The sequence below is a fragment of the Ochlerotatus camptorhynchus genome, unplaced genomic scaffold (assembly GCF_037179485.1).
Source record: "Ochlerotatus camptorhynchus isolate MF236.1 unplaced genomic scaffold, CSIRO-AGI_Acam_v1.1 ptg000139l, whole genome shotgun sequence".
Lineage (NCBI taxonomy): Eukaryota > Metazoa > Arthropoda > Insecta > Diptera > Culicidae > Ochlerotatus > Ochlerotatus camptorhynchus.
The window spans coordinates 753,225-897,403 of record NW_027040629.1 but is presented as its reverse complement, the minus strand read 5'-3'; the positions used below and the strand labels follow the sequence as shown (position 1 = coordinate 897,403).

The 144,179-nt window shown below is 39.2% G+C and overlaps 3 protein-coding genes across 5 annotated transcripts in view; 2 read left to right on the top strand and 1 right to left on the bottom strand.

Moving 5' to 3' along the window:
* Positions 1-3,507, top strand: part of LOC135700602 (focadhesin) — a 3,961-nt gene extending 454 nt beyond the window's left edge. Inside the window, exons 1-5 of the mRNA XM_065221142.1 lie at positions 1-126; positions 196-1,404; positions 1,477-2,665; positions 2,721-3,251; positions 3,317-3,507. The exon at positions 1-126 is cut by the window's left edge and continues 454 nt beyond it. Coding sequence (XP_065077214.1) covers positions 1-126; positions 196-1,404; positions 1,477-2,665; positions 2,721-3,251; positions 3,317-3,469 — 3,208 coding nt within the window. The 3' untranslated portion in view covers positions 3,470-3,507. The remainder of the gene's footprint in view (positions 127-195; positions 1,405-1,476; positions 2,666-2,720; positions 3,252-3,316) is intronic.
* Positions 3,508-23,150: 19,643 nt separating this feature from the next.
* Positions 23,151-25,277, bottom strand: LOC135700576 (malate synthase-like). Its single transcript, XM_065221105.1, has 5 exons — positions 24,998-25,277; positions 24,417-24,905; positions 23,970-24,358; positions 23,668-23,895; positions 23,151-23,608 (listed from the first exon to the last, which is right to left on the bottom strand). The coding sequence occupies exons 1-5, from the start codon at positions 25,130-25,132 to the stop codon at positions 23,212-23,214; spliced, it is 1,638 nt and encodes a 545-aa protein (XP_065077177.1). The 5' UTR covers positions 25,133-25,277; the 3' UTR covers positions 23,151-23,211.
* A 15,986-nt stretch (positions 25,278-41,263) lies between these two features.
* Mtmr6 (Myotubularin related protein 6) lies at positions 41,264-105,219 on the top strand. 3 transcript variants are annotated; one of them, XM_065221146.1, is made up of 10 exons: positions 41,264-41,569; positions 74,613-74,729; positions 91,989-92,570; positions 92,761-92,893; positions 92,984-93,080; positions 93,136-93,271; positions 93,338-93,841; positions 103,412-103,600; positions 103,689-103,829; positions 103,916-105,219. In XM_065221146.1, the coding sequence occupies exons 1-10, from the start codon at positions 41,546-41,548 to the stop codon at positions 104,057-104,059; spliced, it is 2,067 nt and encodes a 688-aa protein (XP_065077218.1). In that variant the 5' UTR covers positions 41,264-41,545; the 3' UTR covers positions 104,060-105,219. The 3 variants fall into 3 exon arrangements, with proteins under 3 accessions (XP_065077218.1, XP_065077217.1, XP_065077216.1); XM_065221145.1 differs by lacking the exon at positions 41,264-41,569 and adding an exon at positions 54,498-54,983 and having other exon boundaries at positions 103,919-105,219; XM_065221144.1 differs by lacking the exon at positions 41,264-41,569 and adding an exon at positions 54,498-54,983.
* The last annotated feature ends 38,960 nt before the right edge of the window (positions 105,220-144,179 follow it).

Sequence of the window (144,179 nt, the reverse complement as noted above, 5' to 3'; positions counted from 1 at the left end):
CGTCTGCCAGTTTGATCTGAAGCCACCGCAGCATCCGCTGATATTGCTGCTTGGCACTAGGGATGTGGTTAATGTGCTATCTTTTGGTACCAAGGTCAACGAGATTTGCCATCATCATGATCAGCTGTGAGTATGGCGTGGGAGATAATGTTGGTGTTTTTTTTGTTATTAAACGAAACATTAATTACTTTGCAGCATTCGAAAGAACAGCATCGAGTTCTTGAGACCTGTTTTTTTGCATGTATTCAACAACACGGTGTTGTTTCCGGAAACTCAGAAGATGTGGCGCGCCCTGTTGATGAGTTCAGTCAACGATGAAGCTGCCGTTTCGATGATTTACGATATTGTGGCCTGGAGTAAGACTTCCACGGGGGACAAGTGTCTCTATACGAATAATCTTCTCTTAGAAGCGTTGGAATTCTACTCGCTTGAAAACAAACGGTTCGACTGTTTGCGAATGGATATTTGTCTGTATCTTGCTGCAGTTAGTAAGGAATTGATTGGTTTCAACTATGATCCTTCGGAGAATTTCTTAAAGATATTATCGACATTGCACGCCGTTAAGGGAGAGCATAAAATGATCAACTATAATAGTGTGTTGCTCATGATATTGGCCGATTTGCTGCAAAGCCTAGCTCCTGCTCATATTTTGGGCTTGATGAGAATTGTGCGTTTCCTGCTGGAGTCCGGATGTAATCGTTTGAGCCAACTCATGATTCTGGATGGCGCGGTTCAACTATTGGGACAGCAAACCTTTGTGCAAAACTATCTTGAAGATTGCAATTTTATTATGCACACAGTAGTGGGTAATAGAGGCGGAAATGAGGTTGAAGATTATTTGTTCGTTTGTCCAGCGGGCTTCTTTCATCAGGATATTGCCAAATACAGCCATTTCTGTATGTGGTGGAACAGAGTGAAAATCGGACAGCATTCAGTGACTGATTTCCTAGAAGCAATATCTCAGAACGTGAGATTCAGCGAAAAAATCGATTTGGTTATAAGGGGGTTGTTTTACATGAAGGAACTTCCGTATGAAGACTGGCGAAAGGTTTTCGATCAGCTCGTTATGTGTTCCAGATCAAGCGAAGAAAGGTGCTCCAGAATTCTAACGCCGATTCTATTCTCGCTGGCCAACGACACAAATCCACACAAACGACTTTATCTGCTGAGAAGTCTAGCATCCATGGGTGCGAAAGATCACGTGTTGGGTGTGCTGAAAGCTTTGGCGAAAGATGTGGATAGAGCGACGAGTTTGGATCTGTATCTACGGCTGTGGAAGGCTGAACCAAGAACTTATCCGTTTTTGTACGATGTTTTGAAGGACACTAGCCGTAGAGCAAAAGAGGATCCATGGGAAACGACCTTGGCCAGGACCTACACCATTCGGGAAGTTTGTTTGATCAAGTAAGAGTAGTTCTTTCTGCTGGTTCACTTAAATTAAAATTAAAATTCGTTATTGAAAACTATCAATTTCAGACCTCATCAGCACGGAGCGGACTTGGTGAACTTGTTCTCGGAAATTCTCAGCCGCCCGGAAGATGTCAACAATGAAGCAGCTGTAGCATTGGCAATCGATGCCATTGCCAGTCTCTGCGAAAATCACGTTGTCAATATTGTCTCAACTTGGAAGGTTCTCGGGTTCAAGTTCACTCACGAAAAACGACCTCGGATCATTCGCAGCCTGTGCAGATTTTTTGCCAACGTTCCTTCAATCAAGGTGAACTCTCTCGAACAGGAACGGCTAGTCAATGAAATCATCCTCAAGTTGTGGCAGTTTGTAACCGATTTCGATGATCGTGAAGTGATTGTTGCTGCACTGGAATCGTTGAAATCCTTCCCGCCGGAAATGATGAACATTTTCCACATTCCTGATATCTTCCGCCAGGGAATCCCTCTGCCTAGTGAGGATGATGATTCGCTGGAAGCGAGACGGATTCCCGGTGAATGTTGGATTCAATTGATTCATTTCGTCAACCACTCGGCTATTGAACAAGCCGGAAACTTGGTCGCTCATCACGTACACAATGAAATGCAAACCTACCGAGGAGGAGTATATCTAATGCCAGAAGGGCGACCAGAGCCAACATCCTTGCGACACTTTCCAAAGAGCAGCATCCTTGCTGCGGTCATTCACTATCTAATTAACCATGGAGGAAAAATGAACGCCTCGGATACCAACGATCTCGTTTTGTTCAATCTCCTTAGGATCGTGGCGAAAAAGTATCCCAAACCGATTCCACCACTAGATTGGTGTTTTCTGCACGAATACTTCCACCACTGTTTCGAAGCGAAAAAGTACTGCCTTCGGATTGCCATTAAACAAATGCCAGTCTCAGGAACTGCCAAACGGATAGTGGAAAACTACCTCAGCGAAGCGGTGGAAAACGACATGGAAGTGGAAGATGTCCTAGTCGTGTTGGAGTTTTTGAACGTAATCACAGAATCAGTGCAAACCGACATCTACAAGAGATACGTGCATTTGGCTTTGCAATTTTTATTGGAGCGTTCTGAGGACGTGAAAGAAAATGAGAAAAGCCCCTTCTTAACAGTTGTTGAAAATTTAAAGGCAGCTATTCTGAAGAAGACATATCAAAATGAGGAAAATTTCGAATATCTTTGCGAAACTTTGGAAAATTTGTTCAGTCGATTCAACGTTAATACACCGGTAAGTTCCTTTACTGCGTCAACCGTGGAAATGCTAATGTAATCTATCGTTTTAGACTTTCGACGAGTACGTCAAGGTGCTAAGCGTCCTACCCTCGAAACATTTGACCTCGCTTCTCAAACCCAGCACGTGGCTCGATAAACGCAATCAGACCAAACTGGAAAAAGTCATCTTCCTACAATTTTCCATCCACAAGCACAACCCGACTGCCACCGATTTGCATCTGCTGGGACTAAGCGACATACTGAAATCCATGGGTAGTTTCGAAACAGAAGCTCGGCGTTACTTCTTGCGTTCGTTTTTCGATTTTGTGCCAACCCTGGAAAATCATAAAGCTTTGAACGGATGGATCATCGAACTGATCGGTTACATTCAATCCAACCTGGCTGAACAGCAGTCTCACCAGATGAAGGAAGTTATACTGTTGCTGGATGTGTTCTTCATAGCTGTGATCAGTTTATCGGGGTATGGAGCGCTGCTGGGAAATGAGACGGTAGTGGAAAATCTAGACATGAGGTTTTCCATTTTCCCACCAAGTTTGATCATGGTGTTCCGATTGAACTTGTGGAGGGAAATTGAAAATAAGGTAAATTGCATATGATTAAGACGAGATTTCTTTGTCACTTTCACGAATGATCATTTTTATTCCAGATTTATGAATTCCTCTACCATTTGTATAACCATCCGAGTATCTCTGCACCATACGCAGAATGCTTCCGCAACGCTCTGCTGTGCTGCAAGGAACAATCGTATTTCCAACAATCTAAAGCGTGGCCCAAATTTGTTTCGCTACGTAGACTGTAAGTATAGATGACTGCCTAGTTACATTGAAATTGCTCAGCAAAGAGTTATATATTGACTTTGACATTTGTAATCGATCCATTTACGTTCCTAAAATTTTCCGAAATCCCATCAACGTTTCGCTACTAACCAAGGCTTAAATGTCGAAAAACTGAAATGTATCAATTGGTTGAAATTTAGTTATTAAGTAACGTCAAAATAAAAGCAAAAGAAAAACATCATCTGTCAAGTGCGTAAATTTTCATCTTCCATAACAATGGAGCTAAGAAACGCGTTGTACAATTTTCATTAGTTTGCATATAAAAATCAGTTTTTTTGTGATAAAAATATATATAACTGTAAGAACGTATGTATTACTAGTGATCTGATGCTTGCAATGTTACTTATTTATGTTTTAATCAATTTTTTTGACCGAAAACTTTGCGTTCCTAATTATTTCCAGAACGAAAACATGGGATCCGAAATTAAATCCAATAAAAAGTACCTAGTCTAAACCGAAGCTTAGCTTGGAAAAGCTGTTGACATGGCACGTAGAGGTGGCAATCAGTAAATTCTTTTGGCGTTCCAGAGGCCACTGGTCGGTGGAAGCTGAAATAATCAAAGCAGCGTTCACGGGGGAAGCCAACGATTTTGGCTGCGAAAGAGAAAAGGACTAATCGACTGGATTCGTTTTGCGGCAAAAGCGGGCTTTCCGGTTGATGCCCAAAGATTGAAAACATCTGTTGGATACTTTCTTCAGCTCTCTGGTAGACCTAACCCTTTTCCTGGAGGAACCCCCGGTCGTAAGTGGTTGAAGCTGTTTTTACGACGCCATCCTGAAATATCTCGATGCGTACCGAGTGCTATCTCGAAGCAACGCACTGCGGTTTTGGAGAAACAGATAAAAAACTGGTTCAGTGAAGTTGATTAATTTATAAACAATGAAAAGCTACAGCAAGTTCTTGCGAAGCCAGCATGTGTGTTTTTATGGACGAATCGGCAGTTAGGATGGTTCCGACAAAAGAGCAGGTTTTTGCCAACACTGGAGAAACATATATTCACACAAACAACGGAAACTCCGAGAAGGAAAGTTTTCCCGCTTTGTTTGCGGCCAACGCCGCCGGGACGCTTGCTCCGCCGTTTATTCTTTTCCCTTACAAGCAACGTCTTCCGGCGGAAATCGCGCGGAGAGCACCACCAGGTTGGGCTGTTGGAAGAAATCAATCAGGATGGATGACTCAAGAAACATTTTTTGAATATTTGAAGAATGTATTTGTACCAAGGTTGAAAAGACAGAAATACCGCTACCAATTATTGTTTTTGTGGATGGTCATTCCTCTCACGTATCGTACCAGACTGTTGAATATTGTCGCACGAACCAGATCTCTCTGATTTTCTTGTTCCCGAATTCGACACACGTACTCCAGTCATTGGACGTATCCTTTTTTATACCATTGAAGGTCCACTGGAACAGACATCTTATTGAGTATTGGACCTTTCATGCTGGTGAGTCCTTGCCAAAGCATGAAAATGCACTGCTCTTGGAAAAAGTGGTTGATAATATGAAGAACTTGAAACCCATACTTGTAAATAGTTTCCGCAAGTGTGGAATCGTGCCGTGGGATCCTAATGCGGTTAACTATCAAATGCTTCTTCAAGAGCAAGATAAGCCCACACTCAAAAAATTCTACACGTTAATGCTACGTGAAAAATCACGTAGATCTCAATACGTATATTTTTTGCGAGTTTACCTGACGCAAGTAGAATTTAGTTATCAGTATTTGATGTTCATAAGGAACACATTTCATATCCACTTTTTTATCCCATAACATTTACGTGAAAATCACATACGTTGAAGGCACTCTTTTGACAGCTTGACCTTCACGTACATGCTACGTGCTTTACATGTATGAAAAAATAAGAAACATGGCCACTCTGCAGTACATACTGCAAGAGGTGTTAGCTGATTTACAGATTTTGAACGGTAAAAGTTATTTTATTGTATAAATAATGTGGTATAATTTGTATTATTTGTTTTACAGAGTTTGAATTGAATTTTTCGAGTTACAGGACATAACTACGGACCAAATTCCAAAGTTCTTCGAACCTTCCAACTAAAACAATTTGGAAGTACTCTGTACTCTGAGTTAATTTACACGCCACCTCAGCCAGTAACATAAACAGAAGGAAAACAGTGTTCCCGCGAGTCCACAAGAACTTACTCCAAACCTATAGATTATTCCAGCAATGAAATTTCCGGTGAAACCTTCCACTCCATCAGCTGTCCCCAAAGCAATTCCAAAACAATTAAGTTGAAACTCCACCGGCATCCCCTGCCCCAGTATCAGCGTTTCATCGCCTTCGCCGTGATCATCCTGCGTTCGAAAATCTCCCTCAAAGATCCGGGCGACTTGCTGTTCATGTTCATGGAACTGTTCCATCTTACGAAGCGGCCAGAAATAGGCAGAATGCAGAATCACAAAATAATGTTATCCAAGGTGAAAAAAAAGGTTCATGGCTATTGCAATGTGTTAGTTTAATGAATGCAATAAATAATAATGAGATAATTAACGCAAGTATTGAAGTATTTACTTTACATAAATCAATGAAATTCTATAGAAAAGTAAGTACTATTCATCCAAAAATAATATATTCTTCATTTGGTTTTAATTTAAATTATACCATGATTCCATTTAAAATCTACTGAAATAACTCGTTGTTAATACTGAAATTTCACGTAGCTTCTACGTGAAACTCCAATGTTAAAATTTAGAATGGAAGCTTTCTTCACTACATGGAAGTCACGTATTACGTGAAAAGTGCGATGGAAAAAATCCACATATGTTTTCACGTAGCATTAACGTGTAGAATTTTTTGAGTGCAATAATGAGAGGGACGGGCGTATTCAACCGGACAGCAGCGAAACTATTAAGGAAAACAATTTACTGCGGGGTTTTGAATCGCACCTCAAGGTTGGACAGCTAAAACTATTTGAGAAACATCAGTAAGCCTTGATTTGGCCGGGTCCTGCAAATGATACCAACCAGTTCTATGTTAGGCAGGAGATGAAAAAAAGGCAGAGTCGATTTCTAATAAGCATGATAATCAAACAGACGGTTTTTATGGTTTCGGAAATGATGAAATTGAAAGTACCAATTCCTGAATACGTTTTTAGAAGTACCTGATGGGTTAATTATAAATATTGATTCAATTTTAGATGATCGGATGCGGATGCGGACACATTTCAGATCACAGAGAGTCCAAGCAATGACGAATCCGTCAGATTTTCGGAAGAACAAGAAGAAAGTGATAATCTTGAAGAACCTCCGGGAGGGCCAACAGAGACAGAAAACCTTCGGTGTTTAACGTGTGTCGTGCCTCCGGTGGATATTATTACAGTACAACAGGGTCCCGGGTTTGACGGTATATTCAACTTGATTTTGAAGAGACTCAGCATGAAAGTGCAGTCTCTTCTAACCGCTATCTTCAACAAATTTTTGGAACTACTTTCCAAGCATCTGGAAATTAGCAAAAATCGTACCAATCCGCAAAACCGGAAATGATCCAACATTGTCTTCAAGCTACAGACCAATCAGTCTCCTTTCAGCGCTGAGCAAATTGTTCGAGAAACTCATTCTCAATCGTTTGCTCAAGTTTGTCGAGGAAAACAACAGCAGCGGAGTACCTGTTCCTATAGAAAATTAAATTTAAGTTTACCTAGTTTCTAAGTGAAAATGTACCTGTGTTAATATATATTCGGTAAATGCGATGTTTTCTTCAGTCGAGTATTAGTACAAGACACTGAAGAAGTCTGCACATTGTAGACGAAATACGCGTATCTGTCAAGGATAAGCAAATAAAGTAGTGGAATTAAATGGAAAATACTAATCCTTCTCTCTCTCATTATACATGTATTCCACTAAGACGCCCACATTCATCAGGGACATTCTCCTTCCGGAACAGTTTGGATTCAGAAAGGGGCACTCCACCAATCATCAGCTAGTACGGGTGATGAATAACATCCGAAGTAACAAAGCTGTATCCTAGTCCACAGCCATGGCCTTGCTAGACGTCGGAAAGACGTTTGACAATGTTTGGCATGACGGACTTGTGTACAAGCTTTGTAACTTCAACTTCCCATTACATCGGTGAGGGTTGCGTGTTTTCCCTGTTCGCAGATGATACCGCAATAGCCGTCAAGGGAAGGATGCCTCGCAAAATAACGAACAAACTTCAACGATGCCTTAACGCCTTTGCTGATTATGCCACCACGTGGAAAATCAATATCAATGCCTCCAAAACACAAGCGATCATATTCCTCCATAGGCAATCGCCCAAACTGAAACCGGCTCTATCTTGTACTGTAATCATGGATGGCACAAGGGTTGAGTGGTCTGCCGAAGTAACTTATCTCAGTATGTTGTTCGATGAAAAGCTCCTCTTCCGTTCGCATGTAGAGAAAACTGTAGTCAAGTGTTCTACCTTGGTTAGGTGTCTGTATCCGCTGATTTGCCGCAGATCCCGCCTCTCAATGGTGAACAAACTGGCTGTCTACAAACAAATCATAGCACCTGCGATCCTCTACGCAGCTCCGGTGTGGGAATCATGTGCACAGACTCACAGGAACAAAATCCAGGTCGCTCAGAATAGAGTGCTGAGGATGGTACTTGATCGTCCCTTCGATACTAGAATAACAAATTAACATGAAGAGGCAGGCATTGCCAAGCTACATTCCAGAATTAACGAAATTAAGACTAAATTTACACAAAAATGTAATATCTCAGAACATGCTTTGATAAGCAACTTGTATATAGTAGATTAGGTGTATATAGTAGTTGTAAGTTAGTTGTAGTTGTAAGTAGTATCTATAAGTAGTCTCCTTTTTCAAATTTAAAACAAACCAATCCCACCAAGGTGGTCATTCTTAAAACAGGCCTGATAGGACTAGGAACTGTAAATAATAATTAAAATCTCAAATGTACTAAAGTTGAAAAGACGCATCTGTGTCACTTGAAAATTCATACATGTAAACCACACAAACACATGTGCAAGAAATAAAGATCATTTAACGTCAAAAAAGTACCTCTGGTCATAACGCTTCGGACGGCGTGGCACTGGTTCCTGAAGCAAGCAAGAGCAGGTCAGCGGTTAATGTGGTGCTTACATCTATGCGAATTTGGTAGCGCTAGTGTACTAGCACTGTGCAAAAAAGTAGCCAGCATAATGTAAGCAGGGTATCAGCGTCTACCAGGATGTGCTGGTTGGCTAGATCACTAGCGCTAGCAAATCAGCACAGATGTGAACACCCCTAGAGGTGGATCACGGCGTGATCACCTTGACAACCCGCGATGGGGTCGAAGGAGACTTGGGTTCAACTAGATCGAAACGCGGAAATTATTTTTACAAAACACCCTCCCTCGATTATATCTCCTATAATGACAACTGAAATAGACAAGAATTTTGGCGATCACTTTTTTTCCCATAAATAACAATTAACAAACTACAATTTAAGTAAACAAACTACACTTAAATCAAATTAATTCCATTAATGTTTTAACCCCCTTCTGCTCAGAAAGCCAAAACATTCAAATTTGAGAAAAAAAAAATCGCTCACGGTGATGACATTCTGTTTGTGATTTATTAACAACTCACTGTAAAACATATCTGGTACCTCTATATTTGCAAGTAGATTAACAGCCGAAGTCCATCCTTTTCTACATATTCTGCACAAAATATACTTTCTGCCCCACCCTACTCATAAAAAACGAGAAAAAAAGAGAAAGTTCGGTGTTTTCATGCCTTCGGTTTATTTACAATTTCCTATGCGCACATCAACATGCTTTCTGTTTACTTTCCTAGTCACAACTTTCATAAACAGAGCATAGAGCAAGTAGATGAATTCTCATATGATTTGAGGCAACTAAAACTGGCTAGTTTCACACTTAGAAAATAGTACCGAACTCGGTTCAATTTCAACCGAGTTTTTATCTGCTGAACGCTCGGTAGTCTGTTCGGTTCAAAAAGAAACAACCGAGTGTTCGTTAAAGTTTCTTTTCCCACAACCTGTCAAACTAACCGAAAAAACTCGGTTGACAAAAAGTCAATTCAAGCAGGAATAACCGAACATCGGTTTACCCAAGTATTACCGAACGCTGTCAAACAAACCGACTCACCGGTTGCAATCACGGAATTCGGTTCTTTTTGACAGCGCTCAAATCCAAAAACTTACGATGTTTCGAATCAGAAGTAAAACTAGTTTTTTTTTTTAATGAGATGCATGATTTATATTATATTTGTCAGATGTTGTTTTAATGCATAAATATGCTTTGTATGTACTAACTATTGACAACAAACTTGAGACGAACCGGAAAATTATGGCTCACCTGTGCGGGGGGAAAGAGAGGGTTAACCCCCTTGAGGGAAACAAAAAACTTCTCACACGTCGTGATAATGCCTCCTGCATGGAATTCAATCAAACATGCAGTTCCTCCAGAAGTTTTTCCATTTTCAAATCAAATTCACCGTGTGACACTAACGAAAAAACACGTCTTGCGAAAAAAACACAACGCGCACCAGCGAGAAAAAATGGCTGACGATATTTGGTTTAGCTGAAAACCGAGTTTCGGTTAAAATTTCCGTCGTGAAGTTGAACCGAAGTTGTGAGTTTGACGTTTGAGAAAGTTTAGCGAATATTCGGTTCAGTTTACCGAGTTTTCTCGGTTTTCAAGTACCGAACTGGTAAATATCGCTACTTTACCGTACTTTTCGGTTCAGTCTTCATTCCTATCTGTCAAATTTAACCGAAATTTGGGTTTGACTAGGAAAATACGCCTAAAAACATATTTTTACACGAATTCTTCGGTTCGTTGTTGGTAACCGATGTAGTTCGGTAGAAAATTAAACCGACTTCGGTATTATTTTCTAAGTGTGTTCCTAAGGTTTTCCGGAAATTGACTGGATGTGGCCAGCGTGATCCTGTTGAATTTTAATGTGATTCAATGTTTTTAGACCTCAAGTGATACAATTGAACTAGTTTTTGAATTCTAATGTGAATTGAGGTGTCACATGATAAGTTTTATTCGTTTGAGGTCGCAACTAGCCTCATGCCTATCCGGAGATGAAATAGCCATAGGCTAAAAATATCCTTAAGGGGAAGCAGACCGCTCCGAAAAAAAAATTACGTTTTGATTTTTCTAAAAATATTGAAAAAAAAGTATCAAAAATCTAAAAAAATCACATTTTTTCTAATTTTTTAAAGAAAATTCACGTGCAAAAACATGTTTTATAAGTCATTATGGCATAAAGTTGGACTCAAAAAACCACAAAACATCAACTTTTCGATTTTTCTGAGAGTCCAATTTTTTTTCATGATGGGATAGAAAATTTTTTTTGCATTTAATTTTTGACAAAAATCTAAGGAAGAAACTGATTTTCTTGGATTTTTGATAATTTTTCCCAATATTTTTAGAAAAATAAAAACGTACCGAAAATATTTTTTTATTTTTGGGCCGGTGAGCTTCCCCTTAATAAAGAGCTTAAAAAAAAAGGAGTCTCATGCCTCATATAAACCGCAGCATGTTCCGGACATATTTCCGGAACCGGTTGACCGATTCCAAAAAATATGTGCTCTATGTGACCATAATACCTTTAATTTAGCGGCTCTTTATTGGTTTATGACACTCGGCCCTGTGGGTTCTTTAGCATACAAATGGTACTTTATATAATTGGTCCAATTCATTGCTGAATAAAAACGTTCAATATAACCCTATTATGAGAACATCATTCATTCTTTAGTAATATTAGAAACTAGAAAGGTAGACACACATTTTTCATGTCCATATGCTATATTCATAAAATAAAACATGGCATACATTTAGGTCCAACCAAAATCCATTACCCTACACCGGGGTAAGTTCCATTACCCCCTATCTCTTAGCGGAAGTGAATAATCACTGAGATTATTTCTAATGCAGTCGAATTTCGCTCGTTGGGCTATTTTTAAGTGGGCTACGTTTTAGTTGGGCTGTAGCCCACCTAAATCGATGTCAAACGTCATTTCTGACATTGCAGATTTATTTTCGAGGGGCTGGATGCTAAACGATTTTGATGATAATAGACAATCGATGTATCCGCAAGCAATTTTCAACTTTGACAGCTCAGCCCAAGTAACGAAAGCCTTTCACTAATAGTACGTTCAGACTACAGAGTTATAACATGTTATAGCGCTATCTTGATGGTGGTTTCTGTGTTGCAATTAGTTGACAACCGTTATAACATGTTATAACTCTCCAGTCTGGACAGCGTTTAAAGCGCTGGCCAGACTGAGCAGTTATAACATGTTATAACAGTTGTCAAATAATCGCACCACAGAAACCACCATCAAGATAGCGCTATAACATGTTATAACTCTGTAGTCTGAACGTACTATAAGTGGGCTATGCGTTTAACCCAACGAGCGAAAGTTGACTGTAGGGGAACTGGGGGTAAAATGAACACCCTAAGCAATTCCACCGTTTTCTCTTTTATAAACTAATAATATATTTGTCTTACTGCGTAAAATTAAGCTTCCCTTCATATTTAAAATAGTGGACTATAGCAATGTATGAAAAACAACAAGTTTTCAATATAATTCCTGTATTTCCACCAGCTCATAATACAAGGCTGATTTTTTATATGCGGGTAAAATGAACATGTATTGGGGGTAAAATGAACATACAGTGGGGGTAATATGAACAGATGCTGGGGGTAAAATGAAGATGTAGTGGGGGCATAATTAACAAAGAGAGGGAGTTATTTGCTCCAGTGCGGGGGGGGGGGGGTAGTTAACATTATTTTATATAGTTATCTTTCAATGATTACGTAAACTGTAAATATTTAACATAGCTTTAGAAACAACATTGCAACGTTTTCAAAATGAATGCCGGGAAATGCCGAGTTCGCCAGTACTTTCCACGAATAAATTAAACATCTAGTAGGGGAATTTACGTATTCTCGGCAACCTAAGCAGCGACGTTCTTTCTATAGCCTTTTTCTCTAAGGAACGCACATATATGCAGTATTGGTTTGTTTACAATCTTTTGCTGCCAGCTGTTCTAACAATTTCAGTCGAAAGAATTGTCAAAAACTGTTTTGAAACGCTTTTACAAAGCTCCAATCTTCTCTAGTGAGAGCGAGTATTGTCGGCAACCAGTTTTTCTTCGGCAACCGTTCCATTTGAACTGCATGTAAATCTGCTGTTCTATTATCGGCAACTCGGCAAATCAGCTACAATTTGTAGTGCGTGTGTTGCATTTCAAGAAAACCTTGCTAGATTGCTTTTTTTCTGTGGTAAAAATATAGTCAAATTGAAGCTGAAAGCATAAAGAATCGTTTGTATGCATTCAGCAAAGTGTTTTCGTAAGAAAATCCAGTGAAAATAGTGTTTCAATTTGGGTTGCCGAAAATAGTCTGTCATGCCGAAGCCGTCATTTCCCCTATTAAAATTAGGCAGACATGATAAGTTTTCCTCATAGAAGCTGTTTATCATAAAAAAAAAACATTATGGTAAAATGGTAAAAAAACGGTAATTAAGGTAAGGTACAAAACCATTTATTCAATCAGTAATAATTCATGGAACAAATCAAAATAATAAGTCGTAATTCAACAATCAACATATCATATGCGACATCGAAAACCATCATCGTTGCTACATTTAGCATGAAACCAATTCAAACAGGCGAAGCATTTCCTCCACCCACTTGAATCAGAAAAAGAATCACCACACAATTCGCATAAGGTATCTTCGCAACGTTCATCCGATATTTGAAATTTAACTTGCTTCTTTAATAGTTATCGCCCTTTCTTGATCGACTTGATGGTTTTTGTTGCCTCAGCTGTAGCCATGTCTTGACGGTAGCTTTCGGTGGTTATCTCGACTGCCTTTTCCGATTTACGCTTTCGTTTTGTTACTCTAGGAATAGACATCTTCGGCAAAGGTAAAATTCGTGACGGTGTGATGTTGAATGATGAGTTCGGAGACGTTTCAGAAACTGGATCAACTTGAGCGACAACAGAAGAATCTGGTCTACCAATATCGTGGTGTTCTGGTGGAACAACTGAATCAATGGTAAAAACCGGAAGTGTTACTTGCTGCACTGTGGATTCATCAACTACCATCGGACTTGTCACTGTGATTAATGTTACAGTAATGGTTTCTGGTTGATCTGTAACTTCAGCTGGAGCAAAGGCATCATCACTGAAGACATTTTGATTGTATGGCCTAATACCACTTTTCCGAAAACCACTCGTGGCCACACTAGCAGAAGCAGCCTTGAGAAAAGCGGCACCCATCAATTCGGAGACGTCATATAGTCCAATGGTTCATCCAAGGTATTGACACATGAAGTCCTCAGAAGCTCTCGCGTAGTAACTTTTAAATGGTCCCATAAAAGCCACATCCAAGGGCTGCATTTTGTTACTGCAATGTGGCGGCAACACGAGAACTGTAACAAAATTAGCACGAGCTCTTTCAGCAAATGCCAGATTTTTGGTGTGGGAGCTGTGACCATCAATTATCAGGAGTGCAGGGTTTTCCTTCGTAGGGTTTACGTTTACCAGAAAGTGGTTAAACCAGTCGAGGAAGATTTCACTGGTCATGTATCCGGAAGGATTGCAGTTGAACTTCGTGCCATTCGGTGCTCCTTTTTTAAGATCATCGTGCATGCGTACTCGGAGGAAAATCATGTAAGGCGGTACATGTTGCTCTGACGCGGACATGCACATCATTACGGTGGTTAGTACACCTCTCTCACCCGATGTTATGGACCCTACTTGCTTCTTGCCCTTCTTAGCAGCAATTTTCATCTTTTTCGGAGGGACCTATGTTTGTTACAATGCCATAAGTAAATAAGAAATATGTTAAAAAACTATCAAATTTACCGTGCTAATACCGGTTTCGTCAGCATTGAATATGCGTGACGGAGGAAACTGCTTGCTGTCCAATGTGTCACCAAAAATGTCGTAAAAAGCACCCACGGAAACTTTGTTAAAACCTCTTACTCAAGCCGCAGATGTAGCTTCAGGTTTCCGAAAGGAAAGGGCTTGATTCCGCTTAAGAAACCCCTCTAGCCAGTTTCTACCTGCCATCTTTAGTTTGAGACTGAACGGATGAGGTAAGCCGTTCCGCTCAGCTAACTCATATGCCAGCATTTGAACATACCTCATAGTGATGCCATAGAATCGGGTCTCCAGATGCAATGTTGCACCAGTTCCATTTCCTATTCAGTAGAGAACACCGATATTTTCGATCCTAGGCGTTTCTTCTTCTGCGGTGAAGCTATCCACCTGGCGAGTGTGATCCTTGGGATCTGATATTTGATAGATGCAGCTTACAGACATTCCGCATCCAACGGCATGTTTTGCCGCTGCCATTTGTGTGTCTGTCCATGTTTGTCTTTGCGTTTTTCTTTTATAAACCCGAGGCATCGAAAATAAGCCGTGATTATACGCACTGTTCATTTTACCCCCAGAACATTAATTGTTTTCGAGTGCTAATTTAAAACGAATTATTGGTGAAAATACTTACAATCTTCGATAAATCCACAGAAATACGTCAAGTTAACGAAACTGATGGCTATATTTGGTTAGATTTTGATTTTTCACTTTCAAAAAGCTTGTTTTCTGCCAGCGTAAACAACTTTCACAGTCCGAGTCGAGCCGGTGATTTTGTTTTAATTTTTTTTTTTTCATTTGACAGCTCCTGATTAGTACAGGATGTTTCAAACAGCTTAAAATACTCTTCGGAAAGGGTAGCTGATAATGTGGTTCTGAATTTAACTATTTTTGCCATGATTTCACTACATGTTCATGTTACCCCACCTGTTCATTTTATAATTACAGTGAATATTCACTTCCGCTAAGAGACACACATACCGTTTCAACCTACCCCGGTGTACCTTAACGATGATGCTTACTATCAAAGCATTTAACAGATGGAGCTTTTGCTCTGACTTTGAAATTCAATTACTGAATCCCCCTAATTTTCAATAATTGATTTGAGAAAAGTCACAGTATTCTATTTTGCATCATTCTACGAACACGCTGTAAAGTACACAATGATGATGCATGATGATGATGTTGTGGTTGTCCTTTTGCCCTTCCTCCCCTATTTCGCTGACATATGAACCTACATTTTGTTAAATATTGAAACTATCGTCTTCTGATAAGAAAAACACAACTGCCTGTTGAGTTATCATAAAATGCAACCTTCACTACCTTCTCTGCTTTAGACCTGTGCGCCGCCGCGCCACGCCGCCGCGCCACGCCGCCGCGCCACGCCGCCGCGCCACGCCGCCGCGCCACGCCGCCGCCGCCGACGATTTTCATACGCCGCCGCCGCCGATGAAATTGAGCCGGCGCGCCGCCGCAGCAAAATCGTTCACGCCGCCGAATAAATTTATATCACGCCGATGAAAAATCCGCAATACCTTTTCGGTAAAATGCATCTTGAACGCGTTGACATTAGAACGCTCGTTCATGGCTACTAAAAATTGAGTGAAAAACCACTGAATTTAATTGAAATTGAATCTACTCAAAATTTAATAACATAGTCAGAACTTAACTTTGAGTAAAACGGCGAAAATAAGCAAATATTTCGTTTCTTTTCTTTTTTTTTCTTTAGGAATAATAAACTATAAACTAAAAAGCATTTGAATCAAGCATTTTATTTTAAATAAAACAGATTGCAAAACAATTACAATTCACACAATTACCACGCCGCCTGCAATTTGCACCATTTTCGAATGATTTCTTTCGAAATTTTCGAATTTTCTTCTACGACGGCAAACTTTGTAATTTTTAGGACTGAAAAATTCCATCACAGCTAAAATGCTACTTTTATGAATTATGAAGATATGATATATTCTAATAATAATTTTTATATGTAAGATACAAGAAGAGGAGGTAAAGTTTGTGTATGTGACAAGAAACCTGTCAATTTCACTTCCAGAGTGTCGCAATTAGCTATTAGTTATAACGAAGAGTACTCACTCATTGAAATATTTCAATACAGCTAAAATAGCTAATTGTAACCCTCTGAATATAAAATTGGAGCCTCCCTTAGCTCAGTCGGTAAAGGCGCAGCTAAAAAGCAAGACCATGCTGGAGGTGGCTGGGTTCGATTCCCGGTCCGGTCTAGGAATTTTTCGGGTTGGAAAATTTCTCGACTTCCCTGAGCATAGAAGTATGATTGGACTTGCCACACAATCATATCAATGCAAAAATGGTACAGGCATCGAAAGCTCTCAATTAATAACTGTGGAAGTGTATCAAGAACACTAAGTTGAGAGCACGCAATAAGCTAATAGCGATATGCAATAAGCTTGAAATGCGAAGAAGAAGAAGAAGAAGAAGAAGAAGAAGAAGAAGAATGTAAAATTGACAGGTATTATGTGTCCTACACAAACTTTACCTCCTCTTCTTGCATCTTACATAAAAAAATATTATTATAATATCTCATAGTAGCATAATTTTGAAAGTAGCGGTTTAGCTGTAATAAGATTTTTCAGGCATGCTCACAATTCCATTTTGTTTCTTTTTTAAATCAACAACTGGGCTGAAAACTCAAAATTGAGATCCACCTTTATTAATTTATTTAAATATTGTTGCGTCAATGTTACTTATATTCAAAAATCCCAACTACTCATGCTTTGACGTTTAAAAAGAGGTTATGAAAATGAATACGTCTGACTCATGTTTGAGCAACCTCTAACAAGCCTGTATGAGGCAGCGATTTAGCGTCATTTAGTTTTTTGACGTTTGTTCGCACTTCCTCTATCTAGCAAACAGGGATGAATCCAAGGGGTAAGTCACTCAGCACATTGTGCCATAATTGGATTCGGCACAACTGGAGCACATCCATCGGTACACCTTTGGCACAATCTCGTAGGCATTTGATTGTTGTAAATAAAATGAAAGAACTGCTGGTCACTCAAGTTGTTCAAAACATTACGTGCTGTTTGGTTGTATATTCAGGAACATCCTCTAATGAGATATACCTGAGGAACTCAGACCAGCAGTTCACTTCTTGGTTCACTAATAGATTTAAATCCGAAATGCCGCTATACCGATTTATCCTTGCCATTTCAAACCAAAACATTTCAGGTGCCAGAAATAACGGGTTGCCGGGATAAGTATTTCACAAAAAATCACAGCTTGCTCTATGACCGTCACAATCAGCACACCTGCGGCACACTAAAAAAAGATGATCCAAGATTGGTGTGTGGAGTGACCTACCCCTTGGATAAATCATTATTTTGTCCTCCTGCTCGTACTTGTTCGAGATAGTGTTTTGGTGCGCTGATCAAACGTCAAATATCTCTGTTCACTGGTTTCGTCTCGATGAGCAAGAATGGCGAGATCTATAGGTGAGACAGAAGGAAAATAGCCGACTCTTTCTTTCTATCGATCCGACGAGAACCCTGGATGAATGAAACAGTCGACTAAAGTTTCCTACTGCCTCACCTATAGATCCGGTACATCGGTCTCGTCTCAGTTACGCATTTTATTTTTGACGTTTTGTTTCCCATTCACGACAACATTCACGATGTCGAATTTGAATTTAAATAAAATACCTTTGAATTTTCTGTCGATGATGAGAGGAAAAAAACCTCGAAATGGAAAAAAATAATCAGACAAATATTAACCGATATCGAAGAATCTGGAGATTGGCTTGATATGGATGAGCAACACCCGTTATCTATTATAGAGGAGGAGCTAGATGGTCAACTTGCGAGTTTGTGTGAAACGAATATCAATGTTCAATTTGACGGTGAATCTAAATAAGCCCCAACATTTAAAACAGTCAGCGTAACACGTTGGAATTATTTACTTAAGATGATGATAAGTCTCGAATTGAATAGAGCTGGCGTGAATGCTTTATTGAACCGTCTTAATAAGCACGATCTCATATTCACAGCACATAAGTGGGCGCTAGTTAAAGACTTGTAAAACTTTCTTGAGCCGTTTAAAATGAGTTTTTTTTTTAAAGTCGTTCTGAAACTATAATAATTATTGTAAACTATTGTTGCTATGTCTCGAGCAACTAAGCCTACTAACAAATTCCATCTGACTGACTGGTGACCATATAGGGTTTGCAAATCAATATCCAACCAGTGCATTGAAGATCAGATGTTTGTTTACTGATACACTAAAGGGTGTCCACGATGAAATTGCCACACTATGAAATTGCTCTAACTTTTAACCGTTGGGTAGAATTTAATGAAAATTTGGGTGGATTTAGTTCATAGTGCATTATTTACATCCTGCAAGTTTTAAAGTCCTGTGATCAAAACTCGCGGAAATGGAGTCGAAAGAACAGCTCGTGCGTGATAAAATCTTGCGCATTCATCACGAGAACAAGGATCTCTCGCATCGTTCCATCGCTAAAACGTTGGGAATCGCGAATTCCACGGTGTCGCGAGTGATTAAGCGGTTCGAGGAGCGGTTGACCACCGATCGGAAGCCCAGAAGTGAAGGAAAAAGTATTCCGTACAACACCAAAAATCACAACCGCGTAGTTGGGGCCTTCAACCGAAATCCGAACGCCTCCGTTAGGGATGTGGCTAAGAAGCTGCACCTAAGCCGAAGTTTTGTCCAGAAGGCCAAAACTAAGGCTGGGCTTCGAACGTTAAAGGTACAAAATGGCCCCTAATCGCGACGAGAAGCAGAACAAGTCCGCCAAAACCCGTGCCAGGAAGTTGTACCTCAACATGCTGACGAAAGTTGAATGCTGCATCATGGACGACGAAACATATGTGAAGGCCGACTTCAAACAGATCCCCGGCAACCTGTTTTTCACGGCCAAGGATAAGTTCAGCGTTCCGGAGCATGCCGCACTCAGAAGATGTCCAAATTTGCGAAGAAAGTCCTGGTTTGGCAAGCCATCTGCACGTGCGGGAAGCGGAGTGCACCTTTCGTGACCCAGGACACGATGAACGGACAGGTGTACATAAAAGAGTGCCTCCAGAAGCGGCTGCTTCCTCTCCTGAAGGCCCACAACGTCCCAACAATCTTCTGGCCGGATTTGGCCTCATGCCACTACTCCAAGGACGTGCTGAAGTGATATGCGGACAATAAGGTCAATTTCGTGCCGAAAATGTTCAACCCTCCCAACACTCCGGAGCTCCGCCCCATCGAGAAGAACTGGGCGATTATGAAGCAGCACCTTCTTAAACGACCTAAGGTAGTGAAGACAGTCGAGAAACTGAAGAAAGTATGGGTTTACATGCAAAAAACGGTTGATTCACAGGTTGTGCAGAATTTTATGGCTGGGGTTAAGGCCAAGGTGCGGGCATTTGCGTATGGACTGTAAATAAAATACGAGTAAAATGATAAAATGAAGTTTAATAGTTATTTCTCAATCCCTGAAAATTTGATGGCAATCGGATGAAAACTCGAATTTTGCGAATCAATTTTGTGTGTGGCAATTTCATCGTGGACACCCTTTAGACGATAGCTGAGAAAATAATGTTAGATTTTCACCTAGGGAACGGAATTCACTAATATCAATTCATGACATTTTGAAATTGCATCATTTTGGCAGAAAATGTACTTTAATTGAAACATTGTCTCAGTTAGCGGACAAGTTAAAAACGTGCCAGTTAAAAGTCGATCACGAAGCGAACGTCTAATGTGAAAAGTTTCATTTTAGTTCCAATGTGATTTTATTCTAGTCTGTTTCTGAGACATGGTGACATGGTGGCGGTGAACATATTGTAGTAAAATTTCGTTTTGGTTAAAAGATTATAATAACCCTGTTGGCTGTTGAAAAGAATGCAACAGTTTACATTGCCATGCTATTGCGATCTGAGATTGAAGTTTGTATCAGTGAAAAAAATGAGGACTTGCTTATCATAACACATATGAAGCTGGGGATGAAGGAGCAACTGAATCGAAAGTAACCGCGTAAATTCCGAAATCCTCGTAAAAAACCGCGTAAATTCCGAAATCCGCAATCAACAATCTTAATTCACGACAATTACCCTAGCTGCACCCTTGTTATAAATTGGTCTTGAAAACTTATATACGACTTATTTCAGTTATAAACAAGTTGCTGCAACTTTTTGGGACAGAATTGTGCTACTTGGGTACAGCATTTGTCAAAATAGAGTTTTGCAATAAACACTGGCTTACTAACGAGGAACGGATTTACATAAAGGTGAATAAGGAACTATTATCAACTATAGATACTATAGATTCCATAGATAAGTGGAGGCACAAAAAGTTGTTTTGGCAACCATGAAAAATAAATGATCTTACTGGCATCCGTAAAAAAAGTTCATGCCATCATAGAGCTCTTTGTTGTGCAGTTTTGTTGTGTTTCGTGCGCAAAAGTTCAAAATGAAGTGCAAAGCAAATCTTTGCAACAATGAACCGAGGAATGGTTTGCTTTATCTTTCATTCTTCCGCTGTCCACGAAATAAATTGAATGTGGAGTGTGGAAAGCGTTTTGTGCTCATAATATAACAATACTTCTCCCTCAAACAACACCATGATGACGTCATTCTCGTTTGGCTACACTAACTGACAGTTTACCTACATTATACGTTTGCCTACATTATACTTTGCCTCCGCTTATCTATGGAATCTATAGTATCTATATTATAAACAACACGCTGAAATTTGACCTTTTTTTAATCTCTTACAGGCCAAGTTGTGCGGAATTCTACGTATATCCGAAAGACATCATCTTCAAATACATAAACAAAAAGTTTTATGACTACAATGCGCGTACATTCAAATATGTATCAGAGTAATAAAAGCACATCATTTATTGCTATCAACATAATAATAACGTGTAATGCTCAATAAATGAAAAAAAAATCCTAGGGTCCATTAAATTGTTACGAAATGCAACAGATTGCTTTTCAATACACTAAAGTCTTTTTTTGCACGGTTTTTTTTTTACGCGGTTTTTTTACACGATTATTTTTACACGGTTTTTCGCGATTTACACGGTACGTTTTTAACGATTTCTCGACAACGATACAACCCAACAAACAATTTTAGCTGCAGACTAGCTTATACTGGCAAAAATTAGCTGTATAAGCCAATTTTTGGCTGTATAAGCTAATCTGCAGCTAAAATTGTTAGTTGGGAACCTATCGACTTGATTTCAATCACATTATCCGTTTCAAGCTATAGGTAATCGAATGGCATACGTTGAGAATATCTCAAAATTGAGAACGACTCGAAATTAAATAACAGTTACTCATATTTGAGTACCGGTTGAGTAAATTTTCGAAAACGTAGGTCACTCATAGAATGAGTCAATTTTCCGACGCTTTTCAGAGGAAAACTTCTCGGATATGAGGAAAACTGAATATGGTTTTAGTCTTTCCACTAGTGAACTTCTAATCTGTGTACAATTTTCTTAAATTTTCCCCATATTCAAGAAGTTTTCCGCGGGAAAGTGTCGCAAAATTTATTCACACTATGAGTGACCTACGTTTTAACGATTTTGAGATATCAGAAAAAATTTTGTACATGTGCGATTGGCTTGAAAAGTTTTTTTTTTCTAAATCATTAAAAATAAACTCACGCCGACCCACGCCGCCACGCCGCCGCCGCCGAAAGCAAACGGCGTGACGCCGCCACGCCGCCGCCGCCGGCAGAAAATAACATATCACGCCGCCGCCGAATTTTTTTTTATCGGCGCACAGGTCTACTCTGCTTCAGAGACCTAATTTAAAAGTAATGACGGAGCTACTGAAAAAAGTTTACGTATTTTTTGGCAATTGTTTTATCCAACAACATACATGGCGTCTTTGTGGACTATACTAGGGTGCTACTCCAAATATATAACGGGGACGTAAACCCACATTTGAATTGTCATAATTTATAACATTCCAGGAAAAATACTTGAACCAACATTTAACCATAACCGAAAAATTGAAATACTTGAAAAATTTAAGATAAAGTATTATACTATTCTAATAATAGTCAAAAATGTATGACATACACCAATTTTGCGTAGTTCTATGTCATACTGCGGTCTTTGTTTTTTTTTTTCATATAGTTTGAACCCCAAGGCATGTTAAACATACTAAAGGGCTATGAACATTGGCAACATTGCAGTTAATTTTGATGCATTGGATAATTTTTTCATTATTAGCTTTGAAAAAATGGCTGTTTTTTTCAAAAGTATAATCCTCTTAATCACGTTTTTCAGAGTAGCAGCCACACAATAGGTTTGTTTTTGAAACTCCCTTAGGGAAGATGTACCAGTTATGCCTATTATGGTGTATTCCAAATATGGCCTATGGAATTCCCATATGCCATCATTGAAACACACCATAATATTTGGTGGGTGAGCCCCCAGGTTTCCATACAAAGTATTATTTTTGTTCACCCTAATCCACAGCCTTTCAATTGACGTCATTCTCAGTTTATGGACAGTTGATTATCGTAATTCCTATTGGCGTTGACGGCACCGTCGAAAAGTTGTCTCTTCTAGAAAAGATTGACAGTTTCTTATGGGATTTTTCGGTGAAGTGAAAGGATAGTACAAAGTCCGCCATGTTTCACGCACAGTCTGACGTTTGCTTACGGATTTTACCATAGAGTAAAGAGCTACAGAGTCGCCGTCAACGCCAATACGTGATACTTTGATAATACCTTCGAATGCAATGCTGTTTGTTTCAACAAAACACAGAACTTTATTTGAGCATTTGTTTAACAATAAACCTTTATCAATATGATCATTTTGTTTAACTGTTTGGCCTCCCCTCTTATAGTTTTGACTCCAACCCATCGTTTTTGTTGTGCAGCGTCCTGAACTTGTGGCTATCACTCAGGAACGTTGTGATGTATTCAATGTAGTTACGAGAAGAAATAATCTCCAACAAAACATACTTCGACGAAAGTAATCGCTTCCGATCGGGTATGGAAGTGCACCAAGATTTGTACGCTTTGGAAATAACACCATCCAGCATAGTGTAGACCAGTGACCTCGTAACAAAGGCTCCCGGTTTACCTTCGATTGGGGCCCGCTGTCGAATCCATTGCCAAATTTGCGAGCGGGAAATCTCCGCCGTTGCAGAATCTTCCACAGCACCATTCAGATAGAACACGCCACTGCCCATGAACCAATGGTAGATAAATAAAAGTGCAACCGTAATGTTGTTCCTAAAAGATGAAAAAGCACAGTTGGTTTTTGTGTTAAATTCGAAAACCATTAAGCTTACTCCAATCCTTCCATGGTAACGCCACCGTCGGGGATCTTCACTAAACTGAACGCTGTTACATGATGAACATCAGGAAGAACTCGCAGTTGATTATCAGTGGGACATTTGTGTTCCCACAAGTCGTTTATCGCCTCCACCATTCGAAGATCGTAGATCATGAATCCGTCTACTCCGGCTTCAATTTCTACGGATTTTGCCATTTTTACGCTTTCTATAATGTCGTCGATTCTAAAAATGACGTACAAATCCCTTTATTCTCTGGTTCCTCTTTAACGACCGCGAAAAAAATCTTCCATACTTACACATTGTTTGATCCCTTCCCACAAGGAAGGATTTTGGCTGCCATTCCCCCCGTAGCCAGAGCACCCCGCTTATGACAAATGTGGATCAGTAGCTTCATGTAGTTCTTCAGAAAAGGTTGGCCCATGTTAACATACTTATTACGATCAGGAATCATAAAATCCGACCTATCTCCAAATTTGGCAATGATACTCGCCGAATAGTCCCAAATGCCGCAGTTCAGACCGATTGCATGCTCTTTGATGGAGTGCAGGATATCTTCCATGCGGTAAGCCGCGAGGATATTTTCAATCAATACACATGCCTTGATGGTTCCACTGACTAAGTTAAGTCGATGTTCGGTCCATGTGAAAATTTTGTTCCACAGCTGTGTTTCATTGGGACCCTCAATCTACAGAAATAACGTAAAGTAACTTTTGGTAATCCTATATTATAAATTCAAAAATTACTTTTGATAGATAGAAGTAAGGTCCTACTCCCAGATCAGCCATTAGCTTCGCATTATGGTACATCAAAATGGCAAAGTCAAACAACGGTCCAATTACTTGCTTTCCACCGATCATACAGTGATGTTCAATCATATTGAAAGCCCTTGGTCTAAGCATCAGTATGGGGCAGTCTTGAATATTTGTCGGAGCTCCAGGCAATCCAGCGTGCACTGCTTTCGTCACATTATACAAACCTTGCACCGTATTCCGCCAGGTAGGGCAATGACCGTCGTCAAAGTCCACTTGGATACCTTGCACCTTTGCGTACAAGCTGTCGACAAAGTTGGTCGTATTAGCTGGACTCACATCGCCCAGATCCAACTTTCGATTTCGCAACCTTACCGGTAGGTCGTTTATTTTCCAATCCAGTTCTTCGCTATTGTTCCTAAACTCCGGTTTCCATTTACCCTGCTTGATGTACAATTGTCGTTCCAATCTACGTCTCAACAGCTAAATGATTACCGCCGACCAGCGATGAAAACGATAAGATATCACTATGTTATTGCAATTGTTGACTTCTTTATTCAAATTTGCTACCTCACCTTTTCAACCTCGCTATCAAATTCAGTGAACAGATCATGCAGAAAATCCAATGCACCTCTCGTGAAAATTTCTCCATAAGCAGCTTCTAACCGGTGAGGTGCCCTTTCGATGCAAACATCTTTCAAGTTTTCCATTATTTTACGCGTTAAATGTGTTATCTCATGCAAAAAGTGTTCAACTCTGTCTCAGCTGCGTCTCTCAAAACAAGTTCCTCACAGGTCCCGGGTACGAGCTATACTGGCGAACTGTGTTATCACTACGCTATGCGTAAATAAAGTCAATAAGGTGAACCATGTGGCTTTCGATGTGTTTGTAGCTTGTCTGGTTCTCGCTTGCACTAAGTTCATCCGACTGTTGACTATACCGAACGGGGTTTTTTTTTGCAACAGGTACAAATACTGCTGAGGACTTAATTTACCCTAAGTCTAAACACTGGTTGAAACCGTTGCAACAGATGCACATGCTCCGATTCAACATTATAGCAAGTGATTAATTTAGATGCTACGTAGTCCAAAATCCACATATCATCTTCAATGACTTGATTTGTATTATATTTGGCTGACGTATATACTTATTATTTATTTGATTCTCGATTAAGTCAGTGTATGTTATTCTGTTTACGGATACAAAATTTACCTTGTATACGATTCGAGGAGCCAATAGCTTGCTCTAGAATTAACGCACGGTTCCAACCACAATCGACCACCACAATTGTGAGACCTCAATCTAAATCCTACTGTTTGGCAGTGGCACTATGGAAGAAATTATCGTATTAAATTAAGGGTAATTGAAAGCTACGACAAGACGAGACAACTGGGGTATAGATTTGGATTTAGTTTTTGATCCAGTCACCCATTGGTTGTTTTTGCCTATCACTTGAAAAACTCTTCTTCGATCTAAGACCCAAAGAGTCAAATGTCATATACCAATTAACTCAGTTCCACGAGATAGGAAAATGTCTGCATGTTCTCACTTACTTTTCTTGGCGATAGCTGAATCGATTGAGGTGCAACATGTTCCAGCATGTGTATATCTAGCTCCCATAGAACCTTAATAAACCGATTGGATATCTTGGTCCGGAGATATGATTGAAATTTTTCAAATAACTCAGTGCTACTCACTAACTTGGCACACTAACGTTGGCGACATGTGGCCATGGATCGAGTAGAGTGGATGCGGCTTTTTCGGACAGCAGGGGACGTCAAGGCCTTAGCTTGATTGGTAAGGTGTGTATTGTAAAAGTTCAGGGTACGATGTTGAACTTCAAGGAACTTTGTAGATGTTCAGGAATTTCCGCATAAGTTTAAAAAAAAACTTTTTAGGAGTGCAACACATTTTACATAAGTTGAGGGAATATCGTAGAAATTCTGGAAACTTCGTAGAAGTGAGAATATTTTGCAAGCTTGGGAAACTGTGTAGATGTTCCTTGGTTGGAATAATTGACACCTCAGCTTTTAACCAAGGTGAAGTAGGACTCAAGGTAAAAATCAAATATTTCAGCGGACTCTAAAGATTGAGGCCTGGAAACCTCTTTCGGGCCCTGAAATCTAACAAAGTAAAATGGATGTACACAGTTTTAAAAAGTAGTGTACATTTCTGTTTAGTATGATGCACATAAATGGAGCGTCACATATAAGTTTACATTATATATCATGTAAAGTTCTGAAACATTTCATGCAATGTAGCAAATAAGCCCATCTTTGTAAACAACATTGTTTACAAGTTGCTCGGTTGCGTGAAATGAAATACAAGTTTACGTGAATGAATGTTTACATCACAATTAAAATTCAGAACTTTTATCTGCACAGTTCGAAAAAGTAGTGTACATTTCTGTTCAATGTGATGCACACAAATGGAGCGTCATATATCATATAAATTTACATTATAAATCGTGTAAAGTTCAGAGACATTTCATGAAAAGTTGCACATATTGTATACAAAAGCCCATATTTTTAAACAACATTGCATACAAGTTGCTCGTTTGCGTTTAATGAAACACAAGTTTACGTGTATGAATGTTTACATCACAATTAAAATTCAGAATTTTTTGCTGTGTGTGTATATAATATAAATGCTTAGAGAAATGTTTGCCTGAAATAATGCTGACTGCTATTTCTGCGACATGATTATTTTCACTCACTAACAGGCGTCGAAAATCATTTGCATTCATTTCATACATTCATTTTGTTATCGAAGTAGCAATCAGCTATTCTGGAATCTGGTTGCTCAGACCACCCTGCCTAGAAACGTGTTTTCCCTAGCAACGAATTTGTTTGAGGACTAATTTTTCATTATTCCTAATGTGAAGGGTGATTTTTCGTTACTTATTATTACATAAGGGGCGGGGAATATAGGGCCAGATGGAACAAGAATGCCACCGAAATGAAAACTATTTTTATATAAACTTTCGGAGATTGAAATACCGGATGCTTGATTTTTTTAACTTGTTTATTCATGTAGGAGTGGCATTCTTTCCCTATGTAATTTTGAATTTTAAGAAGTGGATTTTAAACAAATTAGTTAAATAAAGTATGCAACTATTGCTAAATCTTGACGTTCGAATTAATCAATTATAACGGTGCCTCAGTACAAAAATTGGAGAAAAACATATTTGGGAATTTCAACATTCATATTTTATGAAGTTCAATTATTATAAATAATTTCGATTTTCGGAAAACCAACACAACAATACATAAAAAAGCAGACAGTTTTTTTTCGTACGAAATGCAACATCCAGCCATTTTTATTGACTATTCGCTGCAAATTAACCTTAACGAAATAAAATTAAAATAAATGATACTCGAAGTCGTTGATTTTTCGATATTTTTAAAACTTTGTCATACTTTTTTTCATAACTCTGATTCATAAACATTTTTTTTAACAAACAATACCGCATTCAAGTCAATGGCATCAATTTGTATTGTACTTGTTTGAGTGATGAAATTTGATGATTTTTAACATCTTTTCAATAAATCTGAAATTTATGTAGAAAAACATGTATATTTTGAAAAACTCGTCAAAGCAGTTATTGGAGTCTCACGATGAAATGCTATCAAAATTGTCTTGATATCTACCACCAAAAATATGCTATAAGCTAACCAAAAATACATCTCATAGTGATCAATTAAATCCCGGTGATCTATTTGCCCCTAGACTACTGTAGTTATCTATGGGACAAGAGATATGGCAAATGTTCACAGTTCATACAATTTCCAATAAAAATATGCGCTAAAACATTTAACTGTGTAGAACCCCCAAGACAGTCCATGTAGTTAATGAAGAGCCCCTATTTAATTATTATTGTTTATAAATCCAAAAGCAATCTCTAGCCCTGATTTGCATCGTGACATATACGGATTTCCGGTAACTATAAACTATGCATGTGGGCAACATTTCATAAATTAAACACAGAGCACTTCGTGAGCTAAAGCACTAAATTTAGTACATTCAATTTTATGCGACACTATTTTTTGAATTAAAACAGAAAGTGACCATCTTTCCCTCACTGAACTCAAGATGCCTCGTTAGCGCAAAACCGTCCATTTGTTGCAAACTATTGCGCCTCCCCGCAGCAAAATTTAGGTTTTTCACCAATGAAACAGAACGCGGACTGCGGCAGGCAGAGAGAAAAAAAAACATTCTTTCTCTCTCTTTGTCGTGTCTCCGTATCCGTACATAATAACCAGTAAAATCTTGCTCAACCATTGACTCAGTCAATCAGTGATTCAAGCCACCTGAAACTCGAGCGGCACTCACTCAGTGCCCGAGTTTCCTCGGTATCGGCTTGAATTTGTGCATTTCATAGAATGAACGGATAAAGGCGTAAACCTAAAGGGCACTCTTTCGCTCTTCTCTTGAAGCGGTAGGTGACTGATGGACAGATACAGTTTTGGTGTGCAGTTCTCTCCCGTGGAGATTATTGTCGGTTTCAAATCGCGGCTTCGCTCATCAATCAGCAACATTGGATGCGACCAGCAACAAAGATGTCCTGTTCCACATGAAAGATGTCCTTCTCGTTCCGGACCTGACGGAGAATTTGATGTCCGTGAAGAAGTTGACAGCAGCCGGTATTGATGTTGTGTTCTCTGGCCACACGACGCTCTTGAAGAGAGATGGAGAACTTTTGGCAACCGGCAAGATGATTGGCAGCTTGTACGGAATCGTGCTGACGTTGGAAAAACCTTGTGCCAATGTCAGTGATGCGGAACCAAGTAAGTTGTGGCATAGGCGGTTGGGGAATATTAGCCAGCACGGGATGGACGTTATGATCCGTGAAGGAATGCTGAACGGAATCAATAAATTGACTCCAGTCGGTTTTTGTGAAGTTTGTGTTCAAGGGAAGCAGTGCCGTGAGCCCTTCAACGGAACGCGTTGTCGTGCTATTCGGCCCTTGGAACGTATCCATTCCGATGTCTGCGGCCCGATCGACCCTCCATCCTGGGATGGTTGCAGGTACATCGTTTCGTTTATCGACGACTACAGCCACTTTGCAATGATCTACCTGTTGAAGAAGAAATCTGGCGTGTTCGAGGTGTTCCGTGAGTATGAAGCCACAGTGACGGCAGCATTCGGGCTGTCGATTTCGAAGATGACCGTTGACCAAGGAAGAGAATACTGCTCTAACGCCCAGAAGCAGTTCTACAAGCAGAAATACATTCAGCTGGAAGTAACCATTGCTTACACGCCGCAGCAGAACGGAGTCACTGAGAGATTCAACAGGACTTTGGAGGAGAAGATTCGTGCTGTGCTGATTGATTCGGGAGTGCTGAAAAATCTTTGGTCCGAGGCAGCGTTGGTGTGCGTGTACCTGTTAAACCGAAGCCCCACAGTCGCCCTGCCTGCTGAAATTTCACCTGCTGAAAGATGGTATGGTTCGGAGCCTAATCTGGGCAAGCTGCGTGGGTTCGGCTGCAGATGCTTTGCGTGGGTCCCAAGTCAGCCGCGGAAGAAGTTGGATCCAAAGAGCCGTGAGATGATTATGATCGGTTACACACCGAATGGCTATCGGCTGTGGGACATGCAAGCGCGCGAAGTGAAAACTGATCGGGACGTGAAATTTGATGAAGGTTCGTTCCCATATGCCCAGCTGAAGCCAAGCCAAGATGTCCCGTTGGTGGTGAATTTTCCGTTCGAGCAAGAGGGGGAAACTACAGAAAATGAAGCTGTTCCTGACATTCCTGATGACGAAGCTAGAAGTTCCGGTAGCAAGGAGACAGCTGGCTGCTCGAGCGAAAACGAAGACCACTTTGAAGATTCTGCAGCAGAGCCAGCAAACGTGCTCCCTTCGCAAATAGAAAGACACGAAATCCATGATGAGTCGGTGTCGAGGCGTAGCGAACGGGAGCGCAGGCTTCCTGGTAAGTTGTTCGATTTTGTCGTAAATTATAGAGCAACTTCTGGCCCCTTAAGGCCAAGTGGGTGTTCCGGATTAAGGACGATGCTGATGGAAATGCAGTACGATACAAAGCCGGCCTGGAGTACGAGGAAAAATTTGCTCCAGTGGCGAAGCTTGCTACAATACGAACAGTGTTTGCAGCAGGTCTCAACCAGGGCTTCTTGTTCCACAATATGGACGTGAAGAGCGTTCTTGTACGGCGAACTGAAACAGGGCATCTATATGGAGGTCCCAGATGGTGTTGAGGCACCCCGAACACCGTATACTGAAGTCACTTTACGGCTTAAAGCAGTCTTCGAGATGCTAGAACGAGAAACTCAATGAAAAGTTGCTAAATTTGGATTTCGAACGTTCCCGACACGATTATTGTCTGTATACGCGAATGCAGGACGGGGACGAGATATATTTAATCCTGTACGTGGATGACCTGCTCATATGCGGAAGGAATCTGAAGAGCATTATGAAGCTGAAGAAGCAATTGACGGCAAAATTTGCAATGTCTGACTGTGGAGCAGTTGCGCACTTCCTTGGTATACGTGTGGACTACGATGTTGGACAAGGACGCATGCGACTATCGCAAGCTGCAAATGTGGACAAGCTCTTGGTAAGATTCGAGATGGTGGATTGCAATCCAGTGAAGTGTCCAATGGAAAAACCCAGTTGACGAGAAAAGGAGAAATAACAAGCCAGCCCTACAGGGAACTTCTCGGATCGTTAATGTACTTGATGCTGTGTACTAGACTGGATATCTGCTATCCAGTAGGGTTCCTATGACGATTCCAGCAGAAGCCAACAGCACCACATTGGCAGAGTTTGACACGTGTGGTTCGGTACATCAAGGGGACAAAAACCAAATGCTTGCAGTATCGTCGAATCGAATCTGCAGAACCGTTGTTGGGCTACGTAGATGCGGATTGGGCTTCTGACACCGAGGACCGTAAGTCGGTAAGTGGCTTTGCATTCTTCGTGTTCGGCAACTTGATCAGTTGGTCAAGTAAGAAGTAAAACACGGTTGCAACATCGTCAAGCCAAGCTGAATACATCGCTCTGAGCTCGGCGGTATCGGAATCAGTTTGGCTGTCTGGTATCCTAGAAGACTTAATGCTGAAGACTCGTGAACCGGTCACAATCTATGAGGACAACCAAGGCTGAATTGGGATGGCCAAAAACTGTGAATCCAAACGGTCGAAGCATATTGATGTGAAGCATCACTTTATCCGGGAGCACATCTCAAACGGAAGCGTGACGGTAGAATACGTGAGGACGGACGATCAACTGGTGGACCTATTCACCAAACCGATGGAAGCCGGTCGCCTAGACAAACTTGGAAAACGTCTCGGAATAGCGGATTGAGAGGGGGTGTTATCGAAGTAGCAATCAGTAGCTGGTTGCTCAGACCACCCTGGCTAGCAACGTGTTTTCCCTAGGTCTAATTTTTCATTATTCCTAACGTGTAATCCGTACGAACAATACGTGTTTCAATAAAGCTCTAATTTAGTTAAGCACAAGTAGTTCTCTCGTTTTTCTTTCGAGTCCCGTTCCGGTAACCGAATCCCAATACATTTACATTCATTTGCCCTAACTTTTTTCATAAACAGCATTCCGCAAAATGATGTATAGAGCTTTATAGGTTTTTTTTATTAGCTACAACTTTTGTTAACAAGTCAAATCTGCATCTCTTTTGCATCACGAACTAGAGCGGGCAGAACTTGTTACTGTTTTTCAGTGAATGTAAAATAAATTCACTGAAAAACAGTAGTGGCTTCTGTTCGCTCTGCTTCGTCATGTATAAGAGATACGGATTTGACTTGTTAACAAAAGTTGTAGCTAATAAAAAAAACCTACAAAAGCTCTATACATCATTTTGCGGAATGCTGTTGAAGAAAAAAGTTAGAGGCAAATGAATGTAAATGATTTTCCATGCCTCCATAATACACTACACATTTTCCTTTCTCAATTTTCTTGCATTAGACCGCAGCTCGGTATATCGCATCCTCGGTTCATGCGGTCTCCACTAACATCATAGAGGTAACTCTAAGACTAGAAGGTCCCGAAGAAACGTGCTCATCTTTTTGGCTCAGCTCTGGTACTCTCTTCGGTCCCAAGCTAATCGATGCACCCCTCGAAACATAGGAAAATCCACACGAACCCCTCATTTTATCTGTCAAACTTTGATAGCGAATCAAAACAAACATAGTGTAGTACTAGAATTTCGACTATAATGGGGTACGTCAATCGATTTGCATGGGACCAATAGGCTAGTCAAGCAGTGAGCCAATTTAATATCGTTAGTTTCCACCGGTTGCTAACATCCTCTGATGATGAATCCCACATAATTGTAAGCGAATCTTACATCCCCCGGTTGGGTGTATGAATCGAAAGAATGTCCTCTGAATATCACCACCAGAGAGAGAAATAAAAGAAAAGGTCCGAACATGGACTTGTACCAACAATCAATACGAAACTAACGATTTTAAATTGGCTCACTACTTGACTAGCCTATTGGTCCCAAGCAAATGATTAACGTACCTCATTCTAGTCGAAATTCTAGTACTACGCAATGTTTGTTTTGATTCGCTTTGAAAGTTTGACAGATAAAATGAGGGGTTAGTGGAATTTCCTATGTTTCGAGGGGTGAATCGATTAGCTTGGGACCGAAGATCTGAGCCAAAAAGTTGAGCACGTTTCTTCGGGACCTACTAGTCTTAGAGTTACCTCTATGCTTGTACCGGGTTTGTTAGAACACCTTTTGTTGGTTTCTCTCTTTAAACACCTACACCACAACCACCAGTAGTAGTAAAATTTACGTTTATTTGCTGGTTTTTTTAAGTTTCAACATTTCAGTGCCAACATTGCAAAGGGGCGTAATTGCTTTTGTAAACAATGGCTTTAGCTATCGATTTCTCGCAAATAAAAGTCCATCCCTCCAAATTAACAATGCTAGCTGGACCTCCCTTAGCTCAGTCGGTAAAGGCACAGCTACAAAGCAAGACCATGCTGGAGGTGGCTGGGTTCGATTCCCGGTCCAGTCTAGGAATTTTTCGGGTTGGAAAATTTCTCGACTTCCCTGGGCATAGAGTATGATTGTACTTGCCACACAATTATACTAATGCAAAAATGGTACAGGCATCGAAAGCTCTCAATTAATAACTGTGGAAGTGCATCTAGAACACTAAGTTGAGAGCACGCAATAAGCTAATATGCAATACGCAATAAGCTTGAAATGCGAGGAAGAAGAAGAAGAAGAAGAAGCTGGTAAAGAAAACATTCATCTACCTGTTTGTGTCATTAATCTTCATGGGTAAGTTTTAATTCACGAGAAATCGATGGCTAAAGTCAATGTTTACAAATGCAACTACGCCCCTTTGAAATGTTGACACTGATTTGGTTTTACATTTCAATTGGTTAGCCTTTGGCACTTCAACATTGTTCTAGTTAATTGGTTATTCTAATGTGATGATTGCGTTTAGCGCTAATTTACAGGATACCCTTATATGGGATTGTTTTCGTTTGAATTTAAAAATATGATAACCTACCTATTTGAGCACAGGAACCTACCTAACTACTTAAACTAGGTTGCCAAATCAACAATGATCTGGTGGTCGCAGACAGGCGGCTCTGAACCTTTCCAGCGTGGACGTCTTTCGCTCCTCGAGCCAGGTGGTGAATCTCAGAATTACGAGTTCGCGGTGGACTGTTAAGGATCATTCTGGGGATCTTGTTTTGGATCCTCTGAAGCTTTAGGTGGTGGAACTTAGGACAACTCTCCCTGAATGAATGATCTGCTTGTGGACAGCAAGCTTGTTTTTTAAGGGACAGGGTGGACTTCCTGTTTATCAGAGGGTAGAGCGACCTGCTCAAGATGTTACACTTGGTGGATGTCTTGCCCACATGGGATCCGAATAGCAATTTACTATCGAGGCTGAGACTAAGGTAGACTACTTCACTCGAAACTTCACTCGAAACTAACGATTTTAAATTGGCTCACTACTTGACTAGCCTATTGGTCCCAAGCAAATCGATTAACGAACACCATTCTAGTCAAAATTCTAGTACTACACAATGTTTGTTTTGATTCATAGAAGTAACTTTAAGACCAGCAGGCCCCGAAATAACGTGCTCAACTTTTTGGCTCAGCTCTGGTACTATCTTCGGTCCCAAGCTAATCGATGCATCCCTCGAAACATAGGAAAATCCACGAACCCCTCATTTTATCTGTCAAACTTTCATAGCGAATCAAAACAAACATGGTGTAGTACTAGAATTTCGACTAGCATGGGGTACGTTAATCGATTTGCTTGGGACCAATAGGCTAGTCAAGTAGTGAGCCAATTAAAAATCGTTAGTTTCGTATTGATTGTTGGTGCTATCAAGATGGACCTTGACGTTAGCAGGCGGAACAAGCCGAGGTGAATTCGAGTGTGGAAACAGAATGGTTTGTGTTTTAACTGCATTGATACAAACATCCAGGCCTGATTGTAGTTTACTCGCCAGAGCACGGATCACTCGACCCTTATAGATGATGGAGGTGTCATTTGTGAACATTGACAGGATACCACCACCCGGCAGGGGAGGAACGTCTGACGTGAAAATGTTGAATAGGATAGGAGCAAGCAGACTACCCTGAGGGAATCCTGCATCAACGTTGAACGTATTAGAGGGGACATTGTTCAAGTAGACCTGGCATGATCTGCCCGACAAGTAGTTTTTGATGATCTTCACGAGGTAGATCGGAAAGTTGTATCGATGCAGCTTTCGCATGCCAGACATTGTCGAACGCCTTATCGACGTCCAACAATCAATGGCGATGTATTGGAAACAGATTTATTCCGCTTGATGATATTAGTAACCCGTTCGAGTTGGTGGATGGTAGAGTGGCCTTTCCTAAACCCAAATTGCTCTTCGAGAAATATGTTATTATCATTTGAAAACACCAGCAGACGGGTGAGTATCAACTTTTCGAATAGCTTCGAGATAGATGACAAGAGGCTGATGAGGTGATAGCTTTTGGGACTGGTAGGATCTTGGCCAGGCTTGTGTATTGGAATCACTTTGGCTAACATCCAGCATGCAGGGAAGTAACTAAGCTCCTAACATTTGTTGAACCCTTATGTTAAGATGATTGAAGAAGTCAATAATCAAGACTACACCATCCATACCCGCGGCCTTTATGTTTTTGGTGCTTCTAACAGCTGCTATCACCTCATCAGCCGATATTCTACTATCATCATGCACTGCTACGGGGGTGTCAGCGACTCTAGATATTGCCTCCAGTACGGCAGGCTCATGGGGGATTACCATGGTTTGGGCAATATTATGTGAAATCACAAAATGTTGGCCAAGAGCATTGGCCTTTTCAACTGGGGTTATGAGTAGGGATGGGTCCGAGTTCTGGTCAACAGAGGAAAGCGGAGGGATCGGTCTCGACTTATTTTTCAAAATTTGGTCATCTTCCAAAATGGTTTTGCACAATCTGGGAGAGAGCAAATCTTGTTGGCAAAATCGTTATTTCTGAGTTCCATCATCCTGGCCTGGATAATTTTGGTAAGCCGATTGACATTGGTCTTCAAGTGGGGCAGCCCAGAACGCTGGAACTGCCTACGAATGGTGTTACGGAGCCTGATAAGATCTTTGGTTGGGCCATCAAGGTTCAGAGTATGACTCACCTGTTTGGATGCTGGTACGTGTTGCTCCCTAGTACGGGATATCGCCTCTTCGATGGTTTGCAGACACCGATCGGCTTCTTCGAACGACTCCGGTAGGACGTCGTAGTCGATTGCTGTGTCCACACAGTGCTGGTACTACTGCCAGTTGACACTATGGTAATTTCACCGGGAAACTTGATACCTATTGGCCGAGGAACCTACTTCGGCCACCGGATAGTGGTCCGAGCTCAGTTGCTGATAGGCGATAGGTTGAGAGATGTTATCGCCAATGGTATCGCTGATGAAGATGTCGATGGTGGTATGAACTCTGGATCTACTCAACCGGGTGGGAGTGTCCGAACACAGGATGTTGTAGTGGGCTTCCTGCAGATCGTTGTACAAGGTTGTGGCGTTCTGGTTACGACGACTATTCGCCCAGGCTTGATGCTTGGCGTTCAGGTCGCCAGCGATGATGAAATGTTGCCGCCGTCGTGTTAGCTTGATGATGTCTCTTCGGAGGTCTGCGGCCGAGCCGTCCCTAATGTTGGTACACCACCATGGAGAACAATGTGTTTTATATTGAAAACAAGGGACTACCTTTTCTTGTAATTTCACACAAACCAAAAATTTATTACAATGAATTTCATTGCATACTGTCATTGATCGATAGTGATATAGGCAACAATAGCTCCACTTTCTAACCCTACGACCAAATGCCTCCCTTCAGATAACGACTTGAGTGCGGTACAATCGATAGAACTGTTTCAACACATTGTAGGTACATGAGCAAATCGGCGATCATCTCTTTTTGCCAATGGTGGCGGGGGAGGGGGGACGGGGATATCCCTACCCATTAGACTGATGCAAAATTTGACTTTTTCGCTCCACAGTGCTTAAATGGTTTCAAATCAGGTCCTGATTAGCCTCCAAAAGTTAAAACTCATTTGGTTAGAAACAGACTGCGCACAAGCCATTTGAAGTTTACATGTAAATTACTATGGGAAATCTCAACTTTTTGTTCATTGCCTTCTAGTCTTTTTCCATATTGAGCTGCGAAACGGTTCGATAGCCATTCTTAAAGAAAATTTTCTCAGCTACAACTTTGCTCAAGATCGTTTCTATGTAAAACAAGACAGGAAAAAGTTATTAATTATTTAAGAGATTGGTAAACTTATGACATGATCAAGCAGCTGCTCTGTAGGCAACACTGTATTTTGCAGTGTGACATAGTAGCCATGATTTTTGTGTACTATTCAACGCCCCAGAAACACCAATGTTGCCTGCTGAGCAGTTGATTGAGCATGATCATAAGACATCAGCGCATTGAACCATTGATAACTTTCGATCCTTGCAATTAATCAAAAAGTGGTCTTGAGCAAAGTTGTAGCTGGGAAAATTTCCTACAAGTACAGTTGAAAGCTTTAGAAGCAGACCGATATGGTGAATTATTAGATAGACATGAACAAAAATCTTGGTTTTACCATAGTAATTTCTATACAAACTTCAAATGGTTTGTGCCATCTCAGTTTCTCACCAAATGGGTTCAAATTTTGAGAGGTTAGTCAGGATCCGATTTGGAATCGTTTAAGTATTGTGGAGCGAAAAAGTCAAATTTTGCATCAGTCTACTACCCATCCTTCTCCAACTGGGGAGTTTGGTAAAGAGAGATGATCAACCCGATTTGTACCTTCCTCAAAGTTGTTCGTGCTCGCTCTCTACTCTCTATATACAATTTTCACACTGCCGTACTCGAACGGAACTATCAACTCTATACTTTCATCTCCTCATCTATCGTTTAAAATGACCACTCTGTTATTTGAAACTTAGCATCTTCAACTATGTAAAATCGTTAACTTCATACAGAACAAACAAAATATTTAAAGTATTTTATATACTATATACCGTAAAACGGGGTAACTTTGATAGTTTTTTTTTTAAATTATATTCTAAATATTTTTTACAACAATGAATGTTTTTCAAATTTAGTTTTTTTTTTAAACAAATACTGGGGATCCTAGAGTCAATTCGTTAGTAACATGTTTACCAGGAATTATTGCATTTGCACTATTTTTATTGTCTTGAGACCGAACATCAGATTTTTGTTTTGAGGTTACTTTGATAATGCTCGATGAATGTAGAAAACCATGCGAGAATCGCAAACAATTTTGATCAAGAAATAAGAAAATTTAAATAAGTACACGGAACCAAATTTTGTTCATTTAAGTTAAAAATATATATGTTTATTAAATAAAAATATGAATAGTTCAAAGTAAATTAAAAACATGTTTTCAACAAAAATATGTATGTTTAAATTAAATTCAAAAGCATGTTTATTTCAACCATACATAACCTGGGTAATCAATTTTTAGCGTGTCCTTTTTTCCTTCTTGTTTACATTCGGCAAACTTAACCGAAAACGGCCTGCAAGCGGCGAAACCGAAGTAGAGGGTCCGGAAACCCACGCAAGCAAGTGTTCCAAGCTCGACAAAACCGGTGGAACATCACAATATTAACGTCAATCCGTCGTTTCTGATGCCGATCCCCATATCATCCTCACCCCCCACCCAACGTCGAAAGAAAAACAGATCATCCCCGAACTCTACACTTAGAAAGAGGCCGGTATGAGGACCAGTGTCAGAAACGACAAAATGACGCTAATATCACAAAGTTTCACCGGTTTTACTGAACTGCATCGGATCGGACACCCACCCCGACGGCCCCCCGGATCCAAACAGCCACAGACTTTCCATAATCGCAGGAATTTCCATTAATTTGCTATCCATTTTATTTTGATTTATTCAGCATTCAAATGCTAAAATAATTTCAAAATATGTTTGTTTATTTTAAACATGAAAAGCATGTTTAAAATAAACATATTAATTTTTGATCGCATATAGTTTTCAAATAAATCAAAAATATTCACGTTTATTTTCAACACGAATATTTTTAAAATAAACGTAACATTATTTTTGTTTTAAACATTATTATCAATGGATTCAAACATAGAATACGTTTGAAATCAATCTAGTTTATGTTTGTGGCCAGAACAAACTGAGTTTACGTTTAAATTTACCTCATATATTTTTGTTTCGACGGTAAATTTTTCTGCGTGTATATAATCAGAAACATCATAAGCAATAAAAAAAAAACAATATTGAATTTTTTATTACTATATTGATGAATCTACGCGAAACTGCACCAGTGCATGCGACACCTAGGTTTGAAATCCAAAACCACCAAAGTGATGATGTACTAAAAAATATTCCATACGATTTGACAGCTAGCAAAACGTCATTATCATTTTCACATCATTTCCATCTGCTGGCCGACCGTAACGTAGATTCATCAATAGAAAACAAATTTAATAAGTGATTGGCGTCTTGCAGTGAAACTTTTCCAAGCTTTCGCCACCTACATTTCGAAGTGAGAACTACTAGAAGGAGGATAGTTTCCAAATTTTCCAAGTAAAACAGACGCTTTTTGGGGTTAGTCGGTCCATAAAAAAAAACTAATAATTTCCCGTGGAAAATTTTGCTTGAATCGTGTAAGAAAACGTGTTTGAAAACTATTTGTTATTATTTCGGTATGGATCGGAGATGTTTTCATGGCAAATTATGCATAACAAGTTTGCACCCACAGGGAGAAATTACCTCCTGCGCAGCTGCATTTTTCAGAAAATGGTAAATATCTGCGATTTTCACTAAGATGAAAGTGGAAATTAAGTGAATTTACTTAGGAAAGGTTGTATCATGCTGCTGGTAATAGAGAATTGGTTGTATAGGACGCCAATATTCAATAAATGTTCATTTTGGCCTTTTTTAGGTAAACATATTGATACTCACAATTTTCGACGGAAAACGCACCGGAACTTGATTTACTCAACACGGAACATGATATAAAATGGTGCTAGATGGTCTTCAAAGTGATAACAAGATGACAAATCATCTTTATTTTGAGTAATTGAGTAATTTACTTCTGTTTACCATCATATTTACGATGCAGTATCGATGGAGCCGTGAAATGACATGAATATATCTCATGAAAGTTCACCTGGAAAAGTCAAAGATGCACATCAGTCTAATCGTAAAAACTTTTTCTTCTTCAATTCGAATGTTATATTGGAAGGATTTCACGCAGGCTTGATGAAAATTATGATTTAATGCTAATTTTCACGAATTTTATGTGCAGTCTGTCAACATTATCATCATCATGCAGTGGCGACATCTGCGTCGAGCTTTTACGGCAAATTTTCTTATTGTTTGAGTGCCTTTTCAATCAGGTGAAATACCAGAAAAATTTGTTTTGCAGTTATTTGGATAATATATTATCGTTTCAGTTGAAAACCGGAACATCCCACACGCGCCAATTGAATTGACTCTCGTTCTGTACGTTAAACATAACGTCGGACATAGTGCGCTGTATTCGCACAATGATGCGCTATTCAGCGCACTATGTCCGACGTTATGTTTAACGTACAGAACGAGGGTAAAATCGAATGTCACGTGTGGGTTTTCCGGTGTCCAAGTTGAATGACAATATAAAACATACTGCAAAAAACTGTATACGATATCAAAGCTACAAAATGGAACCAATATTTCCAATTCGGAAAAAGTGCAGATACCCCGTTTTACGGTACTATATACTTTACTTATAGAACTTTTTATTCAAAAATAAGTGGTATATGGGGTATGAGTAGAGACTGGTACATTTTTGGTAATTATTATTGCGTATCGAGAAGAAGACAAATTTCAAATTGAACGAACATTGCCCAAACCATTAACATTGTTTCCTTTTTCAGTAATTCAGTGCCAACATTTCAAAGGGGCGTAATTGCTTTTGTAAACAATGACTTTAGCCGTCAATTTCTCGCGAATGAAATCTTACCTCTCCAAAATTACAATGCTAGCTGGTAGAGGAAACATTCTTCTACCTTCTGGTGTCATTATTTTTCATGAGTGAGCTTTTATTCGCGAGAAATCTCTGGCTAAAGCCATTGTTTACAATTGCAATTACGCCCCTTTGAAATGTTGGCACTGAATTCATTTCGAAAACATCACGTGCATGTGATGCCAAGTGTAGTAGCTGGTGTATATTCCAAAAAGGTGTGTGAACATAGCCAAAGAGAGCAAACGTACAATGCAGTTCATCGCTTTGCCACTAGGACCGCATAATTTGTCATTTTGACATTCTATGGAATACAATTATCGTTTGACAGCTCGACGCTAGCTCAAGTGAAAATAATTTTCTTTCGTGTTTGCGTGAATGTTTTCGTTGCATCGAGAAGAAAAGGTTTTTGTTTCATTAGAATTCATATTTCTGGAACTAATTAATTATTAAATTGGGTAAGAGCTTGAATGCTATAGTCCGAGAGTGGTAGATAGTTCAAAGTGCGGAACGCGATTGCACAGTGAAGCATATTGGTTCGTAATCGTCTACTAGAATTTGAAGGTGCTTACAACTGCTTGTTCCTCCGTGTTATCAGTGCAAACGATCGATAGATATCAATCATGGAACATATAACCACGCCGAAGGTAAGTAGAAGTAACTATATCCAGCAGAAAGGATGAATAATCAAATGGTATTTTCTTGGAAGGAGCTGATGTTCTTGTTCCGCCTATATTTTTTTTGCCGTTTAACCCACACATAGGCCATACATATTTTATCTGTTACTGTTGTGTACATATGGCAACGTTTTGTACCTGTGGCTTTGCCCTATTACATGAGCCTTGAGCATCAATAGTTTTCTACGGCTTTTATCGTTTGGTTCACTCTTGTACATGTCCAATAGCCTTTAGATGTGCTGCTAACCGATAAAAATATAAACAATAGCTTTTTATTGTTTTCATTCAGACTATAAATCGGTTGCTGTGTTTTTATTTTTTTGCTGATTATAATTAGGGACAGTGAAAACCTCCTATCATCAATCTGATATTACATTAATATTTTTCGATGTCAAATTGACAAAACAACGCGTGTGTTTTTTTTTATTGGGAATTAATGTGAGAAGTAGTGCTGTTTGAAGAAGTGGAAATGTTAATTGCACTTCGTTTGAAAAATTCATCAAAAAACTTAAATGCATAGAATATGCGACATTATGAAACCGTTGACGTTGTGGTTTTTAGATCAATGAACCCCTCAATCAAGTTGCAATTACTGCCTCTCAAAGTTTAAATTAACATTTTAAGATTTTGTATCAAGAAAATCGAGTAGATTTGGTAATTGCCGCTAAATTGTAATGTTGATAAGGTCAATCTTGAATGAAGTGATCATAATTTGAGCTTTGAAATGAAATCATAATTTGAGACAGCTATATTTACAAAATCATGTGTCTTTTTCGGTAAATGATTGGTCAAACGAAGAAAATCGCCACAAAATTTAATTTTTTTTTTGAAATTTGGCTATTTTTACGGCGATTTTTGACTATCCATAAATGCATCTTCTTCTGTTATGTTGTTTTTTATAATATTTAAATTGTCCTCTTATTATTATTGGCATTTATTGGGTTTGTGAGCACCAGGGTGTCCATTCAACCGGGAAAACCGAAAAAAAAAATCGGGAATTCAGATCTACCGGGAAAATGCGGGAAAACCCAAATTGCACCGGGAAAGATCATCATCATCCCAAGTAACAATTTCGATTTTAAATTAGTCTTGTAGGCCAAAATTTGGTCTTGAACCATCCTTTAAACCTTTAAACTTGTAATGTTACTTGGAATCAATCAACTTTATAGCACATACATCAATATATTCTCTTGCTTACAACTTTCATATTATTCTTTTCTCTCACTCGCAATCTGTTCGCGCCCGGATAAAGCGGTGATTTTGTCGTTGTTCCTACTACGATAGCTAAATTTATAGCTATTTCATATGGTGTCATTGGAATGCATATGGTGTCATTGCTTGAATTAATTTGCTGCAGTTTTCCGAGTGAAGAAGTTCTATTATAAAGGCTGAGCGAGACATATCCTGTCCAGATTCATGCCGTCTCAAACTCCTTGCAAACTCTGATCATGCTTGGCATGCAAATGTTCGACACCAGAAATAGAGATAAATTAAACATTAATTTGTGCTAATCAGATATCAAGATTAGGACATCTTTGAATACCGAGGTTAGTCTGTCAAACATATAGATCTGAATCCATACCTCTCACTCCACAATCATGAGTTCAAATCTCACCCGGATAAAGCACGAATGATCCGAGAGTGTGAAAATTACTACTATAAATAAAAAAAATACTTTCCTTGAAATTTTGCTAGGCATTCTCAAATCATCCTTTTGGAATCCTGTAATGATTATTTCAAAAATCATCATTGCAATTTCCTTGCATTTCTCTCCTCAATTCCAATCCTCATATTACATACTGTATTCTTTAGGGTCAACAGTTAAGCGAAATAATAATCTATGCTTCCAGTAAGGATTGTGATTTTATCATGCGATAAAACTTGTGATGGTTTTGGGATATTTTACCATATTTCACTGTTTCAATTAAACTGGGAAAACTAGGTTGGACAACTGAAAAAAAAAACAAAAAAAAAAGTTTTCTAAATTCTTAAATAGAATGGCCAGAGTGCATTTGTTACAAGCCCGTTATCTTCAAGAACAATTCGGATATACATTTTTTTCCATTGTCTATAATCTCGAAATATCCCAAATTTTCTGAGGTTTCGAAAAAAATAGACTCTGGTTCCGATATCTCTTCGTCATCTTGAAAGTTTTCCAAGCATAATATGTTGAAAAATGGTCTATGAAACTTTCCAAGCGCTAGAGATTTTTTCAAAGACCTGAAAATCGATAAATATTTTAAGGTCGGAAGCTTTAGTATCGGCAAACATCGAAAAAACATGACTGGACTCGGAAAAAAAGCGACTCTTTGTTTTGGGTGTAACTTTTTATCGCGTGGGTAAAAATTAATTAAATTTTGGGTAATACTAGTTTAGAGTGTTATGTATATCGCGATCTGTCAAGTAGTTTTCAAGATGCATTCGAAACAAGAAGAGCTACGCCAGCAAATCTTGGGCGCGGTGATCAATAATCCTGGTCAGTCGCACAGATGGATCGGCAAAAGGCTTGGAATCCACCATTCCACCGTGTCCCGTGTTGTGAAGATGTTCCAGGAGACAAAGACCATCGAGCGGCGCGCTGGAAGCGGCCGAAAACCGAAAACGGAATACCCAGAGAAGGCGCGGAAGATAAGGCAGTACTTTAAGAATAACCCGAACCTTTCCACCCGAGACGTGGCCAAAAAGGTCAATTCGTCGAAGTGGTTCGTCCAGCAGACCATGAAGCGGGCTGGGCTACGTGTTTTTAAGGTCAAGAAGGCGCCAAACCGGACTGACAAGCAAAACACGGTGGTGAAATTGCGTGCGCGGAAGCTGTACCGTTAGTGGCTGGTCAAGCCAGGCTGTCTCGTCATGGACGACGAGACATACATCAAGGCGGACACCAAACAAATCCTCGGCCTCGAGTTTTTTTGTCGGTACGTCCCGCATGGAGGTTCCGGAAGAGAAAGATGGACAAATTCGCGAAGAAGTACCTGTTGTGACAGGCGATCTGCGAGTGCGGACGGTACAGCAAGCCATTCGTTACAACCGGCACCATAGACGGGCAGATTTATCGAGAGGAATGCTTGCAAAAGCGCTTGCTGCCCTTCCTTCGCTCTCACCGTGGACCCACGCTGTTCTGGCCGGATCTCGCTTCGTGCCATTACGCCAAGCCTGTAATGGATTGGTACGAAGCGAAGGGCGTTAATGTGGTCCCGAAGGAGGCGAACCCGCCAAATACACCAGAACTTCGTCCGATCGAAAATTTTTGGGTGATAATGAAGAAGAAGTTGAAGAAAAGCGGAAAAACATTCGAAACTGATGAAGCTTTGAAGAAAAACTGGGAGAAATTGTGTAAGGAAGATGGGTAAAGCCTCGTCCAAGATCTCATGAGCAGTGTAAAGAGAAATATACGAGTATTCAGCTTGGGGGAGAAAATTCAATAAATAAATTATGCCAAAACATAGCTAATATAGAGTTATTTAATCCCTGAAAATTTAAGAAGTATCCGATTTAAAATGAATTTTTGGTGATCATTTTTGTGTGTCTCATTTTTTCCGAGTCAAGTTTTTAGAATCTTCTTTTTTCAGAAGTTCTTTCCCAAGCCCATCAAATTGCATTTTCTACAAGTCCGGAAACAAAAAAAATTCCAATCCCAGATTTTAGATAAATTCTATGTTTAAAATTATGAAAAATTTTCTACATAGTATTTAAGTAACATTATTTTTTTCTCGGACTGCGAATATATCGTTAATTATTCTACGCTTTCTTAATTTGTTTGATTTAAAGAGCGCGAAGTACCAGCATTAAACAAAAAAAAAATGTCCAATATCTCTAAAATGTATACCAGAATCTTACAACTTTTTTGAAGATCGAGATTTTTCGAGGAGATTTAACCCGTTCTAGAATAATGATAATTATTGATACGACCCAGAACACTTGTCTAGGTACCAGAGATATGAAAATTTGTCTATGTTTGAAGTTTTACAGAAGTTTCTATATTCGAGATCATTAAAATTGCTTATCTTAAAATTGACGAATTCGTCCAAAACGTTGAACATTTTTCTCTGCAGCTATTTTTTTTTTCAATTTTCAATCAATTTCTATGTTCAATCTTTCACATCCCGAAATTCAACCAAATCGCGATGTGAATCTAAATTTAACTTATTCAACGGTTGGTTTCCAAACAAAATTGTAGCAGAAAAATGAGTACTGTGTGAGGAAATGGAGGGTACAAATTTACTTATTCTAGATAAACATTTCAAAAGGTGCATTGATAGATTCTCTCAATCGATTTTCTCTTTCGTCAATAACTCAGCTACAAAACCTTTCTCTGCTGTATTTGACGTTTTGGACGCTCGATAAGAACCTCCTTTATCAAACTATGTGGTAGAATTAGCGCGAAATCTGTTTGTATAGCAGTGGTTATGAAAAGAGAAAGTCGATGAAGAGAATCGATCAAATCAGATAGGACCATTTGAAATGTTCATCGAGTATTGATTATCCAATTAAAACTGATTTTATGAAAATAAAGTTGTCGATTTCATTGATTCCTTACGGCTAACGATCATTTGGATTTTAACCGAATTTTTTTAACAGTTCAAAAACCCAGTAACAAAATACTGACTCCTGTAAAATAATCTAATGATTTTGTTGGATGAGCGGCAGATACTGTATATGGCTTTTCTATTGATTGAAAATAAAACCAATTAAATAATAATGACCTTCTTTTTTTTGGGTTGATTGGTCTACAGAAGAATGTTCTGTTATGAGAAAAACAAAGAAACATTATGTAATGCGTCCCATCCTCACAGGAACTCGCTTTTAAACACAAAGTATTGTGCATTCCAAAAATACATACAAATACAAATTTTCGCGTGGCTACCTCGGATCTTTGCTACTCGTCAGGTGTTCGGCGACGATTAGAAAATTTTCCGTTGCGATAGGAATGCTGCTAATAGCCGGAAAGCTAAAGGTGGAGGTGTTATAGTGGCTGTAAATTCTAGGTTTAAAGCGAGGGTACTAGAAAATAATGCTTGTATATGCTTAAAGGGTGTCCACGATGAAATTGCCACACTATGAAATTGCTCTAACTTTTTAACCGTTGGGTAGAATTTAATGAAAATTTGGGTGGATTTAGTTCATAGTGCATTATTTACATCCTGCAAGTTTTAAAGTCCTGTGATCAAAACTCGCGGAAATGGAGTCGAAAGAACAGCTCGTGCGTGATAAAATCTTGCGCATTCATCACGAGAACAAGGATCTCTCGCATCGTTCCATCGCTAAAACGTTGGGAATCGCGAATTCCACGGTGTCGCGAGTGATTAAACGGTTCGAGGAACGGTTGACCACCGATCGGAAGCCCAGAAGTGAAGGAAAAAGTATTCCGTACAACACCAAAAATCACAACCGCGTAGTTGGGGCCTTCAACCGAAATCCGAACGCCTCCGTTAGGGATGTGGCTAAGAAGCTGCACCTAAGCCGAAGTTTTGTCCAGAAGGCCAAAACTAAGGCTGGGGTCATCTTTTTCGTCGCGTTTTTTTTTCGATTTTTTGATGAGGCGCTTGATAAAATTTTTCTAAAAAGTGCGTGAGTATAAAAATTGAAGGCTATTTCTATGTGTATTTTTAACTGAATTCCAGTGCTGTGATTCGGGTTTTCATTAATTTTCGGTTCAGTCGTGAAAGTAGCATTTTCTAGTGCGCGGTTCAAGAGTAAAATTTACGGGTTGCGAAGTGTAGTGGTGCTTTCACGATTTTGGTTAGGTACCTCTGATTTTTCGAAGCAGCTGAATTTCCATAATATTTTATTATGCGAATAATTCAAATTTATATATGACAACAAGTTGTGTGTTGGGTTCTAGACATTGCTGGTGTTAATGAAAATAAATCGATAATGCAGACTTGATTTTTTCCGTACTTCCACTGTTGAACTCTGATCAGCTGGCGTGAAGACACAAACTCACACACACACACACAGATATCCACTTAAGGCGAAGTTCACGGCTCCGAAAAATAATTACGTTTTGGTTTTGGTAGAGGTGTACGAGGAGGACCCATACATAAATTCAGCAATCGATTAAATTTTCAATAGCGATCAAAAATATCCATTAGTACCGTCCCAATGACGCGTTCATCTAGATAAAACTGATAAAAAGCAGATTTTTAGCTATGGGCCTAATCTTAAACCCATAGGCCAACATTAGAGCCATTTCCCCTACAATGAGAATTTTCGGTCACTTCTAACCCCATTCACTGTGCAATTTCACTGATTCTGGCCAATCACGGAGTAGCAACCATTGATTTGTGGAGTCAGTCTAAGCCGTCTAAGCATGTCTGATGCAGAGAAGCAAGCTACTGATTTAATTTTAGATCTGTATGACAATGTTGCAAATACTCATTTCAGGTAAAAAAATGTTTTTTTTTTTTTAAATTATGAAAAATATTGGATAATCCAAAGCTATGTTGATCATTATAACATTAAATTTTGAATAACAAATAATAAGACAATCTTATTAAAATGTCGTAATAATACCTCTGACCAAGGAAAAATGATTTATATAATTTTCATAAAAGTTGACGATACAAATACTAATGAGGAAAGGAATTCCGCATTTCCTTTTCCCAAGTCCTTTTCCTCTCCTTCCCTTCCCTTCTTCTCTTTTCAGAAAGCGAGTAATGGCGCTATAACCATATGCCATATAGGGCTAGGACAAGAGTTAGTGCTCAGGTCCCAACCGCTAGAAGAAAATGGTAGCGAGCAAGGGCGCTATAACCTAGGCGAATACAGCATTCCCTCCGTATAGGTTACGTCCGCACACCGCTCTCTGTTGTCCTTCGACTGAGGTCGGCTGGATCGATTGAGGGATGGCAGTGGGTTGGCGGTGCCGTCCACGCTTGTACGGAGGGAGGACTGTACGCTTGAACACAAGGGGTAAATACCTGTGTTCCATCCCAGGAGATCGGACAACCAAGGAGTGTACATTAACTTTCTTAGCTCTGTCACTCCCAACGATTTATATAGCCTATTTTCAAATCCTGCATACGGAGCGGTTGGTACGGTATGTCCCCGCTCTTTGATTACCTGTGGATTAAATGTTAACCACTGTCTATACTTATTAAGTAGACATGGTAAACATTCACTTCCACAAAAATTAACTAAACGCTACACAGTAGGCCTGGCCGCTTTATTGTTTGTTTCACATCCTTGATGTGCAGCAGGCATTAATAATGACAAGAAAAATGATAGATGTATCATTTTCCAGGATTCTTTCAAGTACTGGCTGTGTATGTGTAGACTAGACTAGACTAGAAGGCCAAAACTAAGGCTGGGCTTCGAACGTTCAAGGTACAAAAGGCCCCTAATCGCGACGAGAAGCAGAACAAGTCCGCCAAAACCCGTGCCAGGAAGTTGTACCTCAACATGCTGACGAAAGTTGAATGCTGCATCATGGACGACGAAACATATGTGAAGGCCGACTTCAAACAGATCCCCGGCTACCTGTTTTTCACGGCCAAGGATAAGTTCAGCGTTCCGGAGCATGTCCACACTCAGAAGATGTCCAAATTTGCGAAGAAATTCCTGGTTTGGCAAGCCATCTGCACGTGCGGGAAGCGGAGTGCACCTTTCGTGACCCAGGACACGAGGAACGGACAGGTGTACATAAAAGAGTGCCTCCAGAAGCGGCTGCTGCCTCTCCTGAAGGCCCACAACGTCCCAACAATCTTCTGGCCGGATTTGGCCTCATGCCACTACTCCAAGGACGTGCTGAAATGGTATGCGAACAATAAGGTCAATTTCGTGCCGAAAATGTTCAACCCTCCCAACACTCCGGAGCTCCGCCCCATCGAGAAGTACTGGGCGATTATGAAGCAGCACCTTCTTAAACGACCTAAGGTAGTGAAGACAGTCGAGGAACTGAAGAAAGTATGGGTTTACATGCAAAAAACGGTTGATTCACAGGTTGTGCAGAATCTTATGGCCGGGGTTAAGGCCAAGGTGCGGGCATTTGCGTATGGACTGTAAATAAAATACGAGTAAAATGGTAAAATGAAGTTGAATTTCGGCGCCTTCCTTTGAAATTTGTGGATTTTATAGAATTGCTGAATCCATACGTATTTTCATAAAAATTTGATTTTTAGGTTCTGCCAAATTGCATTTCGGCTCATATCATTGACAAATAAGATTGTTTTTTATTGAATGGACCTTACTGAACCCATACGTGAAGGTTGAACCAGGTTTGCAATTTGAAAAGTTTATTTTTTAGAAATGTGGGTTTCCTTTTCTGCTAAGTTGGATTTTGATACCGTCCTTTGAAAGTTACGGTCCTTGCTGAATTCATACGTGATGATTATTTTTTAAGCACACAGAAAGCCAGGTTTAAATTGACAAAAGTACGTATTTTTGTTAAAATTTGGTTTTTATGTTCAGCCAAGATGGATTTTGGCTCCTTCCTCTGAATATTAGGCTTGGATTTTGTTGAAAAGACCTTTCTGAATCCATACGTCTAGGTAGATTTTTGAAGCACGCACAAAAGAATACTGAGTTGAATCGCAGTAGGGCGCGCTTGAAAGCTGACGTGTTTTTCTTTTGCTGCGTATTTTTTGTCAGCGAATTAAACATTTTGGCTTTGAATTTGTTAATTTGTGTGCTGAAATTTAGATTCAAGTGTTCATAAACTTATCATTTAGTGATATATCGTATTTTTTCTGTGTTGAGGCGTCCAGTTTTGAAGCCAAATTTGATTAAAGAAAAGAGAAGAATATAGCAAGTGAAAAATAGAAACATGTAGTGACAAAAGAAAAAAGCAAGAAAAAAAGGTTCGCCTTGAGTGATTCGGTTGACCTTGAATTTAACCTCCAAAATCTACGTCGCAGCTTCAGTTCTATTGTTTGGTGTCGGTTTCATTGCCTCCCGGGAGCCCGGTTCTCCGAATTCGGATGCCACACTTTCGGCGTGTAGTTCTTTTGAGAGATTCGTTGCCGTGGACGAGTTTTAACCCGGCCTGGTTGGTGAATTAGCCCAGGAAAGTGCTTATAATGTGTCCGTTGCCAGTTTTGGTGGAGATTCGGTGGCAGATGTTGCCGTGAATCAGCAAGCTTTCTGCTTGCAAAAGTGTTCGGCTGCTGGTATCTTGCCGGTGTCGGCGACTAAGCTGAAAGATGTCTCGCTGAATACGCCCAAGACTGGACGGGGTGTAACTGGTGGCCGCGAACGGTTCCTGGGAAAAGCAGTAGACGCGAACATCCTTCCATATGCCATGGCAGGGCAAGAAAATTTATGTTCGGAACTACGGAACCTATGGATTGGAGGATCAAATTAACATAGTATTTAGACCAGTCCAAATACTTTTTACAAAATAAAAAACATAAACTAAATACGTGCCAGGATTCAAATGAACATTTTGAAACTGAAAGTGTGTGTGTGATAAAGGTTATGCATACATGCGGGGCTTATTGTAAGTGAAAGTAACCTCGGAATGGGCGTGACTCTCCAGACATTCTGAAATGGGTTGCTGGATCTGCAATTGAGCTATTACCTTCTAACTCCCGGATTAAAGCTGTCAACAATGACCATAAATGCGACATTGTAGAGAGAGTTCTTCCATAATAACACTACCGGCCAGTGGGTGTTAGAGGGAAGACACACACACACGCGCAAAAGAATACTGAGTTTTAATTCACAAAGTATGTAATTTCATATCAATTTGGGTTTCCTGTTCTGCCATGTTATATTTGAATAAGAAGGAACTATCGAAATTAGAACGTTTTTTTTTATAAGAACTATTACGTGTGTGGTATTCCACTTGATGGTTTACCCGGAATTTATCAAAACTCAAAAATCGCACTTATGCGTGAAATGTCTTGTTGATAACCCAAGTGTTGCTCATAATAAAGTCAACATTTGTGGCATCTGTTATGCATTATTGTCAAAAATCACGGTTTCAAAGAAGTATAAGACTAAAACGAAATCTAAGAAGTAATGTAAACGCTTGAAATATACGGTTTAGATGTGATGTAAAACGAATTTTGAATGTTTTTATTGTTTTTTACTCCCCCCCCCCCCTCCTCCCTCCCCCCAGCCCCCTCTTTACTGGTGCGATCATCGAGTGACAAAAGAAAAACTTGTAATTTGTTCCGGCCTTATGTAAAGATCATCATTTACATACATTTCGTGCATTCATTTACATTAATTTGCCTCTAACTTTTTTCATCAATAGAATTCGGCAAAATGATGTATGATGCGTTAGTAGGTTTTGATGTTAGTTTCAACTTTTTTCAATAGCTCAAATCTGTATCTCTTATTCATGATGAACCAAAGCAGAGATACAGCTTAGAGTCTTTCACAGAAGTTGTAGCTAATATCAAAACCTGCAAAAGCTTCATACATCATGTTATGGAACTCTGTTGATGAAAAAAAGATAGAGGAAAATAAATGTAAATTAATGCGCGAAATTAATGTAGATGATTGTTCATGTCTGTCATCGGTGCATTCATCCATGTTGAGCCCAAGACTGCAGGTTCAAGCCTTCCAAAAACGTGCGCTTGTATTTAATTTAATTTAAATTTAATTTCCATTTGCCCAAAGAATTAAATCAAATTTCAATTTATAGACTTTGCTTTGTGTAAAAAAAAACATTAAATTTTTTAATCGAGGCCAAGTTGGAATGGCCGGAAAACGATCTTGAGTTAAATTATTTGAAAAGATCCAAAACAGACAAACACTTTTGTTTGTGAAGAATGGCAATACAGACATCTGTGCGCTTCATGCTCTAGCGATGACCGATGCACGTAACAAAGTCGTAAGTTTGTTGGCCCGTGAATCCATAAATTATTTAGCTACCGTTTTATTTAGGGTTATCTCAACTAAAGCAATGTTTCGCTATATCCCTCTAGATTAATTGATGAGGTAAAATCGCTTATGCAACCGGTCGATGTCTGATTCAAAAATGCTCAGTGGTTGAGCACTTTGTCAAGCAATTTTAGCGGGAATAAAAAAAGGCATCTAAACATTACCAACTGACCGTAAAAACGTGTTCGATTTCGATTGAGTGAAAACAATTAATTGATTTCATAAACTTAAAAATCGATATTTTGGCGTGTGTTTTTTTTTACTAATCTCATTTCTAAGATGCAAATTTGGCAGTTGTCAATATAAAGTTGTAGAGCATGTAATGATGGTAGGAATTTTAACTTAATAATTGCATAACCAAGACACAGCTATAGTGCACCGATAGCGCATCCAATAGCGTAGAGTATTTTTTCACTTCCTTGTCCTTGACCTTGGCCTGTTTGGATTGTTCATTTTATTTCCAATACGTGGTCGACTTCAGCCAACTCCGATTCCATGCGACTTCGTTTTGCCAGGCATATGGGACCAACGGACTTCCACTCAATGTCTCTCTTTCTCTCGGGGTTGATTCTTGGTAGACTGCAGCTTTCGTTGGAAGCTTCCGGTTGCTCAAAAGAGAATTCTTGGCATAGGACTGATGCGGAAGATCAGAATTGCTGAAAAATTATGGCTGAGTTATTGAGATGTGTTGCCATATTTGGTACCGTACCAATTTGTATGGTTCTAAACCTTTTAATTTAATCAAAAAAATCTATTGTGTATTTGACATATGCTACACCCAACCGGGGAATGTGAGATTCTATTACAGATTTGTATAAAAAGCATGCATAATTTGTTATATTTCACTGCATGAACAGATTCTGCATGTGCCTAAATGCTTGTGCCCTAAATAATTATGTAGTTTTTATGTTAGCTGAATTTTCGAAAAAGCTTGTTTCCCCAAATGCACTGCGGCTGGAAAATCTCATTGTACGAAGTTCATACGTACTACGAACATATGCACTCTGGAACAACTTGCTTGTTCGCTACAGTCCATTGTAAGAACTGACACAACCTTTTTTGTAGGAGAACATGCAAATGATCAAAGAAATCCAACCCCAAATTTGTGTTGTGTTACTTACCCCTAGTGGTACATAGGGCCAACGATGCGTTACGATAGTTTCAATATACCTAAGTGAGGAATCATCCTTTTCACACTAAAGACAAACGTTCTGTTCATGCAAATTCATACTCCAAAGTAAAATGCTATTTGTCCAAAACACCTCCAACTTTAACAGATTTGGTTTGGAATACATGTGGAGAAAGCTTATAACCAATTCAAACAATACGAGACAACATCCATGAGCTTTTCCATTTGGAAGTGGTGACGTCATTAGGGGGGCTTACCTTTTGGCTACACCCGCAGCGTGAAGCTACTGTGTACAAACAAGAATGCCATGCAGGAATCAAAGCATGTGAGAGCTTTTCTCTCTGTTGTGGTTCTCTTCATGGTGCGCGCTGTGGCAGGCGCTGTGTGGCAGTGTGGTTAGAAATTCGTACATTTGTTCACCACCTTTAAGTTTATCAAAACATATTTTGCTTGATAGGGAAAATAGATGTAATGTTGGCCTAAATGCCCGTAATTTAGGCCCATACATAAATCGACTAAATTTTCAATAGCGACCAAAAATATTCATTAGTACTGTCCCAATTACGCGTTCATCTAGATAAAATTGATAAATAGCTGATTTTTAGCGATGGGTCCAATCTTAGATCCATAGGACAAAATTAGAGCAATTTCCCCTACTAGACTTGATGTAAGAAAAGCTAATTTATGGAAGTATTGTTCGAACTTAACGATGTTTAAAAAGTGATATGATTATTAAAGTAACAAGGAAATCCGCAAAAGGGTGTCTACTTTTTTGTTCGTATGCAGAAATCCGTAGCGCTAACAACACTGGTTGTATCACCCCGATCAGAGAGGAAAACGCGCGGATTCACAAGGACTCGTGCTGAGTAATTGGGTTTCGTCGCGAAGATTTTCAGTTCGAGTTTTCCACCCGCCGCAGTAGGACTGGTACCGGGTATATTTCGACACTCGGAAGATTGAAATTGTGCTTGTGTTGGTGGTTTTTTTTTCGGTTGAATACAAGGTGCAAAGGATACGACGAGTGTGCAGTGAGAATAGGTATATTTTGATGTGCCTGGAGCCCGCTAAATTGTCCTGTTTACAAATTACCATCGATTTTCCGCATAGCGTACAACCTCTATTTACTCGGAGGAAATGGGTGGAAGAAAAGCACCGAAAAAAGTGCATCGATTTTAAGCTGTAAGATTCGTTTTATCTGTGCAAGGAAGTTGAACGACCATGGCCGAGCCATTATCTCCCTCCGAGTCGACGTTCAAGCAAAACTTTGATCTCGTGACCCCGGAATTCGAGGAGGATCCCAAAGTGCTGTGGGGCGTTCCCGTACCACCGTTCGTCTCCGACAAAGTAGTCTCATGGGTGGAAGAGAACTTCCCCAGCCCACCGCCGCAGCTCATCGAGTTCAAAGGGCTTAATGTGCTGAGAAAGGTAAATTGAAGCGTGATGAGAATTTACAGTCTATTGACGTAAAGTTAACATTTTAGATCCCTTTTTTCGATAGGTGGTTCAGCAATGGGCTCGTTCTATTTAATTTAAGTATTTTTACAAAGAAGGGGGAAATATATCTCGTCCTTTTTTTTCTAAACTACAGTGCACAGTGGTCCGGAAGGGCGAGTTTCAGGAAAGAATAAATAAATGTGCATGTAGATGAAGTTTAATCAATTTGTAGTCTTCAGAGAAGTTTTTAGTTGAAAGAAGGCATATCTGATGAAGGGGTTGTTCATACATTCTACTCATTGAGATGCCACTTGCAAATTCAAACTGTGTTGACTGTGTTGCAAAAGTTGGCACGAGTACTGAAAGGTTTAGAAAATTTACCTGATTGTTAGTAAGAAAGTTTAATGTTTCCGGATGTTTAGTAATTTTCATATCTCTCTTTAAATTTTTAAAGCATAAATTCTGATAATGTGTGTGAATTCTTAACCAATAAATCATTCGAAATTATGAACTCCGTTAGCATATCGATTACAGATTTCCAATATTGAGCAAATCCACGCCAAATTTTACCTCTCAGCATTCCATAAAACTTCGCATAATTATTCGTTAGGGGCAATGAACCATGTTTGTACTGGAGTTCGTTGGGAAATTTTGACTATCTAGATTTATTTATTAATTTATTTATACAATACAAGAATAATAACACAAGTAATCTACTAATGATTTTCAGACTATATGCTACTATTACACTACCGATGTAGTGTAATTAACCTAACTGAAGTAGTTGCTGCATATGTTTTTAAATGTTGTTAAACTTCTTGCTGTCTTGCCCTAAGTAGTTTATTCCATAATCAAATCGAACGATAGCTCAACGATACACAATGAGCACCCACTTTAACTAATGGGATATCCTGAATACCAGTTCGTTTTGATCTAAAAATAATAGTTTGTGTTTTTGCCCTGTTCAAAGTAAGACCATTAGTTTCACACCATTTTAAGATATTTTCTCTATCACTATTTAATAATGATATCGTTTCAGTTCAATTATTATTCAATTTGCCAGTGATGTATAGTTGACAGTCATCTGCATATAAGTGAAATTTACAATTTAATAAAACATTGGGCATATCATTGATGAACATAGAAAAAAGTAGGGGCCCCAGGATGGATCCCTGAGGAACCCCACTCAGAACATGCACGTTATTCAATTGCTTGTTATTAAATTCAACATACTGTGATCAGCCAGCCAAATATGATTCTCGGAGTTTCCGATGATCAATTGAATCAAAAGCTTTGCTGAAATCTAAGAGCGCCATCACGGTTAACATTTTCTTATCAAGAGCATTTCTTAAATTGTCTTTAATTTATATACGAGCTGTAATCGTGCTGCAGTTCTTACGATAACCTGATTGTATAGAACATAGCAGATTATGACTATTAAGATATTCGTTTAGTTGTTTGGATAGAATTAAATAGCTCCTTTTATGTAGCTGGATTGTCAATCTTACCAAAAGGAACAATCTTAGCCACTTTCCATGAGCATGGAAATTCTTAGGTGGTTATAAAAAAAATTAATAAGTCTGTGATGTAAGGTAGAGTGACACGTAAAGACACTTTCAAAATAGTTAGAGGAATGAGATCAGTACCCACAGAATCACATAAAGCAGACGCAAACTCTTCCAAAATATCGTTACTAGTAATACCTCTGAATGAAAAATTAGCCGAAAGTTCATCAGCTTGCTCAGTTTCAATAAACGATGATGGGGCAAAATGTGAAACAATATAATAATTCAATGAGTCAGCAGTGACCACCTAATTTTACAAACGGCTTATCTTATCGAAATGACGTCTGAGATAAAATTGTAGGAAACTGGATTGCCTTTTCAGTAAAAAATACACACTGAAAAAATTAAACAAATTGTTGTCAAAAATGCAAAAAACCTGGTTCAACAGCATAAAAGAGAACATTTTTTTTTTCTGATGTTGGACCCATTGTACACTTTAAAACTGACCAAAATCGTAGAACATCAACTTTTACACGGTGACAACTTCATGAAAAAACCTAGAAAACCTGAAATTATCAGGAAATTAAAAAAAAAATGCCTGGACCCACTCAAGGACACTCACCGGTGCGTCGCGATCTATAGATTGAGGAACGCTGTTCTATACAGGATGTTCGGTTCTTTAGTGCAAATATCTTAAGGTTTGGTAGAAGATCATATTTGATGAAAAAAAAAAATCTACCCATATGATCAAATCTCAAATACACATTACTTGGTTATTTAACTTATTATGTTTTGGTCTATGCTTGCCATAAATTGACTCTAACTCGAAAACATATGCTACTTAGCATAAAGTTATTGCTTCTATTGAACTGCTTAGAAAATTTCCTACTTAATAGTGTCCTTTCTACCAGAGGCGTCGCGTGCCTCATTTGTTTACCTGTGCACCAAATTTTGTTCGTTATAGTTTACCACCACATATTAGATTTTGTTTTATTTTTCAATTCTCCATGAATTCGAGAGACATATTCTCAATTACTTTATTAATCATTACCTAACGTAACATTTGAAGGATCTATCATCTTGTGCAAAAAAAACTTGGATGGCCCTTTTCGCGCAAAGCGAAGTAGGAGGAATTGCAAAACTTAACTAATTCTCGTTTTTATCACAAGGCTAACTCTTTCGACTGAAGGGAGAGAGGTAGCTCATCGGTTCTTCCGGTTCGCCTCCTAGCATCGTGCTATACGGTACCAGGCGATAACCAGGGTAGTTGATCGATAGCTCGATGACGTCATATCGTTGACGTCTGCAATGGGAAATAGCAGGCGTTGACGATGGGACGTTGTCGAGTTGTTGAATAGCAACTATCGTGGTAACTCACCGATTACCTTTCGATCTGCCAAATTTGGAAAGACGTCTGCATTGAATTATCTCATATAATAATATTCCGCCCACTATATCACAAGAAATTGCGAGTAGCTGAGTGGAATGGAGATAAGTTAAGCATTGGGTACAGGACCAAGTCTCCCCTGGGTGGTGCCAAAAGATGAGCGCAATAGAATCATCAAGTTGCCATAAGGCACGGAATGAGACTATTGCATGGCTGGGTAGTCAAAGTCTTCCATTATTTAGTCATTTCAGGTGGATTAGAACAGGTTTAGGTGGGCGTTGACCAGATTTGGATTTTTCAGATGTAATCCTGGATAAGACCCTGTCATTGAACGTCGTGTGAAAGTGGAACTTAATGAAGGCCTAAGTACTTTTTCGTAGTTTTTAGTTTTCGGATTTGAAAGATCGTCGGTTACAGTGGCCTGCTTACTGAGCAAAAAAATGCGGTCCCAGGTCCTTATATATCAAAGAGATTTATGGTAAAACCGCTTGTGTATCGTGTATTTTGCGAAACTCGTTGTTGTCGTTGGTTCCGGGTTTGAATGGATACACAAATTTGAGCAACGGTATTATGTGATATGAGGGGCTCGGTGGCCTCAGAGCAACCGTTTTTGCTTACTGAGCAGAACATCATGAGTCTAATCTCAGGCCCATCCACATTCAAGATTCGTCAATCGTTTTATTTGTTAATATGACTACATGGTAATAACAGCAACTCGGTGATTAAAAAGGTGCTCGTCTGCCTAGTGGCAAACGTTTTTGCTTACTGAGCAGAAGACCGTGGGTTTAGTCCCAAGCTCCTTCGCGTTATATGATCGTTAGGACATCAATTCAGCTTATCGTTTACCAAAACGAACCCTGCTGCAAACCCAACCCTCTTATCCAACATCCCAGTGATTCCTCGTGGAAGTGCAGAGGTGTTCTCGGTTTCCATCAAAGCGAGTGTCATGTCAACACAATCCTTCCCATTCCTTTCTTGACCTGTGTTCGGGCGCGGCCGGCGCTAGTATTGCCTAATTTAAGATCACCAGTTTTTACACATTGAGGATGATTGCTAGTCCCAAGTATCGTCTATTGGTTCTCTGTGTAATTACAGTTGATCTGGCAGTAACAGAGTAGCAACCGTGGGCGGTCAATCAAGCTCAAGCTCAAGCTCAAGGCTAACTCTTTAGACTGAAGTGTAATGAAGAATATCCGTCAAACACTTCCGAAAACATTTTTTGATACAAAACAGTGTCAAAATCTAGAGAAAATTCAAGAAGTCCCCTGGGTGACAAACTTAAATTAAACAACTCTTTATTCATCAGAACAACACTATCAGAATGAACCAGTGGAAGCTCATAAGCTTATGGGCGGATTTGGACAGTTTTTGACCTGTTTCATACGACCGGAAGGTGTATGCTGGTCACAAATGCCGTGCCAAACTGATTTCCTACGCAATTAATCAATCTTTGATGTGAATTTCGCTAATAAACACGAGGAGCATTTCTTATAGCAAACTTGCCATAACAAAATGGGCATAGTTCATTTTAGTAAACAAACTAACACTTCTTCCTAATGTGTCACCAATGTATTAGGCGCCTAAGGCGCAACCATCGGTAATTCTCGCGTCACTTTTCAAATAGACCAATGTAACATACACAGCAAAAAATTAATTTTGATATCACATCAAAGTGGATGCACTTAAATTCTGTCAAAAATATGGTGTAATATTACTTGCCAAAAACGACAAAATTATCATTAATACAGTGCATGAACTGACATTATTCTGCTTTTACTACATTTGTTTATTTTTGTGGCCATGAAAATTACATGAGATTTTCGACGTGATTGAAGTACATCCTCTGGGATGTAATATAAAAATTTATTTTTTGCTGTTTATCCACCATTTTGAGAAAATAGAAGTTGAAGTTCGACAGAATATTATTTTAACTGTTTAGAAACAATACATTTTGCAATGCTATTTTTAATGTAGTCAGTGAATAATAACGTTGAAAATTCAGTAGAAACGGTAAAATCACAATTTTGATTTGAATTTCATGCTACAATATAGCAAAAACCACATAGGACGTTTTGACAAGTCAAGTTGTACATCGGACATGTTACATTGTACGATTTTTCTCAATGACATAATCAATTAGTGTTACATTGGACTATTTGTTCTACATGATACTACATTCCCTTTCACAGATGTCATAGTAGAGTACCTAACTTTAGATTGGCCCCGCCTTTAGAAAATGAGCACCAATCATGTTAGGCATTCCGAATGACCGAAGTAACAAACATGTACCCATTATTTCAAACTTTACATTCGACAATTTTTGACCCCTGATTATCTTAAATAAATGAAAGTAAATTTGGATGGATGTTTTTGTATCACATACAATGATAGAAGAGCAATAGTTTGTATCGCTTAGCTCGATTTGTTTACATTTCTTACATTGGTCTATTTGAAAAGTGACGCGAGAATTGAGAGATTTACAACTGACAAGAGAGTGAGAGCGTGCTTGTGCGCTCTCTTTCTCCATTACTCTCTTTGCCTGCAATCAGATATCCAAGTGCACAGCGAGAAATGCACGCTTTAGGCACCCATACATCACAAATGTTCTTCTAATTTAAACTCACACACTCAAACCGGTCTGCAAGTACGTCCAAAGCGTACCAGACTGCTGTTTCCGTGTAGCTCCCGTTTGACGCGTGACTGCTGAAAGTTTCAATTACAATTAGTGTTGCAAACCGCCATGTATTGTGGAAAATTTGTGGTATCTTTCAAGAGGTGATAGAAGGTCTGCTTGGCTTACATCAGGCATTTGACCATTCACAAACTTGCCACCCGCCACCCAAAAAGCTCGCTTTTAGGTGCACTATTTAACGAGTTTTGTCATTGTGCTTAGAAATCAATGCATTGGGGATTAGGCAGACCATCCGAACTAAATTTAATCATTTTTGAAGCAAACCAAGGTCGAAGATTTAATTGAACCACACTATAAAATAGTGTATTCATGGTCACATGTGGTCTGGAGTAAAGAAGTACAGCTATAATGTGACCATACAATCTATAAAAATCTTTTTTTATAATTATTTACACTTGTGTCGTGCACAGGTTGCACATGTGGACGCGACGCCACTGCTTTCTACATCAACATAGCTGCATTTAGTTACAGTTAAGAGATCTTTTAAAATAATCAGGGAAAACACGTCGAAACACATTAATTTTAGACATGTTTATCTCTAACATGTAACAAAATGCAGCTTGCTTGAAGTAGAAAGAACACTTTTAAAAGTAGAAAGAACACTGTATAAGGGGGCAATAATTTTGTGCTAAGTAGCACATTTTTCGAGTTAGAGTCAAATTATGGCACAGCATAGACCAAACCAGAGAAAGTTCAATAACTTATTGATATTTGAGATTTGATCATATGAGTAGCAAATTTTTTTTAATCAAATATGATCTTCTATCACCTCTTAAAATATGTGTACTAAGGAACCGGCATAGAAATAAAAACAAACAAACGCTCAAGTTGATCTATATTTTTCATTTAAAAATTTTCCGTGATGAATCTATTTATTAATCAGGGTGGCCAGCAAACCGGGAAATCCGGGAATACCGGGAAATATCCGGGAATTTGGAAAGTAACCGGGAAAACCGGGAAAAACCCGTGAATTCTGCAAGAGAACCGGGAAAATAAATTAACCATATCATAGGAACAAATTTTTACATCAGAATTTCAGAATAAACCATTAAAACAGAGTGATCCTTTAGCAAATGAATGTCTTGCTCTATTTGTTGCATAATTTTCTTCAGTATACCGTCTTATTGTTTTTAGAATTTAATCACTCAGCAATATTGCAAATTGATTTTTGTCGTTTCAATTTCAGGTGTAAAGTGCATGGTCCTCTAAAGAAAATATTGAAGATGCTGGAGTTTGGAAACAAATATTTGTAAAAACCGAAACTGAATTATTCTTTTCCGGGGTTTTAATTTTTCGTTGTTCAAAATTCTCATGATGAATTCCAGAATTAACTTGGAATCCTGCTCTGAATTATCTTGAAATTGTTCTGAAATAAACCAGAAAACACTCCGCGTAATAATTACCGTTGAATTCTTTTAGGAATTTTCTTCCAACCCCTTCTAAGAATTTATTGGAATCCTTCATATAATTCCCGCTCCCGCCTATCCGGAGACTTTGATTCCTTTAAAAATCTTTTCAAACATTTCTTTTAACTCTATTCAAAACAAAAGAAATCTTTCGAAAATTAATTTATAAACCCCTTGGAGTATTTTAAAGAATTTCTTTCTAATTATCAGCAAATTTTTTGGAATCAATTTTGTTTGGGTTATGTGATGAATCATTCGCACTAGGGTTGAAATTATTGCCAGAACATTTTAAGAACTCTGTTTCTTGTTGAATTCCGATCATAATTCTCTTGGAATTCTTCTTAAAATTCATCTGTCATGTTCCTCACGATGCCCATACAAATCTCATCAGAACCACGTAGGAATTTTCTGCAATGTTTTATTTTTATTTTCACAATTCTTTTTTAAATCTACTAAAATTACCTAACAGTTTAATTTAGAACTTGCATTCTTCTCCAAAGAAATCCTTCCAAATTCATCTAACAATTTCTATGGATTTCATGTAAGAATAATTCTGGAAATTTGCTCTTCTCCTTCGAAAACTGTGTGGGAATCCTTCTCAATATTTGTTTTTAATCAACACTTTGAATTCTTTTAAATTTACTAAAAATTCCAGGGTTTGTCCGCCAGATTCTACAGATTGCTATGTAATTTGTTATTACCCTTAAAATGCTTCCAAGTCACAGAGCGTGACAATTATGACTCCACGACTCATAAGTATGATGTTTTTTTTTATAAATCTGTTATCTTGAAAAAAATTCAAAATTTCACATTTTAATTATTGTTTCTCCAAATCTTGCATCACGAAGCATGTTATTAATCACCAATTTTGAAGAAAAGTTCTAGTTTCAGACTCTACACAAATTTCAAAGCTTTTCTTGGGAATCTTCTTAAATCACATTTTTTTATCCTATCAGTAAATTTTGTTTTTTTTTTGTTGCATATTAACAACCGGGAATTTTTAAGTTTTGAACCGGGAAAACCGGGAAAAAACCGGAATTTTCAAAATGAAAATTCACTGGCCACCCTGATTAATGGTTTTAAAATTACGAGAAAAGTCTTCTCTTTCAAATGTTGCAGGTTTCGTGAATGCCGATTTTTGTTGGCGTTTATGTTATTCTAACAAACACACCGTGATATAATAAAAAGAGTACCTCCGGTTCCGGCATGGATGTGCGGGTATCATGCAGGCATGTCACCGCCACAGTCCAATGCGAATTTCATATAAGCGCCTACCGAATAAAAGGCTATGCAATATTTTATCCTCATCGTGTAGCGCTGGTTATACGCAATTACCTTAGACGGTACATGTAGGAAATAAGAGGGGTTCGAAAGAAAATGTAGAGAATTATCAAGTTATAGAAGTGATAAATAACACAATGATGAATCATAAACAAGGAAGTTCAATTCCGGCGCTGCCGGGATGTTCTGAGGCATACGTCTTTCTTCGGATGGGAAGTAAAGTCGTTGGTCGCCAGTCCATGAGTTGATGGGCCGATAGGTAGGGTTCAGGAGTGGGAGCTGCCTCCCTGGTATCAGTAGCATTGGTGCTCAGCACGGAAAACAAAATCGACGGAAAACAAATCAAGGAAAAAAGGTTCAAAATGAGCAAAGAGCAATTTTAGATGATGATACAAATCTAACGAGCATTTCTTTTGCCAAGCTATCTCCTAACATCATCTTGTATGTACGTATGTATGTAAAGGCTACCACTCATTGTTGCAGGGCACATCCATTAGACAGTGGACTGTCCACCTCGTATGACTTGATCAAGTTGTATTCGATTTACCATTGTATGAAGGGCCAAAAACGGAAGGTATATCCGTAAGCAGTGACATTTACACCAAGAGAATCTCCTTCCAATGATAAAAATGTTCCAACCCAATACATGTCCCAATGAGTGGGGAGAAAAGCCCACCTTCAATCAAATTTAATCGAAATGTTAACGACAGTGAGTTGGCAATTCCACTCTCCCCATCCAAATCGCTTCAATCAGGCGCCCTGACGGTCCCATCTCTACCCAATGACCATATATGTTTATATGAAAATATGTAGAGTATAAGAATATACGAATGGTACTGCTAACGGTGACTACGATGACGACAAGAGCGAACTTGGAACTTACCATTTAGGACGATTAGACGATTTTTTTTTCAAAATGCCCGTTCTCAACAATGTTACAACCGATTTTCAAAAACCTGGTTTTTTATACAAGGGGAATAGAAGATCTAACTTTTGATGTAGGTAACCCGGATCTATTAAACATAGTACTACTTCTGGAAATTATTTCAAATCATGCCAAATAGGTGGAATCAAATAAATGAAGACTAATTGAGGTGTATTCGGTGACATTTGGCCAGTTAACTTCGGTTCCGGGGGTCTGGAATTCGGTTCCGTAAATTCCAATATAGGGTTTGTTATAACATTATTATCATGGAGCATGTAAAATCATGTCAAACTGACAATGCACAGTGGTACAGAATGCATATTTAAGTGGAAGGATATTTTTTTTTTAATTCTTTATTAAAGAGATTTTTAGCCTTAGGCTAGTTCATCTCTATAGTGGAAGGATATGCTTTGAGCCTGAAATTGAAACTTTAGACTAAAAGTCTCTTCTACAAACTTGTTCCTTATAGTTAGGCCCTCATTTTTAGGAGAATGAATTCTAGGGTGGTTCTTTTTATCACTAAAATAAAAAATCTAACTTTTTTGTTTGAAGAAATTAAGGTATACATTTTCCTGTAAAGTTATAGCTGAGCTAATAAGCAACTTTGTTGGAAAGAACTTTTTGTATCTCTTAAATTGACCGATTTAGAGCAATTTTCTTGAATTGAGTTAGGATGTCTCTAAAAAAAACATTTATTTTGCTCTAATTTTCTTATTTCAAATTTCTCAGCAAATGTTGCTGTTCAGGAGGATTATTCTATGGAGATGCGCATCTGGCGAGTAAACTCCCATACAATTTAGTGGCGACATCTGTGCAGTAAAAATATACATTTACCACCTGTGCCCAAGAGTGACCTTCTATATGCCAGAGATTTTATGGACATAAGATAAAAAAAATCCGATTTTTTTTTTTGGGATAGCAAATGTGGTAGGGCACGTTATTTTATAGGGGAAATGACGGCTTCGGCATGACAGACTATTTTCGGCAACCCAAATCGAAACACTATTTTCACTGGATTTTCTTACGAAAACACTTCGCTGAATGCATACAAACGATTATTTATGCTTTCAGCTTCAATTTTACTATATTTTTACCACTGAGAAAAAGCAATCTAGCAAGGTTTTCTTGCAATGCAACACACGCACTACAAATTGTAGCTGATTTCGAGATGCCGATAATAGAACAGCAGATTTACATGCAGTTCAAATGGAACGGTTGCCGAAGAAAAACTGGTTGCCGACAATACTCGCTCTCACTAGAAAAGATTGGAGCTTTGTAAAAGCGTTTCAAAACAGTTTTTGACAATTCTTTCGACTGAAATTGTTAGAGCAGCTGGCAGCAAAAGATTGTAAACAAACCAATACTGCATATGTGTGCGTTCCTTAGAGAAAAAGGCTATAGAAAGAACGTCGCTGCTTAGGTTGCCGAGAATACGTAAATTCCCCTACTACATGATGATTCCACTTTGTTGGTTTTACCTCTGGAACCAAATGTCCGAACATATTTTTTAACATTCTACGATTGAACTCAAATCGATTAGATCGAAAATGTGTTTTTCACCTAGGAGCACGGCACAGGCAGAACGAATTAAGATTCTATTGGAAGCGAACTGACGCAGGAGCAAAATGTTCAAATTTTCCTGAATCCATTACTGATATGGTTTATCCAGAAAATCGAAAACCAATCATATTTTCATCGTCATCTAAATGAACGAAACATTAAAGTTCATGATCAAAAAAAAAAATCGAAGCTGATACTGTGAAAAGTTCCAATATCGAAAAAGGTTTACATAGGCAAGGAGTAGTCTTTAGGTGGATTACATGATGCGGTGTAGGTACAACAACACAGTCAGCTTCAATTTCACGGATCCATTCAAACATGCTTTTTTTCTTTATAGGTAGACAGGAACATTTTCAACGCCGGTTCAATTTCTCATCTTCCTTATGTACTGAATATTCCGTTCCAGTTAGAAAACGGCAACAATTTTGTTGTTGTAGCTTGCACTAAGCTTAATATATTTGAGTAACGGAGCAATTGGCAAAAGTTTTTTGCTCTACTAAAATTGCGCAATCGTGGCGGCATAAAATAAATGAATGACAAAAGTTGTTTCTGAATATTGCCGCCTGTGGAAACTTGGCTTCTATGGATGCTTCAGGGAAAAGTTTTGTTCGTTTGCACCTTTATGCGGTAAGATTATGTGTGGAATAACTGAGACCACTTCACATTCGCTTTGTTTGCATTTGGCTGTACAGCACTTACTTGGACTGCATGGCCACTTCAAATTATGCGTAGTTCGTAAACCGGAGGAATTAATGTTTCAAAAGAGAATCTGAAAAGTGTACTTCATATTTCACTATGATTGCCATCGTTCATCCTATATTACATCATGCAGCCATAAAATGGGTCGCATACCAGACACATATTTATATGGGCGACCTGCAAAACCATCCCTTCCGCGTGAACATATCTTTCCTGTGTGTATATCATTTCTTATGACTTGTGGATGACTCTTGGAATGTATGCGAGCATGTGGAATTGAAATTCTTTTGTTTGTAGACATTTTTTATTGCTATCAAGAGAAATGCATCTTGTGCTTAATTCAACAGGCCTTTTAATTTTAAACTTATATCTTCTTCTTCTGTTTCTTCTTTTCAACAAGAGCTTAATCAAAATTTAAAGTGACCACAATCTGATAGACGACTGTGAAAAATTTTGTATCTACGTTTCAAAATTTATAACCTCTCTGAAGTGTAAAAACAGGAGGTTTAATTTTTATGAGCTATATCTTATTTACATACACGGTGAGTGTACCATTTTTTGGTCCTGGTGGCCATCTAATTGGTCCTGTCTTAATTTTCAAATTAAATATCTACGCAAATTAAATCATGAAATTTGTTCTTAACTAAAATTTAAGTCGTGAGGCAAAAAATGGAGCACTAGTGCCAACATTGGCTCACCTGCCACTTATGTATATTGATACTCACAATGTGTGCTGTTGCACAGTTAATTAATCAAACTCTGATAGTTAATTTACTGAATGACATATTAAATGAAAGGTTTTGACAGTTAGCTTGATCTCATGATAGTGATAGGGCTAATGTCCCTAATGTTGGCCTAATTCAGGCTTGATGGAGCCTCGCGAGTTTGAAATGAACCGAGCGTAGCATTTTTATGAGGAGTAGAATTCCTACTGCCAAATCATTCCACTGAGCTTCAGAGCTTGTGAGCGAAGGGGGATAAAATGAGAGTGAGGTTTGCTGCCATTCATGTTCATGTTTTCTATCACACGTTCTTACTCTCACTCTGGGTGAACTCTGAGCTTCTTGCGTCGAACAAAAAAGTCATCCGCAGTCTCGAAAAGCGCACCTCACGTCAAATCATCCTCTCGCTGAAGTTCACTCTCCCTCTATCTCGTGGAGTTTTTGTTTACTTCTTCCATATTCCTGCAGCCACTCACTCGAGGTGAGGGTTGGCTAAACTCGCAGGACAAGAGTGTTTTAAAAACTCCAGTGAGTTTGAGGAGTTTGAAGAGTTTCAGCAAGCCTGGCCTAATTATCTCTAATATTGGGACCATACATAAATTTCGAAGGAAAGCATTTTTTGCCAATTTTTCACTAGAAATCAAAAATAAGGTAGGTTAGGTTAGGTTTCCTTATTAAAGAGGCGAACAGTAAGCTATAATAGGGAGTCGTACGATGGGTCTTTCCAGGTTGAGCCTCAATCGGTTGTATCGGCTGCTAGTTCAACGCTTATCGACGGTTTCGCTTTACATGACCTCACGCAGACCAATGGTGTATTTACTAGGAACGCTCGCTTTCTAGACCTTGTTCTGTCAAACGAAGCTGCAACTCTGGCATGCACCGTTTCGGAAGCCATAGAACCTCTTATCTTTCTTAATGCAGACCACCCTGCTTTAGACGTCCTGATGAACCTCCCAGCGTCAATCGTTTTTGATTGTCGAGCTGACTATGTTGCGATTAGTGCTGCTATTTCCGATATCGATTGGCGACCATTAGAATTAGCTGGATGTGTTGACGATGCCGTTGAATATTTCTGACCGTTTTCATGACTGAATTTGTGGTCTAACGATCACTTGCGTTGACTGAAACGGTATAGGGCTAAATCGCGACGAAGATACTGCCAAAATCGTTCGTACATTACGATGCAGACTATAAGAAATGTAACAGATACCTGTAACGACGGTATGTCTTCCGTACGCAATCATCGTTTGTAAACTCTAAAAAGAACGGAGTCGGTTTGCCATTGTCAGTTCATCTCGGTGAGCAAACTGCTGAATCCGAACCGGAGAAATGCCGCCTTTTTGCTCAACATTTCATGAGTTCGTTCAATGAATCTTCGGCCTCACCAAATCAAGTCACGATTGTTATAAGCGATTCTCCAACAGATGCATTTGAGCTCCGTCCGTTTCACATCAGTGAACATACCGTCAATCTAGCCCTTCAAAGGTTGAAACTCTCGTTTGCTGCCGGGCCAGACGGCATTCCTGCGTCCGTTCTGAAGCTGTATTTGGAGTCGTTGCTCACTCCCTTGGTGAAGTTATTTAATCTGTCACTACAGGAGAGTAAATTTCCTGAGGCGTGGAAATTTTCGTATGTGTTCCCCGTCCACAAGAAAGGTGATAAAAGGAATTTCCAGTATTACAGAGGAATCACATCACTATGTTGCTGCTCGAAAGTAATCGAGATCATCATCAATGAGGCGCTCTTCAGTTCTTGTAAAAATTACATCTCCACGGCTCAGTATGGCTTCTACCCAAAACGGTCAGTTACAACCAATTTGACCGAATTCGTGTCGCTCTGCGTTCGGACAATGGACTCTGGTGGACAAATTGACGCGGTTGACACTGATCTCAAGGCAGCATTTGTCCGAGTAGACCTCAACATTCTTTTGAGCAAGCTTGAGAAACTCGGAGTCTCTGGATCCTTCATCTCGTGGATCTTACCTTACGAACCGATCGCTTTGCGTTAAGAATGGAGCTGCTCGTTCTGAAGTGTTCACGAACGTTTCCGGTGTTCCCCCTTCTGTTTTCGCTTATTTTCCATTATTTAACGTCGGTTTCTGTTCCGCAATCTAGTGCCAATCACCGATGGACATCGATTGCAATCCATTGACGGCAACCGAATGTGCAGGAAGGCAGCTTCCACACCTGCGTAATATATCGCACCCAATCACAACACACATGGGCCGGGACCAACGGCTTTACTTCCCTTCCGAAGGAAGACGTGACCAGAGATTTTTATGTCTCAGAAAAATCCCACCGACCTCGGCTGGGATTGAACCCAGACCCATTAGGGTGTTAGAAAGCAGTCACGCTTACCACTACACCACCGGCGCCGGCCTCTGTTTTCGCTTTTCGTCAACGAGTTTTCGTGTCTACTGCCACCTGGATGCCGGCTATTCTACGCTGACGATGTCAAAATGTATCTGGTTATCAATTGCATCGCTGATTGTGAGGAGTTGCAGCTGATTGTGGATCGTATTCAGAGTTGGTGCTCCCGTAATTTCATGACGCTCAGCATCAACAAGTGCAATGTGATATCGTTTCACAGTAAACAAAACCCGATAATATTTGATTATTTCATTTCCGGGCAAACATTAGAGAGGATTAGCCAGGTCAAAGATTTGGGAGTAACACTCGACTGTGAATTAACCTTCGAACCGCACTACAATGACATCCTGACTAAAGCTAACAGACAGCTTGGCTTTATATTCAAAATATCTGAAGACTTTCGCGATCCGCTTTGCCTGCGGGAGCTGTATTGTTCGTTAGTACGTTCAATCTTATACCCCGTATAGACTATGGCTTATATCATGTAATATAGACTGTCTTGAAATGAGCACTCATACATAGTATTTCCAGTGAAAACTAGATGTATGAGTGCTCATTGCAAGACAGCCTATGTTACATGATATAAGCCATGGGGTTATAAGGTTACATGATGTAAGTCATGGGATATAAGAGTATAGTGCTGTCGTCTGGTACCCACACCAAGCATGCTGGATAGCCAGATTTTAGAGTGTACAGAGAAACTAACTTGCCGTCTTAAGTGGATCGCTGTCCTCTGCTTAGAATTGACACCTTGGAACACACAGAATTAGAATTGACACCTTGGAACAAACACACCTTGTGTTTGCTGCTAAGATCATTACCAGCGAGATTGATTCCCCCGAATTACTTCGGCAGCTTTTCTTTTGCGCACCTGAGAGAGTGATTAGACAGCGTAATTTTGTACATCTCGCAGCTCGTAATCGGCAATTTGGGTTCAATAAATCTATCCGAGCCGTCGCTAATACGTTTAATGACGTCCATGCATTGTTTGACTTTAATGTGCCGTTAACTGTTTTTATTAGAAGACTGTCCTGAATAAGAACGTGTCCTGTTTTTGTTTTAATTATACTTTTTTTCAATTCATTACGACAACCATATGTCAGATGAATCATTGGAACAATAAATAAATAAATAAACTTGCATGAATTGATTTTAGCATATGGACGATTGCAAATAATAAATGGATTATTTTATTAAATGTATCATAACTTAGATCGATATTGTAAACTAGTATAATATATGATGCTCCATTTATGTGCAATATATGTAACAGAGATTTACATTTCTTTTTCGAACTGGGCGCAGAAATATTTTACGGGAAGTTAGGGCATTACTTAGGGCGCTCATATCAGCAAAATTGCGTTGCAAATATACTTAACATATCATACATTCAATCAGCAGCGCCCTTAAATCTGACGTCAGATAAATTTCTGGGACTGAAATGAAGTTCCAAGAACTTGAGGAAAATTTTGAAAATGTTATGTTATGTCAGTTTCAGAAAAATCGCAAAAAAAATCAGGTAGATTTGCGAATTTCATGGGCATTCCAAGAATTTGAAGAAAGTTCCGAAAACAACAAAAACGTGCAGAATAACATGAAAGTTTTTAGATCTTTAGGGTAGGCTCCGGATCCCTGATAGAATTAAAAGAATTTAAAGGAAGTTCCAAAAACATAAAAAAACGTGCAGAACAACATGGAAGCTGTTTGAGTAGGTTCCACTAGCTTCAGGACAGTTCCACAGATTTCTGGAATGTTTCGAGATCTTCAGTGAAAATCAAAGAGCTTCAGGCATATCCATTCAATTCAGGAAACTTTAAGGAGCCACAGTTGCAAAAACTTCAAAACTTCAGTTGAGTTTAAATATCTTAAGGGAAGCTACGAAACTTCAGGCAGTATCATGATAATTATGAAAATCATAGGAACTTCAGGTGAAATTTGAATACTTTAGGGTAATTCCATTAAATTCAGGAAAATATCGAGAACCTACCAAAAGTTCCAAAAATGTTGGCTTCGGCAATACCTTAACCTATTATCGTCAGGGGGTAAACAAAGTCCTAGAGCACTCAAATTTGGCCAATAGTTGCTCTGAAACACAATGTATCCACATGCCAAAGTTGAGCACTCAAGACGTTGTTTACCCCCCTGACGATAATAGGATAAGGTATTGCCGAAGCCAACTTTTCCCCTACCGTCTAGAGATCAAGAAAAATGTCAGAAACTTCACAAAAAGTAAACAAATATCACGGAACTGCAGAGAACGTCGCGGAGTTTAGAGGTCTTTAGCGCAGCTTTATTAATTTCAGGGCAATTCCAGGAACATCATCAGAATTGTAGTGAGAACTCAAGGAAATATAAAAGAACTTCAGGGTGACCAACAAAAATTGTAGGAAGTTCGATGAAGTTCCGAAGAATCAAAGGAAATACCGAGGATTTTGAAGAAGTTTCAGACTTCGGGATAAAAAGGAGGACTTGACTTGAGGAAAATTGTGGAAACTTTAAAGAATCTCCAAGAACCTCAGGGAAGATAGGTCTACTTATTATCAGGGACGTTCAGACTTTCGGGCATGTTCAAATATCTGTGAACATTAGTTTCGATGAATTCAAGACAGCACCATGAACGTCAGCAAAATTTTGAGAAACTTCAAAAAGTTCCAGGAATTTCATGGAAGTCCAAAGAACTGCTAAAAATTTTAGAAAACTTTGGATATATTTTTTGAATTTCACAGAAATTCAGAGATTTTCAGGGAAGTTCAAAGTTTTTTTGATGACTTCAGGAAGGCTTTTCGTTCAATTAACTTCATGAAAATTACAGGAACTTTACAAGAAATCCAAGAAACTCAAGGATTTTTAAAAACTTCAGTAAAGTTCCAACATTTTAGGGAAGATCAAAGAAGTTTAGAGATCTTTAGAGTAGTTCCATTAATTAATTGAAGGAACTTTAAAGTAGTTCCGAAGAATTATGGAACATTCCGAGAGTTTCAGGAATATACTGAACATTTCAGTAGATATGCGGGGTCTGCCGGGAAGTTCCATAAATATCAGAAAAGTTGTTGGACCGCTAGAGAAGTTCCGAGAACTACTTGAAAAATTAGGAAACGTTAGAGAAAATTCCAGAACTTTAGGGAACTGATATTTTAACGGAAGTTTTATGAGCTCCAAGAAAGTATAAAAAACATCAGACATATTGTGGAATTTTCAGATCAAAGAACTTCAGGGCAGTTCAATTCTCGTCAGGAAGATTGCGACATATTTTAAATCCTCTGATAAATTCAAGTCTAGGGAACATTATTGATGCTCAGAGATATTTAGAGCAGTTCCAATCACTTCAAGCATGCTTCGAAAACATCAGAAAAGTTTTGTTTTCAGGGAAGTTTAATGATCTTGAAGAATAAGTTGTTTCGACTTTCAGTCTTCACGGAAGAGTTTTGCAGTTTTATCATCGTCAACGTTTCGATCCAGGGGTTGGGATCTTTATTTGGGTTAATTTTATTTTAATATCGTATAGATTTTTGAGCTGAACAAAAGATGGTACAATGTTATATCCCCTGAAGAAGCCTAATTTCAACGACCGAAACGTCGGACATAAAACATCCTAGCGTTTTGATGAATCGTTAAACTGAAAAGTCAATTTTACCCAAACCCTAGTTTTAATTAGAAAATACTAAATTGTGTAAAAATCGGGGTCAATTTTGAACATCCAAACTTGACTGGTGCCGTATTTCCGGAGCTACATGGGTTTAAAGATTTTCATACCCACCAGTGTACGTCTTTCGAGTACAATGTGAAGTCTTCATTCGTGGTTTTAAAAATATTTCTAAGATTTGCTCAAATTTATTCCATCATTTTATGCCTTATACAAAATTTAACAAGAATTTTCACATTGTAGAGAAAATGAAATAAAATTAATAAGATTTATGTCTTGTAATGATCCTACTTACCACCCAAGTCCTACTTCCTCTAATGTACCTTATCGATTTGTGTTGACCAGATGACCGCATTGTTCAACGAAAAATTGAAAAACAGGAGATTTTCCTCGATAGGCCCAATCTTTAGGTCAACATTAGAGTCATTTCTCCTATATCCTGATTTTTCATGTTCACCTGGACAGAGACGAATCAGCCAAAGGCTGAAAGTCTCTTTAATAAAGTAACCTAATCATCTAACCATGTTCACCTGAATCTCTTGAAATATGCCAAAGATTGTGATTCTTGGTACTAAAAGTTTATGTTATGAATGCGCGATTTATTATAAATGTATGGCTATATATTAGGATCAGGGTACTTAAGGTATTCATTCAGAGCGCTCACGAATCATAAAATCACTGATTGTGTCTCTCTGATTGTGTCTCTCTGAAAGCGAAATTGACGAAATTGTGACAAACACATACATCACAACCTCTTATTGTATCTTACAAGAACAATACATTTGTATAACATCTAATGATTTCATAAATCAAATAACAAAAATCCCTTTTTCAATTCAAAAATAGTATCCATCATTATTTGTGTCCACGCCGGTCTGCCATGATCACAAATCGCCGTTCTTTCCATTTGTCCCGGTGGACTGCTTCACATCACCACCCACCATTAGCATAATTGTAACCCATTTTGACCGTTGTTTCCACTCTAAATGATGCTTTTCGCCAACCCCATTACAAGCAATTTCATTCACAAAACCCCTTATTGTTCAGCAGACTACATGTGGAGCTTGTAGCGTTCTTGGCAAGATACCTACCATTTCCCCCCATTGAAGTGTTGAGCGGAACATGACAGCGTGACGCCGAGCTTGAACGAGCTCTGAATTCTGAATAATTAGATATCCTTTCTGTTGCCACCTCAAGGCTCCTTTCAGCAGACGTCTGGATGCGGATTTCGGCTAATTAATTCTTTAATCGCTCATAAATTAGTGTTTTAAGCCGACGAGGATGAAATCCTCAGAATAGAAGTGAATAAATGTGAATATTTTAGGATTGCGATGAAGTGCTTGTTTTATGAATTTGAATTTTCCATCTGATTTCTTTTTTGCACACAGGTATTCATATCTAACACGGTCGTTGGTTTTCCTCTCGTTACAGATCGAAAATGTGCGGATGATAGACAGATACAACAGCAAAAATCCTACGGTAGGGGTGCTCTACCTCACAGCAACACACTTGATTTTCGTCGATCCGGAAGCCAACAGGGAGACATGGGTAAGCAAAAGCATACAGTCCAACAAATGGAGACAATTTTCTACTTCAGACGATGTACATTTATTTTAGCTTCATTTGGGCGTGAAGGGATATTTTTTGTTGGGGGCTTAAAATACAGCTTCAATTGGTTCGAACTTTTGTAGTATAAGACTAAAGTACGAGAATACATTTTATAATTTGGTGCCGATCTTGCAGAAACATGGTTAAGGCTGAATTCTCGGCTGACTTCATTTTGTCAATACTGGCTCTAATATTAGCATAGAATCGACCGTTCTTTTATATTGAAATAGATGCTGAGTGAAATCTAATATCTCTTCTGCAGTATTATTTAGTTATATTTTCTTGACACATAATATCACCGTTCGTCAATCAGATAATACGCATGAGATTGATGAATGGAGCTGTATTTTTGTTTGCTGGTGTTTGGTATTTGTCGTGATTTTATTTGTACTTCTCGAATGGTCCATTGAACATAAATGTGTTGTTCCTTGGAGCACTTCCAGAGTTTTGTATCGTTTGAGATTCACCTCAGATTATTCTAATAAAACACGTTTTTATTTGAGAACATGATTACCTGATTTGACAGTCATAGGATGCGTTTAGGTTCATATTATACTGTTAACAATAATCACAGTGATTATTCAATTCCGCTATTAGTTACGCCTTTCATTTGAACTTACTCCGCATTTCAACTTGCCCCGGTGTACCTTAATAAAAGATTACGTTTTGCCTTGAGCAAAGTTGTTCAGGAGGTTAAAGCCTATTTTTGGTATACAATGTTTCCGAATTTTCTCACTACGCTTCGCTAGTATACACATAAAATTTTCACGTATAAAATATCTCGAGATCCTGACCAAATAGAAAGATATTGTCTTGGGCAAAGTTGTTCAGGAGGTCAAGGTCTTTTGGCTGATGAACAGTAAATAGTTTAGAATATTTTCGGTATGCGGCGCTAGTGTGCATGTAAAATATTAGAATATGCTGTAGCTTAGGGTCTTAGGTAGTAATTGTCATCGTCAAAGTTGTACATGCGGCAAAGTTCTTCCGGATGGTGAACATGCAAATGTGTTTTGTTCAAAGCTCTCTCATTTTACGTCCAATTGTTGATCTCCTTGGGTTATTTGAATGGTATGAATGGCATAGCATAAGGGTTCTACTACTACTTTTAATTTCAAATTATTTTTTTTCAAGTCAATTCTGAGAAAATTATTCATGATTCTTCAGAGTAAATTTTGAAAAATAGTGTAACTTTGGGTGAACCTTTGGTATACAAAATTTGAAAATGATATTGAGCAATTTCGTATTTCCATTCAAAATCTTTAAACAGTACTAAAAAGAACGAAAATTGGACGATTTTAGGGCGTGTACTTATGATCGGGAGTGTACGATTTTATAAATTTCTCCATTCAACTGAGCAAAAGTGCTTCACTCTCTGAGTTAGTCTCGTTAGACACGTAAATACAGGGATTTTTTTGTTCTAGACCCCTCGATAAGACATTTTGAAATTAGCCTTAAATGAAAGGGAGACTCTAAACATTCATTTGGTGGAGTTTCAGCGATATTGATCTTTTGAGATAATGTTTACCATCTGAGATACGTGTTACCACTAATTTATCAGAGGTATACAAGTGGATCGACTCACCCCAATTTATGTATCCACAAATCTGCATGAAAATCTTCATCAGTAAAAGAAATCCAGAATTTATTTGTTTTATCCCACTTAGGCTGATGTAAATTGTATTTTAATTTTATAATATTTGATATGCGAGAATTGCCCGCCAAGAACCACGATATTTGCTGTCGATACCATGATGCTTTGAATAGAATAAATGTCCCCATAAATTGGAATGCTACAAGTGGTTCCTTTCATGCGGATTAGTTATTTGCATTTACCAGCAAGTAAAAATGGTTGTGACCAACAACACTTTCTCAATGGCTATTGCCGGCCCATTCAGAATCGTAATCGAATAAATAAAACGATAAAAAAGCACAATCCCCGGACCAAGAAAAGTTTGCACATTGCCTGTTGTGTGATACTGAATAAAGAAATGCTTACTGACCTCTCTGGGTTGGGTTGACTGTGTTTACACGCTCTAATCCACTCTAAGGGCTACCAAACAACAACAATAACAAGCCAGGAGGAGGGTTATACAACTGAACAAATTAGTAAAACAAAGTAAATAATGAATATTTAACACTAAAGGATCTACTCTGAAGATTGCGATGCATCTATCGAGGGAAACATGATGTGCTACAACAGTGTTGGACATCACATTCGAAACATTTTCAAAACTGTTGAAAGTGTCAGTGATTTCATTTGTAATTAATCTGTTCACTACTGTTTAGCATGAAGTTATGCTCATCGAAATACAAACCACATACTCGTTATAGAATATTCCTTCAAGTTCCGGTTGAGCAAGATGGTGCCGTTGCCGTCGGGTAACTTTAACGAGTAAACAAACACAGCCTCTTAGTCACGTCCTGTTGAAGATTCAATACACAAAGCAAACAACCTCTTGAGCCTGGCGCGACAAAAGCATTGCCTTCCGAGGGTGTAAGTTTCCGCCTCTTGTTGGTTTAAGCGTTCCTTGATAATGGATTGAGGCAAAACAAAATGTCTGCAGAGCAAAGTGTGATAACCGAACACCCTGCTTATTTGCCTTCACGCACGACGCTTTATGGTGTCTGTGAGATGGGTACCCAAATAGTTAATCCGGCGACCATTTTTGTCTGGTGGCTTTTCGATATGATCGAAAAGCTCACAACCTGATTGGAGCGGAGTCACTCGAAATGGTTGTCGAAAAAATTCCAATGCTGTAAAAAAAAATTCAACGATCACTCGTCCAACCATTTCTTCAAAATTTCTTTAATTTTCGATATATCAATCTTGAAGATCGATATATCGAAAATTAAAGAAATTTGAAGTTAACGTGGAAAACCGATCGTCACCATTTCATGTAGAAATGTGAAAATACTATTTAAAAGTCCAATCGTGAATCATTTGCAAAGGTATTTATCAAAATATTGCAACCAATCGTTACCTACACACTTAGAAAAAATCATGTAAATTTAGGTGCTCTGAGACTGACATATACGAGCGTCAATTTTGACATAAAATTTAGTCATAACAGATGCACAATTCAACTCAATCAAACGTACCAGTGGAATGCTTCTTGAAGTTTGAAAATCGAACAATTTTCAACGAAGTTACAAGAGTCCAACGTTCGCACATCCCCTGTATATGCACAAAACTCTGAACTTTTGTCAAGGCATGAAATGGGGTCTCATTTTGCATGTCGATACGACAAACTTTTTCACACAAGCGGTCATTCGAAAAATGCGTCGTTTCGAGACCCCTGATTTTCATCCATATTGTATCTTATCAATATTAACGTTTAATGTTTGTTAGGGGTATTCCGTTTGAATCCAACATATCGTCGATTTTGACGTACTGATACCTATGGTATTTTACATTTTGGAACATAGGTATATTCTGATTCAATGGCAAAATAACAAAAAATAACAGGTTGCTTCGATATGCCATCAACATGATGGTTTCAAAATGTGGCCCAGTAAATAGCCAGTTGTGTGGCTAGTCAATGGAGTTGTGATGCAAGCACAAAAGCGGCCAGGCCTACTGTGCAGCGTTAATTAAATGTTCTATAGAGTGCAATGTATAACGTGCCTTATTTTATTAAATACTAGCTGAGTGTGCCCGGTCTTGCTCGGGATTCAATATTAGCTTGAGTTTATGCGCCGATTTAAAAAAAAGCATGCTATATTGTACGTAGCCCCCCCCCCTATTATCTAAGGGGCTACCCCCTATGATTATCTCCTTATACCCCCACACTCGCCCCCACATGCCTAATTTGGTTCCATTTGCTTGATTAGTTCTCGAGTTATGCAGAAATTTCTGTTTCATTTGTATGTGAGCCCCCCCCCCCCTTACAGAAGGGGGAGGGGTCTCGAACCATCATAAGAACCTTCCACGGCCCCAAAAACCTCTGTATACAAATTTTCACGCCAATCGGTTCAGTAGTTTCCGAGTCTATAAGGGTCAGACAGACAGACATACAGAAATTCATTTTTATATATATAGATAGATAGATAGACATTTACCTTGCAGACAGATATTACAGTGGTTTACATTTAATGCACAGGAAATCATAGAGCGAGGACAATACCGTACGTATACAGGATTTAAAATGAATCAGATAAATCGTTGCGAGTGACAGAGCTAAGAAGATTAATGTAAACTCCATTGTTGCTTGATCTCCTGACCTGCAATGGAACGCAGGTATATTTCCACCTTGTGTCTGGGCAAAGCATGTAACGCGTTCACTCGTTTTTTTTTTTTAATTCCGCCGTTTGGGATCTGAGCACTAATTATATATGGCTTATGTTAATAGTGCCATTACTCGCTTTCTGAAAAGAAAAGAAAGAAATAAATAGGAACAAGGAAAAAAGAGAACGGAAAACAAAGAAACCACCCCGGTATCCTTTATGACCCCAACCAAATCGGGAAATTGAGGCCCGCTTAAAATAAAAGAGGCCAAAACCAGAATACAGTAGATTCCACACTTCCTCTAGAGGCGAACTATCCAAGTTACAGGAATTCTGTTGCCCGATAATTAGGCTGATGCAATTTTTTTTTTTTATTTATTTCATTTTTTTTATTTATTTATAAATCAATACAAACCTACGACTGGATGCTTCCCTTCAGATAACGACTTGAGTGCGATAAAATCGATAGAACTGTTTCAACACATCGTAGATACATGAGCAAATCGGTGATCATCTCTTTTTGCCAGTGGTGGTGGTGGGGGGGATACCCCTCACCATCCCTCTCCTCCAACTGGGGAGTTTGGCAAAGAGATGCGTACCTTCCCTAAAGTTGCGAACAATTCTATTTTCTATATACATTTTTCACACTGTCGTACTCCAACGGAACTATCAGCTCTATACATCTATAATTTATTTTATTTATTTATTTATTTTTTATTCTTATTTCATCTGACTTTTTTCAGTCTTAATGAAATCTAGGATGGAGAAAAGCCTCTTTCATCTCCTCATTTATCTTATAAAATTGACCACTTTAGCCTGTTATTTGAAAGTTGCATTTTCAACTATGTACATCGTTAACTTCACGCAGAAGTAATGCAAACAAAATAGTTAAATTAAAAATTTGTGCTAACCATCGTAAAATACCTTGTTTGTAAACATAAAAATCTGAATCCATACCTCTCACGCCAAAGTCATGAGTTTAAATCTCACCCGGATAATTTGGATATTTATTTTTTTATTTGTCAATCAAAAATGTAGACTACATAATAACATTATAACTTATGATCTATGATTTCGAAGTGCTTGGAAATATTTTTTTCAGTTTTAGGGGTGGTATATTTAGGTCTATCATTGTTCACGGAAGAGACCATATCATAATTCCGACGCTCTTTCAATGACTGAATGTTGATAAATAAGCAACGAGCTTCATAAGATGGGAGAGGAAATTCTGTTCATCCCAATTTACATAGTGCATATAATAAAAATTGCCTTGGATTGACTCTATTTGTTCTTCATGTCTTTTCATATAAGGTGAGCAAACAACACTGCAATATTCTAATATTGGGCCGTATGAATAAAAAGAGTTTACTTTACTTTCCCGTGCTTTTCTTACGGGAAAAGTAAAGTAAACGCTTTAATTCATACGGCCTCACATAGGCAACATAAAGTGTTTTAATTGTGTAATAATCTTTAAAGTGGAAACCAAAACGCTATATAAAATTAAGCATATTGCCTGCTCTAAATATGAATTATTGTGTTATAATGATCGACAAATGTTAATTTAAAATCAAGAATAACTCCTAAATCTCTTATTTTATCACAACTTTGAACAATTTGATTACCTAATGTAATACGAATATTTGGTTTGATTAGTTGTCTACTGCAAGTTATAAGATAACATTTTTTAACATTTCGTTCCAACAAACTTTTACAACACCACGTATAAAAAACATGAGCTTCATTCTGAAACGTATTCATATCATCATCATTTCTTATCTCTAAAAATAGTTTCTCTGAGATTTTTCAAAATAAGAGAACGTACAAAATGAAAGGAAGAGGTCGCAAGTGCGAGCCCTGTGGAACTCCTGACGTGACTTAAATGGGGTTAGATTTTTTCTCGCTGAATTTTACAATTTGCTGACGATTAAATATGACTTAATCCAGCTGAGGAGTTTAATCTCAATTCCCCTTTTTGTCTAATTTAAAAAATCAACATTGGAAAGTCAAGTATATTGAACGCTTCACTGAAGTCAGTGTAAAGAGCTTCTATTTGGTTTCCCTTGTCCATTGCAGTTAATGAGTAATCAACAAATTCCTGGAGGTTTGTTGTGATACAACGACCTTCAAAAAAGCCGTGTTGTGCATTTATTATTCTATGTTTTATTTGGCTGAAGATATTTTTGTTTATGATTGATTCGAATAGTTTAAGAATGCACGAGATGATGGCAATCCCACGATAATTTCGGATATCAGATTTATAAATTGGTATTAAAAACGATTTTTTCCATTCCTGCGGGAATGTACCAGAGTCAAGTGCCATATTAAACAGCCAGTATAAAGGGGTTGTGAGCGAGGGGGGCGACACATCTAAATCTCAAATTCAGATGTTCAATAAATCTCACACTAGTGAATAAATCTTCGAAAAATTTTCTTTCATTTCTCACATCTAGCCATAGCAAAACACAATATTTCCTGCATCGTAGATAGAGTCTAAATTTGTCATAAAGGCTGGTGGGATTTCATCTGGTCCTGAACCTTTCGTGGCGTCCAAATCTTTTAGACCTGTCAAAATATCTTGAATATAAATATTTTTAACATTACTCGAAAAGTCAGGAAAACATGAAAAATATTCATATTCACGATCATTATCCGAGAAATTGGAGTACGTCCCTTGAAAAAAATGTTGCAAAAAAATTACATATATCTTCTGAATTTTATTATAATTTTTCATCTAAAGTCATTTTTGATGGAAAATTGCACGAATTAATTTTAGTTTTAATGCAATTGAATAAGTTTCTTGTACATGATTTAATTTCATTTTCAGTTACACTTGTTGTACTCATTAAGTGCAGAAGAAACAGTAAAAATAAGCTGGTCACAAATATTCAAATACTTCTCCAAATTACCCTGATTATTATGTTTTCTATATATGTTGTAAGCCTTTTGTTTCCGATTCTTCACATTAATAATTTGCTTATTGAACCAAACCGAATTTTTGGAGCAAAAACTACGTCGTCTTCTTCTATAAGGAATTTTCTCTTGATTAATTTCCAATAAAATTTTATAAAAAACGTCTACTGCACAATCGACATTTTCTTGATTTCTCAAAACTGATTTCCAATTAATTCTACTCAATTTATACTTAATATTGTCATAATTATCATTGTTGTAATCAAAGACATCTTTGTAGTCACAGTCGGTGGGATAGTTTTCATGCACAAATATGGAATACTCGATTGCTAACACTTCATAATTGAGAAACATAATCACTTACACAGTAATCTTCAGGCGTCTTTGTTAGTAAAAAAATCCTGGAAGCAATTCTGCTGATTTTCTACATGATTTATTCGGTTTAGGCCTAAGAAAGCAATTTTCTCAAAAATAAACTGAAATGTCTCATTTTTACCAACGATTCATTCATTCCGTTGATTGAAATTGCCATAGATATGAGTTTTAAATTCAGGAGAATTGAGATACTATTTCTTTTGGAAGAATATTTCATAAAAAATCTTACAAGCATAATCTGTGGAAAGTACACTTTGGCAAAGATATGAGTTTCACCAGCTATGTTTGTTTACACCCAAGCATGCTCAAATTCTTTAGATTTCGATGACACAGTTTTTGATATTAATCCACCATTAAATACATCAAGTCATCTATGTTAATGAGTCAAACATCGCAATTACTTGTTTTAATAAACGTAAATTTATTGCTAGAGGCAATACATCTGGCACCCCTGTTTCAATGATACTCTCACGATTGCTAGCAAAGCAATAAAGTAGAAATGGTTTTCTTTGTGATAAATTTTGTTAACCAAGAGTTTTGTGAAGCAGTCGTTTTGAGTTTCGTGTATTCGATTGCGTTTAATTGTGCTATACTTCGAAGAACACAAGTAAGTAAATACAGTGAATGTGTTCTACCCAGAAAATTTTCGATTTAAAATCATGAAATACATTTTTAAATTTTCGTATTCATAATGTATGAATGTATGTGTAAACTAATGATAATGATTTAATGATATTTAAAAAAGAAGAAACAAACAAAATTACTGACCTTTTGTAGAACCTTAGGAAACTAGCCTGATGCTCGCAATACTTCTCATTATTTTTTTTAACTTCTCTAAATTTTTTCGGACTTCCTAAAGTTTCCACAATTTTCCTAACGATCATGAATCTTCTCTAAAGTGTTAAAAATCCGCTGATTTTCTCGAAACTTTTTAAAAAATTGTGTTATTTCCCTACTCCAGAATATCTCTACTCTGAAGATTTCTTTTCTTTCTTGATTTTTTTTATTTAGAATTTTATTAGCGAGATCAATATCTTATCAGAAAACCTCAATAATTTTCTTAAAATCTCTTAAGTTCTCTGAAAATCTGAGAACTTCTTGAAATTTCCCGCTAATTTAGTGAAACTAATGGAACTGAACTCACCTGAAACTCCCTTTGTTTTTGGAGCTTTACTAAACTTATTTGAGATTCTCCCTTCTTCTGCTTCTTCTTCTTTTTCGCATATAAAGCTTATTGCATATCGCATATTAGCTTATTGCGTGCTCTCAACATAGTGTTCTATATGCACTTCCACAGTTATTAATTGAGAGCTTTCGATCCTGTACCATAGCACAGTGGTCCAGAATGCCGATTTAGGTGGAATGATATGTTTTGAGCCTGAAATTGAAACCTTAGACTAAAAGTCTCTTCTACAAAGTTGTTCCTTATAGTTATGCCCTCATTTTTATGACAATGAATTCTAGGGTGGTTCCTATTATCATTAATCTCTAACTTATTTGTTTGAATAAAATAAGGTATACATTTTTCGGCAAAGTTATACCTGAGCTAATTTCAAGCAACTTTGTAGAAAACAACTTTTTTGTATCTCAATTGGCCGATTTAGAGCTATTTTCTTGAATTGAGTTGGGTGGCTCTAAAAAAACAGTTGTTTGGCTCTAGTTTTCTTATTTCGAATTTCTCAGCAAAGGTGTCTTCAAATAACTTTTAGATTTTAAGAAGGCGCAAATTTTTGCTGTACAAAGCTTGTCAATATCTTTCGCCGATCAAGAGTTATTGACGTTTTTATACTAAAAATATGCACTTTTCAAATGTTAATATCTCTGGTTGTGGCAAACAAAAAAAAAAGTTTTTCTACAGCATTTGAAAGGGCGTATGTTATTCTAAGTAATATGAAAAAATTGGAGGTATGTTATTTTTTAAACTCGTATAAAATCAATTTGAATTTATTCATATTTTTTACTATATTCGGGTATATCTTTTTTATTAGAAGAGATACAGACAACACATTTCGCTATAAAACATTCGTCGTAAAGAGTTTTAAAAGTCTCTAGAAGATGACTTTCATGAGAAATTTCTTCTCCTTTCTTCCATCTTCTTAAAGTTTCCGGAAATTCCTTGATTCTTGATTTTAAACCAATTCAATAGTTTGGGCTAAAGTTTCGGGGACTTCCCCTTAAAATCTCTGGAATTCCCCAACGATCTATAGATCTAACTTTTCTGAGATCAATAGAACTTCATTAAAGTTTCCACATTTTTGTTAGTACGAATAGTCACGACATTAAAAATGTTGTGAGTGTTCAACTTCAACATTTAATGGATTTGATAGTAAAGCTGTTTGTCATGCCTTAAAAACGTTTGCGTTAAAAACATATTTTTTAATTCACATCGTTGAAGATGCTAATTTCAAATAACAGAGTGGTAATTTTTATACGATAGATGGAGAAGATGAAAGCATAGAGTTGATAGTTCCGTTAGAGTACGGCAGTGTGAAGATTGCATGTAGATATTAGAATAGCGAGCTAGGACAACTTTTAAGGAAGGTACAAATCGGTTTTTTCATCTCTCTTTACCAAACTCCCCCTTTGGAGAGGGATAATGAGGGGTGTCCCGTCCCCCCCCCCCGCCACCACTGGCAAAAAGAGATGAAAACCGACCCGCTCAAGTACCAACTGTGTGTTTGAAACAGTTCTACCGATTTGTTACCGCACTTCAGTTGTTATTTGAAGGAAGGCATCCAGTCGTAGGTTTGGAAATTGCAACTATTGTTTATCCCTACCACGATATGTGCTCCTGTCATCGTCGACTTGACTGTAATTGTTAGCGAATCTTACATCCCACGGTGTAGAGAAAAAATCGTAAAGGCGATTGGTCGCTCGTAAATATCGCCTTGAATAGCACCAACCTTAGCTAGTGAGTCCGCTTTCGCATTCCTGGAATAGAACAATGAGAAAGGACCCAAACTAAGCTGATAGGGCAATAAAATAAAGCACTCTGGGTAGATCGTATTCCAAACAGGAAATATGAAGAGTGCTTCATCGGTCGGTTTCATTGAACGAATAGCCTCTAATGCCTCCAATGAGGCAATTTTCTTTAACGCATATAATATAGCTGCTAGCTTCGCCACGTATACGGAGCAGGGCTTCTCAAGTTATAAGATAAGATATAAAATTAACTAGCATTTTCGCTTGTCAAATTTATGAATTAGAAACGGAAATGCTATGAAAAATCGCATCGGGTGTTTTACTCCGGGGTGAATTTTGGACGTGTTTTAGGGTTTCAGTTGAGCAACTTCTCGAAGGTCCAATGGGTTCATAACGTACACGTCGATAGCATAGTGCCTATCGCGATACGGAGGCAACGCCTCAAATATGCAATGTGTATTCTCCTCTGTATTTGGAATCAGATAATGCTTGCTAGAAAAAAAACAACCATCTCAGTTTTCTCCGGGGATAATTCGATACCCAGCTGTGGCTAGCCCAAGCCAAGAAACATTGCTAGTTATATTGAGGTTTTAAAGTATTCTACAAGTCAAAATGATGGTCTACTGATCAATCAAAAAACCAAAATTGCTACTTGATAAGTAGACAAATCGTTCAAGCTATATTGCAATGATCCTTACAGGTTCGTTGCTTTTGGTCCTATGACGGAACCACGCCGTCATGTGCAAGCTGCCTCAGCAAGGCAGACTTTAATGTCTTTCAAATAAAAATATATAGAAGAGGGCTTAAACATCAGGCCAAGAGGAGGCCCATGTAACCAGGGTTGAAAAAGTTCGCGATATTTCAGGAATAACACCAAGGAAAAGGTTCGCGAGTCATAGTGAGTTTTGGTGAACTTTTTCAACCCTACGTGCAACTAATTCGTGAAGTTGTAAAGGTGTCCCGCATCAAATTGCATCACGGAAAAAACGCTGTTGAAAATTACTCATTGAGTATTTTCTCTTGAAAATTTGGGTAGAAGTTGTTTAGAGTGTATTGTTTACACTGTATTTTTATCGCTGTCACCCGAAAAGCAACGTTGCGAATTGATTTTGCGCAAGCACCTGGAAAATCATAAACTTTTTTCATCGGGACATCGGAAAACATCTCGGAATCGTGCAGTCAACAGTGAGTAGTGTGATTAAACGTTACTAGGAAACTGTGAGCATCGAACGAAAATAGAAATGCGGTCAGAATGGATGTCCTATTAGTGATCAGGATCACAAGCGTGTCGTGAAAGCGTTTAAGCGGAATTCCAATGCTTCGGTCAAGGATGTGGCCGAAAAGTTGAATCAGTCCAAGTCTTTCGTTCAGAGAGCCAAGGGCCGAGAGGGACTGCATAAGTACAAAGTACAGAAGGCTCCAAATCGTGACCAACGGCAAAATACGGTGGGAAGGTCACGGGCCTGGAAAGTGTACACCCAGATGCTGACGAAGCCTCATTGTCCCCAGACTTCCGGCAGCTTCCGAGGCTACTGTTCTTCACCGCCTAGCACAAGTTTGATGTTCCCGAGGAAGTAAGGAAGCAGAAAATTTCAAAGTTTGCCCAGAAATACATGATTTGGCAAGCGATCTGCTCATGTGGCAAACGAAGTGCGCCGTTCGTGACTACCGGGACTGTAAACGGGGTGATCTAACTCAAGGAGTGTCTACAGATGCATCTGCTTCCTCTGTTGAAGCAACACGAGGGCCCTAATATCTTCTGGCCGGATCTAGCTTCGTGCCACTATTCAAATATTGTCCTGGAGTGGTACGAAGCCAACGGGGTCACTGGAACCGGAAGGCCCATCGAAAAATACTGGGCTATTATGAAGCAGGCATTACGGAAGCATCCCAAGGAGGATTTCCGTACAGAAAAAGCTGCAGCCAGATGATGTACAGAACCTAATGAGTGGAGTTAAGGTGCGAGCGTAGGGTTATAGTATTGAAGTTGAATGGAATAAATATGCCAAAAGCGTACTAATGGATTAAATTTTATTTTCTGATAGTTTGAAAAGGATCGGTCAACTAGGTAATTTTCTACAGCGTTTTTTCCGTGATGCAATTTGATGTGGAACACCATGCAGAGTTTCCTTGATATAAACTTATATACTTCTCTGACAACAAATTGCCTTAAAAGTTTTTCAAAATTGGTGAGTGGAGTTTTTCCGAAAAGTTGTATACACAAACAGAAACAAAAGTCCAAATTTCCAAAAATACTGAGCATATTGCCTGTTTTCGAGTATAGGCACGTTGAATTTCAGTGGAAAGCTTGCCCTCTGAAATCAAAATTGCGTATTTGAGAGTAAATCATTCGACTCGACCCACTTGTCCAGACGAAGAAGAATCATTTTCTTCAACAACTTCCGAATGTAGAAAAGTATTGCGATGGGACGGTACGAGCTATGATCGGATGCAAGTTTAGCGGGTTTGAATGGCAATTACTCTCACTTGGCTCCAATCATCCGGAACAACGTTGTGCTGATTTAAACTGATTGAACAAGTTCAACAAGCGCCTCTTCGCGACGATCCTAGAAGTTCGGCCAAGCGTCTATTCGTCAATCGTCTATTCGGTTAAATGTTCATTCGGCCAAACGTCCGTTTGCCAAAATTCCATATGAAAAACAGGGTATCATCTTTGAAATACACTAAACGTTCGCTGGTTTTTTCTAAAAATAACAACGTTTTTCGACAACTGTCGAAAATAAGTTTTTTTTTTCCTTTGGTTTGTTTTTTCCGTCGATCTTGTTTTCCGTGCTGAGCGCCAATGCTACCGACGTGCCAGGAAGGCAGCTCCCACACCTGGACCCTACCTATCGACCCATCAACTCATGAACCAGGGACAAACGGCTTTACTTTCCTTTCAGAGATGTTATGCCTCAGAACATCCCGGCGGCGCCGACTGGGATTGAACCCAGGCCTGCTGGGGTGAGAGGTAATCACGCTTACCACTGCACCACCGGCGCCGTTGTCGAAAATAAGTTGCCGGCTGACTAATTATTGGCAGTAGTCAACATTCGGCTACGATAAACTGAAAATATTCACATAGTCTATTTGTGTTAGCGAACGTTTAGTGTATCAGTAATGTAAAATTTTAAATACAGCTCAAATTACCTATTACTTACTATTAAATTGCTGTCATTTCGAACATTCTTATCGGTTATCGCCGTTACCCTGTTCCTCGTAGCGATGAACGGAGTCTTTCGTAAACTACCGAAGAACAGATATGTGTTGACATCCTCATCGTCACCACCGGGCCCATCCTGCCTTTCCGCATAACCGCAGTTATCGCAACCAAAGCCGCTGCTTTCATCTCGAAAACATCTGGAAATCAAGGGATCTTCCTCCTCGACGAGAGGAACAGACTCCTCCGCACGGCTGCCTACGAAGATCTCCCCCCAGTGGCCAGGGTCCACTGGCATGGAGACAAATGCTGACAAACACCATTAGCGAAAATCGAAAGCCGGAATAAGGACAGGTTCAAAGCCGGAGACAATTCCGTGGACAAAAAAGGAGAAAAATACCCCACGCACACACACCGATACACGAACGGATGTCGTTCTCGGACCGGGGTCGGTACCGGTCTAGCCGGAAACATCACGCTAACCGCCGCACAGTGGGGCAGCGAAGCCATTCGTGTGGCCAAAACCTCTAGCGCCGTTGGTTTGCTTTCTACAGCAATACAATGTTCTACAAAGTTGCTCAATACTAAAAGCGCCATCTTTTGAAGGTTTCATATTAGTTCATTTTTACGCCACATAGGTGGCGCTCGAGTCTATCTTTTGAACGGAGCATCCTAGCCGAATGGTTTTTGAGGCAAAGTTGTGTAATTTGAAGTGTTGAGAAATTTTGTCGAATACATCAAAACTCTATGACTCATATTAAGCGAGATATCGGGCAATTAGGAAAACTAACCTCTAAAATTGCGTTTTTTCCTTTTTTTCACCTCTATACGTCAAATGTATATGTTTTATATTCTGATAATTATCAAAATGGTTTGACTCATCCAATAAATACCCATTACTTTATATATCATGCTTTATTATAAAGTTATTAACATAAATGTCTCAAAAAAGTGATGCATAAAAATGTCAATTATTCAAAATATAGCAAAAAGTAGCAGCCAATTTTTTTACAGTGATTAGTGTAGACTTTGCTGGGTAAAATAACGATCACAGTTCAACAGGCAACTGCAGGCATTTTTACATAACATTATTTGAATATTGCATACACACTTAGAAAAATTGATGTAATTTTAAATGCTCTGAGACTGACATATACGAGCGTCAAATTTGACATAAAATTGAGTCATAATAGACGCGAAATTCAAGTCAATCAGGTTCAAGTTCAGTCTCGGGGACCTTAATTTTACATGAAATTTGTGTTTACTTTTCATACTTTATGTCAAAGATTGATTCCGATTGATTAGTTATTTCTAAGTGTGCATGGTAAATTCTTTCAAATTTGTTGAAATTTTGCTTTGTGTGTAAAACATGATAAGATGTTAACAATCAGAAACACAAGCACAGAAGCACGCAGATTCTTAACTAACGCAACCCAAACAAGTGCAATTACTGGTATTAATGAAGAACTAATTGACCGATGCGATACAATTCTTCATACGTTGTCTTCCGGATTTTCGATCAACATAGCAGAATTGTGAAATTTTACTGAAGAAACTGCTCGTCTTTATGTTAACCTTTATAAATGGTATCCAATGCCAGCCTCTGTCCATAAGGTTTTAATCCACGTATCGCAAGCAATCCAAATTTCATTGCTTGCAATTGGTATGTTAAGCGAGGAGGCTCAGGAAGCCAGAAATAAAGACTTCAGAAAATTTCGAGAACGATACAGTTGCAAACCAAGTCGAAAGGACACTATGGAGGACGTTGGGGGATGGACATTATAAACCAGCAGTTTTAAGTCTCCTAGTAATCTAATCATGCATCTATTGCATTAATCAATAACATTTTATCATGTTCTACACACAAAGCAAAATTTCAACAAATTTGAAAGAATTTACCATATGCAATATTCAAATGATGTTATATGAAAATGCCTGCAGTTGCCTGTTGAGCTGTGGTCATTATTTTACCCAGCAATGTCTACACTAATCACTGTAAAAAAATTGGCTGCTACTTTTTGCTATATTTTGAGTAATTGACATTTTTATACATCACTTTTTTGAGACATTTATGTTAATAACTTTATAATAAAGCATGATATATAAAGTAATGGATATTTATTGGAGAAGTCAAACCATTTTGATAATTATCAGAGCATAAAACATATACATTTGACGTATAGAGGTGAAAAAAAGGAAAAAAACGCAATTTTAGAGGTTAGTTTTCCTAATTGCGCGATATCTCGCTTAATATGAGTCATAGAGTTTTGATGTATTCGACAAAATTTCTCAACACTTCAAATTACACAACTTTGCCGTAAAAACCATTCGGCTAGGATGCTCCGTTCAAAAGATAGACTCGAGCGTCACCTATGTGGCGTAAAAATGAACTAATATGAAACCTTCAAAAGATGGCGCTTTTAGTATTGAGCAACTTTGTAGAACATTGTATTGCTGTAGAAAGCAAACCAACGGCGCTAGAGGTTTTGGCCACACGAATGGCTTCGCTGCCCCACTGTGCGCCGCAATGTTCTACCCTCTCTGCTGAAGCTGCTGCCATCTTTATCGCTGCTACAACGCTCTCCAACCGACCGATCCTGGTCCTCACGGATTCGCACAGCGTCATACAAGCCCTGACATCCGAGGCCCCGACTCATCCCTGGGTACTGGCGACGATGAAGTCCACGCCACCAAACACGGTATTCTGCTGGGTTCCGGGGCACTGCGGAATACCAGGCAACTCTGAAGCTGACTTTCTGGCTGGGGCAGGACCATCTGCCCCTCGCTATACCAACGAATTACCGTTACACGATGTCAAGCGATGGATCGTGAGCACTGGACTGGTCACACCAAGATCTCGCACAATTTCCACAGGACTTGCGTCGGTTGTAGAGCTTCAGCCTCAATCGAGCATATTCTATGCGTATGCCCTCAGTATCAAAACCTGCGGGAATTCCACGGGCTTCCAAATAGCATACCCGACAGTTGGCTGATGATCCCTCAACACTGGCAGCAGTAATGCGCCTTTGTTTTTTAAAGTTTAGTCTTTTTTAATTCCTTTCGGCTGTTGGGACATTTCTGGCTGGTGTGGGGCTCTGTCTTATTCAGATTTTAATGTTGTGTCTTTAATATGTTGTGTAAATGTACAATCGACCCAGGAACCAATTTTCGGTTGACTGTAAAAAAAACTGTGTTTACTGTAAAAAAAAACTACTCTGTTGGGGGTCCTCCTTCTGAGGCCCCACCTTTCATGGACGAGATGCACTAGCCTATGGCTAAAAATCTCAAAAATAAAGTCTAAAAAAAGAATATTCTTATTGTTACTGTATTAAGTGTTGTGCTTTCGTCTCTTTTCGGACATTCTTGTTCATAAAAAAAGTTCGACTTTATATACTTATGACCAGTACTGTAAGCCTGCAGCCAAGCGGAGATTCTCGTATCTACGGAAAGTAGAAGGATTAGGTTGAGAAACCTTTTCGTTCGTTTCCATTCATGAATATTAGACGATAGTTGAAGGTAAACAACGTCAAAGTATTATTATTTATTCATTCGAAATATATTCCAGTGGAATCCAACTATAATAAGAGTATTTTGCTGCATCGTTTCAGGTTTTGTACATGCACATTGCTGGTGTTGAGAAGCTTCCGCTAAGCACAACTGGCTCGCCGCTGCTGATACGATGCAAGACCTTTTTGTCTATCACGTTTGTCATTCCGAGGGAACGTGAGTGTCATGATGTGTATACAACGCTGATGAAGCTCTACCAGCCGGTAAACATCAAGAATCTCTATTGCTTCCAATACACATCGCATGCCAAAGAGCTGCCAAAGACAGTTGGATGGGATTATTTCAAATTGGAAACCGAATTCAAACGAATGCGGGCCCCCAACGACCAGTGGAGCCTATGTATGTTGAACAAAAACTACGAGCTATGCGACACCTACCCCCAACAGCTATACGTGCCAGCCGAGGCGAGCACTGCCATGTTGCTCGGTAGCTCCCGCTTCCGGTCTAAGGGGCGCCTTCCGGCGCTGACCTATTTACACTCAAACAAGGCATCGATCTGCCGCTGCAGTCAACCGCTGTCCGGTTTCAGTGCCCGCTGTTTAGAGGACGAACAAATGTTGGAAGCGATAAGGAAAACCAACCCCAACTGCGGATTTATGTATGTCGTCGACACTAGACCGAGGGTAAGTAGCTTTCCGCCTCATTCCCATTTTAGCTCAAACCTACTTTTTGCCGTAATCCTCACCGTGTGGTGGCCTTGATTGACACAATAAGTCATAGTCACTTCCACGTGCCCATCCAGATTTCATTTATTGACTAACCACCACCTTTTATTGATTTGACGCTCTTTCTACTCCACCCCCAATCGTTCAGATCAATGCAATGGCAAATCGTGCAGCCGGAAAGGGATACGAAAACGAAGCGAACTACGAGAACATTAAATTCCAGTTTCTCGGCATTGAAAACATTCACACAATGCGAACCAGCCTACAGAAAGTTATTGAATGTAAGTATTAAAGTTTGCACAATGGAATCGCAACTGTTCCGTTGGGCATTGTAGAATATGAATAATTTCCCTTCAATCCGATTTTCCTAGGTTGTGAGCAGAAAGCTCCCACCATGAATAGTTTTCTGAGCGCTCTTGAGTCCTCCGGATGGCTAAAGCACATTCGGTCAATATTGGATACATCTAGGTACGTTGGCTCGTGGCATCCGACTATTCAGGCAACTTTAAAATTTTCGTTACAGCTTTATAGCAAATGCCGTCGATAAAGGAATTTCCGCTGTTGTACATTGCTCAGATGGGTGGGATAGAACCGCACAAGTTTGCTCGTTAGCAGCTCTCATGTTGGATCCATACTATCGCACTATTAAAGGATATCAAGTAATGTGCAACTGCATACATATATGTTTAAGCTATTTTCTCATGGCTGATATTCTCTCAACGCAGGCTCTCATAGAAAAAGACTGGTTAGCATTCGGACACAAGTTCAGCGATCGTTGCGGTCATATTCAAAACGATCCGAAGGAAGTGTCTCCCGTATTTACGCAGCTGTTGGATTGCACCTGGCAGCTAATGCAGCAGCGAAACGATGCATTTGAGTTCAACGAGCGCTTCCTGCTTATCTTGCACGACCACGTCATGTCCTGTCAATACGGTACATTTGTTGGTAACTGCGAAAAGGATCGGTTGGATCTGCGACTGTCGGAAAAGACATTTTCGCTGTGGGGCTTCATGTCCAATCATTTGAATGAGTACATCAACCCATTGTACAGGCCGGAAATGGACGAGACCATTCGGCCAAATTTAGCTCCTCAATGTATAAAATTCTGGCGCGGAATGTACAGTCGGTTTGAAAGCGGCATTCACCCAAGGGAGCCATTGGAGGACATGTTGATCGCTAGTAAAGACCACTCAACGTCGCTGGATGACCACGTGCAGTTGTTGACAAAGGTGAGTTGCAAAGATACCGTTGAGTTTTCTACTTTGTCGAGTGCGGTTGAATGTCATTTCCCGGAAAACCATTTCACGGAAGACCATTTACTAGAATGGGCCACATTATCCCATTTAGTACGTTAGGCTCCCTAGCTAAAGAGTTATTTTTCGGCTTATTTTTAGATGTTTTTCTTTTAATTTTCAGCCAACGAATTGAAGATTTTCACGTGAAATAATGTTTAAAATTGGCATCTTTAATTTATAAGCTTCATAAACATGTATTTTAGCTTATATCAACAAGAATTAAAATACAAGCTACGTAAACAAAAAAAATGATAAACATTAGGTGATACGTCAATTAGATTCGTTTTCCGGAACTTATTTACAGTTGTGTTCGATAAAATAGCAGCGCATGCCGATTTTCATACAAAATGGTCAACTTTGACATGATGTAACTTTTTAAACTTATCATCAATTGAGCTGAAACGTTTGCCAAAGAACTACAAATATGTTCAATTTTATGATTACAAATTATTAAATTTTTGGAAGCACCTGCCGGAAAGTGAGACACCAGGTAAAATTGTTCAAAATAATAGCATTACTAATAATTTTCATTTCAGCTTCGTCTCGAGATTTTAAATTTTACATTTTTAAAAATTCTAACAATCCCCACCTAGTTAACAAAAGTACATAATAGTTAAAAATGTTTAAAATGTTTGCAGCACGTAAATTTTCAAAAAAAACAGCTATTATTTTAAACAATTTTACGTGGTGTTTCACTTTCCGACAGGTGCTTCCTTAAATATAATATTTTGTAATCGTTAAATTGAACATATTGTAGTTCTTTAGCGAACGTTTCAGCTCAATTGATCATAAGTTAACAAAGTAACATAATGTCAAAGTTGACCATTTTGTATGAAAATCGGCATGCGTTGCTATTTTATCGAACACAGTTGTCCTATTATTTTTTTTATAGGGGAATTTACGTATTCTCGTCAATCTAAGCAGCGTCTGCACTTCTACTAGCATTTTCTCAGCGTCACGCACATATATGATGTGTCTGTTTGTTTACATTCATCTGCTGCTTGCTTCTCTATCCATTCAAAACACAGAATTTTTCAAAACGTTTTGAAAGCGTTTTTACAACGCTCCAAACTTCTCAGGTGAGTGTGACTATTGTCGGCAGTCTCTTTTTCTTCGGCAACCTTCCCATTAGAACTGCGTGTTAACCAGCTGTTCTATTATCGGCAACTCGAAATCAACCTCATTTTGTAGTGCGTATGCTTTATTTGAAGATAAATGTAGCATTACTGGATTGCTCGATCGTTCAAATATAATCAGATTGAAGCTGAAAGGCTAAACAATCGTTTGGACACATTCAGGGAAGTGCGTTGATGGGAAAACATAGTGAAATTAACGTTTAAATTTTGGTTGCCGAAAACAGTCAATGGGTGCCGAAGCCAACATTTACCCTATTTCGTCAAGCAAAAATATACTACATACAATGGTCTTTCTTATGTGCTATGCACTATTTCTATTATACAGGGAAAAAAAAACTGAATTTTATTGGTGATGTAAACATCCATGCATGCATGTGAACTTCCTTTTCACGTAAACTAGTAACTTGCAGAAAATTTTGCTTGCTAAAATGGACAGTTGCATCCAATATATGGAATGTATCATGACCAAGGAATCAAAAATATCTGAAAATGACGAACTATCAAGGGATCAACGTTCAACGGGATGATAACGTTAAATCAGCAATAGAAAGCAATAATGCAATCTTCGTCCCATTTTTTATTACAATATGCCTTTGCAATATAGCTCGCTCGGATCGGTAGAAGGAAAATACCAAATTGTTGGCAAGCCGCTTCACGAAGTAACGCCGAAGATAATAGGGGTAAAAGGGGCATAGTGAGCATCCCGTGCACCAGCTTCTACTTTCGGCCATTCGGAACAAATTGGTTGGTGGTAGCATCAATACCATAATGATATTGAACGTACTACCAGTTGATTTGTTTAATGCAGCTGGAGATCCAGAGCCAAACTGCAGGATGCTCACTATGCCCCGCCTGTTCACTATGCCCCTTCTCCCCCTATACGTGTGTTAATTAGCAATGGGCGATCTTGGATCTAAGATCGATTCTTTTGGTTCGATTAAACGATTTTTTGAATCGATCTCAAACACGACAAAAATCTACTGGATCGATCCTTATAATTTGATTTTTGTTTCGATAAAAAAAAAATCAATGCATTTGCATTTGCAATTTAATATTGATTTTTTTTTGTCTGCACCTTTGTGAAACCATCAGAATCGATATCAGCTCAATGCAAAACGCTTTCTTCAATTAGATTTCTTGGGATCCCTCTCGGATGAGTCTGAGTCGGATGGTTTGTAACAGTCACTCCATGTTTTAAATAGTAAATAAGTCATAAATAAAATAAGAATGAAATAGATCTAATCCATACGCCAAAAACTATGCCAGTAGCAAAACCGAGGGGGGCGACACATCTAAATCTCAAGTCTAGATGCTCAACAAATCTCACACTAGCGAATCAACTTTCGAAAAATCTTCTTTCATTTCTCGCATCTACTTGCATCGCGCATCATCTTTTTGCAGGAAGTCTTCAGAATCGTCATCAATCTTCTTTCTATCTACTCAGCGTGTGCGCAGCTAGCCACAGCAAAACACAATCTTTCTGCATCGTAGATAGAGTCGTTCCCCTCGATCAAAACGACACTGGTCGATTTACTATAAAAATAGAATGCCTCGTGAGTAAAGCTACTCGACCTTGTGCAATTTTTCCCAAGGCCGAGTCCAGTGAAATCTTCGGGAAAGTTGGGAAAAGAGAAAGTGTGGCTACACCCGACTTTGAAGAGGACCAGCGATCGGAATAATCTCTCGCATTGCCGATCTAGTTCGAAGAAGTTCGCGGGAAAATCGAACTTCCGTTAAGTTCGGCCGAGGTCACCTTCCCTAATCTGAGGGTCACGGTTTCGCTTGACTTTCGTCCGAACAGCAGTCGTGCAGTGGAAGTGTTTCGTTTTGTTCGCGTGATAGTTTCGTTTTGTAAATTATAGTTATAAATCTAAACGTAGTGTGCGTCATAGTGTGTGCGAAAAACAAGCTAGACCAGCCGGCTACGCTTAACTTCCAACACCATCATCTGCATCCCCGGGGTGAATAATCCCGGCAACCGTCACCTTGTCCGGTGGAAAGCGCTTCGCATCCACATCGCTGAACGGGGCTTTGTGGTTAACAACTGCCACTGCTGTTGAGATCACGTTCGTCCACCCACGTGGAAATCGTTGGCCGTTCAACACCAACGGTCGAACGCGCATCGATTGAGTAGCATCGTCGCCGCGCCAGTAACAGCAGCGCAGCAATCAGCAGCTAAATCAACTGGAGAGTCCGTTCTGTGGCGTCCGGCGAGGGCGCCACGGAGGACCCTTTTTTGTCGACCATAAGGTCGAAGAGCATGAATTGCTAAGATTAGGATTAGTCCAATAATTGTAAGGTTGGGGTGTCGGCAAGACAAACGTGCGCACGTATCGTCATATATGGATGCCCACCCAACCCATAAATGTTAGACACCCTGGCAGCGTTGCCAGATATACCGATTTATCGGTATTTATACCGATTTCCGAACTAGATACCGATGTACAGATAAGGTTCCTCAGAATACCGATTTATACAGATTTTTATTAATAATCAATCGCTCGAATTTCGGAGAAAATGTTTGTGAGAGACTTGTATCTTTTTGAATACCTCATATTTTTTGAGCCTTCAAAATTCTAAACAATCATCTCTAAAGATGCCTTGTGCTTGATATTCTTTCGACTAATGTTTGCATTTCCTCGCCGTTTTTGGCTACCCATCAATCGAGAAATAGTCGATTGCCCTTTCCGGTAATTCCTAGGGAAATATTTTTTAAACATTATTTAACTTCCGGAAGTATTTATTCATTTTTAAACTTCCTGAAGTTTCATACAACTTTCTCTTGAATTTTCTTCCACCTTACCTTGGAAGCTTCTTCAGCCTTCGCTCGAATGATTCTTTCATCATCTCCTGCCAGTTTTTTTCAAGTTTCCCGGAACTTCAAGGATGCTATCAGATTTTTATTGCAGACCCACACTAGCTGCAGGAACATTTAAGAAGTTCTGAAACTTCAGAAAAGTCCAGAATTTTATGTAAGTGTCGATAAATCAAAGACAGTTGCATTAACTTCTGTTAAAATTCGAAAACCCGGAAATTTCAGAAAAGTTCCAGCAAACTCCAGTGAACTTAAGGAAACTTAAAAATATTTTGAAAACTTCACAAGTCCAAAGAACTTCAGGGAAATTTAATAGTTTTCAGGAACTTTAGTGAAGCTTAGAGAACAGATCAATTAATTTCAATGAGGCAATTTCCGAAAACTTTAGCAACGTCCTGAGGGGCTCATGCAAATTTAGGAAACGTAAGGGAAGTTACATGAACATTAGAACATTGTGAGAAAATTTTATGGGAAGTTCTATGCTTTTTAATGACAGTGTCGATAACTTTAAAAAATAAAAAAAAATCGGGAAGATCAGAGAACTTCAATGCTGATGTTACAATAAATTCAAGAAAATTGTGAGAGCACATAAGAGATTTCGTAATCTTCAAGAAAGTCCAGAGACCTTCATAGATGATTAGAGATATTCCGGTATTCTCATTATAATCAGGGAAATTTTGAGCGCTTCGAGGATGACCAGAGAACTCCAAAACAGCCCCTAATTTCAGGAAAATTACAATAACTTTTAAGGAATTTGGAGGAATTATGGAATATTCCTAAGTGCATTTCAGGCATGTTCTGAAAACTTCAAGGAAATTACGGAGTATTCAGGGATGTTTTATGAATTTATGTCCTTGCTTCTTTTGACTGTTCCATAAGCCCACTTCCGTCAGATGTTTTTTCCAATCTACCTTAGGAAGTTTCTTCCAGTGTCTCCAGGAAGTTTCTTTCATCTTCTCCAGGAAGTTCAATTAATCCTCCCAGAAATTTCTTCCGTCTTGTGCTAGAAGTTTGACTATAACCCAAAGGTTTTTTGTTCGACTTCTATTGGATATTTTTTTCAAGTTTCTTCTGGCTTTCTTCGGAAATTTACTTCCGATTTCCGAAACTTTTCTGGCTTCCTTTGGATGTAACATCCGATTTAAATAGTTTATTTAAATTTTCGCCACAAGTTTTTCAGTTCGTGTCCCGGATGTTTTTCCAAATTTTCTTAGAACTTTCCTCGAACTTCATCCAAGAGAGCTTCTTTCGTCTTTCTCTAGATGTTTTTTCAGCTTCGTTCAGAGGCTAATTCAAACCTTTCCCAGAGTTTTCTTCCGGAATTTTCCGATCATAGTTCAAAAGCTTAATTAATTAATTGCTTTGATTAACGGGTTTCTCAGTCTTAAAACACTACAACGACTACGATGTAATCTGCCCGATATTTCGGCAATCGATTGTGGCCTTTTTCAAGGGAAAATATATTGTTTGTCGTTATTGTCAAAAGTTTAGTCGTTGTTGTGGCTGATTTTCCATATTTTGGTTTCATTTAATAATATTTCATTGAAAAAAAAACTACTTGGTCACAATTTTGATCACCACTTGAGGACAACGATAATTTAAAAAAAAAATTTAAGATTGTTTTAAGACTTAGAAACCCGTTAAACAAAGCAATTTCCCTCATGTCCCGCCAAAAATATAAAATTAATTAAATAGTAAATACCGATAAATACCGATTTTTAATACCTTTGATACCGATAAGCTTTCAAACAATCTGGCAACGCTGCACCCGGATGCCAAGCTTTGCCGTTTCCCGCTTGCTGCATCGTCGTGGGATTCGTCGGGATGAACACACAAGAGTACAGCACAGATACACGGTTAGAAAAAAGTACCCAAAATTAAGTTTTTTTCACTCATCTCGGCACTATAGTGCAGGAACCCAAAAGTAGGTAAAGCGGGTCAAAGTAATTTTCATTTACTTGTGTGCAGTTCGTATGGAACTTTCCACTGGCTTTTAAACCAAAAGTAAGTTAGTTGTAACCAACAGTAGGTAAATATGATTATACTCAACGTTGGGTTCCCACACTTTACTACCCCTGTTGGGTAGTTTTGCTCCTCCGTTTTTGACAACATTAGAAGGAGAAAAGGAGACAAACTAGTCAAAAGTAGGTAAAAGTGAACTTTCCGTTGGGTATTTTTTTCTTACCCTGTAGAAGGTAGTTGTACCGTACGCACACAAGAATAGGACTATTTAGAGAAAGATAATAAAGAGGAGTAGAAAAATACAAGCAATGGAAATTTCGTGAAGCACGCTCTAGTTACAATAAAATCTCAGCTTACCGTTTTCTGTTGTGAAATAAATGTTTGATTTGATTTCGATATAATGTTGTCCTATTAAAAAATAGAATGATGGGAAGAAAGTGTCTTCATACTGTTCCGTCGTGTAATTCTGTTGTTGACTTCCGCGTGGTCGGAGTTTGACTTTATGTTGCGTACCTCTTTTGCTGCAGCTGCGCCTCTAGCGGAAATAAGTGGAACTACCGATGAGGAAAGCTTGACGTGTAACGTCGTTTTAGGTTTGTGTGCTCTCTTACCGTGAGCTTTGGAGAAATATTTCGAGGTGTCAGAGATTATGCTGTTTTTGCAATAAGGGTTTCTACCCGTTCATTTTCGGTGGTAGTGAAGCTGGCTCGATCTTTTCTTTTTAGGAAGATTACACTTGGACTCGCCCTGAGGCAGTCTCATCCGGGAAAAACTCATCATGGCATGCGGTCTCCTTTACCGGAGTGGCGCTTAAGCCGCATACTTAACCGAGATCGACCAGTGACGGCTACAGTATCTGAATTAAGTACTTTCCGTACTTACGTGCTTCTACACTCTGACCATCTAATCGTTTTGTTTCATATGTTAATCTTTCGTTTTTTTTAAATCGTTCGTTTAATACCAATAAAACGAATATTATAACCTGTTAAATCACATTGTTCGATCAACAATTTATTTCTGAATGATATCAACCATCACACTAAATGAGTATAATAAGTGAAATATCATAAAAAGATACCTTATGTAACGTAATATCAACTTTAGACTGAACTTGGCGTTAATCTGCACCAATCTTCCTATAATCCGTTATATTTGAAACATTTTTGTGCCATTTTGAAAAGTGAATCGATTCAAAATGTCGATTCAGAAAGATCGATTCAAAATGATTGATTAAATCGGTGAATTGATTATTTGAAAAAAAAAATGAATCGATTCACTAAGATCGATTCTCGCCCCCTGTGTATATTGCAACAAAGCAGGCTATGATTATCCTTGTACAACTCCGATCAAGCTATATTCAGGTACGTTTAGACTAAAGAGTCTGAATTTATAAAGAGGCGACATCTTATCCATTTGACAAGTCTTCTGCTCGATTGGAATGACTTTTCCTATGACTTTGACAGACAATCGGTTGTTCCAATTTTGACATGTCGCCTCTTTATAAATTCAGGCTCTTTAGTTTAGACTATCTCAATTGTTGGTCTGATTCGAGTTGACTGTTCGATAATTTTGTCGGATGTTCGAATGCGTTCACACTTTTTCGAGATGATTAGATCGAAGATAAGATTTGACGTTTGATTTGTCGAATGTAATAGGTTTGTGTTTAATTTTCATTCGACTCATTCAGTAAAATAGTCGCTAGTGAAATGAAAATTTTGATTTTTTTTTCTTCTAAAATTTCATGTATTTGATTTGTGTTTTGATGGCATCCAACAGCAAGGTAAACAGATTTCACTATTCAATGTGTATAATTTGACTGATTTTTATTTTCTAGTGTGTTCGGCCGTCAACAAAACAGTGTTTATATAACACGAAGTATGCATTATATCAGACAGCAGGTCTGATGAAAGCCTACTAAGAATTTTCTAGAGCCTCAGAGAGATTTGGAGATCTACTGAGAAATTTGTTGAGCTTCAGGGTAATTCGTAGATCTTGAGAACAGAACTACAAAACTTCAGAAAATTTTACAGAAATTAAAACAAATTTGCAGAAATTAAAAAAAAATCACAAGAAGATTGTCGATCTAAAAAAAAAACGAATAACGTTGTTCAAAGAAATTTTCAAAACTTCAAGTAACCTTAAACATTTTCAGATCAATTTGTAAAACTATAAAGAAAATTTTGTTAAATATTCAGGGAACTTCGCAGATCTTCAGAATAGAATATACAGTGAAATGTAAAGAATTTCACAGAAATTTATCGAACATCAGAAAAGTTCGTAAATTTTCAAAAACAAAGCTACAGAACTTCGGAAAAATCACAAGAATAGTCATAGATCCTCAGAAAAAAATTAGACCTTCAAAAAAGAGTGCAGATTTGCTGATGCATTTTTAGAATGTCAGTGAAATATGCAGAACCTCAGGGAAGTTCGACGGTTTAAAAAAAAATATTTATTTGTTTTCAGGGAAATTTGTAGATCTTGAAAGAAACATTTAAAACTTCAAGGAAGCTCAACCATTTTCAGATAAATTTTTAGAACTTTACTGCGGTTATACGCATAACTGTTCCATGTTGAGGTTCTTGGATTTTAAGTGAAATTTACAGAACTTCTGGGAAGTTCGCTGATCTTTATAGATATTTGCACAATTTCAGAAAAAAAGTAATAGATCTTTAGAAAAGTTCCTTAAATTTCCGGGAAGCTCAAACATTTCTAGATAATTTTTTTATACTTAAGGGGATTTTTGTTTTCTTTTTTTTTCTTTGATTTGTTTTCCGTCGATCTTGTTCCGCGCTGAGCACCAATGCTACCGACGCCAGGGAGGTAGATCCCACACCTAGAGCCTACCTATCGACCCATAAATTCATGAACCGGGGACCAACGGCTTTTCTTGCCTTCCGAAGGAAGGCGGTATTAAAGATGTTATGCCTCAGAACATCCCGGCGGCGCCGACTGGGATTGAACCCAGGCCTGCTGGGGTGATAGGTAATCACGCTTACCACTACACCACCGGCGCCGCTAGTATCAATGTTCCGTCAAGTGATCTTCGCTAGCGCCACATTTCATTCAGACTCTTTGAAACTACATGTGGTGAAATATAAAACATGTGGTGAAATATAGTGAATTGCACATAACAAGGTCCAGTGCCATCACTTACTCACACATGAAATCTCCCCCGATCAACCTGGCAGAACGTGCCCTAACCCTCACTGAACCAAAGGACAGGGTCTTGCATCGAAACACGTTCGATTTGCGTTGGGAAGTAAATCTACTCTTATTGTTATTGTGAAAACGTGGACGTCCAAAGTTTCCAAATCCATCCACTAGGAGCGCTGTAAAAGCCGAAAATGTGTGTTCCATTTCTTCACGCTTTTTCGTTGGAATTAGAAGGTTTTTATAAATGAACATATCTGAAACTAAAATCGATGGTTTGCTGCGGAAATGCAAGCAATGCCTGAAACTAAGCTAACAAATCTAGAAATCTCGTGAATCATAAGATTTGTGTTGTAGAAATAGCGAAGTGCGATAAGAAAATGGACTCTGCTATCTTCAGCTAAATCAATTTATTATTCTATTTGCTTTCTTCTTTTTCAGCGCATCAACAGTTTTAAAAATATGATTTCAAAATCCGCCAAGCGATTGCAGGGCAGTAAATATGCTGACAACCGTAGCATTGAGGTAAACGATAATCGCTACAATTACGATAAGAGACTGAGCGAACTGTCCTCTGCCGATGACGATCACCCACTCAAGACTTCTAACTTTTCTTTTTCCAATCTCTCTGTACGTATCATCATCATCGATTTGATTGTTGTTTGATAAGCTCTAACAGCGTGTTTCCTACATATATATTTTTTTCTGCCACCGCCAGTCAACCGAGTGCAATGAAAACAACGGAGACACGAACAAGGTTACCGAGGAAGTGAACTCGGTTGCCGTCGAATGGAAACCGCTCCGGAGTGTATCCAATTGTCCCTCCTGTTCGGTGCCATTCGATCAGATCACCAGAAAGGTAGGTAACGTTGTGTGCTCTTGTCACGAGCCGCCTAGGACTGATGATGAGTCTATCAATACTCAATAATGGCTACCTTACTAAAGCAGAACCATTGCTGGAGATGCGGCGGGGTCTACTGCAGTCGCTGCATCGATAAATCGCTCGCGTTGGCTGGCCATGACAGTGGTAATGTGGTTCCGGTTTGTAAGAACTGCTATCGCGTCTCGACGCAGGTTAGCCCTTCTTAGGCATTTAACCCGTTATGATTGCTCCTTAGTGTTTCCTTCCGTGTACCTTGCTTCAACGTCGTGTTTATATTGTCCGTTTATCAGTCACAAATGGATCAGCGTAGTTTTGCGAATTCCAGTTATCAGTTATGTTTAAAACTTATGAAAAATACCACATCACAACAGAAAAGAAAAGTGCCAATTAACTGCAAATTCGACGGTTGTCAGTTAGTTGATTAATGTTGGACAATCTATTCAAGAGTAAGCCATAAATATTGTTGACCGATTTGTTGTAGGTATTAATTACTTCACGTATTAGTTAGGTTTAAAAACAACTCGCACAATTCTTTGTACGATTATATTTTTCATTCAACATTATTACGCTTATTCTTTGTGAATTGATCGCTAGGTATTCAATTCATTTTGAACATCTATTTGAATTTGTGAAGTATTTCATTTAGTTTGAATACTGGGCGCTCGAATTGATAACGGAAATAGTTCCATAGCTCTCCATAATTTTTTGGTTTCCCACCGAGATTTTGTTTTAGTTAGTTTTTTCTGTTATATAGCTATATCTGGTCACACATCACAAGTTTTTTTTTCCAAATTAGTTTTACACTATTAGTTAGACAAATATATTCGGATTATTTATTCCTAATAACTAAATCTAAAATCATTCGCATCATAGGCAAGCGTAAAGACGAAGACATCTTGAAGGCTGTTGTATTTAGTTTATTCCTCTGTCATACTTTGTAATTGTGATATTTGAAAACAAAAATTCTGTTTGCCAATACGAAAGATAAAAACTAGATTGGAATGTATGAGTGTGAAATGCATTGTGCGCTATAGAAATGCTAGGGTCATTTGACGTTAAATGTAACTATTAGTCACACTGCTTGCTCAAAATCTGCTACACCTTCGCGGAAATAGCGACATACAAGCGACATCGATACATTATCTTATTTTAGTCTCTATAGGTTCAACCGTACCTTCAGTAGCACTTAATAAATACAAACCCTGCACAAGCAAGCTTAAGTGTAGTACGCATTTTGGGCAACTGATAAATCATGTATATTTATGGAAAGTATGTAAAACTTGTTGCTGATATCTGTTTCAATTCAATATGTATAATTAAAAGTCAATGTAAAGAAAATAAAAAAAAGTATTAAATATCGTTAAAACAGTAACCTTTTCTACAAAAGAATATCCTTTCTTCACATTAATGATCGGAGAATTAAAGTATCATCAAGGTGTTCATTGTTTACAGTTTGCAACGAAAATGTGTGTTAAACATTATATTTGTAGCGCATAGAATCAAAGGACCTATGATGATCGATTTTCTGCCCATTCTCAAATTGACCGACAATCGGATGCAAGTCAAAATAATCCACCACAGGAAGCATGCGAGTAAATATTTTTCTGAATAATTATTATAATTATTGATTGTTGAAAAATAAGTAAGCTGAAAAGTGAAGTTTACAAATGGAATTCATTAAATTAAAACTCACTGAGCAAAATCAATCAAAATCCAACATCATAAAATGTACGGTGATTAAATCGTAGCTAGAAACACAAAAGATTTTAAATTGAATACCGGCAGTCGTTCATGAGCATGAGCATGAGCATGATTGACCGCCCACGGTTGCTACTCTGTTATTGCCAGACCAGCTGTAATAACACAGAGAACCATTAAACAATGCTTGGGACTAGCAATCATCCTCAATGTGTAAAAACTGGTGATCTCAAACTAGGCAATACCAGCGCCGGCCGCGCCCGCACACAGGTCAAGATGGGAAGGAGTAGGAATGTGTTGACGTGACACTCGCTATGATAGAAGCCGAGAACACCTCTGCACTTCCACGAGGAATCACTGGGATATTGGGTAATAGGGTTGGGTTTGCAGCAGGGTTCGTTTTGGTAAACGATAAGCTGAATTGATGTCCTAACGATCGTATAACGCGAAGGACCTTGGGATTGAACCCACGGTCTTTTGCTCAGTAAGCAAAAACGTTTGCTACTACACCCAACCGGTGGATGTAAGATTCGCTTACAATTATGTGGGATTCATCATCAGAGGATGTAAGTGGAGACCGCATGAACCGAGGATGCAATATACCTAGCTGCGGTCCAATGCAAGAGAATTGGAGACCGAAAAATGTGGAGTGTATTAGTGAGTGAAATGAATTATGTCGAAAAAAATTGGAAAAAGGTTGCCGACTGGGACTCGAACCACGAACGTTGTGATTATCAGACCTGTGCTTTCTCCACTCCCTAATAAAAATTGTATGGTTAATTTGCTTAACGACGTGTTCTGGGTATCATCCAAAACATTTGTGGAATAGTTCAATGATTTGGGTTATCGTTCGTTTATGGTTATTTTTTATTAGGGCTGCTCTCTCCATGCTTCTGAATAAGGATAGCCTAAAAGCAAACAAGAAGCGCTCATTTCCTCTCACACTCGACTTCGTATGCTTTTTCTGCTGGAGAGATTCGAGGCAAGGGTGTGCGTCGTTCTACCATGTCATACATAAAAATCAAGGCAAATGCTTGCTTGTGTAGGTGAAAGCACAGACAGAACACGAAATAAAAAAGGCAAAAAACCATTACATCGCCTGCAAGGTCAACTTCTAACATTCGCTGCGATGTTCATGAACAGAGGATGATAGGAAATGGAACTAACATTCATTGTAATAGATTTTTGATTTGCGTGTAGGCAAACGAGCTCCTTTTTAATCATCGAGTTGCTGTTATTACCATGTAGTCATATTAACAAATAAAACCATTGACGAATCTTGATGTGGATGGGCTTGAGATTAGACTCAGGATGTTCTGCTCAGTAAGCAAACACGGTTGCTCTAAGGCCACCGAGCCCCTCATATCACATCATACCGTTACTCAAGTTGTTATAACTATTCAAACCCGGCACCGACGACAACGAAAGGTTTAGCCAAATACACAAGCGATCTTACCATACATTTTTAATATGAAATGACCTGGGACCGCGTTTTTCTGCTCAGTAAGCAAGCCACTGCAACCGACGATCTTTCAAATCCGAAAACAAAAGGCTACGAAAAAGTATTTAGGCCTTGATTAAATTCCACTATCACGCGACGTTCAATGTTTCGATTTGCTCTTTACGCATTGTTCAGGCAATCATAACAAGCTATGACCGACGTGACGATTGTTTAAAGTAATATGAGTAATATGAGTATTATTGTACAAATTACAGTACATTGTAGAACTTACCTCATTATTCTGCAGCACCATCGGTTTTTATTTCTGGATCTTGAGTTGTTGCGGCATACTATTTTGGGCGCCCAGATAGGCGTGTACTATGTAGAGTAGCTCATCTCTCGTCCTGCCAATGAATACTCCTTAGATGACAACCAGCTTCCTCTCCTCTTTTTCGCTATAATTTCTAGGTATAAGCGTGTCCGCTCTCGTTTCTTCTATAGCAATTGTAATTTATTTTCCATCACGCTTTTTCCACTTTTTCATCCACCTCCGGCAGTAAACCGCCATATTGTCTCCTAATACCGTCATTCGCACTTCTATTTTCCACCGACTACCGATGACGACGAAAGCACCCAAATCGTCCGGAGGAAAGGCTTCCCGTAATAGGAAGCATGACTAGGCCGCCGTCATTCGGTCGGTATCGACTTGCACTAGTATGGCTACCATTTGAAAAACAGCTGACCAATTCAAAAACGGATAGAGTCAAGAACTAAAGAGCCACCCACATTAGATCCGTTTGCGTTGCGTTGACGTAAATTTGGCAGTTAGACAATAGATTTAGCTGTCATTTTGCCGCAACGCGTCCTATCCGGATCTAATGTGCGTGGGCCTTAAATGATCAACATATTTGTTCCGTCCACTAGCAATCCTACGTCAAGCCTCCGTTCGTGCCCCTAGGCACAGACTTCTACTTTTTGAAGTTTTTTTTTTTTACGTGGGGCTACGTTTGTGATTTCTATATGGGGGCACACTTTGTGAAAACCGAAAATCATGTAACAAAATTATGAAAGATTTTGAACGTTAATAACTAAGCTGCCCCTGGACCAATTTGAATAATTTTATCACCAATCGTTAAGAAATGTACCTACGCATTTGTTTAGATTAGGAGTTTTTTTTTTCAAAATGCCACTTTTGAAAATTGCACGAATGTTCAACTGCTGCTAAGATAATTAAAATTAGCACCGATTGCCTGCGAAAAGTAATTTCCCTAACACAGATTTCAAAGTTGAATTCCATCCGATCTCACGAAACGTTGTTTATTCAATCACTGCGTGGCGAGTAGTGGTGTTCTCCAGTACACAACGAAAGGTTCCCCACCAGCAGCTAGCTATCAAGGCTGGCTTCAACCGCTGATCGGATTCAGTTCCAATCACCGAGTGTGGTGGTGTCCGGTCGTTGGCATCATCAGCAGTGCTTTCAGCGCGTGGCGTTGAACATTTTTCTCCAGTGCTCAACAAAAGCTACAGCCCACAAGAACATCCATAGAAGGAGGAAGAAGCCGCACCGCTATTGATTGGAATCAGTAGCTCTTCGTGAGTCGTTGTGGGACATCTATGCCAAGCGTGTCATCCTCATTCCAAACAACACACAGCTCACCAGCATCATCTGTGTTCAACACCCTAATAGCTCAGCATTACTCAACCATCACGACTAAACGGTCTTTTTCAAGACTATCATAAATTTGTTTAAGAGTATTTTTTAGACATTTTCCTAACCCAGATTTCAAAGTTGAATTCCATCCGGTGTCATCAATCGGATATCAGTTCCCATATGTTTAAATCTGACATACCATGTATTTTAAAGGCAATATTGGGGTGCAATTTCAAAAACCAATGTCAGTCGCGGCATGAAAGGGGTATAATTTTGATCCAGAGATGATGGATTTAATTCTCAATAAGTAAACCGAAAGGAAAATTTTCTACAAATCTGTTAAAATTAAGACTTTATCATTTTTCAAAATGTCACTATTGAAAATTGCACAATGTGCAACTGTTGTTATGTTAATTAAAATTATCACCGATTTCCTGTGAAAAGCGATTTTCCTAACCCAGATTTCAAAGTTGAATTCCATCCGGTGTCACCAAACGGTGTTTATTCAATCACCGCGTGGTGAGTGGTGGTGTTCTCCAGTACACAACGAAAGGCTGCCTGCTAGCAGCGAGCTGCGGCCCACATGAGCATCCATAGAAGGAGGAAGAAGCCACACCGCTATTGATCGGAATCAGTAGCTCTTTGTGAGTCGCTGTGGGCGGCCATCCATGCCAAGCGCGTCATACTAAAGAGTATAACAGATAAAACCCCGCTCAAATTCCTATTCCTACACAAAACACAAGCTCATGCTGCAGTTAACAAATAACATTTATTATATACGACCACGTAGTCCTACGTCACCATTGAGTACACCCCATAGGGCTGTCCCTTGTAGTTTTTATTTTGCATTTTAGGATCAATCGCATGTATGTAATAGACTTATCTCCAGAGAAACGAATTCCATGAATTTCCCAACCAATGGAATAAAAAAAAACGACAACCATCATTCAGCACGAGATTTAGCCATGTTATAATGTCATCTTGCCCAGAAAGTCCATTTGTTTTTTTTTTGCAGATAAATATAAATATAAATATTTGAAATGAATCTTACCGTTCGATATCAATAATCATTCGAGGGACATGTGAACAGTATTTCACTATTAAATTATTTTTCTTTTGATTTACGTCTACGTAGGCTTTCAAAAATTGAACTAAAATCATCCAATATTAAGATGACAAGCATCCGAATTGGTTTGCTATGAATCGAATGACGATCATCTCAATATCATCTGATAAGTGGTATAGAGCTTGGGTAAGTGAAAAATCATTCAAACCAAGGATGACGTTTAGGTTCAGTGAGGTTGCCCAGGACCACATTGCACACTGGGCCAGAAATGCAATCTAGTGGATTAAAATTAATAACTCCGAAACGAAGTATTTCTGCGACTTGGTGTCTTCGGCAATGTTTCTCTTCATAATAAGGACCATCTATTGGCATAAACATTGAACTATTTTTGACGTAGGACTATGTCTTTGATTTCTATATGGGGATACACTTTGTGAAAACCGAAAATGGAACATGTAACAAATTAAGAAAGATTTTGAACGTTAATAACTCAGCTGCCCCTGGTCCAATTTCAATAATTTTATCACCAATCGATCAGAAATATGGCTACGCATCGACAACAATGCTTCCGAATGTTGATTTTCAACAAGAAACTATTGAAAAACTGGTAAATGTCCAGCATTGTCCAAAAGCGTCGAATTAACTAACAAATCCATCAATTACCTACATGCATATGCTGCTTCCCCAGCACAGTCGTCAGAGAATAGTAAGTAGACGAAACAAGTCGAAGTGCCATTCGCCGATCCTCGGGCGCGTGCGAATAGGGAGTATGGAATTGCGTAATATTTTGCACACTCATCGCCATACTCAGAACCACACGCTCCCAACGACCACACCACTGTGTGGTGATGTTCGGTCGTCGAAATTAGTAGCAACAGTAGCAGCAGTAGCAGTGCTTTCGGCATGTGGCGTTGAAATTTTTTCTCCAGTAACAACAAAAGTCTGCCTGCAAGTAGCGAGCTGCAGAGCTAACATAAGCAACCATCAAAGGAGGAAGAAGCTGCACCACTATGCTATGGATTGGAATCAGTAGCTCTTCGTGAGTCGCTGCGGGTCGGTCATCTATGCCAAGCGTGTCACCCTCGCTCCAAACGACATACAGCTCGACAGCCTCATCCGTGTTGAACACCCAGCTCAGAATTACTCAACCATCACTACAAAACGGTCCTTTTCAGAACCCTCAAAAATTTGTTAAAGATTATTATTTGGACATTGGTCAAGGTCATCAGTTCCCGCAAGCAGCTAGCTATCAAGGCTCAACCTGTCTATAGAAGGTGTGGAATTGTAGGCCTGAATATATTGGTGCAATTAGTTTTTCCTCGGCTTTCATTCCGCACGATTCGTTTCTTTCGTTTAATCAATCACCCTTGTAGTGACGTCAAAAAGATTGTTTCAATCGGCGCTTACATATGAAATTTAATGTGGATTATAGAATTTTTAGTATGTTACCAAGATTTATGAATCGTTTGCCACTAAATGTTGAGATAATTTATTGATTTGTTTTACTTCATATTTCACAACATTGCTTTCGAGTGTTAAGACATCGTCTCCCGCAAAGTTTACATTTTTCCCTCTACCAACACATACATCAGGGCTAGATAGATCTCCACAGGATCTATAGAATCCACGCAAATTTCAAAAAACCAAAATGCACAGCATTACGAAAATAGGTCAGGTTTCGACCAATAGCAGATAGATTTTAATTCTAAACAAGCCAAACGATTGGAAATTTATCTACCAATTTGCTAAAATGAATACTTAGTTAATTTTCAATAGGTCACTATTGAAAAATACCAAATTTCCAACTGTTGCAATGGTGATCAAAATTATCACCGAATGTTTGAAAACAGCGCATTCCCTAACACAGACTTAAAAATCGAATTCGATGCGGTCCCACTGAACGGTGCTCATTCAATTACCGGAAGTGGTGATGTCCAGTCCAGCAGCAGTAGTAGCAGCAGCAAGAGTGCTTTCAACAACAACAACAACAACAACAACGAAAGGCTGCCTGCAAGCAGCGAGCTGCAGTGCTCATATGAGCAACCATAGAGAAGGAGGAAGAAGTCCCACCGCTAGGCTAGGATCGGAATCAGTAGCTCGTCGTGCTCAGCTCAGCATTACTCAACCATCACTACAAAATGGTCCTTTTCAGGACTACCATAATTTTGTTAAGAGTATTATTTGGAAAGTTCTCGCAAGCAGCTAGCTATCAAGGCTCAACCTGGTCTCTATATAAGGTGTGGAATTGTAGGCCCGAATGTATTGGTGAGATTAATCATCGTCCGACCATTTTCCAGAACGCGCTGGTAGGAATTTAACACTGCGAGTTGGAATTTAATCCATATATAATTTGAGAGAAGTGGGAAAAATTTGCTTTGCGTGTATATTCAGTCCCCAGAAAACCAATAAATTCAAATTTGTGAGAAAATTAGCTCTAACGAGTTCAATCTCCCTCCTTATTTACATATTCGGCACAAACGATACTTTCCGCCCCGCCCCATTGATATAATTCGGAAGGAAATCCTGTGAGGGGTGAATTGAATACACTTTAAAATACCACAAAATGCACAAAACTTAAAAATTCATAATTAACAAAAAATAAACAAAATACACCTTTTAAGGTCGGGTAGATGAATCGAAAATACTCAAGTTGGCAGTCCCTTGGATTCTCTTCATCGACTTTCTCTTTGAAATAAATATTACAAATTTGATACGCTTACAAATAAAAAACGGAAAGAGTTAAGATAATTGATGATTGATCAATTAAAAGAACTAAATGTTCACATTTGTTCCGTCCACTAGTGGTCCTAGGTCAAGCTTCCGTTCATGCCCCTAGGCACAGACCCTTCTACTTTTATAGCACTGAAATGGCGTTTTGAAAACTTGACGTCTTAAGCAAAGTTGTTTATCTTGATAAAACAAACAACAGCGAAAACAGTAGGCTGTAGAGTTTATTTTATCAAGAAAAAATTTAAAAATAAACATGTTCCACTAAAATGAAGAAATCTAAAAAAAAAAACAAAATATACCTCTCTCAAATTTTGATATTTTGTTTATCGAGTATTGCTTAATTTTTGCTGAAACTGTCAGGTTGCGATTTTTCGTGCTTTAGGAGTTATTAAAGTTCAAAAATTTCTCTTTTTTTCTACAATATCTTTAAAAAAAATTTTCTTGGATTTGTTTTCCGTCGATCTTGTTTTCCGTGCTGAGCACCAATGCTACCGACGCCAGGAAGGCAGCTCCCACACCTGGACCCTACCTATCGACCCATCAACTCATGAACCGGGGACCAACGGCTTTACTTCCCTTCCGAAGGATGTTGTGTCTCAGAACATCCCGGCGGTGCCAACTGGGATTGAACCCAGGCCTGCTGGGGTGAGAGGTAATCACGCTTGCCAAAACACCACCGGCGCCGCTAAAATTTGAAACTTAAACCAGTTTGTTTCTTCACAAAAGTTATTTATTTAATGCATTTGCATTACAGAAAAATATAACATTATATGGTTGTAAGCAAAAATGCCGAAACAGAAAGAGAAAACCATATTTTTGCCATTTTTTCTGGAACTCCCTAAAACTCGGAACCAGTTGGCTGTGGAAATTTTACGTCATCAAAAGACTTGTTTATTTTGTCAAGATAAACAACTTTGCCGGAGACATCAAGTCTCCAAAACGTCAGAGAAAGAAGTTATATGGTTGCGCCATCTTTGCGGATGAGTTTTGTACTATTTGTTTATGTCAAAAGATGGTGCTTATTATCTTTCTCTTTTTCTTTATATAACGTCGGTCTCTGTTCCGCAATCTAGTGCCAATCACTGACGGACATCGATTGCCATCCATTGACGGCAATCGAATGTGCACCCATTCAAACACATATGGGCCGGGACCAACGGTTTTACTTCCCTTCCGAAGGACGTGACCAGAGATTTGACCTCAGCTGGGATTGAACCCAGACCCATTGGTGTGAGAAAGCAGTCACGCTTATCACAACACCACCGCACAGTGGTCTAAAAGTGCCAAAACGTGCGTTTTTTAGTTTATGCGAAAACGGTCAATTTAAGCCATATAGTGTCTTCGGAGAAGTTTGTGCAATTAAAAAGCCCCTTCTTTTGGGTTAGCCATTTTATGATTAATCCATCTAGCAAGGAGATGAATAATTTACTTTTTTTGTTTGTCGAGAAAGCAAAATGGTGTCTTGAGCAAAGTTGCACCGGCGTCGTCTTATTAGTCCTATTTAGTCCTTATTATGAAGAGAAACACCAAGTCGTGGAAATGCTTCGTTTCGGAGTTATTAATTTTGATCCGCTAGATTGCATTTCTGGTACAGTGTGCATTGGCTAAACATGGGCATGTTCCGAGTTCCTCCGGGGAAGTGGACATAATCTGACTAGAACTAAAACCCACCATGTGACACATAAAATCACATGAGAGTACAACAATAAGACCATTGGAAGGCATATTGAGTTTTTAGGACCACATTGGTCACACCCAGACATTATCCGGGTTTCCCGAGAAAGTGGCTAAAATCTGACTTGAATTAAATCTCATAATACAATATATAAAATTGTATGTGTTAGAAGGGTAAGATCACACCATAGGTGGATAAAATCAGGTTTTTACAATTATTACAACTAGTGCATATTGTCACCATTAAACACTCTTCTTATACACATATACTGCAATCTATAAGCGCCGAAATTAATGCGATAAAGCACGTTCATAAATATAGTGTTCAAAACTTTAATTTCACATGAAAAACTAAAAGGGACAGCCTTATGGGGTTGTACGCAATGGTGACGTAGGTTTTCGTGGTTTTGTATAATAATATTATCAAGAACAACAAACGTATCAATGAATGTGTTTGCCGTCGAGTTATTAACGAAACAGAAAGTCGATGAAGAGAATCTATCAAAATCACTAACACATCTGCTTCCAAGTTTGATTACAAGGTTACAACTCTGGAGAACATTTTGTGAGGTTGTTGGGGGCGCGTGGTTCCGAATTTGGCGATGAGTGTGCAAAATGTTACGCAATTGTATCCTCACTATTCGCACACGCCCGAAGATCGGCGGCGCATGCCACTTCTACTTGTTTCGTCTACTATCAACTCTGATGACTGTGTTGAGGACGCAGCAATGCTACATCGACATGTTTCGTCTAGAAACGATTCTCTGATTACTGTGTTGAGGAAGCAGCATATGCATGCACGTAATTAGTGAATGTGTTAGTGATTTCGACACGTTTGGACATTTACCACCTTTACAATAGTTCTTTGTTAAAAATCAACAGTCTAAAGCATTGTTATCGATGTGTAGAAGTATTTCTGATCGATTGATGATAAAATTATTGAAATTGGTCCAGGGGCAGCTGAGTTATTAACGTTCAATATCTTGCATAATTTCGTTACATATTCCATTTTTGGTTTTCACAAAGTGTACCCCCCTATAGAAATCACAGACGTAGTCCTACGTCAAAAGATGCATATACTTTGGTGAACTATTTAAGTTTATTATTAATGCAGTTTTCAAACAAATAAATGTTAGGGCCTGTTCATAAACTACGTAGACAGTTTTTTGGGATTTTTGACCCCCCCCCCTTACCCTTCGTAGACAATTGTCCATACAACATTTTTAAAATTTGTATGGGCCGTGGATAATTGTCAACCCCCCCCCCCCCTAAACTGTCTACGTAGTTTATGGACAGCCCCTTATTCTTGTCAATACACTTTTTTTCATATCCAGCTAAATTTGGGTCATAATATGCAGTTTGAAGTTTTGATCTCTTGGCATAGAAGTGCATGGATTGTGTCACTAACTTTAATGTTATGTCATGAGTTGAAATCGCCTTCTCCCAAAACGTAACAAATGCTCTTTTATTGTTTGTATTATAAGAAAGCTACGGATAACATTAATTTTCCTACTTAAGAAGTGATGATTTGATCATCATACATCTTCATTGAATTTTCTTAAAGCGACACCATAATTTTATACCCATTGTAACTTTTGAACGAATGGTCCGATTAAGGTAACCAATGTATGCTAAGAAAGTACAAAGAGCATCCGAAATATTACTTGGCCAAAGTATTTAATATTTCCACAGTGACAGCATCGCGCCTGTTTTTGAAATATTGTTTAAATTTCAGAAAAATATATTTCTATAATAAACACAACTAGTGCATGAAACCATAGCCAGACGCATTTAACGAATAATTTTAACGTTATCATTTCCGCGATCTACTCACCGGAGCGCTGGCATCGGATCACTTTTACGTTTCTATATATTCTGTTTACCTTGCATGTAACATTGTTTGTGACTTAGCGTGCAAGCATGTTTTTCGCGAGAGAGCTCGAGGGATGTCGTTACTGAAGTCCTATTTTTTTTACTATTTAGGTGGGGTGAAAAGTAACCTCCTTGACTGCCAGAATGCGCTGCCACTATGGTGCCTTGTATTCCGTTCATATTTAGGCAGACATGCCAAATTTCAGTGCGATACTGTTTTTAGTTTTGTTTTGACAGCTGATTATTGTTGACGTGTTTGGCATCATGTTGAGTATGGATAAAAACGATTTTCGTTCTCTCATAAAACATTATTTTTTGAGAGGCAAAACGGGGAAGGAAACAAAATAAAAGTTGGATAAATATTATGGGGCTAATGCTCCGTCAGATTACACCGTCAAATATTGGTTTCGATAGTTTCGTGGTGGCCGCAACTCCACTACCGATCAAGTCCGCAGCGGCAGGCCCTCCGATGCGGTTACAGAGAACAATGTCAAAAAATACATGAAATGGTGTTGGCTGACCGGAAAGTGAAGGTGTGTGAGCTAGCAGATACCGCAAAGATTAGTACGGAGCGCACACGCCATATTTTGGGCGAGATTCTGCATATGAAAAAGTTATCCTGCCGCTGGGTGCCTCGCAAGCTCACTCCTGACCAAAAACACGAACGTGAGAGCACTTTGAAAGAGTGTTTGAACTTGCTGATGCGGAATCGGGCGGACTTTTGGCGTCGATTGGTAACTGTTGATGAAACCTGGATCCACTATTACACCCCAGAGAACCGAATGGACTGAAGCCGGCACGAGTGCTCCGAAGCGGCCGAGGGAGGCTCGATGGGTCGGAAAGGTTATGGCGTCGGTTTTCTGGGATTTTCATGGCATACTCTTCGTGGACTACATCGTAAAGGGAAAAACCATCAACAGCGAGTATTACTGTGCATTATTGGAACGATTGAAGGCCAAAATCGCTGCAAAACAGCCTCACATGAAGCGAAAAAAAAAAGTTTTTGCAAGACAATGAGCCGGCGCACAAGAGCATCGCAACCACGACTAAAATCAATGTCGTACGGCTCCAATTGGCTCCCTCAGACTATTATCTCTTCCCAAACCTCAAAAGATGGCTCATCAATAAAAAAAATTCAGCTCACGTGAGGAAATCATCGACGCCGCGGAGGAGTATTTTGCAGACCTTCCGGAAAACTACTTTTCGGACGGAATCATGAAGTTGGAAAATCGTTGGAATAGTGTATCTATGTCTGATTGTCTGTGATGAAACAGTTATTAAAATCCCTTGTTTTCATGTATAACATAGCTGAAAGTATCTATAATACAGAAATCAAATCAATTGTGTGAAGGAATTCGATTTCGAACGTTCATAATAGAAGCTATCAAAATCAAAAAAAATCATGCTCATAATGCATGTATTTTGATTGACTGCCCGAATAATTTGCAATGCATTGCTTAATTAACTAAATTTTATTTTTGTAGTTAGATACACTCTCTATCATATTCTCTAAAGCTTGGAATTTATATTCAGTTTAAAATTTGGATCCTTCGGCGTTGATTGTATCATTAGACATTGTTTCACGCATTACGTTCTGTGAGGAAGATTTTGAAAAAAAATCCTAATTATCCCCAATTCCATAAATCAATGGGACAACATTTCATCAAAATGATAGACTTCTTACGATATGTCCCCTTTAACAAATTTGATCACGTTCAAAGCAAGTTAAATTGTAAAGAATTTTGTCATGAGCAGCATAACAACTTACTCAAATAGATCTGTGAACGTTCTCTTTCCAACGTCAATGATTCACCTACGTAATTGTAGTAAATCGCGTCAGGGCCTGTCGGGTGACGATACCCGCCGATATTGATGTTATTTACGCTTACAACAGTCAGTGCAGGTGATTTATTTATTTACCTTTACATTGAGTGCAGCACAGCGGCGGTTGCAACTCTTGCAAATCATCCTACCAATAATGGGAAATCACATTTTCCGCCTTTAACCAGTGGTAACTGGACCCAGGCGTCACAGTTTGTTGTGAAAAATTCAGTAAAATTGAATAGAATAATAGGTGTGTCCAAACAGAACGTGAACGATAATGTAATACTTAATCAAATGTGAAGCGACGGGGAATATGACCTTTCCTGACACCATCATGCCAGTTGATTGAGTATGGTTTATGTAATGTGATAAATGCTTATGTTAATAGCTGCACGTACGCACTGCAAAGATGTTTCAGATCATCATCAATAAATTCAACTTGTAAAATGTTCTGAGTATGCGTTTTTTAAACGCATTTTCCACTTTTTGTGGAATTCATCACAAATAAATGATATAGCTTTTTATGAAAATTCCTTTTGCTCTTGTTATTATTAACAAATCAGGTTTCACAACGTTGGCTCAGAGTTGGTTCAAAAACTGCAAAAGCTCTTTGACACAATGGAATAGAACAACAATATGTCCTTAAGATAAAGTTTTTTTTATCGAGCTTACTTAATAAGTGTTTTCCAAATATTCGGAATCGCAGTTCTGCTGCAGAAGGGCACACAACTAACACACTTCAAAAAAGATTAAACTTGTAGCCACGTGATAGTTTAGGTGGAAACTTCCAGTCAAAGCTTGGACTAAAATGCTGCAATTTTGTATAGGCCTTTTCAATGCACCACCAATGTAGAGTGCGCCAGGCGAGTTCGAGAGGGAACGTCATCTAAACCGTTTTTTTTTAAACATCAGGATAAGGAATTTTTACAACGCAAATTAACACCCCGAATACGGTGGATAAGAAACTTTGCGCTGACTACGAATCCTCCGAAAAACGTGTAACGACAATTTTGCAATGATATAACTTAGCCATTTCTTGATGAACTTCAAGAATTGTGATACCTCTAATAATACCTAGGGTCTGTAGATAATTTTGATTGTAAAATGATTGAAAATAGTCTACTTTTTTAAAAAGTGAAAAGAGTCGTTATACGTTTTTAAGGTGTGTTTATGGGTTTTGCAATTGGCTTAAGATCTATAAATTCGATTAATGGGCACAAATGTTCATAATTAGCCAGAATACAGTCATGGTTCTCTTATATACACACTTAGAAATAACTAATTTTACTCGTGACGGAATCCATCTTTGACACAAAGGATGAGACGTAAACAAACATGTCATGTAAAATTAAGTGCTCCAAGACTGAAAAGTTCGATGCTCGACGAAAAGTACGTTGGATTGAACTGAATTTTGTGTCTATTAAGACTAAATTTTATGTCAAAATTGAAGCTCGTATATGTCAGTCTCAGAGCACCTAAATTTACATGATTTTTTCTAAGTGTGTAGATCTTGGAGATCCGGAACATCCGTTAATCAATCCACGAACCTGTTCCTAGAGCTCCGTGTTTTTTTTTTCGAAAACATTAGGAACTCTGATATAAGAAAGAATTTCGGGTCGGGACATAAAAATAGACCTATTATGACCATGGGACTGTCATCCGGAAGATCCGGAACATTCGTAGAAGTAGTCAATTCATGAAACTGATCCTAGTGCTCCGCAGTTTTTGAAAAACACTAGGAACTGTGATGATATAATGGATTTGGGGTCGTGACATAAACATGGGCCTAGATGGGCATGGGACCGTCTTTCGGAAGATCCAGAACATCAGTAAAAGTGGTCGATCTATGAATCATTAGCTCCGCGGTTTTTTTTTCGAAAACACTTGGAAGCGTCATTCATAAATTAATTGGGGGTCGTATCATAAACATGTACCTAAAAGGCCATTGGGCCGTCCTCCGGAAGATCTGGAATATCCTTAAAAATGGTCAATCCACGAAACTGATCCTAGAGATAAATGCCCGCATAAACAATAACCATAAGATGCGCCTAACCACCAATTCGGGATATCATACCAATTTTATGTGGTATGGTCGCACCATCTAAGATATCGTCAGTTTATGGTACACGTTTATTAGGGTGAATAGTAATAAATGAGGTAAATGAATGAAACTGATCCTCGAGCTCCGATTTTTTTATATTTAAGAAAAAACTGTACATGTATTTATACTAGTCTACGTTGGTTGACGAATAAATAAACTAAACTAACCTCTATCATCATTTTCATGAATGGACCACATTTATGGAAGTTTCGGATCTTTCGGAAGACGGTCTCATGGCCATCAGGTCATAAATTCTTTCTTATATTACAGTTCCAAGTGTTTTCGAAAAAAATCGCGGAGCTCTAAGATCAGTTTCATGGATTGACAACTTCAAGGAATGTTCCGGATCTTCCCGAGGACGGACCCATGGCCATCCGGGTCTATTTTTATGTCACAACCCCAAATTATATCTTATATCACAGATCCTAATGTTTTCAATAAAACCGCGGAGCTATAGTATCAGTTTCATAGATTGACCACTCGACTGACTCTTTTACGGATGTTCCGGAGGACTGTTCTGTTGTCTCCAGGATCCATATATAGGAATCATGACTGTATTCCAGCTAATTATAAACATTTGTGCCCATTAATCTAAATTATAGATCTTAAGCCACTTGCAAAACCCATTATCACACATTAAAAAAAAAGTGTAACGACTCTTTTCGCTGTTTAAAAAGTAGACGACCCTTTTTTTTCAATTTTTGTTAAATCAAAATAATCTACAGACCCTAGAATTCGTATCCCACTTCTGACAAGAATTTTTGGTGGGCGTTGGCCAAATTTGGATTTTTCAGATATAATCCTAAATAGGACCTAGATTATTTAATACTCTAGTAACCTCAAGTCCATGCTCTGTCACAATGTTTCATTGTGATTAATCAACACTCAAAGGGGTAAAATATAAAATTTGGGGTAAATTTGAAAGAAAGGGAACTTGGAGTGTAGAGCGCACTGCCCACTGGACGATTCTGAAGCCTGGCCAAGTGAGTGGGGTATGGGTTTATTTGATTGTACGTCATTTCCAATGTATATATTGATACATTCAAACCATTGGCATTTGAGATAAGACAGAGATAGGATGCGGAGGGCCCACTTAGGAGGAGCGTAACCCATGTTATGGTTTCCATTTATTAAATAGTTCAGATAGGCTGGAATTGACAGGTTCATAGTGAGAAAATGTACCATATGGGGCCCGTTCACTGATCAAAATCAGATTCACATCGTCAGACCCTGCCCAAGAATAAGGGGATTGACGATGTCTTGTCAAGTTTTATTTTGAATTTGCGTTTTGCATTTAATACTCTAGTAAATCTCGCGTCCGTGCTCAGTCACAACAGTGTGAGGTGTCAATACTCACTGGGTCATATGTTTTAGACCAGTTCCAGATTAGCTTGCTATTAATATCTTCTGCATCGCAGTTCGCGATAGATTACTAAATATGGGTTCTCTTTTCCGACCATAATAGTGTGAGGGAAGGGGGTTAGTTAAACGTTGCGATATGAGAGCGAATAGAGGCAAATAAATAGGGAAGACAACACCATGACCCAAATAAGTAACCAATGCATGCGGCTCACACTTAACTTGTTCTATTTCTTTCTTTCTTCCTATAATGTACTAATATTAACTGCCTGAGGACAAATGGGAGGAAGACCAGAAGTTCAATAGGAGAAAATTCGAACAAGAAAAGAAGAATTAAACTGGCATCGGCAAGAGGAACCAGACAGAAAGGATCATGTCGAGGTAGACAACCTAATGTTCCAGTTCGGGATATTTTGGCTAGACGTGATCTGGAGTTTATGAAACTCATATATGTTTACTTTAAGAATACTAACCTTAGATTGTAAGTTTGATTAACCTTGTGTTTAGTTTGCGTATTGTGCGTGTAGTTTTTTTTTTAATGTTTGTTTTCAAGATTAATAGAAATAAGTTCATGTTTTAGGATTAATTAAATATTTTTTATAATAAATCATATTTCAAACCTCCTTCTCCCTTTCCCCATCCAAAAAATTGTAAATCTCCACTAACCTCGAGACGACCGCGAGTAATCGGTTCAATTCCTTCAACTCTAGATTTAAGACATTAATCATGTATAATGCAAATGATAACTCGGCTCTGTAAAGTTTATTCGATTGAGCCTGTACAAATAAATTAATATAAAAAAAAAGAAAGGATCATGCCGGTTGGAGACAGCCAATGTATACTGGACGAAGCTTGAATCTAGGAAAAGTCGTATGTGCAGGAAACCGTAAGTAGGATAAGAATCGTAAAAGGTGTGTGCTTGCTTGATAAGATCCTAACTTAACTTTAAATACACGGTAGGAATCGAATATCCATTTATGATTAAGGTATTGCCCATTTTTCAGTGGGAGTGGCAATACTCATTGATGAGTGATTTATCGTACCCATTTATTAGTAACTGTTAGCAGCTAATGATTCATTGATTTACCTATTTTAGAATTACCTATACTTCACATCAGAACCTCATTTCCTTCAATTACTACTCCGTCGCAGCACACACCTTATATGGATCGCTAACCTTTATTTAGTTTCAGCATTTTCGACATTATAATCAAAAGGTGAGTTTTAAAAGTATAATTACCATGCATATAGATAAGATAATGTACCAGAAGCTGGACGGAGGACCCGGATACGACCACCCATGTGTGTCTAGAGTATCGCACGAGCTGACGAGTGCAACGGGAAGGACAGTAGGTGTATATACTAGGGGGTTGGTCCCTAGATAAGCCTTCTTAGCGGAAGGCACAGCCTATGCACTGAACAATTACAATTCAATTACAAAATAATCTACAGACCCTAGAAATTCTAGAGGTACCACGATAAAGCCATTAACGAATCTTGAATGTGAAGGGGCTTGAGATTAAACTCATGATATTCTACTCAGTAAGCAAAAATTGTCGCTCTAAGGACACCAAGCCCTCATATCACATCACAAGCTACGATCGCGTTGTTATTGCAACCATTTAAAACCGGCCCCGACGGTGACGTTTATGACGATGTTATGTTTAACAAAACACACGATAATCAAGCAATGTTACAATAAGTTTCCTTAATAGGATAGGACCTAGGATTTCTTCAAACTCAAACTTGACGGCGGTGCCCTTTACACAAGAATAAACCTCTACGACCATCGATCTTTTAAACTTGGAGACAAGAAAGCTACGAAAAAGCGCTTATGCCTTCATTAAATTTCACTTTTACGCGACGTTCGTTAATTCGATTTGGTCCTTACGTTTGACGGGAACAGAATCCATAAAACTTTCACATTTTTGAGCTACCGTGCACTCGACTTATGAGCAACACATATGAATTTCAAAAGCGTGACTTATGAATGATTTTCGGGTAACATGAGGCAGCTCTTATACGCCTTTAAACATTTAATTTTCCAAAGCGTTGAAACACTAGTGCTCAACACACGGGCCTCCTAACCTCATCGTCCATTTTCCGGTTCCTGTCTGCTCCGATTTATTTTTTTTTATCACCATTATTTTTCATAAGGCAAATCAATTAAATTCACACTCATGTCTTATGGCTAAAATTAATAAGTGTTTCTTATAGAATTCTTACGTTCTTTTGCCTGCATGTATGAAATTCGTAAGTTTATTTGCCTCAGTGTACAACTGGCTTCTTTTTTTCTGTGACGTGTTCTTCTTCTCTCGCGGAAACGACCGTGCAAACAGGGGGGAGGTAGCTCATCGATTCTTCCGGTTCGCCTCCTAGCATCGTGCTATAAGGTACCAGGCGATAACCAGGGTAGTTGATCGATAGCTCGATGACGTCATTTCGTTGGCGTCTGCAATGGGAAATTCTCATAGCAGGCGTTGACGATGGGACGTTGTCGAGTTGTTGAATAGCAACTATCGTGGTAACTCACCGATTACCTGTCGATCTGCCAAATTTGGAAAGACGTCTGCATTGAATTGTCTCATATAATAATATTCCGCCCACTATATCACAAGAAATTGCGAGTAGCTGAGTGGAATGGAGATAAGCTAAGCATTGGGTACAGGACCAAGTCTCCCCTGGGTGGTGCCAGAAGATGAGCGCAATAGAATCATCAAGCTGCCATAAGACACGGAATGAGACTATTGCATGGCTGGGTAGTCAAAGTCTTCCATTCGTTAGTCATTTCAGGTGGATTAGAACAGGTTTAGGTTTAGGGTGGGCGTTGGCCAGATTTGGATTTTTCAGATATAATCCTAAATAGGACCTAGATTATTTAATACACTAGTAACCTCAACTTCTGTCACAATGTTTCTTTGTGACTAATCAACACTCAATGGGTAAAATATCAAATTTGCGGTAAATTTGAAAAAAGGGAACTTGGAGTGTAGAGCGCACTGCCCACTGGACGATTCTGAAGCCTGACCAAGTGAGTGGGTTACGGGTTTATTTGATTGTACGTCATTTCCAAGTTATGTATAGATACAAACATACCATTGGCATTTTGTATTTGAGATAAGACAGAGACAGGATGCGGAGGGCCCGCTTAGGGGGAGCGTAACCCATGTTATGGCTTCCATTTATTAAATAGTTCAGATGGGCTGGAAATGATAGGTTCATGGTGAGAAAATGTATCATATGGTGCCCGTTCACTGATCAAAATTAGATTCAAATCGTCAGGCCCTGCCCTGGAATAAGGGGATTGACGATGATTTGGCAAGTTTCATTTAGCAATTGCATATAATTGTAAGTTTAGGTTTGCTTTTGTAATTGTAAGATAGATAGTTTGCCTCAATTGAAACATTGAGTTGTATAAACTTGACGAGTCATACCTCTTAAATAGTAGTAGTTACAGTGCCGCATTATCTAACAACCACTGCCTGCAACTAATGTTGGAGGGGTCGGCAGGGCTGATCAAAACTAACATAACTCTAACACTGAAATGATCCCGAAACTAACGCTCATTCATTGCACTTTGAGTCATAAAGTAGTTTTATTTATTTTCCTACTAATCTATCTACACACTTAGTTTTTTCTACCGAGCTCGGCTGTGCGGGTCTCGGCGGGGAGGGTTTCGCTGAGATCTCGGCGGGAGTGACATTTGATTGAGGTCTCGGATAATGCCTTTTCTAATAATCTGCCTACGTTTCTTTTCTTTGTTATCTACTTTATCCCCTTTTTTATTTTTCTGCTCTTCTTTCCTCTTTTCTTCTTTTGTTTTGTTTGTTTACATATAACTAATACTAATACCTCCTTGTTTTCTCTCTAATTTGTCTACTATGTTCCACCATCACGATGAGAGATGAGCTACCGTACATGGTACATGCTCATATACACTCCCAAAATAGTATGCCGCAAGTAAGTATATCACAGAGGCAACTAAAGATCCAGAAACAAAAACCGATAACGCTGAAGATAATGAGCTGTGGTGATTTATATGACTATTGTGCGTATTTCTCGCGTAACTTTTGAAAAGGGCCTATTTATAGCCTGAACAATACGTAAAGAGCAAATTGAAGCATTGAGCGTCGCGTGAAAGTGGAACTTAATGAAGGCCTAAGTACTTTTTCGTAGTTTTTAGTTTTCGGACTTGAAAGATCGTCGGTTACAGTGGCCTGCTTACTGAGCAGAAAAATGCGGTCCCATGCGCTTATGTATCGTGTATTTTGCGAAACTCGTTGTTGTCGTTGGTTCCGGGTTTGAATGGATACACAAATTTGAGCAACGGTATTATGTGATATGAGGGGCTCGGTGGCCTTAGAGCAACCGTTTTTGCTTACTGAGCAGAACATCATGAGTCTAATCTCAGGCCCATCCACATTCAAGATTCGTCAATCGTTTTATTTGTTAATTTGACTACATGGTAATTACAGCAACTCGGTGATTAAAAAAGTGCTCGTCTGCCTAGCGGCAAACGTTTTTGCTTACTGAGCAGAAGACCGTGGGTTTAGTCCCAAGCTCCTTCGCGTTATATGATCGTTAGGACATCAATTCAGCTTATCGTTTACCAAAACGAACCCTGCTGCAAACCCAACCCTCTTATCCAACATCCCAGTGATTCCTCGTAGAAGTGCAGAGGTGTTCTCGGCTTCCATCAAAGCGAGTGTCATGTTAACACAATCCTTCCCATTCCTTTCTTGACCTGTGTTCGGGCGCGGCCGGCGCTGGTTTTGCCTAATTTGAGATCACCAGTTTTTACACATTGAGGATGATTGCTAGTCCCAAGCATCGTCTATTGGTTCTCTGTGTAATTACAGCTGATCTGGCAATAACAGAGTAGCAACCGTGGGCGGTCAATCAAGATCAAGCTCAAGCTCTCGCGGAAACGATCGTGCAAACACTATTTCATTATGGGCGACGCAGTCGATTGCGAAAATACAAGAAAATAGATTTCCTGTTGTAACAATTCTCGCGTTTCTATACGTTCGCCCGACCAATGAGGCGCTGGTTCGCGTTTGACAGAAAATTGGTTCATTAAAGTCTCCCTATTGTCTCCTTTTCCTCTTAGATTTTACCAGCGTACAAATATTGCACATCTTTTGCAATGCACATAGCAACGACTCAAAATTCAGTCGAACGTACTCATTTCAGCGGGAGGTATGGCTACTCAAAAAGGAGTAAACACATCTTTACTCACTCTTGAGTAAATGGCGCTCCCACGCAAACTGAGTTAATTTTACCCAGCGTTATTGTGATTATTATTATGATTATTATTGACAATAATTGCAATTTGCTGCTCCGGATGCCTTCTCCTGGAGCTTGGAACCATCTAAAAACGTTTCCGGGAGCAATTCATACTTATCTGTGTGTTGTCCCGGCTGGTGCTGATTGAGTGGCTTTTACTCACTTTGACGTTTCTCGTTTATACAATTTTTGATAATTTCATGCATCGGACAAAAGTGAGCAGAATCGAATCACCCAGTGAGTCGTTCAAAAATAGCGTGTATTGCGTTTTAAAACGACTGTTTTCTCCTTCATATTTCGCCGGACCGCTACGATTATGCGTCAAACTACCGCATCAAAACCACCAAACCACACAATCAAACACGATCCGCCGTGACCACCGTTAGTCTTCAACCACGGCCCTCATGATCGTCTTAAGGACACACCTGACAACACATCAAAAACTAATCGGTCAAGTGCCAAGCTTGCATGCTCGATCGCGACGTTTATTTTCTTAGCGAAAAAATGAAAAGAAAAAAAACATTATGCATTATTCGTAGGCACCTAACCGTAACAACCGAGGAACATGCCTCACGGGATCGAGGTCATCCCTCTGGCAAATGGGAAACTATGAAAATAAATCGCTATTAGTCGACATGCGATTACTACTTTCGACCATAAACTGGCTGAAGTAAGTTCTTTAATAGTACCCTGACTATCTGGTCAGAAGCATATAACCAACCGGTGGAAACTAACGATTTTAAATTGACTCAGTACTTGACCAGCCTAGTAGCCCCCAAGCAAATCGTTTAACGTACCCCATTCTAGTCGAAATTCTAGACTATGTTTGATTTGATTCACTTTGAAAGTTTGACAGATAAAATGAAAGGTTCGTAGATTTTCGTATGTTTCGAGGGGTGCATCGACTAGCTTAGGACCGACGAGAGTACCAGAGCTGAGCCAAAATGTTGAGCACGCTTCTTCGGGACCTTCTGGTCTTAGAGTTACCTCTATGATATCACTTTACATATTACATTTTGCTGCAGCGCAGATTGTATTCGTGACATAATTGCAAATATGTTTGCCTTTTAAACAGTGTCAAGTGGTTAAAAATGCTCTACCAATAAGCAGGGACTATATCATCAAACCCAAGTAACATTGGCAATATATACTATTAACAATATGATCCATTCTTGCCTATTCCATGCATCGCAATGTAAACCCGAAAAATATTGTTTCATGCAATTAAAATTGGGGGGTGTGAATATAGCACTTAATGACTGGACCGCGCAAAAATTGGTCGACAAAAATCGTTTCTTTCAGTCAAAGTTCATATCCAGAGCTTAAAATTATTGACTGCCTAGGCTGAGTGTGAAAGCACTGCACTGTTCAATCCATTGCTCTGTGCAGACCATTTGTACCAAACGGTAAAGGACGAGGCAATGAAAGAGCCAACAAAAACATTCAGTCACTCACGAGCAGGCGACGCACACCGCTTGCCTTCGCTCACACAGCATGTAATTGAGTCATTTTTCCATAGAAAATGTACGCTCAGTCATTCAAAACAAATATTGGGCAGACTAAACTTGTTGACTGAGCTACTGACTGAGTGCTCGGCTGTCAGTGACTCGTTTACCTCTGAATCATTCAGACTCTCACGAGGCAATGATGAGGCAGACGGCAGTTCATATTCATATCAAAATGACTCAATGAACCTGACTGTTTTGCGCACTGTTCATATCACAAAAATCTTCTTAATTTTCTTTTGGTAGTTCAATTCATATATTTAAAGGAAAAAATGTTCGTTTATTGACGTAGGACTACGTCTTTGATTTCTATATGGGGGTACACTTTGTGAAAACCGAAAATGGAACATGTAACAAATTAAGAAAGATTTTGAACGTTAATAACTCAGATGCACCTGGTCCACTTTCAATAATTTTATCACCAATCGATCAGAAATATGGCTACGCATCGATAACAATGCTTCCGAATGTTGAATTTTAACAAGAAACTATTGAAAAACTGGTAAATGACTGGTAATTGTCCAAAAGCGTCGAATTAATTAACAAATCCACCAATTACCTACATGCATATGCTGCTTCCCCAGCACAGTCGTCAGAGAGTAGTAAGTAGACGAAACAAGTCGAAGTGGCATTCGCCTCCGATCCTCGGGCGCGTGCGAATAGGGAGGATGGAATTGCGTAATATTTTGCACACTCATCGCCATGTTCAGAACCAAACGTAAATTCTTCAAGATAACCTGCGGAAAGTGTTCCTGAAAAATGAGATCCGTGATGCTGTCACCTACACTAAGCACGCCAAGCGTAAGCGACCATGGATGTCATCTACGTTTTGAAGACGCACTCTGTTTGGTTTCGGAGGTTAAATAATCATCAACTTTGGCAGCAAAACGGCTCTTTTCAGGGCCATCAAGCTTATTACAGTAAAGAGTAGGAATAGAATTCATCTGCCTGTTTGTCCATATTCAGAACCAACGACCACACAAAATGCTCATGTAATCAAACTGGACGCAGTGGAACAAATTATTTTGATCAACCTTGATTAACTTTGAATCGCTACGGCCGGATATTTTCGATGGAAGAAGCAACAATCTAGCATCTAATTTGACGAAGACGGCAGGAAACATTTGTGAAGGCGAGTTATTTACGAAAGAGAGTGTCGATGAAGAGAATCGATCAATGTAGATAGGACCAATTGAAAAGTGACGCGAGATTTGTTTGTACTGAGCTCCAATGTTACCGACGCCAGGGCGGCAGCTCCCACACCTGGACCCAACATATCGACCCATCAACTCAACCGGGGACCAACGGCTTTACTTCACGCTAATCTTTCAAGGTGATATCACGGCGAATGAGAACGACCCAAATTTGAGTTTAGTTATCTCAGATATAAGAAATAAAGTGCAGGAACTCAGCGATGAGTAAATTTGCCTCATGTTTTCCCAGGTTTTTCAACGATTTTCCAGGGAAAATTTCCCGAATTTGAGAAAAGTAAAGATGGGATTCACTCAGTCTATTGGTACTACTCCGAGACTGAATAAAGTTTTCGTAAAGTTCCTCATTTTCAAGCAGATTTTTATGAAACCATGAGACAAATTTACTCATCGCTGAGTTCCTGCACTTTTTGCAATTATGAGTGAACTAAACTCAAATTTGGGTCGTTCTCATTCGCCGTGTATGCAAAAGGAAAAAAGCCATTGTCGCTACTTGATAGCAAACTACTCATAATGGGAGGAGTCTTTGTAGCTTTTATACCACTTGGTTGCACATCATTCTGCTTTAACCTGAAAAGATATAAAAGAGCGCTGCTGTGTGAAATTAGCTCATTATCGCTTCGGATGGCGTGGTGAACAGCAATGCGCCAAGCGTCATCGCAAAGTTCTTCGAGATAACCGCCATCGGTCGTCTGGCTCGCCGTGGTGGTGTCAAACGTATCTCCGATCTGATCTACGAGATGTACTGAAGGTGTTCCTGGAAAATGAGGTCCGTGATGCTGTCACCTACACTATAAACACGCCAAGCGTAAGTGGCCATGGATGTCCTCTTCAATAAAACGGCCCTTTTCAGGGCCATCAAGCTTACATCAGTTAAGAGTTGGAATAGAATTTATCTGAGCTTGTTTGTCCAGAATCACAACCCCCAACGACTACACAAAATGCTCTCCAGAGTTGTAATCTTGTAACCAAATTTGGAATCAGGGGTGCAGTGCAAGTGATTTTGATTGATTCTCTTAATCTTAAATTTCAATTTGAAAAAGATTACTACAAATTTGGTACGCCTACAATTCAAAAACGGAAAGAGTTGAGATAATAAATAATTGATCAATTAAAAGAACGAAATGCTCTTCACATTTGTTCCGTCCACTAGCGGTCCTACGTCAAGCTTCCGTTCGTGCCCCTAGGCACAGACCCTTCTACTTTTTTTTTTGGTTTGCCAAACCCGAATTGCCGTGCCTTCCGCTTGACCCCTTCCTTTAAATTTTTCACACGATGAGACCGACCTTATTCGCCACCGAACGCCAGTCAGATTTAAACTGCTGCTCGTTTCCCATGGATTCATTAGTTTTTTTTTTTTAGATTTGACCAAGGCCCAATATCGTTCGATAGGGTGGAGTTCTGGACTGTTGGGAGGGTTGTGGTCTTTGGGTACCACAACCATGTTGTTCGCATTGTACCACTCGATTGCTTTTTTCCCATAGTGCCAGCTCGCCAAGTCCGGTCAGAACAGCACAGGTCTATTATGTTGCTTTAGGAATAGTAGCAGCCGCTTTTCTAGGCACTCCTGGACGTAGATCTCTTGATTTATGGTTCCCGTAGTAATGAAAATACCACTTTTTAGACCACAGGTGCATATGGCCTGCCAGACGAGATATATTTTCGGGAACTTTGATAGTTTGATGGTTTTGAAAATTTCAGCCACCTTCCCTTTTCCTGATGCTATTTAAAACTCCTGTCCAAGAAGCTGCTTGAAATCCGCCTTCACATAAGTTTCGTCGTCCATGACGACACAGTCGAACTTTGTGAGCAGATTCGTATACAGTTTTCGGGACCGCTGCTTTGCCGACGTGTTTTGTTTGAAATCTCGGTTCGCTACCTTCACCTTCTTAAACGTTGACAACCCGGCTCGTTTCTTGGCCCGCTGCACAGTAATATGGGAGACATTGGCTTGCCAGCGATGTCACGGATGGAGAGGTTAGGATTCCGCTTATGTTTCATCGCCACCTTTTTCGTCGTCGCTGCTGGATAACGATTGCCGCCGATTCCAGGCTTCCTGGTGGTCGACAGACGTCTCCGAACACATTTAAAACGTTTGTTACGGTCGATTTGGCCACATCCACCAATTTTGCCAACTTGGCGTGTGAGAACACCGGATGCTCTTGCTGCGCGAGCAAAATTTTGACACGCTGTTCCTCTTGCTTGGACGTCATTTTGAAAACTGGAGAGCAAACGGTGGAAACTCATCATAGCAACCATTGTATATACACTCCACTTCCGAATGCAGCATTTCAGGTTTTTTTTTTATTTTTGCACGTTTCAGACTTTATTACAACAGCTAAATTCAAATTATTTTCATGAATTACATTTTGTATATTACATGAAAATTTGTCTGACGTGTTACTGTTGCCATCAAATTAAATAATAGCCTGAAATGTATATCTTTTAAATATGATAAAAAATCAGTGTTCACTCGGCTGTCGACAAAAGCAGGCCACTCTCGATGTGTGCTACGCGATCGTCTGTTTTCTCGGCAGCAACCATTGTGTGGTCCTCCTCATTGTTCTTCATCAGCAGTTCTTTCGGTCGATGCATCGTCGACTTTGGAAAGCAACCGTTTCGTGATGAGTGTGTGAGTGCTGACCACGTTTTGCGTCCATTGCTGCAATGGACGCACTCTGACCCTCGTTGGCGTACAACAATTTGCCATACAATGAAACTACTGGAAGCGGCTCCATTTCTGATGGAGGATGCTTTTTGGATAGCGGAAGATAAAGTGTTTATTGTGTTGTACCTTTTTACTATAGTTTTAAGATGTACTGTATAGTGACCAAGAATCCTCGGCTCTATAAAGTTAATTCGGTTGAGCCTTATCAAATAAATCATTAAACAAAAAAAAAAAAAAAAAAAAATATGATAAAAAAATTTATCGGATTTCCCCTCGTGATGATAAACAAATACATTGATAGCCTTTTTGGCCACAGGAGCGATCTCATTGCAAAGAATTTGGTTTGCCAGCAAAGCGAAAGAGTGGATTATATTGTTAATATGATATATTTGCTAACATACAATGTTATCAGATATACTTCCAGCGGTCCACCAGAGGTTCACTAATTCCGTAAGGGAAACTACTAGGGAAGATATACCAGTCGTGGTTATACGTTCCTATTGTTCCTATTATTAGATATTACAATAATGGCATATGAAACACATAATAATCAGGACGTATAGCCGTGCCTGGTACATTTACCCTATAGAGCAGTGCTGCCCAGTGGCTGCACGTGGTCCCTGGATCTCAGCAATTATATCATTCTAGTCCAATTATATTCGTCATTATAAATTGCAGCCCTAAATGAATGAGGGATAAACAAAATGCAGCATGAAACATTGATGTCGACCATCGAAACAGCCATTTAAAAAAAAGTTTAGAAAGGTTGAGCAGGCTGCTATAGAATGTTAAATCACTTGGGGCACGCCATGTACATATGCATAAAGGTACAGATAAACAAAGTTTTTAATTAACAAATGTGGATATGTTTGAAGACCACATATATAGTGACGGTGGGTGTTACGTTAAGATGCAGTTTTAACGCACAGTACCAATGACAAAAAAAATCAGCCATTAAATTGAAGTCTCTAAGATCCCTTCGGTTTAATGCTCTAAATTTAGTATGCTAATAAAAGTCGTGTCCAGCTGGTATCCAGTTCTTATAATAATAAATTATATGTATTGTTTATAATTGTGCTAATTTAGACAAAAATGTGCTAACTGCAGTAATATTTTGTGAATTTGTTTTAACGTTCAGCAACACAACTGTTTAACGTAAATATTGTCATGCTATTTATGAAGAAAATCAGTTTATTTTTTATTTTTGTGCGATATACAATAGAAAATAAGCACAATATTTGCATTGATACCAGTTCACACCTATGTATACGCCTGGCCTCAACCACTAAAAAACGAAAACCCGGAGCAATTTCTTCCTGTTAGAAGATGCAGAGAAAAATAACGAGGCGCCTCCCGAGCAAAGTCGGTTAACAAAATGAAAGCAAATCGATATAAAAGTGTGCAGTTCCTATCATAATGAAAACTCATTTTGATTTCAAATGTTGCGACATAAGTCTGATATCATATTGTGCTTTCATCATGCAGTCAAGACTTTTTAAATGAAAGCAACTTAACTTGAAGTTCTGCTGTTTACGTCTTGTTTAAAATTTAATTGAATTCATCTGTCATTGAACTTATGATTATTGTTTATTTGATTTGTTTGACACATTTTAGGTCATTCGTGACTTGCCCGGGGTGAGATTGGAGCCCAAGTCTTGCAGCTTGAACTGTAACCATTTACTCCAGGCCCGTATTCAGTTAAACATTATGAATTCAAAATCAGTAATCAAATTGATTTTATTGAAAGCAGGATTAGTTTTCCGTTTGCTTCAATAGTGTAAAATGCTGCTCTCATTTTTGCTGTGTTAACCGTTAAGTCAACCAAAATGAGATCAACTGGAGTATTCAAAATAAGTTACATCATAACAGCAAATTTTGATTTCAATTTGATCTTCAGCTTTGCTCGGGCTGTTAACACAATTAATAAGCGTTGTACAAAGACATGTGTTAATCCGGATGAAAAACTCAACAATGTGCTGGATCGAAATATGTGCTGTAGAAGAAGGATGACTTTCTCTTACTTAGAAGAAGTTTCCATTACAAACTACATAAATCTACACCCAACGAGGGGATGTAAGATTTGGTAACAATAATGAGGGATTCACCATCGCACCTAACATTGTGCGCATAAATAGACGATGAGATGTTCCGAGCTTTTTTTTTCCTTGATTTGTTTTCCGTCGATCTTGTTTTCCGTGCTGAGCACCAATGCTACCGGCGCCAGGGAGGCAGCTCCCACACCTGGACCCTACGTATCGACTCATCAACTCATGAACCGGGGATCAACGGCTTTACTTCCCTTCCGAAGGAAGTCTTGGAACAGAGATGTTATGCCTCTGAACATCCCGGCGGCGCCGACTGGGATTGAACCCAGGCCTGCTGGGGTGAGAGGTAATCATGCTTACAACTACACCACAGGCTTCGCTTAAGATATTCCGAGCTGCGGTCCGATGCAAATAAAATGGAGAAAAAAATGTGGAGTATATTAGCAACAATCAATACGAAACTAACGATTTTAAATTGGCTCACCACTTTAATAGCCTATTGGTCCCAAGCAAACGATTAACGTACCCTATTCTAGTTGAAATTATATTACTACACTATGTTTGTTTTGATTCGCTATGAAAGTTTGACAGATAACATCAGGGGTGTGTGGATTCATGCAGAACATACAGGGGTGAGTGAAATAGCTTGGAACTGCTTGGGACCGTTGTTCTGGTACTGAGTGAGCCAAAAATAATAATGATTTTCTGCGGGACCCAGTGGTCTTAGAGTTACCTCTATGATATTAGTGAGTGAAATTAATCATGTCGAAAAAAAATAGAACAAAGGTTGCCGGACTGGACTTGAACCACCGACGAACCGACGTGCCAAGTTGGTGGAAGCTACATGGACAGAAAATTGTTTGCATAGAACCAAAAAAAAACTTTAGTTGTATTTAAGCAAACGATTCCGGTTGAAATTATATTGCATTTTGATGTTTCAATAATACTTATTCATATAAATTAAAAATAGGATTCTTTTTGTTTTAATAAGCCACTTTTCAACTGCAACTATTGTGAAAATAACAATATTCTATTATTAAGCCAACAATGCTTAATTTTAATTAAGCATTTATTTGTTGTGTCCATTCCCCGGGACATGAATGCAAAAATAACTACCAACCATTCCCTCGTTTTCACCCGGACAAAAATGTAAACAATAACAAAATTTCCGAAAATCTTGAGACTTGAGGTAAGTAAGTATGCTGCAGTTCGAGCTGCAGTTGCTTAATATAATATTTTTTTTTTGTTTTTTTCTTCATTTTTTTTCCGTCGATCTTGTTTTCCGTACTGAGTACAAACGCTCCCGACGCCAGGAAGGCAGCTCCCACACCTGGATCCTACATATCGACCATTAACTAATGATCCGGGGACCAACGGCTTTACTTCCCTTCCGAAGGATGATCAGTGAAAAAAAACAAAACATACAAAAAAATTGGCCATATTATTTCCGAAGTGATTTGAGATTTGGGCGAATTGCATTTGTAAACAAACACGTCAATCACCGATTTCTCGCGAATAAAAGCTCAATCTCGAAAAGTAATAACACTATGAAGTAGAGGAATGATTCCTCTATCATTTGGTATAGTTTTTTTTTTGTGAGATTGAGCTTTAATTCAAGAGAAATCAGTTATTGACGTGTATGTTTACAAAAGCAATTACGCCCAAATCTCAAATCACTCCGGATTTTTGAATAAATAAACATATTTTTATTTCTACTGCGTGAATTGTCCGACTTCATAAAATAAATATGATTGAATCAACAAGAAATCTCTTTTAAAAACAAACTTATTTTTGTTGTTGACCCAACTGCCAAATTTGACAGCTTACGTCAAAACCATAAAAGCTGTTGTAAATACGAAAAGATTTTCGTTTTGATTTAACAATCCATGGGTTTCCAGGAACAAAAATACTGGATTGTTGAAACAATAATGATTTCTTTTTGTAGCCAAAACAAAATGAAATTCTTATTGATTTTACGTCATATATTATTACGTTTAAAATATTTCTTTGCGTGTACATTCAAATTATTGCCCAAGACGCCATATATAAAGTACGCTATACATTACCGCCATCTACTCGTCCGATCGCGTCATATCAACAATCAATACGAAACTAACGATTTTAAATTGGCTCACTACTTGACTAGCATATTGGTCCCAAGCAAACGATTAACGTACCCTATTCTAGTATAAATTCCAGTACTACACTATGTTTGTTTTGATTCGCTATGAAAGTTTGACAGATAAAATGAGGGGTTAGTGGATTTTCCTATGTTTCGAGGGGTGAATCGATTAGCTTGGGACCGAAGAAAGTACCAGAGCTGAGCCAAAAATTTGAGCTCGTTTCTTCGGGACCTTCTGGTCTTAGAGTTACCTCATATCGTGAGCAAGGACACGAACACACGTAAAATTTATATTGAAATGGTTTGCGTCGCGCCTCGTTTGACAGATCTGATCGACTGATTGACAGATCGAATCGCTAATTGGACAAATCGAATTGTGGACAAACGAAATGCTCCAGTGGCAGTAGAAGTAACTTATTTCCTCAATTTACTCCATTTCCTCTCATTGACATGTCAATTTCTTCACCCTTATTAGTTATTTTTCTGACTGTCTGGTCTTTCCGTTACGAATATTTCCGCATATGAAACACTGGTTTTGTTCATTGGATAGCTTAATGTAAGAATTTATCCGCCTTTTAAGCACATAATGAGGAACTAAAACATTTACACAAAGACGCTCCAACCCATTTTCAGAGGTTTAATTTTTGTTGGACCGAACTAAACACAACACCACATACAAACTCGCTAATCCACTTGGTGTATGAATTTTGTAACAAACAGCAATGTAAAGCACTACTTAAAGATGTAAATGAATTTTTACCGTTCCTCTGGATCCTACTTCAACACAGGGACGGCCCAAAATCATCAAAATTCAGTTCACCAAGCAGAATTTCACGAACACTAGCGTGAAAATTTATACAATTTGGCAGTTCTTACAGTAATGCATCTGTAATTTGTATACAACATCCGAAATTTGAGGTGCGGCTCAAACAGCGTCTGACTGGCATCCAGCGGCTGAATAAGAAATGCTGTATTGTGTCAGCTAAATCTAAGATGGCAGCCCCATCTACACAATAACTGAGCGTCTGTCCACCATGGAGGTGCGGCTCAAACAGCGTCTGCCTGGCATCCAGCGGCTGAAACAAGAAATGCTTATCCCCGAAAGCTATACCCAAGATGGCAGCCCCATCACGGCGGATAGGAGACCTTAGGCTAACTACCTACTGTCCCCGAAACTTTACAACTGTTACAGAAACCAATAGAGAAAGATCACGGACTGATATTACGGCAACGACTTTTAGCGCAAAACAACGGACAAGAATTGGAACATGGAATGTACTAACGCTAGCCCAACAGGGGAAGCTGGCACAACTCGCCAGCGAGGCTCGACGCATGAAGCTCGAAATCCTGGGACTAAGCGAAGTCCGTTGGCCAAACTTTGGAGAACACAAGCTGCCGTCGGGACAGGTACTACTCTATTCTGGTATTCGAGGTGAAAACGCTCCCCGCCACCGTGGAGTTGGTTTCCTGCTTAGCGCCCAAGCAAATGCGGCGCTCATCAAGTGGGAACCTATCAATGAGAGGATAATCGTTGCCAGATTCAGAACGCGGGTTCGTAACCTAACCATAATCCAATGTTATGCGCCAACCGATGCTGCCGAGTTACAGGACAAAGAGAACTTTTACAGTCAACTGAATGCAGTCGTGGATAAAATTCCGAGAGGTGACATCAAGATCTACATCGGCGACTTCAATGCGAAGATCGGCTCCGACAACACGGATTATGAGCGTGTCATGGGGCGCCATGGTCTTGGCGAAATGAGCGAAAACGGTGAGCTGTTGGCAGAGTTTTGTGGCAATAACGACATGGTGATCGGGGGTTCGCTCTTCCCCCATCGACCAGTGCACAAAGTCACGTGGGTTTCCCGTGATGGACATACCGAAAATCAAATCGACCACATCTGCATCAGCCGAAAATGGAGAAGGAGCCTTCTTGACGTTCGGAACAAACGCAGTGCCGACATCGCGTCTGACCACCATCTCCTCGTTGGAGAGATCCGCCTTCGTATCGCGCGGGTCCAGCGGCGGGAGGAGCGGCTCGGACGGCGATTCAACACACGCCGATTGGAAGATCCAGCAGTAAAAAGGTCATTCGTCGAGGAACTGGAGACCAGAGCTGCGGATATTCCTGATGGTGGCAGCGTAGAAGAGCAATGGACGGCGATCAAGGATGCCTTTACTGAAACGAGTGAAAACAACCTGGGCGAGCTGCGCGCTCAGAGAAAGGAGTGGATCACGGATGACACCTGGAGGAAGATAGAGGAGCGGAGAAATGCAAAAGCCGCGATAGAGCGGGCGAGAACCAGAGGAGCGAAGAACCAGGCCCGCCAACTGTATTCGGCTCTCGAGAAGGAAGTGAAGCGCTCGTGTAGGCGGGATAAGCGAGCGTGGGTGGACTCCCTAGCCGATGAAGGTGAGAAAGCCGCAGCAACAGGCGATATCCGTCTCCTCTACGATATCTCACGACGCCTGAGTGGAGCAAGGATGAATCCTAGGATGCCAGTGAAGGACGTGACTGGTCAGTTGCTCACCGACCCCACTGATCAGCTGAAACGCTGGTTTGAACACTTCGAACAGCTTCTACAAGTTTCGTCGGTCAACCAGCCATCAACATCTCGGCATGAACCGCCAAGAGTGCGACGCATCACTCGCGTCAATTCTGAGGCGCCATCCCTACCGGAGATCGAAGCTGCTATCCGAACCATGAAATCCAACAAGGCTCCCGGGGTCGATCGCATATCAGCAGAGATGCTCAAAGCTGACCCCATGCTATCTGCACAAATGTTGCATCAACTATTCTGCAATATCTGGGACACCGCGACTTTTCCGGCTGACTGGATGCAGGGCGTCTTAGTGAAGGTCCCAAAGAAGGGGGACCCAACTGTATGCGATAACTGGCGTGGCATTATGTTACTGTGTTGTGTTCTCAAAGTTCTATGCAAAGTTATCCTCAACCGGATACAGGAGAAGATCGACGCGACTCTCCGACGGCAGCAGGCGGGATTCCGTGCTGGAAGATCCTGTGTGGACCATATTGTCTCGCTCCGCATAATCTTGGAGCAGGTCAACGAATTCCAAGAGTCCCTTTACTTGGTTTTCATTGACTACGAAAAAGCTTTCGACCGACTCAACCACGAAAACCTGTGGGGCGCCCTAAGGCGCAAGGGAGTTCCGGATAAAATCGTCAACCTCATCGAAGCTCAGTATGAGGCTTTCACGTGCAGGGTGCTGCACAACGGAGCCCTATCTGACCCCATTCGGGTAGTCGCTGGAGTGAGGCAAGGATGTATTCTATCACCGCTACTGTTCCTCATCGTAATCGACGAGATAATGGTTGGTGCGATCGACCGTGTGCCGAACCGTGGGTTGCTCTGGCAGCCTATTACAATGGAGCATCTAAACGACCTAGATTTGGCGGATGACGTTGCTTTAGTATCACAACGGCGTTCTGACATGCAGAGTAAGCTCGACGATCTCGCCGAACGCTCCTCAGCGGCAGGTCTCAACATCAACGTCAGCAAGACTAAATCGTTGGATATCAACACGGGAAATCCATCCAATTTTACGGTAGCTGGTCAGGAAGTGGAGAAGGTTGAAAGTTTCCAATATCTTGGCAGCCAGATAGCGTCGGACGGCGGAACCAAGAGTGACATAGGTGCACGGATCAAGAAGGCAAGGGCTGCTTTTGCGAGTTTACGAAACATCTGGAAGTCAAATCAGATTAGTCTCCGCACGAAGATCCGAATTTTCAACTCTAACGTGAAATCTGTACTGCTGTACGCTAGCGAAACATGGTGCGTATCAGCGGAGATCACACAGAAGCTGCAGGTGTTCATCAACCGATGCCTGCGGTATATAATTCGTGCTTGGTGGCCTCACAACTGGATTTCGAATGCCGAGCTCCATCGACGGTGTCACCAGAAGCCGATATCGACAGAAATTCGGGAACGTAAGTGGAGGTGGGTTGGCCACACTCTACGGAAGAGCGGAAATGAAATCTGCAAACAAGCGCTGGATTGGAATCCAGCCGGACATCGCAGCAGAGGCAGACCCAGGGGCTCATGGCGGCGAAGCCTAAACAAGGAGATTAAGCAAGTCGACCGGAATTTGACCTGGGCCCAGGTCAAGGCGAAAGCAAACAATCGCCCAGGATGGAGATCTTTCACGTTGGCCCTTTGCGCCAGGGATGGCGCTCAGGACACTTAAGTAAGTAAGTAAATCCGAAATCCCTCCTTTTTTACATATTCTGCACAAAAACTACTTTCTTAGTCCCGCCCCTGACAGGATTTTCCACCGTTTTTTTTATGAATAGGGCGTTATAGAAAGAATGTTTTGGTAGAATATGTTAAAAAGGGTGGACTTCAGATGTTAATCTAATTGCTTATAAAGAGGTACCAGACATGTTTTACACTATTCATTTTCAAACCAATCCCACCAAGGTGGTCATACTTTAAAAGCAGGCCTGATAGGACTAGGAACTGTAAATAATAATTAAAATCTCAAATGTACTAAAGTTGAAAAGACGCATCTGTGTCACTTGAAAATTCATACATGTAAACCACACAAACACAAGAAATAAAGATCATTCAAAGTCATAGTTTTACACTATTTTGTAGCTGTGAGATGTTCAGCATACATGACATGTACATTTTCACTCAACTTGAATTTTTGGTTCTTTTGGCGGGTGAAAAAATTACGGTATATTCTTTTTAGGTTGTCGTTATAGGAGGATGGGTTTTTTTTTATAAAAAATAACATTTGTCGTGTTTCATATTATTTGAACGGGACCGAAAACAGTCTCAATAACTCTTTCTGTAAAATATGTGTGGTTCTGAAAAGGACCAATTGTTCGATCTTCACAAATTCCACAACCTCTGAACCCCATCGTTGGTTGTCATCAAGGTGATCACGCTGACTGCTGCTATTTTACCACACCGTCCGTCCGATGTGAAAATGAGCGGATTCACAACAGCAGCGCTCTAGCCTGACTGTGGTAATGTTCAGCAGAGGCAGAGGGAAAAATTCCACCTTTTCCTGATTTGCTCCTGCTTCTGCTTGCCACGCCGTCCAAAGCTTCAACGAGTGGAGGAACGACAGTAAAGCTCTTATATAGTTTTACAGGTTCAAGCAAAACGATGCGCAACCAAATGGTACTCGATTATGACGACTTGGTTTGGGGGGAACGTTTATTTCATTGAAACAGTAATAAAGTTATCACTTTTAATTTAAACATTTACCAACGATTTTTTTTAAATTGGCAAAGCATTTATTGCAGCAAATTGTGAGAGTTATTTCCTATCGATTGCTGTATTTGGATTTGAATTTCATCTATAAATGACAAAGCTATAAGCGTTCAAAACCTTACACCTTTTCGTGACGGTTGTAATTTTAGATTTCGATTTACGCCCAGTACCTTCCCGTAAGACGTAGTCTACGTCAAAAAATATTTATAAAATTAGTATTCCCATCGCACTTCGTAGCTTCGTCTTCCATTTTCTCAATGCCCATAGAAAACTTTTTCCATGTGGTATTTTAGGCAGTGTATGGAAAATACGCAGTTGCCCAATGACCAGCGTGCCGCTTAATGGCCCGGCAGATGTGCAGACAAGGGGCATATGGCTATTGGGCAATTTTTACTCCATGGAAGCTACCGGTGCGGTCAATTTGATCAATATTCGGCGACTGTGTTAGAGAAACCACTTTTTTGCAGGTAATCGGTGATAATTTTGATCATCATTGCAATAGTTGAAATGTATTGAAAATTAATAAAGTGTTATTTTTAGCAGATTCGTAAAAAAAATCCAATCGACTGGCTTCCCGCATAAACAATAACGAAGCGCCTAACCACCAATTCGGGTACGGTCGTGCCATCTATGATATCGTTAGTGTCTGGTGCGCGTTTATTACGGTTTTTTTTAACTAGTTCGTTTATTACTAGGTTCAGTCGTGTGTGACACTTTGCGGAGCCAAAATCAGTAATGTTTGATTTACATTTTAAATAGCAGTATTTCTAGGTTACTATTGGGTACCAATTACTCGTGGCGGGCTCGAGGTTAATGGGTAACAATTTCGATTGGAAGGATCTAGGTGGGAAACTGGTTTCTCAAGCCTCCTTCAGATACTATTCTCGGACGGTTGACCAAATCCTGGCTGGGCAGGGGCAAGTAGTACAGGAGGATAATAAGACTGGCGGGAAATTGTTTGGAAAGGAGGGGATAGTCACATCAAACTCTAACATCAGACAAACAAAGGAATTCATAGCTTGTATGTAGGGAAGATCACGTGTTCCCAATACATCTCTTACTTCACGGAAGGGTTGTCTACATTGGGCCACTAGGGTATCCAATAGTCGTGCTCTGGAGGTGTCATTACCCGGGCAATACCAAACTGCGTGATCGATGTCATAACCGGTTCTGCACCTACATATATTGCTGTCTTTTTTGTCTTTTCTATATTTAACGTCGGTCTCTGTTCCGCAATCTAGTGCCAATCACCGACGGACATCGATTGCCTTCCATTGACGGCAATCAAATGTGCAGGAAGGCAGCTTCCACACCTGCGTAGGATATCGGACTCATTCAACACACATGGGCCGGGACCAACGGCTTTACTTCCCTTCCGAAGGAAGTCGTGATCAGAGATTTTTATGCCTCAGAAAAATCCCACTGACCTCGGCTGGGATTGAACCCAGACCCATTGGGGTGTTAGAAAGCAGTGACGCTTACCACTACACCACCGGCGCCGGCTATATATTGCTGTCAACGAGGTTTATTCTATAGAGATGTGCGTCTAGCGAGAAGTGGTTGGACATAAGTCTTGACATCACTCGAATGAATCCCCGATTTACATCCAGACCTTTGAACCACGCTCTCGAAGAAACATTTGGAATAATGGGATGTAACGACCGCCCAAGAGAATTACTTTTCCAATCGTTTTGCCAACTTAAAAAAAACTCTGACGTACTAATGGGAAAAATTCATCATGTGAAATTCTTCTATCATAAATCTCGTCTTGTTGTGCGCCCACCTTTGCGAGAGAGTCTGCCTTCTCATTGCCTGGGATTGAGCAATGTGAGGGGACCCATACAAAGGTAATCATATATGATCTTTCGACCAGCAAACTCATCTGCTCCCTTACCTTTGAAAGGAAATAAGATGAGTGCCTACCTTGTTTCATCGACCGAATAGCCTCAATCGAGCTGAGACTATCCGAGAAGATGAAGTAATGGTCGATGGGTATGTCGAAAATCATCCCCAATGCGAAGTTGATTGCTGCTAGCTCAGCAACATAAACGGAACAAGGTTCCTGAAGTTTCCGAAAGGCGATTGACGCCGAAGCCAGTGGATCCATCAATGCGTGATCCATCAGTGAAAAATCTTCCATTACAATTGACTTGTTGGTACTTTTCAGCAAAAATGCGGGGAATTGAGATAGGTCGAAGTTGATCTGGAACTCATTGAATAGCCTGTTTCATGGAGAGATCATAGTCAATGGGGGAACTGTAGTTAGTAAAGCATACACGAGAGGGGTTATAGCAAGGAAGGCTAATATCCGATGACATATAATTAAGATAGATTCGCACGAATCTAGACTGGATGCTCAATTCGAGCATTTCTTCGAAGTTTTCAATCACAAGGTTGTTACTGACACTACATTTAATCAATATTCTTAATGAAAGCTCCCAGACCCGGTTCTGCAGGGGTTTTACGCCCGCTAGGACCTCTAGGCTCATATTGTGAGTTGAATGCATACAGCCAAGGGCAATACGTAAACAATGATATTGAATACGTTCCAATTTGATTAGGTGGCTTTTTCCTGCCAAGAGGAAGCAAAAAGAGACATAATCAAGAACTACTGATCACTTTTCGTAACGGTGTCGATTTTGGTTTTTTTGAAATTTCACCCAATATGTTGCCAAAAGACGTAATCTTACGTCGATAAGAATATTTATAATTAAACCGTTTGATAGTATTAAAAATATCCGTAGATAAACAGCGTTTTGCCGAACATGAATTACGACTGGGTTTCCAGTTCTGAATCCTGCATGGTGGATCCACTAGAGAGAGGCGGAGT

Excerpts from the sequence above, each read along its gene's own strand:
- LOC135700576 (XM_065221105.1), bottom strand. The coding sequence starts at position 25,132 with ATGGAAAACTTGAAAGATGTTTGCATCGAAAGGGCACCTCACCGGTTA. Across the intron at positions 24,906-24,997 it reads TTGATAGCGAGGTTGAAAAG|CTGTTGAGACGTAGATTGGA; the intron begins GTGAGGTAGCAA and ends GTAATCATTTAG. Across the intron at positions 23,896-23,969 it reads GGGAAGGGATCAAACAATGT|AATCGACGACATTATAGAAA; the intron begins GTAAGTATGGAA and ends CGTCATTTTTAG.
- Mtmr6 (XM_065221144.1), top strand. The coding sequence starts at position 54,777 with ATGGCCGAGCCATTATCTCCCTCCGAGTCGACGTTCAAGCAAAACTTT. Across the intron at positions 54,984-74,612 it reads GGCTTAATGTGCTGAGAAAG|ATCGAAAATGTGCGGATGAT; the intron begins GTAAATTGAAGC and ends CTCTCGTTACAG. Across the intron at positions 103,601-103,688 it reads TTTCTTTTTCCAATCTCTCT|TCAACCGAGTGCAATGAAAA; the intron begins GTACGTATCATC and ends TGCCACCGCCAG.